Source organism: Camelina sativa, chromosome 11 (assembly GCF_030686135.1).
Source record: "Camelina sativa cultivar CO46 ecotype springtype chromosome 11, ASM3068613v1".
Taxonomy (NCBI): Eukaryota; Viridiplantae; Streptophyta; class Magnoliopsida; order Brassicales; family Brassicaceae; genus Camelina; species Camelina sativa.
Window position 1 is genome coordinate 19780973 of NC_141890.1, and position 144179 is coordinate 19925151.

Below are 144179 nucleotides of genomic sequence, written 5' to 3' on the forward strand. Positions count from 1 at the left end.
CTCACATATGTGCTTTGAGACACGAAGATGCTATCAACTGATTGATGTACCTGCAAACCCAAGAAGTAAGTTAGTTCACCACACATACTCATCTCAAATTCATCACTCATATTGCGGACAAACTGATTGACAAGCTGCTGACAAGTTGATCCAAAGACAATGTCATCGACATAGATTTGCACAAACATCAGACCGTTGTCAAGACTCATAACAAACAGAGTTTTGTCCACACTTCCGCGCACATAGCCTTGATCCATAAGAAACATAGTCAACCTCTCATACCAGGCTCTAGGTGCTTGTTTGAGTCTGTACAAAGCATTCTTCAGTTTGTACACATGTTGCAGATGATGTGGATCCTCAAACCCTTTGGGTTGCTCGACATAGACCTCTTCTTGAAGAACCCCATTAAGAAAGACACTCTTGACATCCATCTGATGCAATGTGAAGTTTAAAGCACACGCCATGCCAAACAGAAAATGGATGGACTCCAACCTTGCCACTGGTCCAAAGGTTTCGTCAAAATCGACTCCCTCTACTTGTGAGTAACCCTGAGCAACAAGACGAGCTTTATTTCTCACAATGCACTCATTTTCATTGCTCTTGTTCTTGAAAATCCATTTGGTTCCTACCACATTAACATCCACTGATCTGCTTGTAAGTTCCCATATATCACTTTGAGCAAACTGTTCAAGCTCATCTTGCATGGCAGCTATCCAAAATTCATCGGCCAGTGCTTCTTTATAATTCTTTGGCTCAACCGAGGAAATGAAACATGCAAACTGTACAACTTCAGAGTCCTGAGGCACTTGCTGAATGATTGATCGCTATTTCTTTCCAGCCAGATGGAGAAAGTCAATTTGTTTTCCCCTGGTAACTCTTGCCCCCTGAATCTCGCCAATAAAATCATTAAAGGAGTGATTTCGATGAAATTGAGAGACATCTAGAAGAGGACACACCTCAGAAGAACCACATGGAGGTGCTGTGAGGGCTGGCGGCTCGAGAACAATAGAAGGAGCGTCAGGAGCATCAATTACCGAGTCATCAAGAGAAGAAATTTGTATGAGCGAGACTCGCTGGAAAGAAATGTCATCAAACACCACATTGACAGTCTCCTGAACAGAACGCAGGCGCTTGTTGTACACACGGAAAGCAGTATTGTTGCCAGAATAACCCAGAAATATCCCATCATCGCTCTTGGAATCAAATTTGCCCAGCTGATCTTTGTCGTTTAAGATGTAACAAACACAGCCAAAGACATGGAAATAGCTGGCTGAAGGAGTGCGACCCTTCCACAATTCATAGGGTGTCTTGGAGGTGTCTGGGCGAACATACACCCGATTGATAATGTAACATGCAGTATTGACAGCCTCATCCGAGAACTGTTGTGGAACCTGATTCCCATGAAGCATTGCTCTTGCCATCTCCTGTAGAGTTCTTTTCTTCCGTTCAACTACGCCATTCTGCTCCGGAGTTCTGGGTGCGGAAAACTGATGCATAATCCCCTGAGCCGTGCAGAACTGATCAAACTGCTCATACACAAACTCACCACCGCGATCATTGTGTATCGCCTTGATAGCCCATTTCTCACCTTTGATTTGAAGAGCCAAGATGCGAAAGCATTCAAGTGTATCTGATTTTTTCCTAAGGAAACGCACCCATGTGTAGCGAGAGAAGTCATCGACCAGAACAAAAATGAATTGTTTTCCTGACAAGCTATTGACACGAATTGGACTCATAAGATCCATGTGTACCAATTCCAAAATACGCTCAGTGCACACATCAAGAATTTCCTTGTGTGACACCTTCACCTGTTTTCCTTTGTTGCATGGTCCACGCACAAAATGTTGATCAGTCTGGAGTTTAGATATTCCACGAACAATGTCTTGATGTGCGAGTTTATGCGTGGTGCGTATGTTCAGGTGACCAAGCTTCTGGTGCCACAACTCAGTGTCGGTCCCAGTGGATGCATGAAAGCAATGATTTGTTGACTTCCACATATAGCAGTTATTACTTGATCTCTTGCCTTCGAGTTTCACAAATCCTTGTTGATCAACAGCTTTGCAATCTCGTTTAGTGAAAGTGACATCCAGTCCTTCGTCACACAATTGACTGACACTGGTGAGATTCGCCTTTAACTCATCAACCAAAAATACATCTCTCAGACTAGGTTGTGCACTCCCACCAGTAACACCTTTCCCTTTGATTTCACCTTTTGCTCCATCACCAAAGGTAACCCGACCAGTAGACACATTCTCAAATTTTGACAGGTTGGTATGAGCTCCAGTCATGTGTCTAGAACAGCCACTATCAAAGTACCACTTCTTTTGATCCAAACCAAACTTATCCTTAGCATGTGCTACATTACAGTACATACCTCTCTTTTTGACAAACAGCGGCTTGTTGAGTAGTCTCATATCTCTAGGATAAGTCACTTGTTGAGTGGTCCTTGACATGCGTTGTTGTACTCAAAACGTTGTGCTTTAAATTGAGTTAGATTTCCACAATACCAACACCCATTCCTTCGACTCCGTGAAACTTGATAGACCGGTCCAAATGCCTGATGTGATGAGTAGTGATTTGCAGCCAAACCATATGGATCCAATGACTGAGTCACATGCATAGCTCTAAAGGGTGCTCGGTAAGAAGCCTGAAATCTCCTTTGCGGATGAACATTTCTTGCTTGATGAGAATCGGTTTTGATAGGGACTACCGCTTGTGTCCTTGATTGGATGGGTGTAGCTTCTTTGTTTTCTGCATCAAGACCCTTGACAAACTTCGTGGATGTTGAGGCACCGTTACCTTGATACCCAAGTCCCCACTTAGTATTACCCATCCTTCCGCTACTCAAAATGGTGTCGAGATCCTTTGTTCCCTTGCTTAGAATTCTGATGTTTTTGAGCTGCTCTTCCAGTTGCTTTTCTAGTCCATGGGACTTAGCTCTTTCCTCTTCAAGATCTGATGACAGCGAGTTGAATCTTGCCAGCAGATCTGTTTTTTCAGCCAGCAGCACATCATACTCCTGAGTTTTCTGAACCAGACTAGAAATTAACAGGGTAACCCTGTTCCTCAAGAGGTAGATCCACCTCGTCATCTTCTGAATCTGACACAACAGCTGGTTGATCCTTTTCACCTTGTTCCACCTCTTCGCCTTCTTCAATGACTCCCAGCAGAGCCACATAGTTATTGAGAACTTCACCATCTTGCTCGTTATCATCAGAGTCACTATCACTCCAGACTATAAACGATTTGGATCTACTCTCTTTAGTAGGACATTCAGCCTTGGAGTAACCATATCCTTTGCATCCATAACACTGCATCAACCCTCTACGCTTGTAGTAAGGGCACTCTGCCTTGAGATGTCCTTATCCTTCACACTCCAGACATTGGCGCTCTTGCATATCCCCCCTCTTAAAGTCCCTCTCAGAATCACTTCTGACTGTAGATGGGGATCCTCTGTGCTGACCACACTCCATTTTTTTGAAAAATTTCCTAACAAGTAATCCAACTTTTTCTTCATCTGCAACATCTTGTGTCTCAGCATTCTTCGGAGTTTCAACAGCCTTAAGAGCAAATGATCGTTTAGTGCAATGTTCCTTTTTCTTAAGCTGCATCACAAACGACTGCATCATCCCAACAACTTGAGTGAACTTCAACTCATCTGAGTTCAAGGAAACATCGATGGCAGATCTATGTGGTTGAAATTTGTCCGGAATGCTCCTGAGAAATTTCTTCACCAGCTTCTTGTCCTTGTAGAGTTTTCCCATGATAACAGCTTCTTGTGCGATAGCACTCAAGCGACTGATGTAGCTTGCAATAGTCTCACCTTCTTCCATGGACAGATTCTCGAAATCTGAGGCCAGATTGTCCAGGCGCGTCCTTTTTACATTGCTAGTTCCTTCAAAGGTAACTTGGAGGATATACCAAGCTTCTTTCGCTGCCACACAACCCTAGACACTATTGAACTGATCCAGTGGCAGGGAGTTGAAAATCACCGACAGGACCTGAGAGTTGTGTTTAGCCTCAGCCTTTTTTTTAGCAGTCCACTGCTTCCGAGGTTTAGCCATCGATTCTCCCGTATCATTTTTGACCATTGGTTCGATCCAGCCATCTTCAACTGCAAACCAGGCCTCCATGTCGTTACCTTGAATAGCCTGTTTGACCGACACCACAATTTCCTGCTTGGAAAAACACCAAGCAAACGTTTTTACTATTTATTCTTATCAAACTCTTATCCGGTTTACAAGAATAAATCTAAGCACACCTCTCTTCTCTATCTAAACTCTCACCAGTATAGATCTAAGAGAACAACACTCACCTTCTTAGCTTTCTTTTTGTTAGCCTTGAAGTTACAATCTCTCACAAAAAGTTTTTCTCAGTGTTCAAAAAGTACACGACACACCCCCTAGATCTTTTATATTCGATCATCCTTAAACCCTAAAAAGATCTTCAAATCTTCACGTAAGGCAATATCTTGTTTGCCACAATCTAAGGTACCTTAGGGTTCTATACAACCAATAGTAACGAAAACCCATTGCCTAAATATCAAAAAAAAAAGAAAAAACTGATTTACTTTGAGATCGAAAAACCTGATGGATGGTTGAAGGCTTAAGCCGATTGGAGATATTTGAGAGGATTAAAATCTTTCGCGAGGACAAAGAGAGATTAAACCCTCTTCGAGCAGTCGCCGGAAACCAAAGAGAGAAACAACTTTGATCTTCAGGGACACTAATGGCATGAATCGTAAATAACACAAAAGCAAAAAAAAAAATCATTTTTTATCCCCTATATATTAATAAAGAAACACTTTCAGAAACACAGGTGAGAAAAAAATCATTTTTTTATCCCCTATATATTTAAATATTAGAAGTAAACTACATTTCACGAGCAATTAAAAAAAATATATCCTATATAATAATAAAGAAATACTCTCACAAAAAAACTGAGCTGTCGCGCTCACATAGCTCTTGTGTCTTTTTTAATATATATTATTACATGTAATTATTATTTACATAAATATGTCACTAGCATATATATAATGCAATTTTCTTTTCTATTAGTTTTTAAAAGTGAAAGATTTAATCAACAATTAAAATCCAGAAATATATTTAATTATCAATTTCATAACATATTTAAGTATTAGAAGTAAATTACATTTCACAAGCAATAAAAAAATCCTCTATATATTAATAGAGAAACTCTCACAAAAAAGCTGAGGTATCACGCTCACGTAGCTCGTGGGCCTTTTTTAATAAATGTTCTTACATCTTATTATTATTTACATAAATATGTCATTGACATATATATAAGATAATGTTCGTTTCTATTAGTTTTTAAATGTGAAAGATTTTATCAACAATTAAAATCCAGAAATGTATTTAATTATCAATTTCATAACATATTTAATTATTAGAAGTAAATTACATTTCACAAGCAATAAAAAAAATTATTCATTTATTTACCATTTTTATACATTTTTCTCATTGCATTTTTAAACTTAGGATTAGTTTAAATTAAATCGATTAGTCTAAAAAATATTGCTTTATCTATTTAATAGTATAGTGATATAGATAACAATGTGAAACATAAAAATATGTGAATTTTTTTTTCAAGTTTAAATAATTCACGGATGAAACGTATTTTACAGAAAATAAACGCAAATTTGAATAAACGAAAAAAACTTTACTTACATAATTTGTTTTACATAAAAAAATCTTAAATCTCAAACAATAAATCTACTAATAAATTTTATTTAAATCAAGTTAATGTGTGGGTTGATACCTAGTAAATATATTACTACTAATAAAAGGTACATTTTGAGCCGTTTGAGAGTGTCCACCTAAGCGAAATAAAACTCTTCTCTAATTAAGCCACGTCAACTAAGTTGCCACATCAACAAGATTAATCGCTGGAAGTTCCATTTCTTTTGGTTACAATACAATATATATTTTCGTCTTCCAAACTAATTACAACCATTATAATTAAACGTTTATACGGTATAAATTATACCTCTTCATATTCTAAATCTACAAATATCAATCAATCCCAGCAAACTCATATTTCTCCAACGTAGCCACCATCCCAGTGCCAACATCGGAAGAGAGAACTCTCAGGTTTGTAGTATATCTTGATTTCAGATTCGTAGTTTTGTACTAAGATACGTTGTCGTTGAGTAGGCTTTCAGAATTCTCCTCAAAGACGCTTATGCTTCCTCTCTATAATTAGCACCAGATCTATTTTACTTTTCTTAGGGTTCACGTTTAAAGCATTCGATTCAGCTTGATCAACGATATCGAAGACCAACAGCCAGCCACCTCTCCATTCAAGTCACGTTTACTCTCCTACAGCATCTTCCCTCATCCATGGCCAGCATGATTTCAGACTTATAATAGGGTTGTCGTCGGGATCGATCTTTGGATTTTTTTGAAAGGAGAAGACTTCATATAGAAGAAGTTGGGGCCTTGGGGGAGATGAAAAGCCTACTTAAAATATCTTAGTACGGGCTTCTGAAGGTTTCATATATATGTTCCCGTTAAAATGGAGACTATTCCCGTCAACAACTTTTATGGTTGTTTTGTTAGCCTTCAATGTTCAATCCCGTTCATACATGCCCCATGCATGTTTAACATATGTAGTTAATCGTTTTTCAAATCTAAACATTACAACACAAGTGGGACTGGGACTAACTTCTCTCGAACATCAATCACTTTCGTAAATCCAGAGTTCTGGAGACTATTCAGTCTCGGGATATTCATAGCTCTGCGGTTTGGACATCACCCAACTCCCTAACTTCTTCATGTGAGGTACGTGTCTGTCTTCTTTTCTCATGTCTTTACCGATAACGCCAAAATTAAACACAAAAAAATTGGAGTACATGGTTAATTCGACTTTGCACTCACATTTTGTTGAAATAGGAGTTTGGCAATCACATTTAAGGTAAACTCCATTTCATTCGTTTTTTAAAACCATTTTATCTTTGCTTAAACAATTTCATTAAGTATTTGTATGACCACTATAAGTTTTATTTATAAGAAAACTTATATCCTCTATAAATATGGCTAATGATCTGGATTTCCAGCAGTAGCGCCTATTCTACTAAGCTTATTACTAATATGAAGCCTAAATCCAATCTCCAGAGGTAGATACATCCTGCTTTAACTATATTTCAAACAATTTCTTTAATCAAAATTGAACACATTACGTGGTGGCCAACTTTCGCTCCATTTCGTATGTTGTGTTTGGTTTGTAATTAAGTTTAAAGCTCACACGATTACGACTCTGATTGGGAGAAACTTTAAAGACTTTAAAATTAATTTAAAGTCTTAAAAGCCAAAATTTTACCGATCATCCTTTCATTGCTTTATTATTTTTAAAAACCTTAAAAGTATAACTGCCCATTTATTTTGTTTGTACGTGCAAATTTTTAAAGCCACAAATGTGAGACTTTTTTGGCTGTTAAAAATAAATAAATAAAAACTGTAGTTTTTTTGGTGTACAAAAAAAAAACGATAGTTCTTTTTTCTCTTTTTTATTTTCCATGATGATTGAAATCATAATAAAGCTCTCCACAAGTTTCTATATATATTTTACATATTTTATTTTTATAAAATAATTATTCTTATTTTTTTATCTTTCTTTTAAGATCCATTTCAATAATAATTATTTTTATTTTTATTATCATCATTATTATCATCATTTCAATATTTTTAATAATAAAAGTAACAGTTACAACTTTAAAAGTGTTTGTTACCAATCAAAATTTAACAGTTAAAGTTTGTATAGTCAAAGCATCTACAACCAAATTTTCTACAGCTAAAATTTTAAAATTAAAGTCTTTACAGCCATAAGTAACAACCGTTACCAATCAGAGCCTATAACTCTACTTTTTTTTTTGGGTGTATGTGGTATTCAGGTTGAAAACTTTCGCGAAAGTATAGGAATTTTTTTGATTAAAACTGGCACTTGCCTTGGCAGCTGCATGGAGAAGGTTCGGTGACGCTTCTTAGACCATCTCCAATGGTTTTTCCTATTTTTATCTCTATAATAGAGGAACTCTATTATAGAGGTGAGTTTTACTCCAATGATCCACTATTCTCACCTCTAAAATAGAGATTGCTATTTTTTTAGAAGAACCTTTGTAAAAAAAAAATAGAGTTACTCTATAAATAAAGAAAAAAATAGCAATCTCTATTTTAGAGGTGAGAATAGAGGACCATTGGAGTAAAACTCACCTCTATTATAGAATTCCTCTATTATAGAGGTAAAAATAAAAGATCATTGGAGATGCTCTAAGGTTTAATTATCCCGCTTTATTTTCCAATTTACTTATCGTCTTCTATAGAAACACTATGTAGTGTAATAACATGAGAGAAGAGAGCATCGAGAGATCGTTTGTAGTTGAGGGCGGATTAGGGAGAAAAAAAGTCGTCTGTTGGCTAATATTTAAGGCGATGACGGTGGATAATATTTAAGACATACACAACAAAGAGATACGAGAGCAAACAAAATATTAGCCAACAGACGACTTTTCTGTTGAGACCATTGAAGGGTGACAGCAAAACTTGGAATATAGTAAAACTTGAAGGATATGAGAGCAAACAAAATAGATAGAGGAGCCGCATGGTCAAGGCGAGACCAGAGAAGCGTTATGATGAGAAAATGGTTGACCATGGTAAAAAAGATAGAAGTCCTAATTCAAATGACGACGAAAACAAAGAGGAAAAAAGGTGTTGTAGTCGCAAAAGGAATGATACGAAGACTTTTAAGGCGAATCAAAATCTCATTTTAAATATGTGAAGTTACTTCGTAATGGTTTTTCTATTCGATCGTCTAATAATAAGAGGATTTAGGCTATGTACATCATGCTTTCGTTTAAGCTACAAACACTAGGCAAATAATATTTTGTTGATACTTCTATAATCATTACTATGTTTAAAAAAAACTTCCCAGCTTTGGTGGTTTACAAAAAAAAACAAATGGAAGCTATTCTCAACGAAAACTGGAACTAAAGGGCTCAGCTTATGTGTCATTAGCAAATCATTAACAAAAAAATTGAAAAAAGTGCTTTCCTCAGTTTAAGAATTCTTAGGTTTAGACAATTAATCAAAGCTTATTAAGGTTATTTGTGTAATCCTAAATGTCGAGTCGGTTTTAATTCTCAAATCAAAATCCGATTGCACTAATCATATCTTTTTTTAACTATAAAAGAAAAATAAGGTAAACATGGAATTCTACAAATAAAGAAAGAAGATAATATCTAGGATGATGTGAATAACAAAACTGTTTTCAAATGATAGATTACAATAAATAAGGTAAGATGATTTCACTTTCCAATTATAAGATCTTCTCACAAAACATAAAAGCACACTCATTAAAACATATGATATTAGAAGCATATTCCGAATATAGTTTCCCGAAATTTTCATTTTGAAATCAAATCAAAATCTTCTAAACTTGCTCATCACAATTTTTGCGAATCCTAAATGAAAAACCTTACAATCTTAACTATACACTATAAATACTCTTCCTTCACTTCACGTTCAAGCACCAACTCTTCCACTCTTCTCTTAAGCGAAAGCAACTAAACTATGGCTTTCATTCACCTCACCTAAAATCACCAAGCTTGACACCCTTATTCCAAAGCACAAGCAAACAAATTAATTATGACATCTCCAATGGTTCACTTTCTTATACATCTACTCAGATGATATTGTGTTATATGAAGTTCTTCTATATGTCGTATTAAATATGTCTTATTTTTTAAAAAATTGCAGGTGACTCATTTTCAAAGTGGGTGTTGGAAAAGGAGAACAAGTCAGATCATATATTACCAAGCAAACTTCAATCTTTATTTAAGTTATTTCATCGATAGATACAGAAAACTATATACTTATATGTGTTTGTTTCTAACCTTTGTCTAGATTGATTGATAATGCCTTAGCTTCTTCCTTTTTTTGGTTCATAAAGCTTCACCTACGAAGCAAAACATATGTAGATATATATGAAATTGTCAGATCTAAATTCATTAAACAACCCAAATCTTGCCTTTATTTTCTTCCATACATAATCCTGTAAGAATTTTTTTGTTGGCAAACTAATTAATTTGTTGAAGTCTTAACAAAACTGAATACATAATCAATATGTTTACTCTTACAACATTTGGCTGTCCAAGTAACAACAAAAAATAGTCACACAAGTTATCGATTTCAAATCTATAAATTGGTTAATCATTATCGATTTCAAAACAATCCAGTTCGTAATAGCTATGTTATTGCTGCAATTCATTATAACAGGCCATATGTAAATCGATCCAGTAAATGATCTTTTGTATTGGTAACTATCAAACAGAAGATACCCAATAAAGCAGAACCATCAACTCTTCTTATCTGTGCCAATACAAACAAGAAAAAAACTTGATCTATTTATAATATATACTTTAGATAACACAAATTATTAATTACTGTGAGAACACATATATATAACAATATAACATTTATATTAAAACTCAAAAAAACTTGATCTATTTATAATATAATCAAAAGCTTTTAAAAAAATTGCGATGGCTTTTAACCACGGGTCAAACCTAGTTATTAGTAACAAAAAGATAAATAGATCAAGTTTATTCTTGTATCTTTGGCGATGGCTTTGATTGTGGGCCTCGAAGTCTTCTTGCTGAATAATTTAGACGGAGAGTCAAAAGTCCTTGAGGTTCAAGTATACAAGGTATACATTATTAATGACGGACAACAAAACTATTAAACTTGCCCAACAAGAAATAGTCACTTTCCAGATAGAGACGTGTCCTAAGAAGATTCAAGATTCAAGATTCAATGAATACCTTCAACATCCCCTTATATATACCCTTATAGTAGAAGCTCAAATTAACATACAAACTCAATTACTCAAACACTCAAGTCTTAAAATCCCAAAGATGTCTCTCTTTACGCTCTTCTTCGCTTGCTTTGTTCCGAACTCAAGTTCGCGGGTTAACACAACCGACAACACTAACATGGAAGTCTTGTCTACTTTAAAAAGACGGAAAAGCAAACCCGAGTCCCTAAGAACTCCGTCTCCCATAATCATCGTCTCTTATTTTCCAGCAAGCTCCACCCTTTCCCGTCTTTAGGAACTATGAACTATGAAGGATGAAAAGTTGGGTTTTGTAGTGTGAGAAGACAGTGACACGACCAAGAAAGGATATGTGGCTCAGTGGCTGATACTATTGATCCAGATGAATTTTATTTATGTCCCTTTTGTTCGTTCAATTTGATTACGTAATATATACCATTCAAAGAATCTGCTTATATACATGGTCGAGGTCGACACTATTTTGTATTGATTTTGTTATGTGTAGTTATCGAATTCCTTCATAAAAAAGAAGAATATATGAACTATATATATTCATTAATAACATGTGCAATGGCAAATTTACTAGTGAAGAGAAGGAAGTTGATCGAATCTGATCCTTTAAATAAAGCACCACAAGTTGTGTCCACTGAATCTAATCGTACATGCGGTTAAGGAACCCATCTACAATTCTTTTGCGAGCAAAATGTATTAAGGAAAAAGGCCGAAGTAACAATACGAACATTTAGTATATATAAATGTGCTGATTCATTTCGCCATTAAAAAAATGTACTGATTCGATGTACATAAATTAAAAACCATATTTGCACTTTTCAGAAATTAAAATAAAATTAAAAAAAAAAAAACTAAGTAATTCAAAGATTAATTAAGAAATCCATATTTACATTTTTTGTTTTGTTTTGTGTGTGTGTAAGAAGATGTATAGATCAGCAAATTAAAGTTAGATATACATTTACAGTAAATGAGGAAAAACTAACAACGAAAAGCCAATACAACTTATACAAACGAAAGAGATAAAAACTAAATCTGATCACAAGTTTTCCGATCATTCACGAGTTGAACACTAAAGGTGCAACAATCCAATATACTTGGAATATGGTGAGTATCGCAATGAAGAGATACAAGAACGAATATATTTTATCAATCCAATATACTTAGAAACATGTCTTTCCAGCCCGGCGTGATGGAATACAAAGCAGTGGCTTACCTACTTTTATCCAAATCGTCAATACGTATGGACATGCGATGCAGAGATGATACTTGTCTACACAACATACAAGATTAAATAAAACTCTATCTACGAGTACGTGAGACCGCACGTCTGTTATTGATATCTTTTTTTTTGTTTTGATAATTAGATCTTCTGTTTTTAGCAGCGAAAGCTGGCTTAAACTCGTCTTATTTTAGAGCGCCAAAGAAGAATATTTGGTCCAATTAATGTCAAAGGAGGTTGTATAGCTATGATGTGGTCAACTATCATATGAAGATGTGACTTTAGCACACCAAATAAGCCAATCCAAAGAAGATCCGCCTCCAAAACTCGATAACAACCATTTTCTCTATAAAAAAAAGACAACTTATTTTTTAGCCTACTTAATTTCAAGTGTTTTTATATACACTAGGTTAAACCCGCGCTACGCCGCGGGATTACTTCTATATATATATTTTTTATGAAATATTTTTATTTCGTATTTTAGTATTTTTTAAAAATCTTAATTTAATAGAAGTGGTTTGAACTCAAATAGAAGTTGTTTTTATTATTTCATTATTATATTTTTTTATTAATTTAATTAAAAAATAGACAAACAATTTATTTTTACTAAACAAATGAAAAATACCAAAAAAAATACAAAAAATATAATTCGAAAGAAAAATATATTGTAAAATCGGATGGTTTTTCTGAGAAATTTTTCACTCTCTCAGATCTTAGAGTGAGAGAAAGCTTTTTTCTTCATTTTTCCGATTAACTTTGACGAGTTACGACTTACAACTTATAAGTTAGACGAGCAACAAAAGTTCCATGGCTACGGTGTGCCACACACGCTAACATTTCACTCAAGCAACGTTGTTGTTTGATTAACTGAATGAGCTTCGTTGTTAAAGCCCACAGTCAAAATTCTGGCCCATATAAAGGTTTTGCTTACGGTCATTCATTTACAGAGTAATAGTGTAATATATACAAACCCACTCAAAAACAGAGATTTGCTCAGATTCCCATTTCCAAAACAGGATAAGCGATATATTCTACAAAAAAGATTTGAAATTGTTGAATAATTCACTTGTCCAATCTCATATTCTTTACAATTGTTCATTAAAAAGTAGTAGTAGCTCAGGCCAATTAGCTTTTGGAATTGATGATACTGAATTAGCTTTTAAGTTTGATGGAATTATCGTGAAGAACTGTCAAATTTTTTAATTATGTATGTTTGTGGAGAAGTACAAATTGTTTGCGTGTGAATGAGGATGTCCATCTTTATTTAGAATCCAAGTTATTGCTTCTTAGTGAACCTGGCGACATAAAAAGGTTTATTCAAGATCGATTGCATGTAAACACTATGCAAGAAACCCCACGAGTACACTCTCCCTCCCCTTTCAAAATCTCTACATACTCTTCATCCTCTTCTTCTCACTTAACATGTTTGCCACAATGGTTTATCCATCCTAATGACCTTCACTAACACTTCAGCTCCATTCAAATCAATAAATTACACCGAAATCTACATAAAAACAATGTGCAAGAGTCATCAAAAGAAGAGCTTCAATAACCAACAAGAGTGGTACTTCTTTGATCTTCATACGCAGCGAACGCAAAATCCTGATTTACCAGTCCTCTTATCTCGAGTAAGATTGACATCAACAACTTCATAATATCTACAATTTGTACAAACAAAAAGGCATAAGTAAAACCCATTTAGAGATACTGAAACTTCAGAAACGCAAACTACACTTACTGTGTGAGAAGACAGCGTGGATATCACTCTCGGAGGGATCATATGGTAAGCCTTCGCCGTAGCCATAGGCAAATTTTCTGAAGTTAGAGTGCCACAAAGCTTCTTCAGAAATCCCTAAATATGATTCCTTAATATTTATGATTTGTATTAGCTTCAACCTCCATGCTCGATCAAGTTCTTCAAGGTGGGTTTAGGTTCGAGTTTAGAGTCCCTAAGCCAGTAATGTCTAATCATTGTTCATTCCTCCAACTAGATTAACTATATATTTCCAAAACCATCCATAGCCTTAAACACTTGAAATCAGGGATCCATTTCGGCCACAATCTCGTTAACTCCGACATGACAGATATCAAGATACAACTCGAGATGAGACATCACTAGAAGAAGTTGAAAGCTTTTGATTTCTAACTTTTGTCGACATCTCTGTACAACTAACAAAGGAACAGTGGCTAGGTTTTCTGAATAGAGAGAAAGTGACATGGAATAGAAAACGATTATTACTGATTAAAAATGCTGATGTGTATTATTTGTTATAATTTTATTGGCTTTTGATTTTAAATGATGTGTCAACACCTGAATTTTAAAACTGATGTGTCATGCTATGGTGAAAAACATACAAGTTTTATTGTCTTGATTTGTGATGTGTGGTTTTATGTTTGTATTAACAGTTACTGTTATATTGTTATCCACACTAGATCAATGATCAACGCCAAAATCTCTAAAGAAATATATTTACATTGTTCATATAAATTGATGCTATAAAATTAAAATAATTATATTTCATATATTTAGTGGTATAAAAAGTAAAATATTGTGCAACATAAGAGATATCATATAATATCTTGGAAAATTTTAAATTCTAATATGTCGTTTCACAACCAGTGAAATAGAGTAACTTTTATATATCTTGTAAACAAATTTTCCTATCCAAAGTAACAAAATGATGTTTTTTTTTTAAATGGTAGCATATAAATCCCATAAATGTTTTTTTATCCTTTTTTTTTTTTCTTTTTTCTTTTAAAAATGTTCCTTTAGTTAATAATATAAAAAATACATGGTCATAAAACTTTATTTTGTTTAAAAAATGTGTCACTAAAAATCTAGACCTTTAGATGGACGAAGTTAGGAAAAGTGAATGAATCACTGCGCACCGACACATTATAAAGGCGTTGCAGAGGATAATTACCCAACCCACCCACGATTTTCTTGATTTTCGTTATTCGCTCTCTCTCTTTGCGAACGCATTAAGCAACCAAAACCAAATCAAAGGGAGAGGAAGCAGTGTGAGAGAGAGAGACTCTTTATCATCAGCGTGAGCGATCTCGACACACAAGTCCCTCTTCTCGTTGTACATCTTTTAGATCTGACTCCGTCGTAGATACATCTCCTTTACCTGGATCTGTCTCAGGTTTGCTCCCGATAACTCTCTTCACTGTGAGATCTGTTCTTCGCATCTGCGTTTTTTTCGTATTCTTCAGCTTTTTCGTATTCGGTTGTTCCAATTTGTCAATTAGGTTAAGTTTTACGTTTATGATCCCTTGAGATCTGATCTTCTGAATCCACCGATCTGATTCCTTTGAATACATTGATTCCGATTCTGGTTGCTACGAATCTGATCTTCTACATGCATAGTAACATTGTGCTCTGTTGTATTCTTCTTCGATTTTCACTTTCTTCTTTATTGAGAATGTTTCTTTCTGTATTCTCTATTATATGTATATATGGATTCGTTAGAATGTGCCTGATGAATCTGTTACAGTAGAAAGGGTTACTAATGTGAGAGATGGTTTTTATTTTGATACAGGAAGGGACAATGTTTGGTGTGTACCGAGCTTTCGTGTTGCTTGTGTTTGTTACTCAGCTTTGCAATGGGTTTTACCTGCCAGGGAGTTATATGCATACGTATTCAGATGGAGACTCTATCTTTGCCAAAGTCAATTCTTTGACTTCTATTGAAACTGAGCTTCCTTTCAGCTTCTATAGCCTTCCTTACTGCCCACCACTCGAGGGTATCAAGAAAAGTGCTGAGAATCTTGGGGAACTTCTCATGGGGGATCAGATTGATAGCTCTGCTTACAGGTTTCGGATGAGGACGAACGAGTCTCTCTACCTATGCACCACCAGCCCTCTGAATGAGCATGAGGTCAAGCTTTTGAAACAGAGAACCCGCGAGTTGTATCAAGTGAATATGATTCTGGATAACTTGCCAGCTTTGAGATTCGCTAAGCAAAATGGGGTTACTATCCAGTGGACTGGATATCCTGTTGGCTATTCGCCACCAAACAGCAATGATGATTACATCATCAATCACCTCAAGTTTAAGGTCTTGGTTCATGAATACGAAGGCAATGTCATGGAGGTCATTGGTACTGGCGAAGAAGGTATGGGTGTCATCTCTGAAGCTGATAAAAAGAAGGCCCTCGGCTATGAGATTGTTGGATTTGAGGTTGTTCCCTGCAGTGTTAAGTATGATCCTGAGAAGATGACAAAACTTCACATGTATGACTCCGTTCCTTCAGTTAACTGTCCATTGGAGCTTGACAAAGCTCAGATCATCAAAGAACATGAAAGAATAACCTTCACTTATGAAGTCGAGTTTGTTAAGAGTGAGACAAGATGGCCATCCAGATGGGATGCCTATCTGAAAATGGAAGGTGCTCGTGTTCATTGGTTTTCTATTCTGAACTCGCTTATGGTGATCTTCTTTCTCGCCGGTATAGTTTTTGTCATATTCCTGAGGACAGTGAGAAGGGATTTGACCAAGTACGAGGAATTGGACAAGGAAGCACAGGCACAGATGAATGAGGAGCTCTCTGGATGGAAACTTGTTGTCGGAGATGTGTTCAGAGAACCAGAAATGTCAAAGCTTCTATGCATTATGGTGGGAGACGGGGTTCGGATTACAGGAATGGCTGTTGTCACCATTGTTTTCGCTGCACTTGGATTCATGTCGCCTGCTTCAAGAGGAATGCTACTAACAGGGATGATTATTCTCTATCTTTTCTTGGGTATTGCTGCTGGGTACGCTGGTGTTCGTCTCTGGAGAACCGTCAAGGGAACTTCAGAAGGATGGAGATCGCTTTCATGGTCCATTGCATGCTTCTTCCCGGGTATTGCTTTTGTTATACTAACAGTGTTGAACTTCCTTCTCTGGAGCAGCAACAGCACTGGAGCTATCCCAATCTCATTGTACTTTGAGCTCTTGGCTCTCTGGTTCTGCATCTCAGTTCCTCTCACCCTGTTTGGAGGATTCTTAGGCACACGAGCAGAAGCAATCCAGTTTCCAGTGAGAACCAACCAGATTCCAAGGGAAATCCCGGAACGGAAGTACCCCTCATGGCTTCTAGTCCTTGGGGCAGGAACCCTTCCTTTTGGAACGCTATTCATAGAACTGTTCTTCATCTTCTCCAGCATATGGCTAGGGAGATTCTACTACGTATTTGGTTTCTTACTCATAGTCCTGCTCCTCTTGGTAGTTGTGTGTGCAGAAGTATCAGTGGTCTTGACCTATATGCACCTCTGCGTTGAAGATTGGAGGTGGTGGTGGAAAGCCTTCTATGCGTCTGGTTCAGTCGCATTGTACGTTTTTGCTTACTCCATCAACTATTTGGTCTTTGATCTGCAAAGTCTGAGCGGACCCGTCTCAGCCATGCTTTACATTGGTTACTCTCTGCTCATGGCAATTGCAATCATGCTTGCCACTGGAACCATTGGCTTCCTCACCTCCTTTTACTTCGTCCACTATCTCTTTTCCTCTGTCAAAATCGATTGATACCTTGACGACAAAATCTCAGCCATCGATCTCTGCTTTGTCTAAAGCAATTTCAGGTGTTGTTATTTTTTTTGTCAGTACTAGACTTGTAGAGTCAACTATATTTTACTGTTTTAATTTTTTTTCGGACCTGTATCCTCCTTATATGTTTTTTTTCTCACAACTCCGGGCCCCTCATGTTTTTGTTTTAAACTTTTGAGTAGAAAATAAACAACTTTGCCTTTCTGCTTTTGGTTTCCTTTGGATCGTGTTTTCTTGTTCTCATTGGTTGCACAGATGAGCTTCATGCGTCTGCCCTATATGGGAAATTAGTGTACAAATCTGTTGTCAAGTGGCAAAACAGATTAATGATTGATATGCTGCACAGCTGTTATCAATATACAAGCTGGAGACGACGATAATACTCAATTTACAGGAATCTGCTTTCTTAGTTAATGAATGATAAAGCAAGTGAGAAAAACGATTATTACTATTCGACGGAGTATTGTTTTTTTTCATGCAAAAGGTAAAACGATATATGAGGAGGCTACATTTTACAATCATCTGAATCTGGAAAAGATTTGGCCTATATCTATTGTGGCATGTTAATCTCATTGCATCTGCGCCTTTTTCTTTATACAAACTAGCAAGAAAGAATGTATAGGTCTCCTACTTGTGAATATGTAGATTTGGCCTGGGAGCCCATCCCAATTAATATAGAGTTGAAATCCATGGATATAGCTCTTCAGAAAGGAATTTTTAACTCGTTCTAGCTTGTTGAATTTGCTCGAGAAGTGCTGCTGCTAGGTGTAATGTTTCCTGAAGACGCTTTTGTGGATTAGCCTCAGTTTATTCTTCTTGCTGGCTGTTGCTATCTTGTACCTATACATTTTGATTTCCTGGAGATACCAATTGCGGTATGCTTGATTCTCGCCTGCCAATGTAACCCAGTGGGGGTTCTGTTCCATTATCGTTTCATTCCAAGACATAGCCCATTGGTTTCGTGAATTAGTATTGGTTGATTATTAATTTATGACTGTAAAGTATATATGCTTGTGATAGCCAGGCCTTGCTATAGGACGAAAACAGAGACTGGTCATGGGAAGATAATATTAGGAAAGAGGAAGAATGTTGATCTAAAGAGCAAAAGAAGCAGCTCCCTAGGTTCAAACCTTTGTTCAGAATAGTCGAGGACAATGAAAAAAAGTAATCACACTATATAAACCAGTTCAGGTATACTATTACAGAGTTTTCATCTCAGAACTCCCCAAATCAATTATGACAATCTCAACAGTCCCTCAATTTAATAGAATATATTTTTGATTTTTTTTTTAAATCGAAAAAGTGGGGGTTTATAGTGTTATCTCAAGCAAAACAAGATAATTACAAGGAAAACCTGAGTATTATCCACCCGAGCAACCTTTATTCGGATCTATTCACAAATCCGACAGTTTAAAACAAAAAATAAATCGAAAACTGTAAACTTTATTTTAAAAAATCGCTATCTCCTCCTTTTCTTCGAGCAAATCAATCGATTTGGGTGAAACTAAGTAGAACTAGGGTTTTCATCTTTCAATCACGAGATAAAGCGATTAAGAAGATGGTGAAAACAAGAGGCCGTGTGCCGAGAAGGAGCTCTTGATTGCAGGAGAAGAGAGGGACATATTCGAATCTAGGACAAATTATTCCGGTGGAAGAAGAAAGTGGGGTTCCGGAACCTACAATTTTGGTGGGTGAAGAAGCGAATAACGCGAATCAAGAAAAAGAAGTAGATTCGGGTTCGATTTCGGCGGCAATAGGAGGAAAGGGGGATTCGATCTTTGGGCAAATTATTCTGTTCCAGAACCAACCATTGTTGTAAATGAAGAAGGAGATAAAGTGGAAGAACAAAGAGAAAAAGTGGAAGAAGAAGGAGAAAAAGGAGTAGATAACGAGGGATCCACTTCTCTGGATTCAAGTAATAGAGAAGAAGAAGATGATGGAGAAGGAGAAGGAGACGGAGAAGGAGAAGAAGACGGAGAAGGAGAAGAAGACAGAGAAGGAGAAGAAGACGGAGAAGGAGAAGAAGATATTGAAGGAAGTTTGGACTTGGAAACTAACTCGAGAAGGAGTACAAGCGGAAGTGACCACAGTGATTCAAGTGTAAGTACTAGGATTTGTCATTTGGAATTGAAAACGATTTTTGAAATTTAGGTAAAACTAGCAGAACTAGTCTGTGTAATACTAGTAACACTTGGTACAACTAGTGTTTTGTAAAACTAGCAGAACTTGTAAAACAAGTGGGTGTAAAACTAGGAGAAATGGGTACAACTCGTTTGTTCTAAAACTGGTATAACTAGGTAAAACTGGTTTTGTTGCAGGAATAGGAGGAGGAAACAGAAGCGATGCAACCTTTAGGAATGCACTTCAATCCGAGTGAGTACAACAAGAAAATCAAACTATCGACTAGGTGTCATATTTATGAAACTTGGTCAATGCTAGAAGACTTGAAGCATCCACTGACTAGTTATGAGAGTGATTGGTTTGAGAAGCATCCACAATTCAGTCACATTTTCCACATGCCAAGGGACCCAAACCACAAACTTATGGGAATGTGGATGCTCCTTCTTCGAACGGCAAAAATAGAAAAAAAGAAGGAAGCATGGTTCGTTGTAAATGGTGTACCAATCCATTATAGTCTAAGGGAACACGCGTTGATGTCTGGATTAGACTGTAGGAGCTATCCACTTCATTACAAGAGAGCCGACAGTAACATCTTGAAAACGAAGTATTTTGGAAATAAACAAAAAGGTTAGACTTGAAGACATGAGGAAAAAGCTTGAGGAAATGGAACCTGATCGTTCTCATCATAGGTTGAAGATGGCGGTCCTCTTCTTTCTAGGAAGCATCATTGTAGGCCAAACAAAAGACTCGGGGAAAGATGCTACGGGTGTGGATGATTTTTGTCTAAGAGCGGTGAATGATCTAGATTTTTGTAAAACTTTTCCTTGGGGGAGATTATCATTCGATCACATGCTAAATTCAATTTCCCATACAATGAGCCATTTTGGAGGGGTCGTGAAGAAAGAGGGTGTGTTATGGCCTGTTCCAAGTTTCTTTATTCCTTTGGACGTAAGTTAGTTTTAAAACCTTAAAATCTTTTTCATTGTTGATATTTCTTATAATTAAAGCTGGTTTTAGTTATATGTGGGTTGTTTAGTTTTTACTATTTGAGGCAATTCCAAATTTGGGGAACCAGTAAGTTGAAAAAATTCCTGATGCAGATGAAAACTGTCCTAGGATGTGCAGGAGAATGTTTAAGAAAATCGGGCAAAAAGGGTTTCCTCTTCAGGAAATAACTGAGAAAATTGGTCCAACAACGGTTAGTTATCCTAACAACTGAAAATCAGTTACTTATCCTTTGTATAAATTGGTTTGTTATGTATCTAAAGTTAATCGTTTACACATGAAATTGCTAGTGTGATTCCATCTATTAATGAAGAAATTCCTCTTCTCAATGGAATTATGGAAGAAGCTGAGGAAGAGGATACCCATGATGTCGTTGTTGCCAGTTGGATGTGTCGTCTTCGTAGAGGATTATCTGTATTATTTGAGGAGATGTACACAACAGATGTGGCTTCTCGGTTAGGACAAAACAATGTGAATGTGGTGGTCGAGGAAGTAGACGCCATTGAACAACCAAGAGTAGATACTATTAAATTGGTGGATCTTCTAAACACAATGAAGCAAGATATGAAAATCCGCTTCGATAACATTTTGGCCAAGATTGATGGGCTTGAAAAAAAGGATAGAACCGTTGGAAGAATATGTGAAGGAGGAAAAGAAATCAAAGGTAAGGGACTATAGTAATACTTGGTAATACTAGAGTATAAGGTGTTAACTATATTTGGTTTCATGGCAGGCGCATGCAGATGACGAAGATGAACTCCCTGTAGATCTACCAAACAAGCAGTCGGGTACTTCGAAAGTAGCAGAAGGAGGAGAGAAGAAGAAGAAGAGGAAGAGGAATGTTGACACCCGAATCACTAGTAAAACTATGTAAAACTATGTTATTTTCCTGGATTTGTCATCATATTACTATTATAACTATGTTATTTTCCTGGATTTGTCATTGTATTACTAGTAAAACTATGTTATTTTCCTGGATTTTCCATCTTATTACTATGTAAAACTACGTAAACTATGTAAAACTATAATCGTTTGTTATCTGGAAACCAACCACTTCGTATCCTTCAAAACAGAACCATTCAACAAGAGAATTCATAAAAAAAGATAGAACAACAAGAGAATTCATAGAAAAAAACAAGAGAATTCTAAAACAACCAACAAGTGTAGATAATATCAATCATAACACAATTTTTCAAGGACATCGACTCGACTGGTAAGACCATCCACCACCTCCTTTAGTTTGGCAATCTCGTCAGTCTTGTCCTTAAGCTGCAACTTCAAATTATAGATCTGAGTATGATGGGGTTCGAATTCCGTCAATCTCTCCCAATGGTTATCATCATCCTTCCTTAAGCTTTTTGTTTCTTCTTCAATTGCATCAACCCAAATTTTTCGTCTGTACAAGCCATCATCCTGCACAATATGTCAACGAACGGACATCATACTCAGATCTCTCAATTGTATTAGCTTTAATTTGATAAAATTTACCTCATACTTAACGCAAGTCAACCATCTCTATTTCTCTGTTTATGTCTGAGAGATATCTTCGACAATTCGTTCGCCACACGGGCATACTAGAGGCATGCCCAAATCACCATCGGCAACGGCAGTTCGCATCACGTCTAACTTCCTCGCCCTCTTCTGCTCAGCATAGTATGGATCCGCCTCAATTTGCTCCATGGTTTCGAAGGAGAATGAATGAATGAATGAGAGTGAGTAGAGAAATTAGAGATCTAGATCGACTTTCAAGATGGAGAGTAGATGAGAGAAGTTTTGGAGGAGAAAAGAAGAGAAGAGAACAATTGCGGGGCTTTGATCAAGATAAAAAGGAAAAAACCTTAAAATTATTGCCACATGCACTTGTGTGCGTTCACACTGCAAGTTCACACTGCATGTTCACACTGCGTGTTCACACACAGTTGTACCGATTAATGCAGTTGCACCAAACTTTCACATAGTTGTACTTTAGAGGTTTTTGAGTTTAATTAGTTATACTAAACCTTAAAATTGTTTTTTAGTTTGACAGTTGATTAAACTTAATTAACATACAATTACAAGCTTTTTATGTATTCATATGTTAAAAACTGTATTTCTATAACTTTGTCATCCTTACTTGGTTATTATTTACAAAGTGACATTGAAAGTGTAAGGAAATACTTGTTGAGATTCTTCCATAATAATTCCAAATAGGTATATTTTTATAAATTATTCATTTCTAGTTGAAAACTATGTAGAACCATTACACAATATGTTTTTTCAACACTGGTTTTATGTTTTATTAATTTATTCTCAATTTCATTATTTTCAGTATTACTAGTTTAACGATTTATACCAGTTTTATTTTAGTTGTGTCAGTTCTACTATCTTCTATACACATCGATTTCAGAAGGAAACATTAATGAACCTTAAATTAAGTTTCAACAGGGAGTTATGCCATAAAAAAGTAGAGAGTAGTCAAAACAAACACAATTGATACATGAATCAAACATGAACATTACAAGAATCTCCAAATAGCAACCATTGGAGTACTTGTCTCCGCCGCCTTTTATTCTGAGTCCTAGGTCGAGTTTTTGGTCGTTTTTCCCCAGCAGATGCAAACCTTTTTGTTTCCTTTCTTCCCCTTTTTATTTTCCGATTCGGAAGAATGATTTGCATATCTTGGAGTTCATTTGGGACTTCCCATCGAGACTTATCAGGTACTAGATAAATTGTCCTGCAATATGCAATTGCCCACAACTCCGTCCAATAATACTTAGAACACAGCTCATGTAACTCGATATCCTTACCTCCATACTTTTGGAATGTAATGAAAGCCGCCAGTGCATGCACACAAGGATACTTTTGTACATCGAAAAACCTGCAACTGCAACTTATCATCGCAACTTCACCAAATAAGGCTTTTCGTCACTGTCAGTGACATTGTATTCAAGTTCGAAACCATTTAGCTCTATCACCTTTAGTTTCTCAGCAGTTGCCCATAAATCATGTAAGTAGTTCTCCACTAAAGGCACCAATTTATTTTCGACTGATCCAAACAAAGCTTCTTTCCGATGATCATTAAACCATTCAGAGATTTTTTTAAGTATTGCATCAAGCATGGGTATTAAGGAGTACCTCCTTGCATCTTTAAAGACGCTGTTCATCGATTCAACACAGTTGCTTGTGTCTAGGTTGTATCTATCTCCTGGAAAAATACATATTGCCCATCTTTTTTTATGGGTAGATTCTTCAAGATACTTGGCAGCAGAAGGATATCTTGTCGTAAAAGAAACATAAGCAACGTTGAACTCAGACACTGTGTAAAATGGAAATCGAATGGTAAACGAGTTCTAATCTGTAACATCCGCGAACCGAAAACCCGGTTTAGGGATTGCATCGGTCGATGCACTATGTGCATCTGTCGATGCAAAGTTGTTTTCTGCGGACGAGTTTAAGTTAAACGCTGCGTTTTGGGTTAGGGAAAATCCTTAAGTCGTGTTTTTGTCTCATTCGACGAGTTCAGCCGTTTTTGAGAGAAAAGAAGGGAGAAAAAGTGTTCTTGAGTGTTCTTGGTGATTTCTGGTGTTTGGAGGCGTTTCCTGTAGAGATCTGTAGCTGGAATCGTTGTAGGAGCGTGTTCTACATTGTTTAAGGTTCAAAAACTTCTTGACAAAGGTAAGTGCATGAACATGGCTTATCTAAGCTGGAGTTTGCTCTGATCTGTTTTTTTTTTTCTGTGTTGTTAGGGTTGTTAGGATGATATTTGAGGCGTTAGGAAGCTTTCTTGTGGCTTGGGATCGATTCTTGTGGTTGCAGGAACGAAGATCTGGCGAGAAGCTTTGGGGAACAACAATGCTCGGCATGCGCATCGATCGATGCACATTGTGCATCGGTCGATGCAGTGCGAGGACGGCGCGACTTGACCTAGGAGCATCGGTCGATGCCATGTGGAGGCGTCGGTCGATGCAACTAGGGTTTCCGCGTATTGTCGAGCATGCGTCGGTCGATGCAAGTGAACCTTGTGTCGACCGATGCATACCATGTGTCGGTCGATGCTCTTCCCTGTTGGTGTCGGTCGATGCCCTTCCCTGTTGGTGTCGGTCGATGCTCTTCCCTGTTGGTGTCGGTCGATGCAAACTTTGTGTCAGTCGATGCAGTTCCTGGTTTGTTTGTTGATTGTTGTGTGATGGTTAGAGTATCTCTATTGCTTGTGTGTATAGCCCATTAGATGAGAGTATTGCCTTACTGAGTGTTTATAAAATACTCATACATTGCAATTTGTGTTTGTGATGCAGGTAAAGGCAAAGTGTGAACGTGGAATCAAGGCAATGGAGAGGAGGATGTTATAGAGACTCGATTGGATGTTGTCTGCATTTCTAGGTTGCTAGAGTTGGGTCATTAGAAACATTGTTAGGTTGCTGGTTCCATGTTTTCTGATGTTTTGGATATTGGTTATGGTTATATTTATTTATTGGATTATATTTGGTTATTTATTGAATATTGACATTGGTTATTTCCGCTGTTGTTTGTGATTGTGGTTAGGTGGCTAGTGGGTATGTGACCACTAGTTGTAGCTTATTTATTATTATTATTATTATTTATTATTTAAAAAAAAATGGGTCAGGTCGTTTCATAATCTAATTTCCATAATTCACAGAAATCCAAAGCCAAATCCCATTCTTATCTAATATATAGCTCAATCGACCCATAAACCTTTGTAAAACACCCAATGTGCTAAGGTTTCTTCAATCAAAATCCAATTAAATTTCTAAATTTTCAAATCAAAAACAATTTCAGCTGCTCTAATGTGAAGAACGCACCTGCATTTCAAAGAAGAACTTGATTCAACTCGCGTTGGTGAAGAAACGACACCAGTAGGAGCTCCGACGATGGTAGAATCGTTGGCGGCTAGGTTGTGAGGTCGGGTCTCTCGGGTCAAAAGAGAAGTTGCGGGTCTCGGTTTCTTTGGTTTGTTTTTTTTTTAAATTAATCAAAATCAGTTAAATGAAGAAGGGTAAAATTGTCTTACCACCTCTTAATAAAAAAAGAGGGGGTATGAAGAATAGAGAGGGAGATAGGAGATTTGCCAAATTTTATTAAGGACTTTTGAGATGATCTCCATTATTACACCTTTATTTTTGTCATATATATATATACTAGACTAGGAGCCGCCCGATGTGTGGGTTTAGAGTTTTTAAAATAAAATTACATTTAACAATTGGAGAATTGCAAAGGTTTTTTTTCTTTAAAAGATTTTAAATAAAATTATGTTTTCTTTTATCTATTTTACCTTTCTATAAAACCTTTTTATGGTAGATTTTGAATTTTTATATTTTTATTTTTTTAAAAATATTAATAAATTTAGATTTGACATGTCTCAATATCTGAATAATACAAATTGATACGTGTTACGATCTTATTAATGAGTAACGTTGACATCAAGCTTTATATAATTAATGAGTAACGTTGACATCAAGCTTTATATAATAAGATAGCAATTCCCATTACTAAAGCAAGTAGAGGGATTTATTAAGGAAAAAAGTATGTACCTTTCTAACAATATAGTTAGAGTAACCCTTCTTAGAATGGGTGTAGTAGGAGTATGGGGGACAATTACGGAGCGGTTCTCATAGAATAAGTTTGGTCTGTTGAAGTCCGCAAGAGTCTTGACAAGCTCTCCATTGTTATCCCGTCGCCTCTGAACATTCTTTGCATCGGCTCTAGCATTGCATCGATCGATGCCAACGTTGTGTCGGTCGATGCCTTCCTGGTTGCGTCAATCGATGCCATCGTTGCGTCGGTCGATGCAACGTGCATTCTCATCGGCCACGATGAGTTCTTCTTGAATAACCCGCCCTTCAGCATCAAGTTTTTGGCCTTGCTCGTTGCGCACATTACCCTCTTGATCCTTCAAAACTCCAGCCTCATAAGGTCTCAATTAAGCAAGCAGGATTCAACAATTAAGCACCGTTCTTGAACTCTAAACACAATTGTAAAATAAATCAGTTCTCACTGCAAATATTATCTAAGTTTTAAACCCCGAAAGTCCAAATCTCTTTGCAAAATTCAAGTTAAAAACCAGCACTAAATTCTTGTTTAGATAAGGTTCACAAAATCACTAATTCAAATCTCTTTGCAAGGAGTAATTTTGCTCACCAAAGGTTTTTGTCAGGAAAATCAATTATATTCTCATATCAATCAATAATCCTAAGATCTAAATCCAGATGACTAATCAAAGATCTAGCATTAACAACAACCTATGGTGAAGAACAAGAAAGATAATGAATCCAAAATAAACAGATCTAATAATCCATGAAATCCCTAATTAGAAACCCTAAACCTAACAAGCAGATCTACTCAGACGTAATTGTAAGAACACAAATCATGAAGAAAATAGATAGCATTAAGAGATTAAAGAAAGAAGAAAAAGGAGTTCTGAATCTTCTCTGAAGGAGTCTTGATTCTTCTCTCCAAAAGCTCTCTAAAAATCTCTCAGGGTTTTCTCTCAAAAAGGTTGCAGGAAAAATAAAGCTTCGGTCTAAACAATGACCTAGAAATCCTATTTATATTCCTAAAACACGTCCAAGGACTAATGATGCAAATATGGAAAACTTCGGGGCAGATTTGTAAATCTTCAAAACTTGTGGGAAAACTTCCAATTTGTCTTGTGTCTCTGTGTCGACCGATGCCATCTGTTGCATCGATCGATGCTTACTCTTGAACTGGTCTCCCAACTTCGTAGCTCAGCCTCAATGCTTGATTATACTCCAAATCCTCCTATTTAGCTCTATTATGCTTCCATCCATGCTAAATCCTATAAATACTCAAAAGACTTTAAAAATACCAAAAAGACTCTATAAATAAGACTTATATCATGGCTAAAAACACCTAAAAACCATGATATATCAACTCCCCCAGGCTTAGCCTTTGCTTGCATTCAAGCAAAACATCAACTTAGACCTGTGAAAGAGGTTTGAAAACGCAGGAACTCATTTTCTTTTTAAAGTAATGCCATGATCATCCAAGCTATAATCCATATGCTTAGCAGATAAATCTAAATCAAACCACCATGTACTTCTCCGTTGACATTCATATCATTCCAAATTCAAACCAAATTCCACTAATCCCTCCATTAAGCCTTCATCAATGGGTCTCATCAATTTGATCAATGTCAAAAATCTTCTAGACTCATTCCCGTACAATACCATAACAAGCAAGAAAATATCTTTAATCCTAGTGGTACTCTTTCTCTCCCCCAGACTTATTCTATTTAAACTTCCTTTGAGCTTTGCTTCATTTTTTTTTATTATCTTCTTCTTTTTTTGTTTTTAATCAAAGTTGTAGGCGAATAATGGGGTCATTGGTAATTTACCTATCCCTCGCTTCCAAGCTTTGTGTGATTATTTGACTCAAGAGTAGAATATTGAGGTCATTGGTAATTTACCTACCTCTCTAAACTGATCAAAATCATCTCATCTTTTTTTTATATATAATCAAAGCTCTCAGGAAAAATCTTTTAAACTTAAATAAGGGAGAGGAGTACCAATTTTTTTTTTTTCTGAAATCTTACTTGTTAGGTATGAACAAAGAGTCAAGCTCTATGAACATCAATCTCCTTGATGAGGTAAAAAGAAGAGCGCCGAAACTACCTCAGGCTTTTGTGGATTCTGTTGGAAATTTAGATGTCTCTGGTTTACTGGTCAGCCATTGGATTTTTCATTAGTCGGATTTTGGACTCAATCTGGAGCATTAATCTACCAAGGCAGTATACTAAAAAGAAAAATCATAGTTTCCAACAAAATTTTGACTCAATAAAACCATTTTTTTTCAAAAACAAAAACGTAGTTAGTAACTGCCTCCCCCAGACTTAAACAACACTGTCCACAATGTTATCAAATAAGAGATTGGCGAAGAAAAATAAAAAAAAATGAATAAGTATTGAAATTGTTAACAAAATCGTGTTACCAAACCGGATGTTCTGTGTCGACCGATGTTGATGGTGTGTCGGTCGATGGATTCTGCAGATGCAGAGAGTTTGAACATTACTCCTGAGTTAGCTGTGATTAATTTGTGTTTTTCTCATTCCTTGGATGTTAGCACTGCTAAGAATCACTTAAACACAAGATTAAACGCAACATGATAAATAGAAGTTCATAATTCAATACAAATTCAAATTGACTCAAATCAAGAATAAAAAAAAGACTCAATTTAAGTGGAAAAGAAAAACATATGAGTGGGTTGCCTCCCACTAAGCGCTTGTTTTCAGTCATTAGCTTGACTGTGTCGGATCTCAGGCATCTGGTAGATCGGAACATGGCAGTGAATGCTTCCGAGAGAATGGCCTCTTCATCCAAGGGGGTGTGTAGGCAGTAGGTACATGAGATCTGCCAAGGATGTGAGGAACAGGACCAGGGTGGGACTTAGGAATGAGTGGTTTTCTTTTAAGTCCTGCAAAATCATCAACAGAAGAAACAAGCGCTCTACGATAATCTTGTGGCTTGGTTAACTGCAAAACAGTTTTTGTACTTTTGAAATTCTTATTGATGATAGGAGAAGGTTTGGGAGAAGGAGATGCATACCTTGCCCTTACCTGTGGGTTCTGGACTGTGAAATGGTGAGATTTCAGCTTTACAACTGGTCTAGGACTTGCAACTAAGGAATCAACTCGAGTATCTTCGGTTTTAAACAAGTCCAGGTCGACTCGTGGAGGTGTGTCGATCGATGCAATAGCTGCATCGATCGATGCTAGGCCTGCAACTCATGTTTCTTCAATGATTCTGCAACTTTCCTCAGCAATCCGTGTTTCCATTACAAAAACATCATCTACCAGCAACTTGTCATGGATCAGAACCTCATCATGGTCTCTAGTACTGATTAGATTATCTCCACTCCAATCTTTAAGCTTAACAGCTTGCTTACTCACTTTCTCAACAGTGTCCAACTCTTTGACATACCCAGCAGTAATGTCTCCATGAAGCTCTATGACCAGATCATCATCAGATGCAATTTCCACAGAAAATGTTTGACCATCAATAGTGGAAACCCTTCTCAGCTTGTCCATCTCAAAGTTCATAACCAAATCTTCTACATTCAGAGTTATGTGTCCCTTTTTCACATCTATAATGGCACCAGCTGTAGCCAAGAATGAGCATCCTAAGATAAGTGGATCACTAGGCTCTTTGTCATATTCCAGCACCACAAAGTCAGTGGGAATCATGCAATCTCCAATCTGAATCGGAACATCTTCCAAGACACCTTCAGGAATCCTTCTGGATCGATCAGCTAAGATAAGAGAGATCTTAGTTGGCTTGAAATCTGTCATCCCAAGTCTCACGGCAACAGAATGGGGCATCAGGTTAATACTAGAGCCAAGATCATAAAGTGAGTGAGCAAACCTTCCTGTGGAGATAGAGTAATCTAACACAAAACTTCCAGGATCTGGTAACTTCTCTGCAATCCTACTCTGAATCACTGCACTCACTTTCTCAGATACAACCACTTTCTCTTTCCTTTCTTTCTTTCTCTATGGAGGCTGATTTAACAGAATTGAGCTGACAACCTTAGTTAACAGAGCTCCTTCCTCAGGACTCAAACCATTAGTAACCATTCTCTTCACATACCGCTTAAGCCCAAGAGAAAACTGGACTGCATCGATCAAAGGCATCTCAATTATCACCTTGTCCATCATAGCCTTGCATCTAGCTTCTTCAATCTCCTGCTTAGACCTCCTAGGCTTAGGAAAAAGAACCTTAGGCTTATAAGCTTGCTCTGAATCAGATGGTGGAGCTGGAAGAGAAATTGAAATTGTCTGTGGGGAGTGTCGATTGATGCAGCTGTGGCATCGATCCATGCTCGATGGTGGTTGCATCAAACGATACAACTGTATATCGGTCGATGCAAGCTCTGCAACCGTAGTATCATTGTCGTCTCCTTCCTTTACCAAAACTGCATTACAAGCATGCTTGGGGTTAGACTCTGCTCTGCCAGAAAGAAATTTCTCTTGTCTTTTAACAGACCTAGCAGTCTGAATAACTTGATTCTCCAGCTTCTTGACATGAGTATTTAATGCATCAAACTTCCTAGTCAGCTCAGTGTATACAGAATCAATCTTCCCATTGAAGTCTATTGTTAACTTCTGTTGACCTTCCAAAATCTGTCCAATCATTGATTCCATCTTGCTCTCTGAATTGGGTGGAGGAAGGGGTTGGTAAGAAGATGAACCATAGTTCCTAGTGAAGTTGTTGTTTGGATTTCCTGTGAATAAATTCTTCTGCCCAAATCTCTGATTTTGATACCCAGCTCCATACACATAGTTGACATCTTCTTCTATAATCTCTGGCTTTGGCTCAAAAGTCTCAACATCTTCAGCAAAATGGATAGACTTCTTTCACACAAGAAGATTGTGCACTGTATCCAACTTAGCATTCACTGCAACAAACTGATTTGAATCATGGCCTTCATGTGCTCTTTTCCGTTCTAAGTCTGCATTCTTGGTACTGTTGCTTGATGCTAGCCTTTCTATCAACTGTTCAGCTTCATCTGGGTACCTTGTCTTGAAGTTTCATCACTAGCAGCATCCAAAGCCATCTGATACCTCCAATCAATACCACTGAAGAAGATACTAATCAACTGACCCTCTGAGAACCCATGATGCGGACAGTCCTTCTAGTATGCTTTGAACCTCACCCAAGCAGCTTTGTAAGATTCAGCTGGTCCTTGTCTAAAGGTGGAGAGCTTATTCCTCAGCTCATCTGACATCACATCATCATAGAAGTAGTTCAAGAATGCCACCTTGATGTCATTCCATGTCTTCAGATGACTAATCATATCAATCAATAATCCTAATATTCAGATGTAAGCATGTCGTTTTAACACATTACACAAGCAACCTAACAATGTTTAACAATGTTTGATTATGTGTATGAAGAATGTTTCAATACTTATGTGAAAGGTGTAATGTGTATGAAGAATGTGTTATTAGAAACATTGTTAGGTTGCTAGATTTGGATCATTAGAAACATTGTTAGGTTGCTGGTTCCAAGTTTTCTGATGTTTTGGATATTGGTTATGGTTATATCTATTTATTGGATTATATTTGGTTATTTATTGAATATTGACATTGGTTATTTCCTCTGTTGTTTGTGATTGGGTTAGGTGGCTAGTGGGTATGTGACCACTAGCCGTAGGTTATTTATTATTATTATTATTTATTATTTTAAAAAAAACGGATCAGGTCGTTTCATAATCTAATCTCCATAATTCACAGAAATCCAAAGAAAAATCCCTTTCTTATCTAATAGATAGCTCAATCGACCCATAAACCTCTGTAAAACACACAATCTAAGGTTTCTTCAATCAAAATCCAATTAGATTTCTAAATTTTCAAATCAAAAGCAATTTCAACCAAAAGCTGCTCTAATGTGAAGAACGCACCTGCATTTCGAAGAAGAACTTGATTCAACTCGCGTTGGTGAAGAAACGACACCAGTAGGAGCTCCGACGATGGTAGAATCGTTAGCGGCTAGGTTGTGAGGTCGGGTCTCTTGGGTCAAAAGAGAAGCTGCGGGTCTCGGTTTCTTTGGTTTGTTTTTTTGTTTTTTTTTTAAATTAATCAAAATCAGTTAAATGAAGAAGGGTAAAATCGTCTTACCACCTCTTAATAAAAAAAGAAGGGGTATGAAGAATAGAGAGGGAGATAGGACATTTGCCAAATTTTATTAAGGACTTTTGAGATGATCTCCATTATTACACCTTTATTTTTGTCATATATATATATATATACTAGACTAGGAGCCGCCCGATGTGTGGGTTTAGAGTTTTTAAAATAAAATTACATTTAACAATTGGAGAATTGCAAAGGTTTTTTTTCTTTAAAAGATTTTAAATAAAATTATGTTTTCTTTTATCTATTTTACCTTTATATAAAACCTTTTTATGGTAGATTTTGAATTTTTACATTTTTATTTTTTTAAAAATATTAATAAATTTAGAATTGACATGTCTCAACATCTAAATAATACAAATTGATACGTGTCACGATCTTATTAATGAGTAACGTTGACATCAAGCTTTATATAATTAATGAGTAACTTTGACATCAAGCTTTATATAATAAGATAGCAATTCCCATTACTATAGCAAGTAGAGGGATTTATTAAGGAAAAAAGTATGTACCTTTCTAACAATATAGTTAGAGTAACCCTTCTTAGAATGGGTGTAGTAGGAGTATGAGGGACAATTGCGGAGCGGTTCTCATAGAATAAGTTTGGTCTGTTGAAGTCCGCAATAGTCTTGACAAGCTCTCCATTGTTATCCCGTCGCCTCTGAACATTCTTCGCATCGGCTCTGGCATTGCATCGATCGATGCCAACGTTGTGTCGGTCGATGCCTTCCTGGTTGCGTCAATCGATGCCATCGTTGCTTCGGTCGATGCAACGGGCATTCTCATCGGCCACGACGAGTTCTTCTTGAATAACCCGCCCTTCAGCATCAAGTTTTTGGCCTTGCTCGTTGCGCACATTAGCCTCTTGATCCTTCAAAACTCCAGCCTCATCAGGTCTCAATATGATTGGATTGACCATCTTTGCTGATTTGGCTGCTTTAGTGTTTTCACGCTCTAGTTGTCCCAACTCTTTGTTTGTAAGCTTCACAACTGGACCAGTAGGATTTTTCCTGGTGTTAGGCTTAGGCATGAACCTGTAACACACAAGAGAAAAGAAAACAAAAGCGTGTGAGTAAAATAGAAAAATAAAAATTTAGACAAAATCAAAGACTTTAATCTAATGGTGAATCAAAAGAGTCCCCGACAACGGCGCCAAAATTGATATGCTCAAATTTACCCTAGAGCTACTCTCTCAAATTAAGAGATCAATTGTAGTACTTAGGGATCGAATCCACAATGACTCTAGATTCACACAATAGATTTAGTAATCTTTTAATTATGCTAAACAGAAATATTGTAATTAAATTGCAAAATAAAACAGAAAATAAAAGAGATGTAAATTTAGATGGATGAAACGCTAGGCCTAGGGAAATTCTCAGGAAATCATGGAAAATTAGATAAATCAATTAAGCAAGCAGGATTCAACAATTAAGCACCGTTCTTGAACTCTAAACACAATTGTAAAATAAATCAGTTCTCACTGCAAATATTATCTAAGTTTTAAACCCCAAAACCCCAAAAGTCCAAATATCTTTGCAAAATTCAAGTTAAAAACCAGCAATAAATTCTAGTTTAGATAAGTTCACAAAATCACTTATTCAAATCTCTTTGCAAGGAGTAATTTTGCTCAACAAAGGTTTTTGTCAGGAAAATCAATTATATTCTCATATCAATCAATAATCCTATGATCTAAATCCAGATGACTAATCAAAGATCTAGCATTAACAACAACCTATGGTGAAGAACAAGAAAGATAATGAATCCAAAATAAACAGATCTAATAATCCATGAAATCCCTAATTAGAAACCCTAAACCTAACAAGCAGATCTACTCAGACATAATTGTAAGAACACAAATCATGAAGAAAATAGATAGCATTAAGAGATTAAAGGAAGAAGAAAAAGGAGTTCTGAATCTTCTCTGACAGAATCTTGATTCTTCTCTCCAAAAGCTCTCTAAAAATCTCTCAGAGTTTTCTCTCAAAAAGGTTGCAGGAAAAATAAAGCTTCGGTCTAAACAATGACCTAGAAATCCTATTTCTATTCCTAAAACACGTCCAAAGACTAATGATGCAAATATGGAAAACTTCGGGGCAGATTTGTAAATCTTCAAAACTTGTGGGAAAACCTCCAATTTGTCTTGTGTCTTTGTGTCGACCGATGCCATTTGTTGCATCGATCGATGCTTACTCTTGAACTGGTCTCCCAACTTCGTAGCTCAGCCTCAATGCTTGATTATACTCCAAATCCTTCTATATAGCTCCATTATGCTATCATCCATGCTAAATCCTATAAATACTCAAAAGACTCTAAAATACCAAAAAGACTCTATAAATAAGACTTATATCATGGCTAAAAACACCTAAAAACCATGATATATCAATTATTACCACGCTTGTTTGACGTTTTATTCCGGAGACATCTTCATTTTTGTTTTAGAGCATGATTATCTTGATTGTTATCAATACATCCTCTAGTAGATGGATTGACATCAAAAATATCTTCAATTATCCTTTTTTTTTTTTGTAAGATTCCCTTTCAAGATATGTATGGTTAAATTTAATGGGTTGGAAAATTAAAAAGGAAAAAAAAAGTTGAATTTGTTACCATTTTCTTAGTTGCATAGTTGAAAGCTAGGGTCCCTATATTTTGTAAAATAATATTAGTCAATGATGAAAAAATATGTATGTGAAGCTGAATATGAGTTTTATACTTATTGATTTATTTTGTTGACCCATGCCTCTAGTGTAGCTAGTTTCAGCCGCATATGAGGTTCATCTCTAAGTGCCTTCTCCATCATAACAATCTGATCATTGTTCATAATAGTTCTATTTCTTTTGTTGGGTGAGTTTTCATTTTTTCACAGTTTCAATTTCCATCTCTAGTGCTCATGTTTGAAAATTCTAATTGAGTTCGATACATTGGAATGACCTCTTCCTCTCTCTCTATATATATGACAAAAATATGAGAGACTACATATCTTAATATTTAAATTATTTTTCTTTTAGGATTAGACAAAGAATTCAATATAACATAGGATTGTTTTGTATAAATATAATTATTGTAGAAGGATTTTATTTATGAACTACATGTATCTTTATCGTAAAGTTATCTTTATAATTTATTTTATGATTAGTAATTTTTTTATTTCTTGATTTTTTAAAATTGGAAATTTGTGTAAAATTGACATTTGTCATGATCTAGTGAGTTAGTAACTTTTGAAATTGACACATGTCACGATCTGTTGAGTTTGTAAGATTTTTTCTTTTAAAATTATAAATTTGTGTAAAATTGACACTTGTCACGATCTGATGAGATAGTAACTTTTGAAATTGACATGTGTCATAATCTCATGAGTTGGTAACTTTTTGAAATCATACTTTCTATAATAATTTATTTGACTCTACAACATAATCTCTAATAAGTAAGTTGAACATCTTTTGTCTCTCTTTGAAGGTATGGGAATGGTTTTTTAAGGCGTGTGACGGGAATGGAAGGATACCTCTTCGCGATGGCTTGATAGATGTGAAGGATGTAGAGGAATGCCTTGTCAAGGGTAATTGTAATAACTCTATATCAAACTACCTGCCTGGACCGTATTACAATGTCTCCTTGCATCGGCTAAATCAAACTCATCTGGGTTGGTGATCAGTATGTATACTTGATGATCTCTGCACAAATTCTCGTAAAACCCTTTCCCCCCCCCCCTCTCAACACGCGGACTAACGATTTTGTGATGAATTTCCGGCAGCTAATGGTGTGGAGGTAACATTACTAAACAGCCCAAAAGACAGAGTATTTGTGTGGCTTGTTGGGCCTTTACTGATAATGAAAGATTAGATAAAGAACCTGAAGCTGACTAAGGATGAAGAGTTTTGCCTAATGAAATTGGTAATAGTATGCAAAAATGAAAGAACGGAGGACTGGGATAGCATCGGGTTCCTGTCAAGCGATAGAGTAAGAAAAACACAATTGCAAGCCATAATTAGAAGGTATGCACCAAACATCAGCAAAAAATGGTATCTCTCTGTATCATTAATTTGGGGACGTCTTCTTTAAATACTTTTCTCATGTTATGAATGGGTTCCCATATGATAATTCAGAACATTCTTCAAAATTGAGAGGCTTTTTTTGCAAAGTTGGGATGAGCCTCTAGTGATTTCTTGGTCATTGAGGCAAGTCTTTTCTTTCCATGGCAGGCTGCAGGGATTGGTGGCATCAATGTCAAGAATACCGACGTTTCGACCCAGATTCATGAACTTGGTCAAAGTGTTGTACATCGAAGCTCTTGAGATGGGCGCGTCAGGTATTTGGGCTGATGGGATCCTCAAACCCAACAACGGCCAAACAGGAAATCCAAATCGGACCGAAACACCAGAGATGGATGTTGTATAAGTAATTATGGTATCCGATCTTTTTCACAAACTCAGTAGTATTTTAGGATTTTTGTTGTATACATATTATTAAGTGCTTTTTTTTTTTCTGTTTTTCTGGTTTGATAAATCAAACTTACAAATTACTCACCGTTGATTGTTTTTGGTTTGGTTAAAACCAAAAAAAACTAATGCCTTTTGATTCATTGGTGCATTAAACATGTGTTGCTTGTCTCCATTACATTAAAACATAAACCATCAAAAGGAAGTGTTTAGACTTTAGACACATTTACACCATATCCACAACACCAAACGCGTAGACGCATTTGCGTTATTAACTTCTATAACCGGCTAAGTGATACAATAGACCAAGAATACAACATTACATTGCTGCAGTATGCAATAGTAATACACTAATACTAGCGCACATTACGTAAATATACCTTTCTTGTTTTTGAATCTAACTAATCAACTTACTTCCCCCACACTTGTCGGTTTTGCAAAATATTCCCAAATTTTGAAGTAAATAAAAAATAATAGTTCAACTTTGCATTGGTCATGCTATCTTCATGATGAATTACTTTCCCCTTCAATATACTATTTTTAATTCTCTTTGTAGGTATTATTTTACTAAGTTAAGTAAAGTTTCGTCATCAACCTTTTCCTTTTTGCCGAAAAATCTCTTCACCTTCTCTCCCAATGTCCGATTATATATCTAATATCTTGTAGCTTTTGTTTTCTATATATATCTTTCGAAAGTCGTCGTCTCGTACTGTTTTTCGTTTAAGTCGTCACTTCATGATTGGAGGAAGAAGAAATCTCTGAAATGGTATACGATTTTGGTCCTCAAATTGTTTGTATACCATATATATAATCCTAGGCTTATCCTACAATAAATAAAAGCTAAAACAAATTAGAAATCACATTAATTTTTTTTTGTATGATCTGTGGTTCAGTACCTTTTGAACCCTACCCATGAAGGGGGTCCAGGCCATGTAATATGGTTCCCTCCTAACGATAATCGAAACCAGCACCTCCACATGAGAGATTTACCACTGGGCCAACATTATGTTGGTAGAAATCACATTACTCTTGTTAAAATATTTATAAATGTATCGTTTACCTCTGTATATCCGTATGTAAATATATATATACTAGATAGTGATGATATACAACGCGAAAAAGTTTTTTTTTAAGTAAATTTTGATTTATTAGTTACAAATAGTTTTTATTTATTTATTCTATACTTTTCATAATATTGTATATTCAATTTACTTAATTTTGTACTCCAATTTTGACTGGTAGTCGGTACCACTATTTTCGTTTGGATACAAGGTAAAATCTAAAAAAAATCCAATAAAACCTATATTGACATGTAATCCGATATTACAAATTGATGCGATCGTTTTAGAGATCTTAATATACCAAATTTACAATAGTGATTAGTGTTAATATTAACATCATTCTAGTTATTGGTATAACATGTTAGTATATATTAATTTTATATACCAAACTTACAAATAGGTTAAGTTTTATTTATAGGTTAAAATTCTCTTCTTTTATATAGGTTAAATTATATCTGAATTTGCAAACATTAGGCTGCATGTTAAATCTGGGCAATATGTGTAGAACCAGAAAAAAAGAAGGAATGAGGTAAATTCTTTTTTATTTTTAATAAATTTTCTTTGTTGATGTAGTTTTTGATATGAATAGTTAACGTTATACACTTAGTGTCGTTTATATAGGAAATATTGTGTATAAAAATTATGTTTTAGCGAATTAAATAATTTTTCTTGTTTCCTAAGATTTCTGAAACAATAAATCAAATATGTTAAATAATTTTGAAAGTATTATATTATTATTTTGTAAACCAACATAAGTTTTTTTTTGTCAACTATTGGGCCACAACTGGCCGGCCCATTAGCCAAATTCCTACATTCGTAGGAGCCGGGACCAACATAAGTTTTTCATTTGGTAATATGCCACATCAAAGATGGTAAAAGTTCTATCAACATTGTTTAAATAAGTATATAGAGATTTGCGTGTATGAGTATTTTTAAATCCGAATTGATTAGGAATTTTATTGTATTTGATTTAAAGTTTGACAAATATTAAGTTTTTTTTCTATAATTGTTTTGTAAAATTATGTCAAGGCAATTAAAAATAAAGGTTTGGATTGTAACATCACCTAAATAAGGTGGTTAATTTTTTTTTTATCAATTGTAGAAAAAACCGTTAAAGAGAAGACGATCATAAAAATGAAAAAGGAGTTGAGTTAAAACAAACGGTTAGATAATATTAATGATTGATAATATACGCTTAACTAGTAAAATATTTTAAAGTTTTTATTTTTTATTTTTTAAAATTTTTAAAGGAAATAATAGAAATAAACAAATATTTTTTATAGAAAATAAAAAAGGTTTAACCTTCTAATTCCTTCTTTGAATCTCTATTCCAATCACTTATTTCATCCATTCAGCTGTTCAGTAACTAAACGATTCAATATTAATTTATGCTACCAATAAAAACTAAAATAAAAGTAGAATAATTTATTGTTAGCCCAAAAAAAAGGAGTAATCGATCGAAACAAATATTAAATTATAATATTCTCAATCTTACCAAAGAAATATATAAAATAGGTATAAGTTTAGTAGAACCATAAGCTTGTAAACTAAATAATGTTAAAGGTGTCCTTGGACCTATCAATGTTAATTACCAAGCAGGCACTCATGAATTTTTAGTCTTTTGGGGACAAAATCACAAGTAGATAAGATATAACACGTGGACGATCAGTTCCGTGTGGTGATTCACACATGATCGCTCCTGCCAACAAAATAAACTTTTTTTATATAAACATGTGAACCAGTAAGTACTAATTAAGAACTAACAAACGAAAACATGTAATCCAACTATAAATAATAGCACTGCTTCTGCTTATAATTAAGATTCAAAACTAGTATCTTTTGGGTATTACATATATTTATAGCTTAACTGGAAAAACAAAATGAAAACTCCTCTCAATAGTGATGCTAAATCAAATTACTGAATTTTGGTATATCAAATTATCAATAGATTGTAGCATAATGTTGGTGATCCATTTATAATGTGTTTTAGCATATTATTAATCAATATACACTACTGTACAAATAGAAATAATGCTGATCAAAAATTCAGGAGCTAATTATTTTATATGTTTCTATCAAGAGGCATATTATCAGTGGAAGTCTTTTGATTTAGTGTTCAGATATATTGAAAACTTTTACACTAGATCTTAGATTCGATTATAAGAGAATGCAGACTTTTATATTTAATGGTGCTAAAATTATCGGGGTCCAAAGAACCGTAGACATAATCGTTCGCCGTGGCCTCGTATGTCATGAAAAGAATATATATATACATAGTAGACATGTCGTACATGCAGAGTCATTCGTTGTAGATCGAAGTGTTTGGAAAGAGCAATACGTCCTGAAATTATTGCTTATGGGAAATTTCCATCTATATACTCTTGTGAGTTGAATATGATCATAATAAGATTCAATCAAATATATCTCTCGTGATAATATAATTGACGACAAAGCATATATATGGTGTAGATTTCACATACAAGAGTTACACAAAAACAATAATGAAAAATTACTTGACAACAAATATCAACTAAAGGCAAATATATCGAAAGGCAATGATTTGATTAACATATTTTTATGTTTCCATTGAAAAAACTTTTATATTCATACAATTACAAACTTGACCTAATAATCCTCTGCAAATTTTGAGACTGTACAAACGTTTGCTGTCCATAACTCCATGTGCAATTTAATGAACCAAAACAAATATATATGTGCATCTATAGTAAAATTATTTAACTCCACACACTTAGCTCTTAGCAATAAGAAAAAAAAAAAGAACAAAACAAAATAATCTTATTATAGCACTACGGATATTGTTGTATTTTCCTTCTTTTTTTTGTGTAAACGACAACTGGGGACAAAACCAACTGGACATTTTTAAAAATTTGTTTTAATTTTTTTTTAACAAAATAAAAATAAAATAAAATGGAAGAACAACTGGAAATAAAAATTATTCTTCGTGTTTGATAATGTGATGTTCTCTTCCTTGAAGATCTTTGCGCGTCATTGATGTTTCTTCTCTCCTTCTTCAATCATTCATCCTTAAATCTTTTTTTTCTATCTTTCAAATATTAATCTCCAGATGTTTTTTTGACTCATAGAGATTTTTTTTTTTTTTTCTATCAAATTACTCTGTTTGAGATCTCTGTTTCAACAGGCTTGGGAGAATCATGTCTTTGAGATCAGAATCTTCCAAGGCAGAAAAATTAACAGAGGATCCTGTTACGTACAAGACGGCACAGAGCAGCGTGACGTGCATCTACCAAGCACACATGGTTGGATTCTGGAGAAACGTTAGGGTTCTATGGTCTAAAAATCTTATGAACCATTCCTTAACCGTGATGGTCACTAGCGTACAAGGGGATATGAATTACTGTTGCAAGGTTGATCTTAAGCCATGGCACTTTTGGAACAAGAAAGGATACAAATCGTTTGAGGTTGAAGGAAACCAAGTAGATGTGTATTGGGATTTTAGGTCTGCTAAATTCAATGGCGGGCCTGAGCCGAGCTCAGATTTTTACGTGGCTCTTGTATCGGACGAGGAGGTTGTTTTATTGTTGGGTGATCACAAGAAGAAAGCTTTTAAGAGAACTAAATCTAGACCTACCTTGGTTGACGCTGCCTTGTTCTACAAGAAAGAGAATGTGTTTGGTAAGAAGAGCTTTTCGACTAGGGCGAAGTTCAATGATAGGAAGAAAGAGCATGAGATCGTAGTGGAGAGCTCGAACGGGAAGAAGGATCCTGAGATGTGGATTAGCGTAGATGGTATCATTTTGGTTCAGGTGAGAAATCTGCAGTGGAAATTTAGGGGGAATCAAACGGTTTTGGTTGATAAAGAACCTGTTCAAGTGTTTTGGGATGTGTACGATTGGTTCTTCAGCACGCCCGGTACAGGTCACGGCTTGTTCATCTTTAAACCAGAGAACGGTGAGAGTGACGCTAGCGATGGAGGAACCAAGGATAGTAGTTCTTCTTCGTCTTCGTCTGAGTTTTGTCTCTTCCTTTATGCTTGGAAATTGGAGTAAGTCTAAAATGTTTTCAAACCAAAGCTTGCATTCTTTTTGTTGCCTGACTGTAAATTCACATTCAACATCAATCTTAGCGTGTGACCCACTCTTGATAATTTGACTAGTTCAAATTTACCAAGACGTGAAAAAGGGTTTGTTTTCAAAGACAGGCTGTTTCTCCCACTATTCATTAGTGCAATGTGTAACACTGACCAAGACCTTTTGATTCGTAGCCAACTCAGAAGACGATCTGATGAAGATGGAAATATTGTAAGATTGCTTGCTTGACTTTAGAATCCTCTGGTGTAAACACAAGTTCTTGTCAATCTCAAGATTGTACATGTTTTACCTGAGAAATTGCAGTCTATTACTACTTGAATGATGTACCCAACACAGTACGATGTACGCTGACTCGCTGAGAAATTATAAAATATATCCGATAAGCAAACATTACCATAAATGTAATGAAGAACTTTGCCTGCTCTAGCTGCACAAAATTTCAGGTACACTTATCTCTCTACATCAAAGAAAAGCTCTGTTGATCCTCAAACATGTGACGTCTAGCTGGAGAGGAACAAAACAGGCGAGGCCCAAACAACCAACTGCCCGAGTACCAGCTGCCAAATATATCAGTCTATAGGGAACGGTATTGTTGGTTAGGAATGGGACCAACTACTAATGCCCAATAAAGTCACATGGATACACTGATAACCTAACTTTTAGATGGGTTCCAAGTTTTCTTGGTTAAGAGCCTAGTATGGGATAGGTTAGTAGTATCTATTCAAAACCACGATTAGGATAAGAGAAAATTATAATCTTATATACAATTGTGTTCCGAATCTCGCGAGAAGAAAAATTCATCAACTCAGCAACTTACAAAAAGTAACTCAGTTTAAGACACCGAAGTCTATGCTAGTGACATCTCGAAGAAAAAACGAAGATGTAGGAGAGGTACATATTAGTAGTTAAGAAGAAACGTTACATTAGTTACGGAACATACAAAACTTTTCTACAATTACCAAAGCGGAAACAAGTGGAACAAGATGGTTTCCACGCTATCTATCAACCTACAAACAAACAACCATATCTGATAACAAGTTTTGATAATGCTTACCAGAGAGAGAGAGAGGGATCAGCTTGCTGCTATGTTGCAAGTGCCGATTCCGTCTCTACAGTCATTGGTAAGATCATTGAATGTTTCAATCTGCTTCTTCCCTCTCAAGAACACTTCTGTATCAACAGAAGCTCTCATGTAACCGTCAAACTCGACTGGGTTTCCTCCATTAAGCTTCGTTGTCTCTGAATACCATTCGCTGCTCTCGTCCCAAAGATCCTTAAACTCATCCAGAAAATGGGGTTTATACTTATCTTTCAAAGGGTTAAAGAAAGATACCTCTGGTTCATTTGTTGCAATATAAAGATTCCTTCCTTGTTCAATTTTGTCCTGAAGGGTAGACAAGATGGAGCTTGATGAAGTATCCCTTTCAAGATTAGGCCAAACCTCCTTGTTTCTTGCCTTGTCCCCTCGCTCAATGTGAATAAAATCATAATCCCAGTTTAACCTGGAAGCAATCGCGGAGACGATCTCTATCAGTCGTTTAGATTTCCACAATAGATGCCATGGCCTTTGCACAACAGTTTCTGTCTCCCCTTCACAAACTCTGTACCAATAGTTATCTGGTTCTACAGCCCCGAACTCCCTCATGACCAATGCGTCCTTTACATCAACAAGCTTCATCGGTGTGACCCTCAAGTCTTCAACGAGATGAAGGTTTAATCCGTTCTTCTTATACCATTTCCCCCAATCTGTCCAAAACTGCACTTGGTCTAACACAGAAGCAGCCTCTTTCAGATGCTCAAAATCAAAGTAAAACCTGAAGTCCTTCCCTTCCTCGTTCTGACCAGACAAGGTATAACCCGAAGACAGACAGAGAGTCAAATCCATCACTAATGTCCTATTCAAATACTGTGCTTCCCCTAAAGCACACAAGAAACTCCACAAGAAATGGTTCATACTCTTACACCTATCTCCACCACCAACGTAAACCAAGTAACGACCTTGTATAAACGCAGTCTCAGACTCAACCACAGGAAGTGAATCATTAACTCCTTCACCAACCACAGGCAATGAGAAATCATCAAGTACCTTACCACCAATCGTTTTCTCAAACCCGGGTTTCAAACTCCTCTTCCTCTTCCTAGGATTCACACCTGAATGATACTCACCAATCCCCATCACACTAACACTACAATTCTCAGACTTTTCAATCACAAACCTACGGTAATCCTTATAAAACGCAGCCGTTTTGCCATCCTTAGGCCTATAACGCCAAGCCATATCACAAGAGCTAGCACCTTCCACAGCTGCAGGTTTACCAAACTTATAAAAGTGAATGTCTTTGAACTTGTCTATAGTAGCCTTCATCATCAAGTGGAAAACTTCAGGATCTTTGCAATCAATTGGGATGCTGATATCACAATCCAGCTGATTCGCATCGGAATCATTCTCAGAAGTCTCGACATCAGCTATGTTGATGAATCCAGCGAACGCGGTTTGGTTCGCCGCCATGAAATCTTCGCCGGTTTTAACAACAGTGTCATCGGATTGAAGAGTAGCGTTTGAATTAGATGTGAGGAAAGTTGTGATTTTGTCAGATGGGTGAAAAAGCGGGTCTTCTGGTTCGTATGTAGCAGCGATAATGGTAAAAACCACGACTCCAGTGAGCAACAAAGAGAAGCCTATGCTTCCGATTAAGTTCACTGCGCTTTGCCCTATATTTTCTGGTCGGAAGCTTCCCCCTCCGGTTCTGGATCTTCCTAACATCTCTTTTTTTTTTTTCTTTTTTCTTTGTCTCTTCTCAGGATCTCTACACGAGTACAATGAATGTCATTCTCAGAGAGACAAGTACCAAGATGCAAGAGTTTTGGTCTTTCTGAAGCGGAGGAATCGAAGAGCTTTTGGTAGGTTCTTTGTAATGTGTTAAAACCACATGCTTACACGTGTAGATGTGGAGCGACTCTACTTGCGTCGTCATCGACCATGGCAAAAAGACGTCACTTTAGATCTCACGTTATTTTATAAAATATAAGTTTCCATGTAATTAGATAGATAGAATACGTATAAGGTAGAATTAGGTAGAGACTGAATGTAGTTGAAACACTGAAGAGGATTGGTACATGCAGTCCTCGTTTTAATTTAAGAGAAATTTGGACTTACATCCACTTAAACAAAATTTAATAGCACACATAGTTACTTTTAGCTATTGCTACACTTTGTGGGTGTATAATTACTTTAATACCCTCTAACAACAAGTTTAATAACAAAAATACTATTTTTTTTTTTTGCTAACAAAAACTGTTCCTATGTATTTAGTATTGTATGGATGCCCATTATTGGCCCATTAGTGGACTTGTAAACCATAATATGTATCCCTATATATATGTTATATCATATGGAACAGATAAAATAACAAGAGAACATTTGTGGTTGAACATTTTTTCAGATATAAGTGGATGATCAATTGCAGTATTGTTAATGGATAATACTTATTTGTGTTTAGTCATACAAAAAATATATCAAATCATATTTGATTAAACAATTTGTGGTTTTGTTTTGACTACTGATTAATCAAAAAGAAAAAAGAATACAAGTCATTTTTCTTTCTTATTATATGACTAGCTCATGATGAATTCACCAAAGACCCTATTCCCTAAACTAAGCTCTAAACCTAAACTTTCGAAGAAAAACATAACAACTAAACTAAAAATAGCTATCCATATATATTACTTGTATCTATGGATTTTAATAGTATCCACATAACCGGTCGTGTGGATTTGATATTGTCATTGTATTCTAAACCATAAAACTTGATCTAAACAACAAAGTAATAAATTCTAAACCCTCTACACTAAAATTTATACAATAAACCGTAAACAATAAACCTTAAACAAAATTTATGATATGTTGTGTTATGCATTCGTCTCTCTTCTTCTTCTTCACTATCTTTTACGTCACATATAAGGATTAATGACCATGTGGTCAAAGTTTAGTGGATAGGCTTAGATGGAAATTATGAATATTAATGTCTTGATATACTTTTTATTCAGATGCAGTGATTACATGTTTCCATTTTTCCATGGCCACACATTCTTTTGAACATGCAACAAACTTGTCATCTTATTTAGGATCCAACAACAACATCATATCCATACTACCGTGGTCATGTGGATACTATTATAATTCGTGGAAACAAGTTACACATATGGATACTATACAACTTGTTACATCATTTTGTAATAGTATACACATGACCATAGTGGTATGGATTCAATGTTGTTTTTTTGTACCCTTAACCAGTGGCGGATCTAGAAGAAAACATAGTCTGGGGCACCATCATATTTAACTCTAAAGAAAAAAAATCAGTAATAAAAAACATGGAAAATATAACAAAACATTTTTAAAATGGGAAAAAATGGCAACTAATGGGCATCGAACCCTTTTCCTCTTACGTAGCATAGGGCACTAACAACCAAATGGACTAAGTGACATTATTGTTCATTCATCATTTAAACTACTTTTAAAATGTTGTGTGGGGCACATGTCCTACCTCCCTTACATGTAGATCCGCCACTGCCCTTAACCAAAAAAATATACCTAAACAATAAACCAAAATAAACTCTAAAAACAAAATTACACTATACACCATAAACAAAAATATCCACTTATCATTGTACAAATATTCAACAACAAATAGATAGTATAAAATATTATAAATCTATCAAAAATATAGCAAAATACAACTTAAAATATAGGAAAAAAATAATTATAATATATTATATAAAATAAAATAGATAATTTGTTGAGGCTAACTAGTTAAAATTGGAAAGGATAAGAAGGAAAAAGAGAAAAAGAGAAAAAAGAGAGAGAGGGAGAAACAAAAAGAAAAAAAAGTACAGTAGTAGAAAAAAAATTGGAAAAATCGAAAAAGAGTAAAGAAGATAAAAATCGAAAAAGAGTAAAGAAGATAGAGAAATTTTTTTGTTTTGTGCTTTTAGTTTGTTAGGAAATGACTAAAGGTAAAATAGTCAAAAAAATAATGAAAAATTGTAAAAAGTGAAGGATAAGTATAGTAGTAACACAAAGTAGGTCTAGATGCAAAGACATTCACCTAAAGTGAGTGTGGGTGTAATTCACCCTTAATTTAACTACTTTTTTTCTTTCGTTTTTTTCTAACACTTTTTTCTACAATTGCTAAAAAAATTTTAACCGCATCGTTTAAATGATACCAATCAATGTCTAAATGTAAAAGGTTGAATGTAGCAACTCTGATATTTTCACTCCTATGTTTTAAATTTATATGTCAAAATTTTCTTTTATTACTAAACATGACCATATTTAAATATCAACATAATTCAATATGTCTCGTGTTCTCAGACGCAAATACTGTATGGAGGATCTAAAATACGTGGCTGGGTTGAAACCGAAGAGTAAATGGTCTTCTACTTGGCCGAGTATGGCGGTTGGCATCAGAGAGGTGGTCTTACCATGTCATGGTTAGGTTGTGGGTGATGGAAAACAGATTCGATTCTGGAAAAATAAGTGGTTGATGAACAAGTCTATTATAAAAATAATGCAGGATGGGGTCTCTGAGAGTAGAGTTAATGAATATGCTTGTGACTTATGTGAACACGGGAGGAGCTGGTTGATGGATAGAATAATGCTATGGTACTAAAAGAAAATATGCATATTGTGACGACAAGATTTGTCACTTATCCCTCGCGAAACGGTAATAGTGACAGATTTACGAGGTGTATTAAATACATAACGCAAATAACATTACCAACCACTCATATAAATTTGCATACGTTCCAAGCTTTAAAAACATCGATATAGTATCAATCTAATCCAAGATCGTCTAGTCTTCGAAGAAAAACTCGATAACTCTAGAACGATCTTGAAATGGAGATCCTAACTAATTTGTGTTGGGTTTTTCGGAATTCAGAATTTACGATCGGGTCTAACTGTATGTGAGAAAATGGGTGTTAATCCCAATGAAAAAATGATAGTTAATCAAAACACCATAGATATTTAGACACAACTTTATTTTACTTGTTTGTCTCCAAACATGAAGTATTTTTATTAATATATATACCATACCTCTGTTGCTTAATTTATTCTTGTAACGTCCCGACCAGCATTTTTCAGTGGGCGCATGTCCAATTCCAGTCCATGAGGCCAACTTGTTTAATGGGCCTTACGTCCTCTCACTAGGTTTGTGAGCCTATCAATATCCGACAGCTGGTTTGCTAAGCCCGGGAGGTTTTAAAGACTTGTTACCGTCCCTACAAATCACCACATGTTCTTTCCCTGTGTTTTGTCCTCACTCGCACTGTTCCGACATTCACTTCCCGGAAGGTCACCCATCCTGAGACTACTCCAGCTCAAGCATGCTTAACTCTGGAGTTCTCTCAGGCCCCTTGACTTAAAAGATAATTGCACTTTGGTGACATAGGTGGCCAAATACATTCATTTAAACCTCTCCGCAAGTCCCTGAAATTGGGGTGTCATAATTCACTCCCAGTAACAGATCTCATCGTCCTCGTTGCGCACCAAGACCGTCACCTCCGATGGTGTGAGCCCACACGACTCCACACTTGTCTGCGTTCGGCTCTGATACCACTTGTAACGCCCAGACCGCCACCTCTCAGTGGACCTCACGTCCAATCTCATTCCATGAGCCCAACTTCCTTAATGGGCCTCACATCCTCTCACTAGGCCCATGTGCCCATCAATATACGACGGCCGGTTTGCTAAGCCCGAGAGGTTTTAAAGACTTGTTACTGTCCCTACAAATCACCACATGATCTTTCTCTGTGTTTTGTCTTCACTCACATAGTTCCGACAGTCACTTCTAGGAAGGTTACCCATCCTGAGACTACTCCATCTCAAGCACGCTTAACTCTGGAGTTCTCTTAGGCCCACTGACCAAAAAGATAAGTGCACTCTGGTGACATGGGTGGCCAAATCAATTCTTTTAAACCTCTCTGCAAGTCTCTGAAACTGGGGTGTCACAATTCTCTAATCGAAATGAATTTTATTTAATTGGTAACTATGATTTAGGAAAATAACGACAAAGAATGTTATTCCTCCAAATTTTTACCATTTAAAAGTAATATTCTATTCAAATCATTTCTCTACATTCAAAAAACTGAGTTACGTGGAATGCATAAACAACTGACATGCATAAACAAATATGAGTTATGTTTACAACACCATAACTATCTAATTCTGATATCTTCTATGTCGGAATCCAGTGTTGACCGGTATTGACCTGCGTTGACTGATGTTAACCGGCGGTGACCAAATGTTTTTTTCATAAACAACAAAAATTAACAAAATAATTGCATAACTTTACTAAAAGATTATATAATAAAAATTTACTACAAAATAGTATAACAAATATACATTTTTCTTTTGTAAATTCAAAAGTTAGTTTTAAATTTTATACCATATTATATTTATTATATACAAAAGGGAAATGTATATTTGTTATATACCATATTATATTTGTTATAATACTTTGTAGTAAAATTTTATTATATACAAAAATTTCCTTTTTTATATAATAAAAATAATATGGTATATAACAAATGATGAGACATATCATATTTTCTTAAAATCTTTTGGCTTAAAAATGTTCATAGACTTTTTATAAGTGAGTCTAATTTGTTATATTGATTTTTTTTGTCAAAGTATATTGCATCTTGCTATATATTTAAACTTTGATTTACAATTATTTGTTATATATTTGTTATAGAAAAATATTTAATAGCATGCTACATAATAAAATATAACAGGGTATACAAATGATATGGTATAAAATTAAAAACCAACTTTTGAATTTATGAAAGAAAAATTTGTATTTGTTGTAAAAATTTATTATATAATCTTTTAGTAAAATTATGTACTTTTTTAAAAACTTTTGTTGTTTATAAAAAGTAAATAAATTGTTTAATTTTTTGGTCAACACTGGTCAATACCGGTCAACATTGGTCAACGCCGGTCAATACCGATCAATACTGGATTCCGACAAACAAATTATCGGAATTAGATGGTTATGGTGTTGTACACATAACTCATGTTTGTTTATGCATGTCCTTATGTAATGACAATAGTTCGTGTAGTTAACAAAACATTTATATTGTTGGTATGTGTCATCATGTGTTGGTCTATACTTGGCGTAGCTGACAATCATTTATCCTATATTAAATTGATAAATCAGTATTCACATAGATTTAGCTTTATCATCATAAAGTAACATTGCTGATATATATTATTCAGGACTAAATTTGATTTAGTCAATATATAAATTGTGTAATTGAATATAGATTTTTAGTCAAACATGTATCAGTTGTGGAGGTTAAAACGTATAAAGTAAAAAACACATATAGTATAATAAAATCGTACCATGTTCTTTAGTTTAGTATTTTTTTTTCTATCCATTTGGCATCAGTTGCTCTAATGTTTTAGAAAACTTGGAAGATGAGATCAAATCAAAAGAGGAGGATGGTACATATTATATTTTTCTGCAAGAAGTGAAAAGAAAAATTATTAAAGATCTTAGATATTTGTTAAAATCAAACCAGAAAGAAAAGCACACTTAGAAAACTTAAAAAAAACTTATAAAAACAAAACATAAATGATGTGGATAGAAAAAAAAATCTTAAAAACAAATAGTAACCTTATAAAATTCATATTTTTTTAAAAAATATAAAAATATCCAGGTGATCGAGTGACGGGTCGGGTGGGTACTCGGGTTGTACCTGAAATACAAAACAAACAAACACGAAAGTAAACAAGTCAATACCAACCCAAAGTATAGATAAGAACTTGATCTAGCAAGTGCTGAAATCTTAAACATAGCAAATAAAATGCAACCAAATGGCAACAGTGCCAAGTTGTAGTACAAAGGGTTATCAATCCAAATGGTTGTTATGCTAGCAGATAAGATATGATCAGAACAAACAAGTCAAGCCAAGAAAGAGTTGGGGTTTGATCTAACAATCCTAAAATAATTAAAAGAAATTAAATAAAAAAGAACCACACGACCTAAATACTCGATGCAAGCATTCGAGTATAGGATCGGGTGGAGTGATCGGGTAAAGTAAATAAATATGAACAGCTCGAATGTATACTCAAAGATGGTGATCATGTACCAGCTCGGGTATAGGGTCGAGTTATGAATAAAAGCGTAAAAATCAAGAAGCGAAAGCTCCTAAGGATGGGGTAATCGACTCCTAAGTGTTCCTGACCAGTATGGATGTCCTACATGCCTCAAGCAAATATTCCCTAGACAATGAATCTCTAAAATATTGTTAAAACACTCTCGTGATAGAAACAATCAACCTTAATCACTCTCCTACCCAACTCTCGTTGGAGAAACATGACCAAGCAGGCAATACAAACCGATTCATTATTGTAAATAAACTCCTTACACATCTAATCTCTTAGGCTAAGTGAGTAAATCTCTAGCATTGATTGATTCAAGCATTTCAACTACATCTCTTGATGGCAAAATACCCTAGATCTAATCTCAACCTCCCGGTCTATTGACAACATTAAGAACACCAATCTAGAAGGGAACTTATATAAAATAAACAACCAAGCTAAGACATCCTAACCAATCAAAAACACATAATTGTTTATCCCATCCCTAGAAACTTTGTTTCACAACTCATATCTCATTGCAGAAAACATAAAAACAAAGATAAACGAAAATTGCATTGTATTGAAAAACAAGATAGAAGTAAGAGTACAGAGTAGAAATGTAAAAGGATAGCAAAGAAATGTAAAATAAATCCTAACAAAGTGGAAAAAGAGTTTGAGTCGCTCAAGATCTCTCTTAGAAGCTCTCGCTCTCTGTATTAAGGTTCTGCGACGTGCTAGGGCGAGAGGAAGAAGAGGGGGGTTTATATATGGAAATCCATTAAACCTAGCTGCCCAGTCCTGCCCGAGGGTTTGCTCGAGGCGGTGCTCGAGGATGTGGTCGGGTTACTCCTCGGATAGGTATTTGGGTTGTTCTTCCTGCCCTTGAATCCTCTTCGATCGGGTTGGTATTCAGACTGTTCTTCCTGCTCCATAGCTCCTTCGGGTACATGCTCGGATTTGACCTTGTTTCTCCCCATTTTAGGCCCTAAAGCACCTATCATCCAAAATGTCCAAATGCAAGAATGCAACACCCTAAATGGCCTAAATGTGGATTCCTACAGTTAATGACCTAAAAATGCTAAGGTTAGGGTATATATAATGCAAAATATGGACAAAAAGGGATGCCTAAAACATGTAAATTAGAGAGTTATCATATCATCTCACACAAGTTTAACGCTGACCCAACCTTTAGGCCGGTGAAGCATAAAAGAAGGAAGCTCGGCTCTGATCAGGTAGACATGGTTAACAAGGAAGTAGATCGATTACTTAAAGCGGGCCAGATTCATGACGTCAAATATCCAGAGTGGTCATCCAACACGGTGGTCGTCAAAAAGAAGAATGGGAAGTTGCGAGTTTGCGTAGACTTTACTGATATAAATAAAGCATGCCCAAAGGATAGCTTCACATTACCACATATTGACCGACTAGTCGAGTCTACTTTGGATTACAAACTCTTGACCTTCATGGATGCCTTCTAAGGTTACAATCAGATTTTAATGAATCCTGGTAATCAGGAGAAGACTGCGTTTATCACAGGTCATGAGACGTATTGCTACAAAGTTATGTCGTTTGGTCTGAAGAATGTCGGAGCCACATACCAATGCTTGTTTAACAAGATGTTTAAAAAGTTGCTCGGAAAAACCATGGAAGTCTATATCGATGATATGCTTGTAAAATCTATGGAATCGAGTTCGCAAATTGCAGACTTGAAGGAATGTTTCGATATTCTCAATCAGCTTGGGATGTGAATCCAACCAAATGCACATTTGCTGTACAATCAGGGGCATTCCTGGGTACATCGTCTCCAAGCGCCAGATCAAATCTAACCCGAGGCAAATCAAGACTTTCTTATTTATGTATTCTCTCACTACATCAAGGGAAGTGCAGCGCCTTAACAAGCAAATCGGGGCTCTGAACCACTTTATCTCTCGATCAACGGACGCATGCTTACCTTTTTACCAACTTCTAAAGAGGGCGGGAAAGCACTTCGCCTAGGAGGAGAAGTGCGAAAAGGCGTTTGGTGTGTTGAAGGCTTACCTCTCAGAACCGCCAGTTTTAGGTAAGCCAGAACTTCGGGGTCCTTGTTCGTGAAGAGAGGGAGGGAGCAAGTACCCATCCTCTATATTAGTAAATCCTTCAAAGTGGAAAAATCCAGGTATTCGATGATGGAAAAACTCATACTTTTAGTCCCATTCAATTATCGTTCTCACAAGACAGCCACTTCCCATATTTTTCATAGCTCCAGCTTATCGGGGAGATTGGCAAAATGGTATGTTGAGTTAAGAGAGTACAATATTGAGTTCTGAACGCGTACTTTTGTAAAGGCTCAAGTCCTCACTGATTTCCTTATCAAATTTCCGCTTGCAAACTTGGTGGCCGACGAAATAGAAACCCCTTGGACTCTCCATTTTAACGGGGCTTCCTCCAAGCTTGGATCTGGGTCTATGCTTTCTGCAATTTGCAGTTAGTTGCTAATCAATTTTCAGAGGAGTACAAAACCAAGGATGGGTGTATGGAGGATTACCTAGCGACAACTCAAGAGTTAACAGCCAAGTTTGAGGTCATCAAACTCTCAAAAATCCCGCGCGGAGAAAATTCAGCTACAGATGTGTTGGCTTCATTGGCATCTAGTTCAGATCTCACCATAACACGCGTAATCCAGAAGAGCAAACGTCGTAACTTGAGCTATGAAGAAACAACAGGAGGCCTAGGAGTTTACTCACAGATCCCTACCCACTGTGATAGTGGAGCCTGTGTTGGCAGCTCCAAAAGTCACAGAGCCCCCAACCGGGACTACGGGTACTGATCTAGTGCGCTCTCTGGTGCCAGAACCTTCATCCAGCGACATTAGCAGGTCCACCAAACTTAGCTTTGTTCTCCTAGGGACATCATCCCCAATATCAAGTGTCACGCCCACTGACACTGGTGGAGCAAATGACTAGTGCCACCATATTCGGGCCTACTTGGAGAAAAGCAAGCTTCCAGTAGATAAATGGCAAGCGAGAAAACTCAAAGCATTGTAGTTACTACGTACATGACGCGATGGTCCTTCATCATAGCATTGCAGTTCCTTACCTAACGTGTGTAGTTTGAAAGAACGTGTCGCTTTAATGTGAACCATTCATATCAGCCCAAATGGGAATCATTCCAGGGGACGCACATTGGCTTTCAAAGTTAAGAGGAAGGGGTATTTTTGGCCTATGATGCTTGCTTAATATAAGGAATATTCACGAACTTGTGAGAAGTGTTAGAAACATGCTCCATCAATTAACCAACCAACAGAGTTGTTGTCTTTGGTTTAGCACCCTATCCCTTCATGAGATGGTCGTGGATATTATCGGGCAATTATATCGTGGACCAAAAAGAGTTTTGTTTTTATTAGTTCTCACCGATAAAGCAGTTTATATGGAAGGATATAATATGCTGACATGGTGTACCTTACTAAATTGTTACTAACGACGGTTCGCAGTTCATCTCTCCGAAGTTAAATTTTTTTTGTATGCAGTCGAAAATACGATGAAACAGGTTTGGCCCATTCGCAACTCACTCGAAATCTCAGCTGGATCGACCTGAGCAACACCATTATATCGCAAGCCCTGTAAGGTTCTCTTTGATCCAGCCCAATAAAATTTAAGGTCTGCAAATCGCATAGTGTTGGGCCCAGATTTTGAAGCCATTGAATACCTAGAACGACATCAAGTCTAGTAAGAGGAAGAACAAACAGATCGAGCACAAAGGAAGTGGCTCCCATTTCCATCGCGACGTTCCAGTACACACCCTTCCATCGAAGGTGGTGGTCATTGGCGACCTTGACGTTTAATGGCCTCATCGAAGGGGACTTCATATTAATTTTGCTCGCTGCTCGCGCACTGATAAAATTATGTGTGGAACCGCTGTCGATGAGAGCCACCATTTGTTGTCAGTTGATTGTCGCTTGAACCTGCATTGTCTTTGAGGAATTCCACCCCGTTAGAGCTTGAAGGTTAGACCTGATCTAAAGGATTGGCAACATTGGGGTTTTAGTAGGAGGGATTTGGGTTGGGGTTAAACTGGTTGTAGCCCTTATTGTATCATCCTTGATTGTCGATGTAGTTGACATCCTCAATCTGAACAGTCTCAACATCTTGTTGCTAAAACTGGTCTTCTTCAGAGACGAAACTGATCTTGTGCTGTTGGCTGAGGATTCTCTTATCCAACTTGTCATTAAGGGCTTTCATATCCCGTTCCTACTTCTCCCCATTACCGTCTGACGATCTGATGGTCCTATTATAATCCTCATTGTAGTGACCATCAGAATGAGCCAAATTGTCAACAAGCGCCCAACCTTCATCAAAATCCTTGTTGAGAAAGTTGCTATTGCTAGCTGTGTCCAACGGTATTCTGATCTTTGGGACGACACCTCGGTAAAGAGTGTTGAGTATGGACACATTGTTCAATCCATGATGCGGGCACCGACTAGCATATACCTCGAAACGTTCCCAGGCTTCACTGAACGTTTCATTATTCTTGTGAACTCAGTTGGAGATGTCGTTCCTCAGCCTTGCAGTTCTGTAGTGGGAGAATAATTTGGCTAGGAAGGCCTTTTTACAGTCCTCACATGTGGTTATAGACTCCTTAGGCAAGGATTTTTCACATCGGTGTGCCTTGTCACCAAGAGAGAATGGGATTAATCGCAGCGTGTAGCCATCTTCACTTACTCCATTGATTTTTGTGAGGCTGTAGAGCCTATCAAACTCATCTAGATGATCCAATGGGTCATTTATTGGTAATACATGAAACTTGGTGCTCTGGATCATCTGGATGAGACTACTATTACTCTTAAAATTGTTGTTCTGAACAGCGGGAGGCACAATGCCATGCCTCTGAAACAATCAATCTAAAACATATAAACATCCTATAAACAATCAATCAATCTAAAACATCCTAATCGATTAAGAACACTTACTAACCTATCCAATCCCTAGAAAATTTGGTTCACTACTCAGATCTCATTGTAGTCGACATAAGCAGATAAACGAACAGGAATTTCATAATAAAGATATTGAAAAGTGAAAGCAAATGATGTATTAAAAAGAAGTAGAATGTAATACAGAATCTAAGTAAAAGAATTGTAAAGTAGAAAAATAAGAAATCCTAACAAAACTTGTAAGAATGTAAAATCGGCTTTCAGTCTCTCTCGGTGGCTCTCGCTCTCTGTGTCGGGGTTGTGGCTGTTGAAATAAGAAGAGGTTCATAAATGGAAACCACTTGACCTAGCCGCAACAGCTGTCATCCAAAGCATGTTCCCAAATCTAGGGTCGAGCACCTCTTCGGGTTAGGCTTTGGCTGGCTCTTCTTGTGCTCATCTCCACTGGATCGGGTTAAGGCTTCAGATAGTTCTTATGCACTATCACACCTTCAGATAGTTCGAGTGACTCCTCATTCTTGCTCCTTTTAGGCTCCAAAGTACCTATTTTCATCCAAAATGCATGCAACAATGCAACAATGCAACACCCTAAACAACCTAAATGCAAATATCTAATGTTAAAGGCCTAAAAATGCTAAGGTTAGACTCTACAATGCAAAACATGACTAAAAAATTGCCTAAAAATGTGTAATATAGAGAGAAATCAGGCGGGTTCCATGGACGCTGGTCCAGACGAAGGATTACGAATGTACCCCCCCCAACTTGCCAAACCACAAGAATTAAGCATCTTGTTTACTATCTCAACGGTGCTTGAGGTTGGGGAACCTCCGACCTAATTTTGATGATTGAGCACTGGTGAAATCTCATCGATAATGAAACATTGAGGCTCAAACCTCGACACTATCTCTTTGTCGTTCACCAGTTTGTCTTTAGAAATTTCCCGCATAGGCAAATAGGGATCAGAGACAGGACTTTCGGTCGGCAGGAGCTATAGCGTTTCCATTGTTATTCCGATCTCAATCATCACTCAATTCAGAGATCTCAAATCTGACGGCCTGAGAAGACTGGGCTTCACCTTCCAACCTCTGGACAACCAACCTGGAGTTGCGGCGAACTAATTTCTCACTGTAACATCCCAAACCCTATTTGGGTGGGTGTCGATCGACACCAATGAGGGTTTCGGTCAACACCACTAAATTGCTGGTTGTTCGGTTTGTTTCAAAATCGATCAGTTTAGCTTGGTTTAGTTTGGAAACCCTAAGTCTCGTTTTAAAAGGCAGGAGCCGCCTATTTTCTGGGGGAGATGGTCTTTGGTCGCTTATAGGAGAGAAGCTGAAAAGAGAGATTGTACACAATTTTCATTTGCAATTATCAATATATCATCAAATCATAACATATTTTTCATTTTATTTTTACATAAATATTATTTCAAAAGATATAAATACCTTTGCACCACTTATTAGTGTAAAAATAGGTACCTAATATTGTGTAAAATGTCCTGATTGGAATTGTGATTTGTCAAACTAACTAACATCGAGAAATATTGGCTCTTCCAACTAATACCATAATTTTCAGCATAATTAATTATTAATTTGATGATTAGAGTAGATAAGTCGATTCGTCTTTGACTAGAGAAATCCAAACATGGGGGCACACACAAGATAAGAGAGAGAGAGAGAGAGAGAGTGAGAGAGAGAGAGAGAGAATGGTGGTGGAAGAGAACCAGAATCAGATGATGGATTCCATCGCCGGCGACTCAGCGATGACGGCAACTGTATTAGAAGACGAAGCAGAGGAGGAAACAACCACCACCAACACATGGAAAAACACCAAGGAATCACTGATTCTACATCTCTCCAAGAAGCTTCTCCACAGAGATCTCGATTTCCGAATTGAAGCCGCTAGGGAAATCCGGAAGATGCTTAGAAAGTCTCCGGTTAAGTCTTCGGCTAGGTCAAAGCTCGCCGACGCCGGGGTTATCCCGCCGCTTGTTCCCATGCTCATCTCCTCCAACATTGATGCTCGCCACGCTTCTCTCCTCGCTCTCCTTAACCTTGCCGTTAGAAATGAACGGTAATCTCTCTAGTAGTATATAATTTTAATGCTCAATCTGAGGCCTTATTAAGATGGTTGTTTTTGCTTTAGAAAACTTCACCAATCTCTGCTTAGAGCTTGGTTTTAGGATTTGTAGCTTCTGAATGAGTCTAAGGCAACTTATTAGTTACCAACTACTGCAGGCTGGAGCTATGGTTTTTCTTGTGAGCAGGATTAAGAATTGCACTGCACTATGGCTCATTGACTCATTTGAGTTGTTGACAAAAACAAAAACAAAAAGAGAATGCTCTGAGAGTATCTATACATACTTTGTGACTTTAGATTTGTAGAAACCACAGCGATATTGATTTTAATTCAGCACACATCCAAATTCTCACTTCGATACTGACTTTTCACATTTGGAAGTTGGAACTTATTGGCAATGGCAGTCCATTTCTGAATCGTGACAGATATCAGTGTGTAGTTGTTATGTGGTTAACCTTCTTATGTTCTGATCTTCTAAATCTATCTTTACCTGGAATTTTCTGCTATTTAGATATTACGATAGCAAATCGAGGATGTCATTTACCTACTTGATCCAGCACTTATTTTCTTCTGAACCACCCTTGTGTGGTAATGAAATTTATATTTTATGTTCTTATGGTTGTCATTACGTAATTATGACTTATATTTGGTTGTGAATTCTGATTAGGAATAAGATTGAGATTGTGAAAGCCGGCGCTGTTCCTCCTCTCATACAGATTCTGAAGCTCCACAATGCTAGTTTACGTGAATTAGCCACTGCAGCAATTCTAACACTGTCAGCTGCGCCAGCCAATAAGGCGACGATTATAACTCTTGGAGTTCCACCACTTCTGGTTCAGATGCTTAGCTCTGGAACTGTTCAGGGGAAAGTAGATGCTGTCACAGCCCTTCATAATCTATCAGCTTGCAAAGAGTACTCTGCTTCAATTCTAGATGCTAAAGCCGTGTCCCCGCTCATCCACCTCCTCAAAGAATGCAAAAAACATTCCAAGTTTGCTGAAAAAGCTACAGCCTTGGTTGAGATGATCCTTTCTAACTCTGAGGATGGGCGGAATGCCATCACCTGCTGTGAAGCTGGTATTCTTACTTTAGTAGAGACTGTAGAGGATGGTTCTCCACTCAGCATAGAACACGCGGTTGGAGCGTTGCTTTCTCTATGCCACAGTGACCGAGATAAGTACCGAAAACTCATACTTAAAGAAGGTGCAATCCCAGGTCTCCTTAGTTCAACAGTCGAAGGAACATTGAAGTCCCGAGATAGAGCCAGAGTTCTCTTGGACCTGCTGAGAGAGACCCCTCGTGAGAAAGAAATGGCTCCATTAATACTAGAGAAAATTGTCTATGGCATTGCAGTACACGTTGATGGGGCAGAAAAAGCTGCTGAAACGGCTAAGAAACTGTTGCAGGATATGGTTCATAGAAGCATGGAGCTGAGCATGAAAAGCATCCAGCACAAGGCGTAGTCAGCAACTATTCCTGATATCTCGAATAGCTAACGATCATAGTGGTAATTTTATTGATATAAGCAAGAAGTGTGCATTACGAGAAAGATTTGTAGGGTTTCGGGTTCTGATCTGGAAAAATTCAAGAATCAGAGCCGTGTTTAGGTCTAGTTTTACCTCTCCGGAGCTGGAAAAAAAAACCTTTGGTAAGTTTTAGAGGCTGAATTTTTCTTTCCCTTTTGTACATACTATTGGCCCTCCTGGGTCATGTTTATATTAGAACCCTTCATCATCCGTCTACATCTTGATTGATTATTCCAGCCCATCTCTCTTGATACTTGGTCGATTAGGGGTGGTTGGTTGTGCGACTAAGTACCAAGACGAGGTGGTGCTCGGGATGCGGGTTGTTGGCTCGGTGCTGTTGTATCTTATTTTCTTTATGTATTTTCATTGAGTTTGTAACGATTAAGACATTTAAAGATTAATAAGATGAATAATTCTTTATTTGACTAGTGTTGTCATGGGAAAAGAGAAATAGCTCGAGTTACTATAAATGGAAAGTTTCCATAAATAGGAAGTTTCCATAACTAAAAGGTTCTAAAAATGGAAAGTTTTGCAGTGATCTTTGTGATAATCCTACGGGATGTGGGCGTGGGTGGCGGTCTTCTTGAAGTTTGTATCATGGTATTGAGAGGTCTTGGTGACGCTTGAGCCTTGATAGTGGTCTTAGTGACATTTATACCCTGACAGTGGTCTTGGTGATAGAGATCTTGGTGACGCTTGTCAGTGGTAGTGTTTTTCTTTGTGATGTTATGTGCCCTTATGGTGGTTTTAGTGACAGATTTCTTGGTGACGCAGGTCAGTGGTAGTGGTCTTGGCAATGCCAGATACCTTGGTGGTGGTCTTAGTGACGCCGGATGCCTTGGTGGCAGTCATGTGGGACATTTGTGTGGTCATTGTGACGTGTGTAGTCTTTATGATGTGGTTAGGGTCTTTGTGACGTTTCGGTAGCCTTAGTGGCAAGTGATAGCCGTAGGACATTGCGATGTTCCTGCGAGAGCCATAGAGGTAGTTGTGATCAGCGTGGTACTCGGTCGAGCTAAGAGTTATTGCTCTAGAGATATGATATCTCGAACAACTCATGAGGGACGGTTAGGTTCCTGTGTACCATTATCTCGAGGGACTTTGTGGCCTTAGGGTATAATTGGTATATCGTCTTCGGGTGACGATCTGAAGGCTGATATCCCGAGAGCGAGATTAGACTTCCTGATACCGTAGCTTTAGGGTTGAGGCCCGATTGCGAGCCGGTAAGACTCGAAGGATGAGGCCTGAGAGCGGGGGAGATGCATGAGTTGAGAGCAGATAATGTCAGAGGCGCGGGTTATTGGCCAGATTGAGTCCTCAAGGTTAGCCAGAGGATGTGCGGGCCATAGTGTTGGCTGCACGAGAGATCCTTGGCTGTTGGTTTGATGCTAGATTCAAGGACGAATCTATGCTGGTGGGGGATTATTGTAACACCCACGATCCAAATTTTTGGGAATTTGTTGAGGGTGTCGATCGACACCAATTTCTGATGTGTTACCGGTTCGATTTTTAATCGTCCGGTTTGCGTGGTTGGTTTTGGGAAAGCCCTAAACTCGACTTTAATTGGGAAAAGGTCGACTTCTCTTCTTTTCTCAGCCGTTTCTCGTTCTTGAGAGAGAAAGAAAGAGAGAAAAGTTTCCCATTGAGTTTTTGGTGAGTTCCTGGATTGTTCTTAAGAGATCTGTGCTTGGGGAGTGAGATCTGAGGCTAAGGACGTGAAAGGAGCTTGTTGTGGAGGTTTCTGGTCGTGGGTTGGTTGTTTTTCTCATTGAATTGCAAAGATGAGTGCATGACCATGGCTTCTCTAAGCTGAGATCTCTGTTTCTATGATTTATGTGTTATGTGGATGTTTCTTGTGGTTGTTTATGAGATTTTCGTGACTCCTGAGGCTTGGATTCGTTCCTGGGATCGTGTGGGACGGAAAGGAGAAGCTTGGAGGCGAGTTTGAGAAGTTCTGTTCAAAAGAAATCGATGCTCGACATCGGTGTCGGTCGACACGCGAGGAGGAGACTTAGCGAGTGTTGGTCGACACCATGTGGAGGTGTCGGTCGACATCATTAGGGATTTGGGAATTTTTGAGCAAGTGTCGGTCGACACTAGTTGTGGTGCCAGCCGACACCAGATGACACCACCTTGTGTTGGTCGACACCCTTCTGCAGAATCTCGTTTATGTTGTGTTGATTGGTGCATGTTACTGGTTTATTTTATTGTTATTGTTTGTGGCATGAGAGATCTTATTGCTTGTGTGTATAGCCCAGTAGATGGAAGGATTGCCTCACTAAGTATTTCTGGTAATACTTACGCCTCTCTTTTGTGTTGTGGCGCAGGTAAAGCCAAAGTATGATCGTGGAATCAAGGATATGAAGAGGAGGATGTTCTAGAGGCTCGGTTGTTTGCTCTGTGTCTGTGTTAGGATGCTAGAGTGGAATTGAGTGGTCTAGAACGGTTGCTAGGATTGCTGGTTTATGATTTGTTTATGTTCTGGATTATTGTTGTAATTGATTTCATGTTATTTCTTTAATGGTTATTGGATTTATTATTGTTATCCGCGGTTGTTATTGATTGGGGTAGATTGCTAGTGAGTATGGGATTACTAGATAATAGGATATATATATAAAAAAAACCGGTCGGGTTGTTTCAATTACTAAAATTCCCAATTAAAAACTTATTATACCCATCATTATTTGCAGTGCAAGTTGGACAACAAAGCTTATTGAACTATTAAAAGCGCAAAATAAAAAATATTCGAAACAAATTTGGGTCATGGCGTATGGGCCTAAATAAAACTCCGTCGGTTTTTACATTTATATTAACATTTTTGAAGTACATTTTGTGTTCTATTCTTGAAATTTAAATCATCTAAAAATTTATTTACAAATTTATTTACAAAATTGATCTCTACATATTTGCACAAAAAAACAATATGTTAAATATGAAAAATCATAATCAGTTACACTTATAATATACCTAATTTATCTCTACGAATAACTAAAAAATAGAAAACGCCAATTAAGTTCCTAAACTATCTCTACCAATAAGTAAATATTCCTAAACTCAGTTCTTCCCAAAATATCTTTAGGATCTCCACCTGATTTTTTTTAATTATGCTACAAATTTCTTAGCTAGCTAAACCAAAAAGACTATTGAGAACTCTCTAATTAACATGTTTTAGGCATCCTTTTTGTCCATATTTTGCATTATATATACCCTAACCTTAGCATTTTTAGGTCATTAACTGTAGGAATGCATATTTGGGCCATTTAGGGTGTTGCATTCTTGTATTTGTACATTTTGGATGAAAACAAGTGCTTTAGGGCCTAAAATAGGGAGAAACAAGGTCAAATCCGACCATGTACCCGAAGGAGCTATGGAGCAGGAAGAAGAGTCCGAATACCAACCCGATCGAAGAGGATCCAAGGGCAGGAAGAACAACCCAAAGACCTATCTGAGGAGTAACCCAACCACATCCCGAGCACCGCCTCGAGCAGACCCTCGGGCAGGACTGGGCAGCTAGGTTAAATGGGTTTCCATATATAAACTCCCATCTTCTTCCTCTCGCCCTAGCACGCCGCAGACCCGCAACACAGAGAGCGAAAGCTTCTTAGAGAGATCTTGAGTGACTCAAAATCTTTTTCCACTTTGTTAAGATTTATTTTACATTTCTTTGCTATCCTTTTAGATTTCTACTCTGTACTCTTACTTCTATCTTGTTTTTCAATACAATGCAATTTTCGTTTATCTTTGTTTTTTATGTTTTCTGCAATGAGATCTGAGTAGTGAAACAAAGTTTCTAGGGATGGGATAGACAATTATGTGTTTTTGATCGGTTAGGATGTCTTAGCTTAGTTGTTTATTTTATATAAGTTCCCTTCTAGATTGGTGTGCTTAATGCTGTCAATAGACCGAGAGGTTGAGATTAGATCTAGGGTGTTTTGTCATCGAGAGATGTAGTTGAAATGCTTGAATCAATCAATGCTAGAGATTTACTCACTTAGCCTAAGAGATTAGATGTGTAAAGAGTTTATTGACAATAATTAATCGGTTTGTATTGCCTGCTTGGTCATGTTTCTCCAACGAGAGTTGGGTAGGGGAGTGATTAAGGTTGATTGTTTCTATCACGAGAGTGTTTTAACAAGATTTTAGCGATTCATTGTCTAGGGAATATTTGCTTGAAGCATGTAGGACATCCATACTAGTTACGAACACTTAGGAGTCGATTACCCCATCCTTAGGAGCTTTCGCATCTTGATTGTTTACGCTTTTATTCATAACTCGACCCTATATCCGAGCTGGTACACGATCACCATCTTCGAGTATACCTTCGAGCTGTTCGTATTTATTTACTTTGCCCGATCACTCCACCCGATCCTGTACTCGAATGCCTGCATCGAGTATTTAGGTCGTGTAGTTCTTGTTTATTTAATTTCTTTTAATTATTTTAGGATTGTTAGATCAAACACCAACTCTTGCTTGGCTTGACTTGTTTGTTCTGATCATGTCTTATCTGCTAGCATAACAACCATTTGGATTGATAACCCTTTGTACTACAACTACATAGGGAATTGATACCCTGGGTGAAAACCATCTTATCAATTTGGCGCCGTTTCCATTTGGTTACATTTTATTTGCTACGTTTAAGATTTCAGCACTTGCTAGATCAAGTTCTTTTCTATACTTTGGTTTGGTACTGACTTGTTTTATTTCGTGTTTGTTTGTTTTGCATTTCAGGTACAACCCGAGTACCCACCCGACCCGTCACTCGATCACCTGGATCGAGTAGACCCTCTTGTACTCTCTTGGTCAACTGATTGTGCATGCAAACACGATCCAAAGGTAGCCAACACTTGAGTCCTTTCATCGACAACATCGAAAAACCTAGGCAACTACCACCAACCGATTGCACCACCTGGATTCCTACAGCAGCAAGGCCCGCAGAACCAATCTCAAGAAGCTAACCTACGCGGCCTAATTCAGCATATGATACAGAGTCAAGCATCAGCTGCTATGGACAATGCCAAATGGTTTGCGGAGATGAGCAACAAGATCGACTATGGGTATAATGACCTGAACGCCAAATATGATTCCCTCAACATTAAGCTGAGATACCTAAAAGGCCACCACAACACCCAACCGCCCCCGAAAATCAACCAGCTTCCAGGTAAAGCTGTTTAGAACCCAAAAGACTATGCAACTGCCCAAGCCATCTTTCTTGATGATGATTTTGAGGACAACCTCATTGAGGACAGTGATGTTCAAGATGGGGAGGATATGGATCACTATAGGATGAATGAGTATCAGTACTACATATCCGAGTATGAACCCGACCCTTTACCCGAGGAGACTAATCGAGTTGATGATCGAACACTGGTTCGAGAATCGCAAACTGATGCACCACCCGAGGCTGAACCCGATGACATACCCGATGATGGTGATCGGATGACCCATCGGGTAGACGTTCAGATGACAGATCAACCTGAACTGCCTCAAGCTGAGGAAGGGGAATTAGAGGAAAGATTCATAGCTGCTCTTGACATCCAATTAGAGGCGCTTGCAGAGCGTATGTCCAAGCGAAAAGCCCCACCTCCTAAGCTCTTGACACCACATGAACTTCGAGAGGAAATCATCAAGGAAACAGCTCAGCTGGAGACTGAGGTTAAGAAAGCTGTCAAAGATATTGGTTATGCAATCCTGAGGAGTGGAGTGTGTTTAGATCCCGAACTGCGAATTGAGGAAAAGTTGGAGGATCCTGGCTCTTTTACATTGCCATGTTCAATAGGACTTCGGATTTTCGACAACTGCTTGTGCGATTTGGGAGCTTCAGTCAGCATCATGCCACTATCACTTGCCAACAAGATGGGTTTTAGCAGTTTTAAACCGAGTAGTCTGTATTTGGTTCTAGCTGATAGAACAATCAGACACCCCATTGGTATTCTGGAAAACTTGCCTCTCAGGATTGGAAGAGTGGAGGTTCCTACTGATTTCATGATTCTCGATATGGACAAGGAACCAGACGATCCGCTGATCCTAGGAAGACTATTCTTGGCAACTGTAGGAGCAGTGATTGATGTGAAGCAAGGGAAGATCAGAATTGAGCATGGAGGGCACTTCAAAATGGAATTTGGCATCGAGAAGGGAATTAAGAAGCCAACCATTGATGGTCAAGCTTTTTCCACCAGGACTAAACAAAGAAGGGTCAAGCATCACAAGGAAGTCCATCCTGCATTTGCTGTGGAACCTGGACAAGACCTGTAAAATCCATTAAATCAACCAGCTACAGTGGAGAGGATTCCAAAACCTCTCCCTCCTAAAACCCATGCTTAAAGAGCATGAAGAGTCAAGCTTAGTGACTTAAAACAAGATCACTTGGGAGGAAGTCCCAAAGGTATCCTTTTATTTTATTTTATTATAATTTTATTCATTTTGTCTTATTTTATATTTTTACATATTTATATTAAAAAAAAGAGAGGAAAAAGAAAAAGGAAATTTTGGAGAACCCGAGGCTCTACCCGAATCCGTACCCGATGCAACTGATCGTGTTCCCACTCGGGTGGCGAGTGGAGTCCGAATTCCACAAACCCTAGCCCACTCTCGGAGAAGCCCAAATGGCCGACTTTCCCTATTTAAGAATGATGTGTGTAGAATTTCACTCCAAATCTTTTACCTGAAAAGACTACATGACGACTGAAAGTGCACAATTAATCAATTGTACTATTTTAGGATCGATCCAACAGAGAGTAATAGCAAACACAAATTGAATTATAAGAGAAATAACTATGGCTAGGACTAAAGAAGAGACTAGGGTTTTGGTTTTCCTAATAACTATTGCAAATAAATAAAAGTAAATAAAAGCAGTTTAAAACTATAAGACTAAGGTGTTGGGCGTTTTGGGAGTCATCTCAGGGTTTTCATGGTTCTAAGCAATATTAAGTGTAAGATCTAACAAGTAAATACTAATTTTCGGTCTAGGTTCTCAACTACGAAACACTAATGAACTAACAAGCTATTCTCATAGAATGAAAGTTTAAAGTCTTCATACTCCGTTACTCAAATTTCGCAGGCAACGACGCATGTCAACCAGCTAGTTAAACAAGTTCGATACATTCACCAAACTTTGCAACTCAACTTACACAGGTTATGAGCAAGGTTTCGGTATAGCACTAGTTCGGAGAAGTAGGATAACGCGGTTAGTGCTCCCGTTCTCAAGATCAGTACTTGGTGATCAATCCAAGCATAAGCATTAAGATAAAGATGTCCCAAAAGAACTCTATAATACAACCGATAATAAGATCTAACAACCTAATTGAAGCGAACCATGAATTCCCCTTGAATCACCCCATAGAACCCAACAAATAAAACTACTCACTCATGATGGAAAGAAACGACATTGATATTATAAAGTATAACATCAAAAGTGAATCAATAAACAAAAAGGTTTCAAAGAAAACTTCTCTATTTGTCACAAAAGTAACTTGATCCCAAAAGCAATGTAAGTATGAAAGAAATAAGGAAGAGTAGAGATTTGGTGTCTTCGGCGATGGCTTCTAAGAGGAGGTGAGAGAGGACGAGCTTCGACGGCGGTAGAGGAGTCTCTGGTCGTCTGTAGGTCGGCTGCTGGTGGTGTGGATGAAGAACTTAGAGGCACCAAGGAAGCACACCTCAAAACCCTAGGTTTTAAGAGTATTTATAGGGTTTTGTTTAGGGTTAGGGTTTTGTAAGGGTAGAAACGTCTTCTCTTCTTAAGTGCAGGACAAGGGGCGGCGAAAGAGGCTTCTGGACCGTGGAGGAGGCTTGGACTGGGCCGCAGTGGTGGTCGCTGGTCAGGCCTTGAATGAAAGCCTATCGGCTGGTTGCTTCTCTTTACGTCGGTTTATAACACGTCTCGGTAAATTGGGCATAACTTCCGGATGAATGAATGGATTGACTTGATTCCACGTCGAGGAGAAAGATGACTCTTCCAGATTTCAATAGACACCAAGCATGATATATTTTGAGTTTGTAAGCTCTTCAAACGTTCCTGTACTGTAAAGCGCTGAAACTTTCCAAAAACGTATTTTCCTTTTCTTTTGGTCCAAATTGCTATAAAACCTGTAAAACCTTATTGAAACCTGAAATACTTGATAATAGACATTTTATACTTGAAATCTCATCAAACTCTTCCTAAATGCATATGAAAACTATAGCTAATATGAGTAAAATAATGATGTTATCAACTCCCCCAAATTTAGACTTTGTTTGTCCTCAAGCAAATAATCAAACTAAATCATGGAAAAGAGGTTTTGAAAATAATGGGAATTCACTTATCTTTGGGGATATCATCTTTGCACTCTTCTTCACCTTGACATTAGGAACTTCCATTTGTAATCCACCATGAGAATCATCAACGCTCCTTGATCCCACAATTCTTTAGAGTCTCCAGAATCTCTATTGTCATCTCTTTACATAAATTCAGCAATAATAAAAAGTGAAATCTTACCAAGGGAAAATCGATCAGAGGCTTGTACACTCTCTTCAAGCCAAGAATTTCAACATATGATTCCTTTCCTCTCCCTTTTCTCACTTCTTCTTTTTTTTTTTTTTTTTTTTTTTTTTTTTTTTTTTATAAATCAAAGGTGTATGCGAATACTGGGGTCATCGGTAATTTACCTACCCCTCGCTTCCAAGATTTGTGTGATCATTTGACCCAAGAGTAGAATAATGAGGTCACAGGTAATTTACATACCTCTCTAAACTGATCAAAATCATCTCATCTTTTATTCTTTTTTTTTTATATTCTTTTTCTTTCTTTTTTTTTTAGTATTGAAGAGAAGAGAGAGGGGAACATACTTTTGAAGAAGTGCAATGTCTTGTGTGGCTTGAATGTAGAGATCTAGTCCAATGTATACCAATTCCCAGGGCTTGAAAATTAAGTCCGGTTTAGGTCCTATAAAAGTTAGAGACAACGTTAGATCATCTGAATATCCATCGAATAGGGACTTTGGGGATTGTTGAGTCGACTCACAGTCTTTCCAAACTTTGGTTCTGTTGTCAAGCATGATCAAGAGTCATAAGAGTGTTAATCCAAATCAAATAAACGATTAGAATAAGATCATAATCCCCTACTAGTTTTGACTCAAAAAAAAATAAAAAAAAAATGTGACTCGATAAAAACTTCAAAATTATTGATGTAAAAAGTGGAAAAATGTCTCAAGTCAACAAAATAGAAAGTAGCATTAGTATAGGATGGAACATCCTTCCCCCCAGAATTAAATCACACCATCCTCGGTTTGAAAAAAGAAAGAGTTGAGGATTAAGAATCATAAGGAAAAGTGTAGGGTTTAAGAGCAATGTCACCTTGATGGAATGATGTTGTGTCGACTCTAGAAGTTTAATGGTTGCCCAAAAGTTGTCTAGAGGTCGGCTGTGGTAATGAAAATGTGGTGACTAACCGCTTCTACTTCCTTTGGTTGCTTGACATCGAGTTTGAACTAGGCTTAGTTCATTCGAATTGTGTTTGATATATCTCTAAATGCATCCTCCTTGAAACAAAAACCTAAAACCATCAATAATAATGAGAAAAAAAAATAATAAAAACATACCTAAGTAAAAGAATGGTGATGGTAGGTGGTGAGGATGGTGGTGGTTCGGAGTTGTCTCGCGGTACACGGATGAACGGTCGCGGACATCAGCAAATGGTGGGTATGGTACGCGGTACGCAGGACATGGTACATGGTACGTGGGACATCGGACATGGTACATGGTGCGTCGGACATGGTAAATGGTACATAGTACATGGTACATAGTACATAGTATATAGTACATAGTACATGGTACGCGGACGCGGTACGTAAGACATGGTACGTAAGACATGGCATTGGCTACGGTTGGTATGGCTGGTGGGGACTCTCAGCATCGATCACTCAAGGATGATGATGATCCGTCGCCTTCGGCATGCTTCGGTCACATTGGAGGTGACCGGTCAGTAGGCGGTACTTGCCACTAGTCCTAGTGTGCATTACCAATCCATGGGGACATCTTCTTCCTTCTTTTTGGCTTTTCTATTTTTTTTTTTTTTTTTATAAACCTGAAACTAAAATGCAAAAATATTAAAAATAAAAGAAAATAAATCCTAAAAATAAATACTTACTAGCTTGGGTTGCCTCCCAAGAAGCGCACTTGTTTAACGTCGTTGGCTCGACAGTAGCGGCCAAGTTAGGCTTGAGAAGAGTTGACTTCGGGAATCAATGCTCCTTCGGCTCCTTTGATATCTTGATAGTCTGCTCCAGCTTCAATAACAAGTTGTCCTTTTGCAGAAGTTTCAAAAACTTTTGCATGAAGAAGAACTTCTTTAGTATGCCTTATCATTTCTTGGATCTGTTCCTTGCTCTCATTGCTTAGCTCAGGAGGAACTATGATCTTGATCTTGGAAAGTTGTGGTGGCTTAGGCGGTTTAGGTGGCTTAGGTAGCAGGTTGTTGGTACTTGTGGATACTCTTTGGTCGAATTGCTTCAGCTTGTCGATGTTAGGATCCATCGGCTCTTCATGTATTGAGTTGGTCGGCCATGGATTTGGCTTGGAGATAGTCGGATATGACTTCTTCTTGTTGATGTTAGCAAATATTGTCCTCTTTGATTTGTGGTCCATCAGATGTTCGATAGTAAGGCCATGGAACTTATTTTGTTTCACCAAAGCAACAATTTGAGGTTTAATCTCGTAATCACGTCTTGGAGGATGAGTGATACGGATAGCAGCGCGGTCTTGAACAAATTAGTTAGGAGCATCATAATCGGCTATGGGACGGCTAGGTGCGGCACGTCTTAGCGGGTGCACATAAGCAGGTTGTCTTCCGCCAGCTTGAGGTAGTGGTGGATTTACGACGAGAGCAGGCTGGTGAGGAGGAACATCGAGGTTGTCTTCCATGCCTAAAGGATTAGCATAGCGAGGATCTTGTAGATTGTCTCGGCCAGCTTCAGGGTCGAGTTGCGGAACAACGGCTACAAGGTTGGGGTTGCCACCTTGTGCAAGAATCGGTTCTCCTTGCTCGTTGAGGGCAGGAGGTATCAGCGGTTGGTCGAGGTTAAGGAGACCTTGGTCCTGGTTCCTTTCTTCAGCCATGAGTTGTTGTCTTCGAAGTTTCCTAATTTCACGTTCTAGTCGATCAATGTCTTGAATTGGAGATACAGTTCCGGAGGGTTGACTCCCTGTCATGCACTACAAAATCCAAAAACAGAAACTAAAAGGAAAAATAGAGGTTATCGAAAAACAATAAAATTAAAACTAAAATTGAAAAATTCAAAAGAAAAATTCAAAGTATCTTAGACGAGAGTTCTTATCAAATTCAATGGGCAGCTAGTTACTCCCCGACAACGACGCCAAAAAGCTTTGATGTGTGTAGAATTTCACTCCAAATCTTTTACCTGAAAAGACTACACGACGACTGAAAGTGCACAGTTAATCAATTGTAGTATTTTAGGGTCGATTCGACAGAGAGTAATTGTAACGACACTCACCACAGGGTAAATTTCAAATTAAAAACCCCTCGCCAAAGGACCCGGAAAGGACGAGGAAAGAAGACAACGAAGAAAGGTAGAAGAATTGCTGAAGAAATGCCCGAGAAAATCTTGACGGACCGAGAGATGGCCATGTACCATAGCATGTACCATGTACCATGTACCGTACCATGTGCCGTACCATGTACCGTACCATGTACCGTACAATGTACAGTACTGCGGACGTACCACGTACCGTAGGACAGAGTTGTACAGTAGAGTCGTCCGTGACTGTAACGCCCCGAACCGCTGTACAGCCGGACAGGACCGAGGACGACACCGGAACGCTACATGTGTGGGAACCGCACCCTGGTGGACCGGTCGAGGGATGGAAGCTGCAGCTTCCCGACCAGCTCCTGGACGCGACTCCGCCCGCGGGTGAGGTTCACTACCCTTGCGTCCCACGCGCGTTGTGTTGACCCGGACAAGGCCGAGTACCATTTGCTACTTGCCATGTTTTCCCCCGAAAACCGAATATATATTACTTTAATAATTTATTACATTGAAAGTAAATCATTTAGGAAAATATAGGGTTTTACAAAGAACACAGAAAACCTTATCCGGTACCCTAAAGTTTGCTCCAGCTCTAGACTCACTTAGGTTTCCTGCAAGACAAAAGTAATATCATGAGTAATCTAAGATTACTCAGTGAGCCTGGGCACCCCTTTCCTAAACAGGATTCTACTTCCCCAACCCGACTACCCTAGCAGGCAAAGAAAACAAGCAAGGCAAACAAGCCAACAACAATCAAAGCAACGCAACAGAAACAATAGCGGAAGCAATAAACAACAAACAAGTGAGAGAGGTTAGAATATCACGACTAACGTCGGACGATCTAAACTCGCTATTTCACGGAGAAAGACGACTAAAGGGAACAAGGACTACTTGGAAACATTAGACTCTTAACTCTTAGACAACTCGCAAAGACGACTAGAATAAAACAAGGGACACTTGAAATACTCTAGACTCTTTCACCTAAGAGGCCCTCGATAATCTGTTCCGTTCCACAACATTTCCCATGCCGAAACCACAAAGGTAACCAGCATGAGCCCACACAAATGCTACATCGTCATGTAGCGGTCACGCTAGTAGCTAGCTAGCCGTGAAATTGTCCCGCGCGAGTGGTCATCGGGAACTCTCGTGAGACAAACCGCATTTGGAACAGAAGATCGACTACACTATTCTAGCTAGGACTCAAGAAACAAATTCGAGAGACTTAGCTTAAATACACAGAATAAATCAAGCAAGAAGATCAAGCATCACAAGCAAGAAAATCAAGCAAGAGAACATGCAACAATCATCAAGCAACAAGAATGACAATTCATGCAACTTAGATTGTCCTACAAGCATGCAACCACTTTAAGCAACTTAAGCAATTTAATGCAACAAGTTCAATTATGCATGCTAGCCAATTTTTAAGCGATTTGACCAATTAAATCCTTTAAGTCCATTTATGCCTGCAAGCCAACCTCATACATTTTATGCAATAAAATTGCAAAATAAACTTCACCCATTTAATTCTTGCGTGCAACCGATTTTAAGCAATAAATATTGCAAGTAAAATCTTTCAAGTTCAACCATGCATGCAAACCCTTTTGTCCAAATTTTAAGCAAGTCCAACTTACTTTAAAATGCATCCAAGTTCATTTTCGCATGGTGATTCCTAGCTCAAACTCTATGTGCATTTAAACATGAATTTAGCATGAATCCTACCATATTTCGCATGCATCAATATAAACTGATTCTAACATGAATCTAGTCTAAATGCAACACGAAAAGGAGTATGTGCAAAGATCTAAAGATCAATGCATCACCCCACAGACAATTACCGTAGAACTCACTCTGATGCCGCGGATGATTGTCGGACTTCACTGCACCGCGGATCAGACAACTCCCTCCTTGCGGCCAACAGCGTCTTCACAGCGCTTCTTCCTCAGCTCTCTCTCCCTCTGCAAGCAGCGTCTCCCCCCTCGTCTCAACAACTTCACCCTCTCGAACCACTCTCTCTTCACTTGGATTTGAGAGAAAAATCGAAACTTTGAGTGTTTAGGGTTTTAGAGAATGAGAAAAATGGTCTCAAGGGGCATATATATAGGTCGAGCATTCCCCCTCTCTTCCCTTAGTGCGTTTTGACAAATGGCATACATGAGCTTGCATGTGGCGCGTGTAAACCAATCACCAGCCACTTGGCAAGCATGAACTTGCATGTGGCGCGTGTATTACACTCGCCCTTGCATGAAATTCGATTGGTCCAAATCATAGAGACATAATGATTATGCTGCCACTAACCGTTCGTTCTTCAGCAAAAACCGCACTGTCCTACCGTCCAGTACGTACGACATTGTTCGGACATCTCTCGGCCATGGGCTGGTCTTGGTCCGGACAGGGTTCGGTTCCTCTGGACTCCCTCAATATTTTCTCGGACAACTCGCGGTCCTTTCTCCCTTCGGTCCTTCCGGTCCCTTCCGGCACTTCTCAGACCGTACCGTCCTTCTTGGTACTTGACCGTCTCTCCCGCGTACGCCGTTTTCCACATAAACCGCCAACTCCCGATCAATCTTAAGGTATCGATCGTACATCCAGCCACTTCGGTCTTGGCTTGGCCATTCTCCAACTAGCGTATTTTTCCTCGGCCTTTCTTCTTTGTTTTTTCTTCCTCTTCCTCAAAGTCTTATCAGGACCATTTTTTCGAACTTTTATTTTGGGACTTCTGCCCTTAGTGAGGGTCACTACAATGACCGTGCCGTGACACGAACCGTCGACTGCACCGCGATGTCGCTAGCCGAGCAGATAAGAGTCAAAGGATTAAGGAACTTATGTCTCCTTAATCGACCAATCAAAATTCATGCAAAAAGTGAAGAAACATAATCATTATGTTTTCACAAAATTGGTCAATCAAAATGCATGCAAAAGGAGTGTGAGACAAAGGAGAAGAAGTGGTCATTATTTAACCAAGTAATGCATTTCTCACCAAGTATTATCTAGAAGAGAAGAAGTGGTAAAGAATCGGCCAAGTCTTTGCATTTTTCATCAAGCTTTCAAGGAGACTTTCTCACCAAGTTTTGAAGCTTGCCATGCATTGGCTCATTTCTCCGCCCAAACTCTCTATAAAAGGAACCTCACTTCTCTTTATTTTCGCAAAAACAAGCTGAGTAAAGAAGAAGGAGAGAAAAGAAAGAAAAGAAAGAAAAGAGAGAGGGTTGAGAAGGAAGAAGGCGTGAAGAAGAAGAGTGTGAAAGAAGGAGAAGAGCAAGACAAGACTATCGACTGCTGCCAAGACTGTTGCATCGAGAAGCAACTCGATTGCAACAAGGAAGATCCGAAGTGCCGCCAAGGGAGAGACGTCACCAAGAGAATCCGTTCACTCCACCAAGAGTTCGCCGGTATTCTATGAGTCCAGGCACATTCACCGAACTAGATGGAGTCTAAAGACTTCCGTCTAGTAAATGGTTTGCATTGAGCATATAGTTGCATTTTTCTTGAATTTATCTTTGTGATTTTTCTTGGTTAAATGCATGTGCTGTGAGGTTACTCTCGTTGCTAGTTCGAAATGTTCTAGTAACAGAGAAGGTAACTTAATTGTGAGGTTACTCTCGATACTAGTTCGAAATGTTCTAGTATTGGAGGTAGTAACTTGGTTAAGATACTTGTAAAATTATGAGCTTAAAACCCATAAAAACTCAAGTATCAATCGGTTAAAGTCTTAAGGCGTTTAGTCCGCGAGAAATTCCAGCTAGCGTAGTAAGACTGGGGTATCGCTGTCCTCAGACTATTTCCGTACCAGCATGCAACCGCGTCATGTAACCCATGTGCGTTGAGTTGTAGGGTTGGTATGAAGAGCTCGGAGGTTACTGGGCTTGCTACCCTGGCCGAAGCTGTCTACACGACGGTGTAGCTTGCATGCCTTTGTGGTTGCAATGCGGAGGTGTTGACGAGAGGAAGCATACCGGGCCCATAAATTAAAACTTGTTAAAAACTTTTTAGCTTTTATTCAAGTTTTATTGTTTCGTAGTTGATTGATTACTTGCTAGATATATTTGCTTAACTAGCTCATTATATTCTGCATGCTATCTCTGATTGTTTGATTGTTTGCTTGCTTGCATGTTTGATTGTTTGATTGCTTGTTTGATTGCTTGCTTGCTTAATTGTTGTTTTGGGGATTTGGGGTTGGGGATTTATTTTCTGCAGGAACCCTGCGACTCACTAAGTAATATTAGATTACTTATGATAAAAATTTGTCTTGCAAGTAACCTTAGAGGGGATTAGAGGGCGTGGTGAACGATAGGACCCCGGAGTAGATTTTGTGTGTCTGTTTGTAAAATCAAGTATGTTTTATTATGTAACCGAACCTTTGGCACTAGGCCTGATCTTCGAACCTTATAATCTTTTTGGTACTTATTTTGTAATAAACTCTTTATATATTAATACAATCGGATTTTATATTCGTAAGAGTAATAACTGATATAGACTTTGTACAAGTCGGCTCAACGCTTGGGATGTCCCAAGGGTTGCAAAACCTGAATGATGTCCCAGTCGGGTGAAAACCCCGCTGATGGACTGGCTAAGGGTCCTGATTCGTTCTTGAACCTCGGCCGGGTCGTCGGTGGGCATTTTCAAAGTGGCGTCCCGGGGCGGCCCGTGGCCTATCCGGCCATAGGACGGTTCAGGGACGTTACAACGGTGGTATCAGAGCATGGCCATGATGCTAGTAGGACTCGTATTTTCAAACGTTTTATCGAGTCAAAATGATCTCAAATAGACACTTAGGATAATCCGGTTTGTTCACCACTTCAGTATTAGATGGGATGGGATTATGTAACCCTTATTATCGATGATGGATGCAGATGTCTGGCCAAGGATCTGAAAGGTCTAGATCGATGAACTTCACGCCGGATCCAGAGAGGGGTTCAAGTCAACAGTTTGGTCCGGAGGAATGGGGTCTGCATTTTGGAGATGAGCAAGGAGAGGAATCGTTTCCAGGCATTTACGAGCCAAATATGTATATGCCTGAATGGGATGTGCCCGGTGAGACGCCGAGGTACTCACCTGCAAATTCTACGCGGTACAACACACCAGAGTACATGTACCCGCCAAATAGAGAGTATTCGCTGATTGGACAGTTTGCTACCAACCCGAATCCAAACATGCCAAGAGGAGACCAAGGACGTGAGGAGAACCCAAACGAGCAGAGGGTACCCGAGACCCAGCAAACGCTAAAGATGATAAAAGATCTCTTAAACCACATGATCCAGCAGCAACAACAGTAGAACCAAAGGAGGCAGCAGGACGATACTACATCGTCTAACGTTTTGAACCTGGTGATAATGATGAGGAACTTAGGAGTCTGCAAGTTCAAGGGAGAGCAGAACACGGTGTTAGCAGACAAATGGATAAGAGAATTGGAGATGAATTTCGAGACATCAAGATGCCCGGAGGAATACAAGAAGAAGATTGCAATCAATTTTTTGGAGGAAGATGCACGCGCATGGTGGGACAGTGTAGTCCCTCGTTACCACTACATGCCGATAACTTGGGAGATTTTCAGGAGAGAGTTCGAGCAGAAGTATTTTCCACCAGAGTCCCGCGATCGATTAGAGAATCAGTTCCTGCGTCTGGAACAGGGAGATATGAGTGTTCGAGCTTATGGACAAATCTTCACTCGACTTCGGAGATATTTGTACAATGGAAATGACGACGAAGAAGCTATGGCCCGTAGATTTCTTTACGGACTACGACCAGAAGTAAAAGGAAGATTGCATGCTGTGACATACAAGAATGTTGCTGAAGTAGAAGAGCGAGCAGTGAATGTAGAGGAAGGAATTGAGCTGGAGAAAGAAGTCATGGCCCAAGAGAAGAAGAAAGAACCTGTGCAGCAGAGCAAGGTAGTGAATTTCCGAAAGGTTAACAAAGTAGCTGGACGGAACAAAGGTGCGAACCGTGGTAAGGTCAACATGATTGCCAACCAAGGAGGACGTACAACGACCAAATTTGATCTGAGAGGATGTTTTACATGTGGTCAACTCGGACACTTTGCCCGAGCTTGTCCGACACTTTCTGAAGCCAAGAGTCCCAATCTTGCGTTGATCACATGTTTCTACTGTAGAGAAATGGGACACTATGCGACCTCATGTCCATTGAAGCCGACCAAACTGAACGCCCAAACTGTGAACCGTGCTCAGCTAGTGCATCAAGTGAAGGAACCCCCAGCAAAGAAACAAGCGACCCCAACTAATGTTTATGCCTTAGGATTAGAGCCACCCAAACCTCCAGCACCTGCGAAAGGTATGATAACAGGTTTGATTGGGTTCTAACTCTCTTGTGATTGATTGTGTGTTTGTGTGATTGCATGTTTAGTTTTTGCATTGCATTTTTGTATATTTGTTATGCATTAGGAACATTACTAGTTGGTGGTAACCCCACTCATGTATTGTTCGATTCGGGAGCGTCCAATAGTTTTGTGACTCCCGAAGTGGCTGAAAAGTTTGGAGAGTTGTGTGAGGAGGAGGAAGTGAATATCAATGTATACACCGCTAGTAATCAACCGCCCCTCAAGACCAGAAGGAGGATCAAGGAAGCGTCGATAGTCTTGCAAGATACAAATCTACCATGGAATCTGCTTGTAATGCCGATGGAGAGATTTGACGTTATACTCGGAGAGGATTAGTTATCGGAACACCAAGCCCATATAGACTGCAGCAGGAGCCAAGTCATAATGGAAAATAGAGGAAGGACACCTCTAGTTTTCTATGGAATTTGCCCAAGCTCAAAGGCATATTTCGCATCAGCATTAAGAATTGGAAATTCTTTCGAAGAAGGGAGTGTTTACTTAGTCACTCTTACCGCCATGGGAGGAGATAAAAAAGAAGACCTAGAAGTTGAGGACATCACAGTAGTCAAGGACTTTGAAGATGTATTCAGGCCGTTAGAAGGATTGCCTCCACCAAGAAGCTATCCTTTTACCATAAACCTAGAGCCAGGAGCTACCCCGATTGCTAAGTCGTCGTATCGCATGGCACCAGCCTAGTTAGCTGAACTCAAGACTCAGCTAGAGGACTTGCTAGAAAAAGAATTCATTCGACCAAGTTCATCGCCATGGGGAGCCCCAGTACTGTTTGTCAAGAAGAAGGACGGGAGCATGCGCTTATGTATTGATTACCGAGGAATCAATAACATCACCATCAAGGACAAATATCCGTAGCCACGGATTGACGAGCTGTTAGATCAACTCAGAGGAGCAAGCTGGTTTTCGAAGATTGATTTAGCCTCTGGCTACCACCAAATTTCGATCTCAGAGCCAGATGTGATGAAGACAGCCTTTCGAAGAAGATATGGCCAGTACGAGTTCGTAGTGATGTCATTTGGACTTACGAACGCGCCAGAAGCGTTCATGCGACTCATGAATGAAGTTTTTCATGACTATTTGGATCAATTCGTGATAATATTCATTGATGACATCCTTATATACTCACGGAGTGCTGAAGAACATGGGAACATTTGAGGAAGGTGTTAGAACAACTAAGGGAGAAGAAGCTGTTCGCCAAGTTCAGCAAGTGCAGATTTTGGCAAAGGGAGATTGGGTTCCTAGGACAACGAGTCTTAGAACAAGGAGTGTCCGCCGACCCAGAGAAGATTGCCGCGATCCAGGATTGGCTAAGGCCAACGTCCGTGATAGATGGTCCGAAGTTTCTTAGGCCACGCAGGCTATTACCAAAAATTTGTAAAAGGTTTTTTGTCTATCGCTAAGCCCTTGACACGACTCACCGGAAAAGGAGTACCATTCATTTGGAGTGAAGAAGTGGAAGAAGCTTTTAAGAAGTTGAAGGAAGAACTCACTACGGCACCTATCTTAGCGTTGCCAGAGCTAAATCAGCCTTATACCGTGTACACTGATGCATCAAGAGTTGGAGTAGGATGTGTTTTGATGCAAGGAGACAAGGTAATTGCCTATGCCTCAAGGTAATTACGGAAGCATGAAGAGAATTACCCCACACATGACCTAGAGATGGCAGCCGTGGTGTTTGCGCTAAGGATATGGATATCATACCTATATGGAGAAGCGGTTCAGGTATTTACAGATCACCAAAGTCTTAAATACTTGTTCACGCAACCAGACCTCAATTTACGCCAGCGAAGATGGATGGAGTTCATTGCCGATTACGACTTGAAGATCCAGTACCACCCATGCAAAGCAAATGTAGTGGCAGATACACTAAGTCGCCAGAAGGTAGAAGTTGATGTCGAACGAGATGTGGAGTCCCTATCCAACGAGCTGAAGAAGGTAAGGCTATTAGCCTTTAAAGGAGAATCTAGTGAGCTGTTGGGTATACAAGCCGTTACTCAAGCAAGTCTAGTTCAACGAATCCACGAAGAGCAGTCCAAGGACGAGCACCTGAAGAAGATAGTTGAAGAATTGAGAAGTTTAGACGGACCGAATGCTAGTGGTTATCACTTAGCAGATGACGGCACTTTACTTCTTAATGGGAGAATCACCGTACCTGACCGGATTGGACTGCGACAGGAGATCCTCAAAGCAGCCCCTAGCTCAGCATTGAGTATTCACCCAGGAAGCACAAAGATGTACAAAGATGTGCGTAGGTATTACCATTGGCCCGGATTGAAGCGATCCGTAGCAAATTGGGTAAACCAGTGTGATGCATGTCAATGCATCAAGGTGGAGCACCGAGTACCAGCAGGATTACTTCGTAACTTTCCCATACCAACATGGAAGTGGGAGTCTATCTCGATGGTTTTCATCACCGGACTACCAACAAGACAAGGAAGAATCAACGATGCAGTATGGGTAGTGGTCGATCGTTTAACAAAAGTCGCCCACTTAGTTTTGGTGAAGAGTACAGATCAAGCGCCAATTTTAGCGGAGAAGTATATTGACGAGATCTTGAAGCTACATGGAGTGCCTGCCAACATCGTCTCTGACTATGATCCAAAATTCGCATCAATATTTTGGAAGGATTTGCAGAGGGCGCTAGGAAAGGATGTTCATATGAGCACCTCATTCCACCCGGAGACCGATGGGCAGACAAAAAGGACTATCCGAACCATAGAAGACAGACTATGTGCATTGGAATGGTCTACGGATTGGGAAGAAAATCTACCGTTGGTTGAATTTGCGTATAACAACAGTTATCATTCGAGCATCGGTATGTCACCGTTCGAAGCAATGTACAAAAGACCTTGTCGAACGCCATTATGTCGGACAGAAGTTGGAGAAAGGACGAGTTTCAACTACAAGCTGATCGATGAGACGACGGAGAAGATCAAGTTTATCCGAGAAAGTATGAAGAAGGCTCAAGACCGCCAAAAGAAGTATGCAGATCGGAACAAGCGAGAAGTGGAGTTTGAAGTTGGAGATATGGTGTATTTGAAAGTTGCACCTCAGAAAGGGAAGTACAGGTTTGGTAAAGTTGGAAAGCTCGCGGTAAGGTTCATAGGACCATACCTGATTGAAAAGCGAGTTGGTGAATTAGCCTACCAGCTATCTATGCCAGAAGTTATGCGACTGCATAAAGTCTTCCATGTTTCACAACTACGGAAGCATGGACCTGATACTAACATGATTGTACCCGAGCCTATTGAGGAGTTGAAGACCAATATCACATACCCAGAAGGACCATTTGGGATTGGAGAATGAAGTACGCAGAAGCTGAAGAACACGAGTATTCCTCAAATTCACGTATTCTGGGGAAAGCAGAAACGCAAGGTCACTACATGGGAAGATGAGGATAGGATTCGAGCCAAGTATCTGCAACTCTTTATGGAAGAAGACGAAGCAGGGCAATCTGATCATTATAGAATTCGGGTAGAATTCTAATAAGGGGGACGGGAGAATGTAAGACCCTCACCACGGGGTAAATTTCAAATTAAAAACCTCTGGCCAAAGGACCCGGAAATGATGAGGAAAGAAGACAACGAAGAAAGGTAGAAGAATTGCTGAAGAAATGCCCGAGAAAATGTTGACGGACCGAGAGATGGCCATGTACCGTACCATGTACCATGTGCCGTACAATGTACCGTACAATGTACCGTACCATGTACCATACCATGTACAGTACCGCGGACGTACCATGTACCGCAGGACAGAGTTGTCCGAGGCGTACCGCAGACCCGAGACGTACCGTAGAGTTGTCCGTGACCGTGCCGCGACACGAACCATCGACTGCACCGCGATGTCGCTAGCCGAGCAGATAAGAGTCAAAGGATTAAGGAACTTATGTCTCCTTAATTGACCAATCAAAATTCATGCAAAAAGTGAAAAAAACATAATCATTATGTTTTACAAAATTGGCCAATCAAAATGCATGCAAAAGGAGTGTGAGACAAAGGATAAGAAGTGGTCATTATTTAACCAAGTAATGCATTTCTCACCAAGTACTATCTAGAAGAGAAGGAGTGGTGAAGAATCGGCCAAGTAATGCATTTCTCACAAAGTATTATCTAGAAGAGAAGAAGTGGTGAAGAATCGGCCAAGTCTTTGCATTTTTCACCAAGCTTTCAAGGAGACATTCTCACCAAGTTTTTGAAAACTTGGTCACCAAGTTTTGAAGCTCGCCATGCATTGGCTCATTTCGCCGCCCAAAATCTCTAGAAAAGGAACCTCACTTCTCTTTATTTTCGCAAAAACAAGCTAAATAAAGAAGAAGGAGAGAAAAGAGAGAAAAGAGAGAAAAGAGAGAAAAGAGAGAGGGTTGAGAAGGAAGAAGGCGTGAAGAAGAAGAGTGTGAAGGAAGGAGAAGATTAAGACAAGACTATCGACTGCTGCCAAGACTGTTGCATCGAGAAGCAACTCGATTGCAACAAGGAAGATCCGAAGTGCCGCCAAGGGAGAGACGTCGCCAAGAGAATCCGTTCACTCCACCAAGAGTTCGCCGGTATTCTATGAGTCCAGGCACATTCACCGAACTAGATGGAGTCTAAAGACTTCCGTCTAGTAAATGGTTTGCATTGAGCATATAGTTGCATTTTTCTTGAATTTATCTTTGTGATTTTTCTTGGTTAAATGCATGTGCTGTGAGGTTACTCTCGTTGCTAGTTCGAAATGTTCTAGTAATAGAGAAGGTAACTTAATTGTGAGGTTACTCTCGATACTAGTTTGAAATGTTCTAGTATTGGAGGTAGTAACTTGGTTAAGATACTTGTAAAATTATGACCTTAAAAACCATAAAAACTCAAGTATCAATCGGTTGAAGTCTTAAGGTGTTTAGTCCGCGAGAAATTCTGGCTAGCATAGTAAGACTGGGGTATGGCTGTCCTCAGACTATTTCCGTACCAGCATGCAGCCGCGTCATATAACCCATGTGCGTTGAGTTGTAGGGTTGGTATGAAGAGCTCGGAGGTTACTGGGTTCGCTACCCTGGCCGAAGCTGTCTACACGACGGTGTAGCTTGCATGCCTTTTTGGTTGCAATGCGGAGGTGTTGAGGAGAGGAAGCATACCGGGCCAATAAATTAAAAATTGTTAAAAAAATTTTAGATTTTACTCAAGTTTTATTGCTTTGAGTTGATTGATTGCTTGCTAGATTTATTTGCTTAATTAACTCATTATCTTCTGCATGCTATCTCTGATTGTTTGATTGTTTGCTTGCTTGCATGTTTGATTGTTTGATTGCTTGTTTGATTGCTTGCTTGCTTGATTGTTGTTTTGGGGATTTGGGGTTGGGTATTTATTTTCTGCAGGAACCCTGTGACTCACTAAGTAATATTAGATTACTTATGATAAAAATTTGTCTTGCAGGTAACCTTAGAGGGGATTAGAGGGTGTGGTGAACGATAGGACCCCGGAGTAGATTTTGTGTGTCTGTTTGTAAAATCAAGTATGTTTTATTATGTAACCGAACCTTTGGCACTAGGCCTGATCTTCGAACCTTATTATCTTTTGGGTACTTATTTTGTAATAAACTCTTTATATATTAATACAATCGGATTTTATATTCGTACGAGTAATAATTGATATAGACTTTGTCCAAGTCGGCTCAACGCCTGGGATGTCCCAAGGGTTGCAAAGCCTGAATGATGTCCCAGTCGGATGAAAACCCCGCCGATGGACTGGCTAAGGATCCTGATTCGTTCTCGAACCTCGGCCGGATAGTCGGTGGGCGTTTTCAAAGTGGCTTCCTGGGGCGGCCCGTGGCCTGTCCGGCCATAGTACGGTTCAGGGGCGTTACAGTAATAGCAAACACAAATTGAATTATAAGAGAAAAAACTATGGCTAGGACTAAAGAAGAGATTGGAGTTTTGGTTTTCCTAATAACTATTGCAAATAAATAAAACTAAATAAAAGCGGTTTAAAACTATAAGACTAAGGCGTTGGGCGTTTTGGGAGTCATCTCAGGGTTTTCATGGTTCTAAGCAATATTAAGTGTAAGATCTAACAAGTAAATACTAATTTTCGGTCTAGGTTCTCAACTACGAAACACTAATGAACTAACAAGCTATTCTCATAGAATGAAAGTCTAAAGTCTTCATACTCCGTTACTCAACTTTCGCAGGCAACGACGCATGTCAACCAGCTAGTTAAACAAGTTTGTTACATTCACCAAACTTCGCAACTCAACTTACGCAGGTTATGAGCAAGGTTTCAGTATAACACTAGTTCGGAGAAGTAGGATAACGCGGTTAGCGCTCTCATTCTCTAGATCAGTACTTGGTGATCAATCCAAGCATAAGCATTAAGATAAAGATGTCCCAAAAGAACTCTATAATAAAACCGAATATAAGATCTAACAACCTAATTGAAGCGAACCATGAATTCCCCTTGAATCACCAAAAGTGAATCATTAAACAAAAAGGGATTCAGAGAAAACTTAACTATTTGTCACAAAAGTAACTTGATCCCAAAAGCAATGTAAGTATGAAAGAAATAAAGAAGAGTAGAGATTTGGTGTCTTCGGCGATGGCTTCTAAGAGGTGATGAGAGAGGGCGAGCTTCGACGGTGGTAGAGGAATCTATGGTCGTCTCTAGATCGGCTGCTGGTGGTGTGGATGAAAAACTTAGACGCACCAAGAAAGCACACCTCAAAACCCTAGGTCTTAAGAGTATTTATAGGGGTTTGTTTAGGTTTAGGGTTTTGTAAGGGTAGAAACGTTTTCTCTTCATAAGTGCAGGACAAGGGGCGGCGAAAGAGGCTTCTGGAATGTGGAGGAGGCTTGGACTGGGCCGCAGTGGTGGTCGCAGGTCAGGCCTTGAATGAAAGCCCATCGGCTGGTTGCTTCTCTATACGTCGGTTTATAACACGTCTCGGTCAATCGGGCATAACTTCCGGATGAATGAATGGATTGACTTGATTCCACATCGAGGAGAAAGATGACTCTTCCAGATTTCCATTGACACCATGCATGATATATTTTGAGTTATGGAAGCTCTTCAAAAGTTGCCCGTATTATAAAGCTCTGAAACTTTCCTAAAACGTATTTTCCTTGTCTTTTGGTCCAAATTTCTATAAAACCTGTAAAAACTTATTGAAACCTGAAATACTTGATAATAGACATTTTATACATGAAATCTCATCAAACTCTTCCTAAATGCATATGAAAACTATAGCTAATATGAGTAAAATAATGATGTTATCAAAGAACCCTCAACTCCACAACTTCACAATTCCATAAGTTCTTCCTAAACCCTAAAACTCTGTCTTTCTAACTTCTTTCTCTCTAAATTGGGTTTTTCAACCTTGGTGGACTAATCCTTTTCGATTTCGAGTTCAATATCTCTCTCGTTTCAAGTTTTCACTAATGGCCCCAAAGATGAAGACATATCAAAAGAAGGGATCTAGGTCTACCTCCGCCGCCGCCAGAACTAGAGATGACGGCACCGATGCTCGCGACTCCCAAGGAAGAGGAGACGTTTTCCACATTCTCAACCGCTGAGTGGACATTTCCAATCTCCCACCTGATGCTCAACCCGATCGTCCACCCGAGTAGGCACTCGAGTAGCTGATCGTGTAGACACCCGAGTTCGCTCTCCTAGCCCAATAGCGGTTGCAATCCGCCGATCTCCTCGACATAGAGACCTGTCTACGTCCGAGAGAACCATATCTGACCTAATGGAGGTCGATTCTGATGCCGAAGGAGGAGAACCAGAGGAGATCCAAACCTCCAGGTTGATAAGCAGAGCTGCGGTTGCGAGGGAGAAGAGACCAGCCTCTGAAAAGGCTGAGAAGGTGGCCAAGAGAGCGGCGAAAGAAGAGGATCGAGACACGGAGGAGAAGGGACATGACCAAGAGGAGGAGCAGATAGAACACACCCGATTGGCATCGAGGAGAGAGGTGGAGACTCCGGCCAAACTCTTCAAGGTCCTCCTCAAGATGACCTTCATTGGTACCCGCTGCCCCCACCGCAAGACGATGAAATAGTTGGGGATCACTAGAGATGTCGAATTCCTTTTCGACATGTGCCACCTGGGCCAGATGATCTGAACCAACCTCGAAGCTTATGAGGAGGAGACGATTCACTTCCTTTCCACGCTGCGGTTACACTACTTTGAAGAACACCCGACCCGATGGGGGGGATTAGGTTCATCACTTTCTCCGTGCGCAACAAGGAATACCGACTTACCTTCAAGGAGATGGAGAAGCTGTATGGTTTCAAGGCTGGGTGTGGAGAAACATGGAGGTGAGCAAGGAGGAGATGAAGTCCCTATGGCTGACGATAGGAGACAAGCTTCCCTACAAGTCTAGAAGCTCCAAATCTGCTCAAATAAGGATCCCTGTTTTGAGGTACTTTCACAAGTCTCTAGCTTGCACCTTATTCGCTATGAAGGAGACTGGGAATGTGATTGATCATGAGCTCCAGCTGCTAGACATTGCCTTGGTGGAATATTAGACAATGCTAGGGACGGTAAACCGCTAATAGGGGATGTAGCGGACACTAGCATGATCTTTGTGTTGCTCGATCAGTTCCTCTATCTGAAATCTTGGGAAATGAAAACCGAAAGAAGAGAGGGAGCTGGAGAGATCTCCATAGGAGGATTGGTCACACCAATTTTGGTAGCTTGCGATGACTATGATTTTGAGGAGTATGTTTGCTCTCAAAAGCAACCTGTTGGGGTGAGAGAAGCTCACAAGAGGATTGGATGGTTTAAGAGGATGAACAAGTTCCTGGCTAGGAAGGTGAAGGACCTTACCGGCACAGTGAAGGTGATGGGAGGACAGATCAGGGAGTTGCAAGACAAGGCAAGCTGTGCCTTAGCTCCCACTTCGGCTTATGCACCCACATGGATGGGTAGAAGCGTACCACTAGGAGGAATATGAGGATTGGCACCTCCAGAGCCCCACAGGGCATCATATTACGAGCCCCAAGTAGATGAGGATGTCACCAGACCCGATAGATCGCGGAGAAGCCACTCAGATGCCTATCCGACGCCTAACCTGATGGGGTACACGATGCCGTACTTGATGCACCCTGCGAGCAGCTACACGGGTGACCATTCCAGACCTCTCCCACCATACCCTTCGTACTACCCGATGCTCTACCCGATGACCTATGTGATGCCTTACCCGATCAACCCCTCGGATGCTGGTCCGAGCAAGTCGTCCGTGCGAATAACCGAGCTTTCTGATGAGCGAATCTCGACACCTGCTGAAGCCGGTGACGATCCTGGGTACACATTGGCAAGCATGGAGGCTGCCACAACCTCCTTCTTCACCAACCCATGAGGTATCACTTTCATCCAAACCATTGTTTATACCATTGCATTTCAAATTTTGTTTCATTTTGTGTGATTCTGAAACTTCTTTTTCAGACTTTTATTTACACAAGGGACTGTTTAATTTAAGTTTGGGGGAGGGTCTGAGAATTTATATAACATTGTGTTTTATTTTCTTATTTTTCTTATTTCAAATTTTTGCATGCTAGTTTTATTCATTTGAGTCTGCATCTATTTGCATAAAAAAAACCCAAAAGTTTTTGAAATTTTTTTTAAAAAATATAATAAAAAAAGAGTGTTCATATAGTTGCATTTCCATATTAGGATTGAGTCTAGATTGCTTCATATAAGATTGTTGCATATGCATTTTAGGGGATAATGATTAAAACCTCCTTGTTTAAAGCCAAACCTTATGATTGAAGCTATAGCCCTTAATCACAGTTCATTGTTGCTAGATCAATCTTTGGAAAAAAAATGAAAAATCTTTGTTTAAATCCTTTTGTCTTTTGAAAGCTTCCTCCACTTGTGTGAAACTTGCTTGAACATTGCATCATCTCAATATTATTGGACTTAACCTGAACTTAAACTGTCTTGCTTATGGAATTTGAATTCTTGCTCATGATAACTCTAATCTCGGGTTAACACTCCATTTTCACCAATCTTTTCGTTTAACCCGATTTGTTTTTCCCTACCCTTGAACCCAAACCTTTATTTCAAACTTTGTTGTGAATTTTTGAGTGAGGCCTTTTCATTGTGCTATAGGTTGTGAAACCTTGAGAGTATTGAGAACGACAAAAAACTGGCTCTTGTTTTAGTTAAGTTTAGAATCATTTGGACTAGCTAATAGAATCGGTTTTGAAAGATAGGTTGTTAGCATGATTATTTGGGGTTGGGTGGAGGATTAAAGAGAAATTTAAAAAGAAAGTCTCTAAGGTTCGGTTTAATTAGCTCTAAGTCTCTAAGTAAAAAAAAGAGAGAAAGAAAAAGATCTTGCTATAGTCTCCTAGAAAAAGAAAAAAAAAATAATATCGGAATTTTATTAGGAGTTTAGCAAAGAAATAAAAAGAGATAAAAAAAAGAGAAAGAGAGCTAGATGTTTAAAGTATAGACCTTAGGGATTATAAAAAAAAAATTAAAATCAAGGATGTGGGTAGTTCTATTCTAGGGGGTTTAATAGAAAAAAAAAGGAAAGTGAATGAGAAAAGGGTAGATTATCAAGAGTTAAGCTTTGTATGCCCAAATTGTTCTCAATCTTAGATAGTTTTCACAACTGTCTAGCATTTCATCTTTTGAGAGAAAACCACCCAAAGATATTCTTTGAAACCACCCCACCAAAAAGCCTTACCCTTGAAACCGATTGAGCTTGATTCGCTTTCCATTTGCAAGAATTCGCCAAACACTTTAATGAATGTGAAAGAGATGTTCTTTGGAATTGCAAGTCTTTACTAATAGTTGGAGGTTGAACTAGATCGATGCATGATAATAAGCATAGAAAAATATTTGTAAGTATGATGATTGATCTTAGCACCGTTAAACTATCTTTGAGGACTATAGCTTGAATCCTTCGCTTAGCTCAAAAGGTTATGAGTCCCATTTTTAACCCTGATCCACCTACTTCCTTGCTAAAGGACTAGCAAGATTTAAGTTTGGGGTTCTGATAACTCTCTAATTAACATGTTTTAGGCATCCCTTTTTGTCCATATTTTGCATTATATATACCATAACCTTAGCATTTTTAGGTCATTAACTGTAGGAATCCACATTTAGGCCATTTAGGGTGTTGCATTCTTGCATTTGCATATTTTTGATGAAAACAGGTGCTTTAGGGACTAAACTGGGGAGAAACAAGGTCAAATCTGAGCATGTACCTGAAAGAGCTATGGAGCAGGAAGAACAGTCCGAATACCAACCCGATCGAAGAGGATTCAAGGGCAGGAAGAACAACCCGAAGACCTATCCGAGGAGTAACCCGACCACATCCTCGAGCACCGCCTCGAGCAGACCCTCGGGCAGGACTGGGCAGCTAGGTTTAATGGGTTTCCATATATAAACCCCCCTCTTCTTCCTCTCGCCGTAGCACGCCGCAGACCCTCAACACAAAGAGCGAGAGCTTCAGAGAGAGATCTTGAGCGACTCAAACTCTTTTTCCACTTTGTTAGGACTTATTTTAAATTTCTTTGTTATCCTTTTAGATTTCTACTATGTACTCTTACTTCTATCTTGTTTTTCAATACAATGCAATTTTCGTTTATCTTTGTTTTTATGTTTTCTGCAATGAGATTTGAGTAGTGAAACAATGTTTCTAGGGATGGGATAGACAATTATGTGTTTTTGATCGGTTAGGATGTCTTAGCTTGGTTGTTTATTTTATATAAGTTCCCTTCTAGATTGGTGTTCTGAATGCTGTCAATAGACCGACAGGTTGAGATTAGATCTAGGGTGTTTTGCCATCGAGAGATGTAGCTGAAATGCTTGAATCAATCAATGCTAGAGATTTACTCACTTAGCCTAAGAGATTAGATGTGTAAGGAGTTTATTGACAATAATGAATCAGTTTGTATTGCCTGCTTGGTCATGTTTCTCCAACGTGAGTTGGGTAGGGGAGTGATTAAGGTTGATTGTTTCTATCACGAGAGTGTTTTAACAAGATTTTAGAGATTCATTGTCTAGGGAATATTTGCTTGAGGCATGTAGGACATCCATACTGGTCAGGAACACTTAGTAGTCGATTACCCCATCCTTAGGATATTTCGTATCTTGATTGTTTACGCTTTTATTCATAAGTCGACCCTACACCCGAGCTGGTATACGATCACCATCTTCAAGTATACCTTCGAGCTGTTCATATTTATTTACTTTACCCGATCATGTACTCGAATGCTTGCATCGAGTATTTAGTTCGTGTGGTTCTTGTTTCTTTAATTTCTTTTAATTATTCTAGGATTGTTAGATCAAACCCCAACTCTTGCTTGGCTTGACTTGTTTGTTCTGATCAGATCTTATCTGCTAGTATAACAACCATTTGGATTGATAACCCTTTGTACTACAACTGTATAGGGAATTGATACCCTGGGTGAAGACCCTGAACTGAGGATCAATGAGAAACTGGAGGATCTCGGCTCTTTCATGTTGTCATGTTCAATAGGCCTTCGGATCTTCAGTCAGTATCATGCCACTTTCAGTTGCCAACAAGATGGGTTTCAGCAGTTTTAAACCAAGCAGCCTGTATTTGGTCCTAGGTGATAGGACAATTAGGCATCCCATTGGTATCCTGGAAAACTTGCCTCTCAGGATCGGAAGAGTAGAGATTCCTACCGATTTCATGATCCTTGACATGGATAAGGAACCAAAAGATCCACTAATCCTAAGAAGACCATTCTTGGCAACAGTAGGTGCAATGATTGATGTGAAAAAAGCATTGAGCATGGAGAGCACATCAAGATGAGATTTGACATCAAGAATGGAATAAAAAAGCCAACCATCATTGGCTAGGTCTTCTCCATTCAAACTATGCCAAGGACAATAAGGCGTCGCCAAGAAGTTCATGCTAAATTTGCAGGGGAACCAGGACAAGAACCGAAAAATCCGCTGAATCAGTCAGTTATAGTGGAGAGGATTCCAGAACCTCCTTCCCAAAATCAATGCTTGAAGAGCATGAAAAGTCAAGCTTAGTGACATAAAACAAGCTCACTTGGGAGGAAGTCCCAAAGGTATCTTTCAATCTCTTTTCATTTGATTTTATTTATCTCATTTTGTTTAATTTGGATTTTACAATGTTTTTCTGCTTTTATAAGGTTTTTTTAAAAAAAAAAGAAATTTTGAGGGAACCCGAGGCTGTACCCGACATGCCTGATCGTGTTCCCACTCGGGCGGCGAGTGGAGTCTGAATTCAACAAAACTCTAACCCACTCTCAGTGAAGCCCTAGTAGCCGACCCTCTCTATTTAAGGAGTCCCGAGCCTCTACTCTCCAACATCATAAATCCATAAGTTTTCTCTAAACTCTAGAAATCGAGTTTTTCAATCTTGGTGGACTAACCCTATTGATCTCGGTTTAGTATATTTTCTTCTTTTAAGGGACACTCACCATTGGCTCCAAAGATCAAGACATACCAAAAGAAGGGAACCAGGTCGACCTCCGCCGCTGCCAGAACCGGAGGAGACGGTATCGATGCTCACGATTCTCGAGGAGGAGGAGACGCTTCACATTCCCAACTGCTGAGTGGACGTTTCCAATGCTCAACCCGATCTATCACCCGAGGAGACACTCGAGCACCCGATCGTGTAGACACCCGAGTTTGCTCTCCAAGCCCGGTAGCGAGTGCAGTCCGCAGATCTCCTCGACGTAGGGACCTGTCTACATCCGAGAGAACCATCACTGATACGATGGAGGTCGATTCAGACACCGATGGAGGAGAACCGAAGGAGAACCAAACCTCCCAGCTGAGAACCAGAGCCGTGGTTGCGAGGGGGAAGAGACCAGCTTCCGAAAAGGCTGAAAAAGTAGCTGAGAGGGCGGCAGAAGAAGAAGATTATGATACCGAGGGTGAGAGCCCTGACAATGAAGAGGAGCAGAGAGAACATACCCGGTTGGCGTCTAGGAGGCTGAAGCAAAGAGAAGTGGAGACTCCGGCCAAACTCTTCAAGGTCCTCCGCAAGATGATCTTTGTGGGGACCCGCTACCCCCACCGCAAGACGATGAAACAGTTGGGGATCACTAGAGATGTTGAGTTCGTCTTCGACATGTGCCACCTGGGCAAGATGATGCAAGCCAACCTAGAAGCCTCGAGGAGGAGATGGTCCACTTCCTTGCCATGTTGCGGTTATACACTATTCGAAGACCACCCGAACCTGCTACCTAATGGGGGGATCGGGCTCATCACCTTCTCCGTGCGCAACAAGGAATACCGGCTCACTTTCAAGGAGATGGAGGAGCTGTATGGTTTCAAGGCTGGTCATGGAGAAAACATGGAAGTAGACAAGGAAGAGATGAGATCACTATGGCTGACAATAGGAGATAAGCTTCCTTACAAATCCACAAGCTCCAAATCTGGCCAAATTAGGAGTCATGTCTTGAGTTATTTTCACAAGTCCTTGGCTTGCACTTTATTCGCTAGGAAGGAGACTGGAAATGTGAATGATCATGAGCTCTAGTTGTTAGACATAGCCTTGTGTGGAATCCTGTATAATGCTAGGGATAGTAGACCTCTAGTAGGGGATATTGCGGACACCAGCATGGTCTTTGTTCTACTTGATCAGTTCTTGTATTAGAAATCCTGGGCCATGAAAACTGAGAGGGGAGAAGGATCTGGCAAAATCTCCATAGGAGGTTTAATCATGCCAATTTTGGTAGCTTGCAATGTGCCCCTGAAGGGAGTGGTACATGAGCCGAGATGGCTAGATATTGACTACCTCATATTGGCGAGATTCTAGGCTTATGAAAAGTCAAATGATAGGTTGCTCTACAAGTTCGTTCATCCAGCAGTCGGAGCTACTCAAATGATTTTGCCCAACGTCTTGTTCACAAAAATCTGGCTAGGGGCAAACATAGACTTCATGCCACCATTAGAGGAGTTGTACAACCCTGAGGGGAAATCTGAAGCTGAAGAAAGAGAGCCAATTGGGCAAGGACATGGAGATGGTTTGGAGGATTATGATTTTGAGGAGTATGTCTTCTCTCAAAAGCAACCAGTAGGGGTGAGAGAAGCTCACAAGAGGATCGGGTGGTTGAATAGGATGAACAAGTTCCTAGCAAGGAAAGTGAAAGATCTTACCGGCACAGTCAAGGTGATGGGAGGTCGCGGGTTCAGCCTCGAGTGGGGCATCGGTTAGCGATTCTTGAACCAGTGCTCGATCATCAACTCAATCAGTCTCTTCGAGTAAAGGATCGGGTTGATACTCGGATATGTAATATTGGTGCTCATACATCCTACTGTGATCCATATCCTCCCCATCTTGAACATCACTGTCAGTGAGGTAATCATCAACATCTTCAAGAAAGATTGCCTGGGCAGTAGCATAGTCCTTTGGGTTCTATACAGCTTTACCTGGACGCTGGCCTAGTTTTGGATGCGATTGTGCGATGCTTTGGCCCTCTAGGTATCTCAACTTAGTATTGAGAGAGTCATACTTAGCATTCAGGTCATTGTACCCGGAATCTATCTTGTTGCTCATCTCAGCGAATCATTTTGCGTTGTCCATCGCTGTTGATGCCTGACTTTGTATCATCTATTGAATTAATCCGCATAGGTCAACCTCTTGAGATTGGTTCTGTGATCCTTGATGTGGTGGGAATCCAGGTGGTGCAATTGGTTGGTGGTAATTGTTGGGGTACTGCTGTTTAGGAGCATAGCCTTGATTGTATTGGACAAAAGGCTTTGGTGGGCCATGGTTTCCTTGGACTGCGGATAGGTAGAGTTGATCTTGAGGATTAGCAACATTGGGGTTACGGTATGAGAGATTTGGGTTTGGTTTGTAGTTGTTGTACCCTTTATTGTAATCTCCTTGATTGTTGATGTAGTTCACATCCTCGAGCTGAGCATTCTCCCCATCTTGTTGTTGAAACTGGTCGTCCTCTGAGATTGAATGGACATGTTGTTGGTGGTTGAGGAGTTTTTCCAATTTGTCATTGAGGGCTTTCATGTCTCGGTTGTACTTGGCATCGTCCTCTCCAGAAGATCGTATTGGGCGATCATACTCCTCATTGTAATGCCCATTCGATAGGGCTAAGCTCTCCACTAGGTACCAACCTTCATCAACGTCCTTGTTTAGAAAATTACCATTACTAGCGGTATCTAGTAACATCCATATCTTAGGGACTACACCGCGGTAAAATGTGCTTAGCAAAGAAGCATTGCTGAATCCGTGATGTGGGAATCAGCTGGTGTATCCCTTGAAACGCTCCCAGGCTCTCATTGCTTTTCTGAACAAAACTGGAGATGTCATTTCGGAGCCTTGCTGTTTTGGAGTTGGAGAAGAATTTGGCAAGGAACGCCTTTTTGCATGCTTTCCATGTAGTAATGGACTCCTTGGGAAGTGATTTCTCCCAAACATGTGCTTTATCACCCAAAGAGAAAGGGAAAAGCCGGAGTTTGAATCCGTCTTCACTAACTCTATTGATCTTTGTGAGGCTACAGAGCCTATCGAATTCATCCAAGTGATCCAGTGGGTCCTCCATTGGTAGTCCATGTAACTTGTTACTCTGAATCATCTATATGAGACTACTCTTGATCTCAAAGTTGTTGTTTTGAACAGCAGGTGGCACAATGCCATGCCTTTGAGTATGAGTAGATGGAGCATCTCCAGCTCCTATGTTGGTCCTCTCTTGACGAGCTTGTTGACCATTCTGAGTATTCATGACCTCCTCAATTGTTGGTGGTTGCAGTTGTGATACTGGTTGCTGTTGGAGTAACCTTGGTCTGTCGATGAAAGGACTTAGTTATCCGAGTGGGTACATGAAGGTCTACCCGATCCAGTTGATTGAGTGTCGGGTCGGGTGGGTCTCGGGTTTTACCTGATATGCAAAACAAACAAGAACAAAAGTAAACAAGTCAGTTCCAAACCGATGGATAGATAAAGAACTTGATCTACTATGTGCTGAAATCTTAAACATAGCAAACAAAATTCAACCAAATGGCAACAGCGCCAAATTGATAACAGGATTTTCACCCAGGGTATCAATTCCCTATGCAGTTGTAGTACAAAGGGTTATCAATCCAAATGGTTGTTATGCTAGCAGATAAGATATGATTAAAACAATGCAAGTCAACCCAAGCAATAATGGGGGTTTTATCTAACAACCTAACAGAACAAAAAAGTAGTAAAACAAGAACCACACGACCTAACTACTTGATGCAACTATTCGGGTACATGATCAGGTCGGATGATCGGATCAAGAAGACAAGGATGAACAGCTCGAAGGTATACACGAAGCTGGTGATCGAGTACCAGTTCGGGTAAGGGGTCGAGTTATAGGTAAAAAGCTAAAAAATCAAGATGCAAAAAGCTCCTAAGGATGGGGTAATCGACTCCTAAGTGCTCATGATGAAATTGGGATGTCTTACATGCCTTAAGCAAATATTCCTTAGACAAAGAATCTCTAAACCTTGCTAAAACACTCTCGTAATGGAAACAATCAACCTTAATCACTCCCCTACCCAACTCTCGTTGGAGAAACATGACTAAGCATACATTAAAATCCGATTCATTATTAAAAACACCAATCTAGAAAGGAATTTTTATAAAATAACATTCACGCTAAGACATCCTAACCGATCAAGAACATATATTTATCTATCTCATCCTTAGAAACCTTGGTTCACTACTCAGATCTCATGGTAAAAAGCATAAAAACACAAATGAATGAAAATTGCATTGTATTGAAAATAAGATAAAAGTAATAGAGTACATAATCGAAACTGAAAAGAATAGCAAAATAGTAAAATCAAATCCTAACAAAAGCAGAAAAAGTGTTTGAATCGCTTTCTCTCTCTCTCAGAAGCTCTCGCTCTCTGTTCCGAGTGTCTGCGGCATGCTAGGGTGAGAGAAAGAAGAGGGGGTTTATATATGGAAACCCTTTTAACCTAGCTGCTCAGTTCTGCTCGAGGCGGTGCACGAGGATCCAGTCGGGTAGTTCCTCGGGTAGGGGTTCGGGTTGTTCTTCTTGCACTCAGATCCTCTTTGATCGGGTTGAGGTCTGGACGGTTCTTCTCGCACCATCACTCATTCGGGTACATGTTTGGGTTTTACCTCATTCTCCCCCATTTTGGGCTCAAAAGCACATGTTTTCATCCAAAATGCACAAAGGCAACAATGCAGCACCCTAAATGGCCTAAATGCAAATTCCTACGGTTAAACACCTAAAAATGCTAAGGTTAGGGTATATATAATGCAAAATGTGAATGAAAAAGGGTGTATAAAACATGTAAATTAGAGAGTTATCAATTCTAAAGACAATGAAGCCGCAAGAATAAGGATAATGGATGAATGGTCGCACAAGAGTTGCGGAAAGACTCTTGATATACCGGTTTGATCTTTTAGCCCTGCACCAAAAAGATCGGATATCCCAGCCTCGCACCAAGAAGATCGGTTTTTATTGATGGAATCACACCAAACAATCAGTTTTGTTCACAACGAACAGAAGAGAATCACTCTCAAAGAAAAAAAAGGTTTTGATAAAAAGTTGGATGATAATTTTATTGCTCTTACATGAGTTTATATAGGAAAAGAAGCTTGGTAACAAAGCCACATATTAACTATTCTTGAAAAGACAGTAAAGATAGATGGTTTAATGCAGACCAAATTCTTAGTGTTTCCCATCCCAAAGTAAAGAGAATCACTCTATTTTCATCACTCCTCTTTGACCACAAAATAAAGTGAGTATTTTTGGCTTTCTTAGATTTGAATTAGGTACAAAGTGGGTTGGACTTGATAGGTATCATCCTCAATGGATTTTGTCATGCTCTCTTTGGCCATAAGCTCTTGAATTAGCCCATTAAGTGCATTCCTTAGCTTCTTAACTTTTGCTCTAGTCATTGGTCCTTCCGGTACAAGCAGTGGTTCCTCCACTACAAGCTCCTCGGGTTCAAGCTCAGCTACAAGTTCCTCGGGTTCAAGCTGCTCCTCATTAGCTCCATCCTTGATCACATCATCCCCCTCCTCTTGAAAAGGATTTGTCCTCAAAACTGGATCATCTGCCATAAAAGGAACTATATCATAAACATTAAAGCTTGAACTCATATTGTACTTACCTTGAAGATCAAGTTGGTAGGCATTATCATTGATTGTTCTTTTGATCTCAAAGGGTCCATCAATTCTAGGCATGAGTTTTGACTTCCTTTCAGCTGGAAACCGTTCTTTCCTCAAGTGACCCCACACTTGGTATCCGGGTTTAAATACCATCTTACGCCTTCCTTCATTAACTTGTTTTGCATACTGCTTGGTCTTCTCCTTGATGTTTATTCCTGCTTTCTCATGAATCTGTTTGACAAGGTCAGATTTCTTTTTCCCATCCAAACTAGCTCTTTCACTCAAATGAAGAGGGGTTAGATCCAATGGAGATAAAGGATTAAAGCCAAAAAGGATTTGGAACGGAGAAACTTGGTTGAAGAATGAACTGATTGTTTGTATGCACTCAACATGTGGTAAACAATCTTCCGAAGTTTAAATGTTATTTTTGATCAAAGAACGCAAGAGAGTACACAAATTTCTATTAACTACTTCAGTTTGTCCATCAGTTTGCAGATGGCAAGTAGTGGAGAATAGCAACTTAGTCCCTAGTATAGCCCAAAGTGTTTTCCAGAAGTAACTCAAAAACTTTGTATCTGTATTAGAAACAATTGAATTAGGCACTTGTAACGCCCCGACTGTTGATGTCCAAATCGGTCACAATTAGAATGTTTAAATTCGGTAAAAGGATGGTCGAAGTTTTTTTCTATTAATCGGTTTCGAAGCACAAAAGACGGGTTACAATACAACTTAGACGAGTTAGCAAGTAATGAACGAGTTCGACGGACGAGTCTTTGAATCCTTCGCTTCTAACCTTCAACGGGTGAAAGCCTTGTACTTGCTATTCGTACCTTTTGTCCTTGTCTTTTCTTCTCCCCCTTTCAATCGAACGCCATACGCCTGCTTTTATAAGGAACTGTGTCGGTTCGTCCATTACAAAGACCAACAGTAGCCCCCCCTCACCCCTTATTTGGCCCTTTTTATGGGCTACTGTTAGGTTACGGGCCTACCCCTAACAGTAGCCCCCCTCACCCCTAATTCGTAGTTTTTAAGCGAAGAACTATGTCGGGGGTCGAACCTACGACCCTTCTTTTCCGTTGAAGTCCGTCGCGGAAACCAAGCTTGCCTGAACGGGCGTGGGCCTTCACTCTTGGTCGTTGGGATGATGATCTTTAGACAAGGTTCGAGGAAGTGAAAGGTCGCGCGTGTGATGACACGGTTTTCGATGTTTTTGGGGTCGAATCATCGTACGCGGTTCTTGACACGCGTGAGATCCAGAAACTGTACCGTCGCCGAACGCATACTGCAATGATTGCGTCTCTAGAATCTTTCTTCCTTCCCTATAAATACCGCTTCTCCACCCTTCTTATTTCATCGTCTCGAGCTTTGCTTCCCTTACTCAGGTATTCTTCCTCTCTATTATCTCGTCTCTTTTTGTCAGTTTGTTCGTACTTCGTATTTTTCATGATGACATCCTCCCAATCCGTATCCTCCGATCCTTCTGCCGCTAGTCATCTTCGACGAGCTACCTCCTCCGAATCTGGCGGTTCGGCCAGATCTATTCGTCGCAAGGTTCGGTCTCTGGTTTCTTCTAATTCATCGTCGATGGATTCAGACATCGCTCGGCTTGCAACGATTCAAAACCGCCTTTCTTCATATGTCTCTCGGAGAAATTCTTTACTGAGTGTGGGCTCACTTTTCCTCTTCCCTCTTTCTTGATGACGTACTTTGCTCGGCGTAAGGCGGCCATTTCTCAATTTACCCCAGCAACTTTTCGGAACGTCGTGGGTCTCTCGATTATGGCCGAGGCTGCAGGAGTCGAGCTGACTTGCGACCATTTGGAAGAGTTGACGATTCTGAATCCGTCGAAACAGACTAAATCTCTCGGAATTTATTACCTGGGTTTGGCAAAGAATACGACCCTGGTCGAAGGCGCCAAGGGAAAAACGTATAATTGGAAAGGCTCGTATTTTTTTCTGGAAGTTACTCCTGGGGTTCAAGAGGACCCATCCATTCCTTGGTTTTCTGGGTGGAACCCTTCACCCGGTAGCCGACCGTTCTTGTTTAACTATCTTTTTGTTCTTGGCCGGGCTTTGGTTTTACCTAATCCCCCTTGGTTCATCATATTTTTTGTAGTTTTTTGTAGTTGTCGTCTCAAGGTGTCTTCTACCATATCCTCCTACTATTCAAGCTGAGGTTAACGCGATCAAGCTCCTATGTCCCTACGTCTGGCCGGGTACCGAGTTGAAGAAAGGTCGTCCAAGGAAAATACCAGCTTCGTCGAGGAAGAAAGGTAACAGAAAGGTACCGTTTCTGTTGTCTACGATTTTAGCTGGAACAATGGGGAGACTGAACACAAATGTTCCCGACGTATCTGATCGCTACCGTCGGGTTCCAGAGTCTTCTTCCTTGCCTCGTTCGACTCCTCGCTCGGAGTCTCGTCCCGAGACGCATCCTGCCGACATTGGTTTGACCCAGAGAGTTCCTTCCCAGTCTCATCGGTCAATCGAGACTTCTCCGAGACAGCCTTCCAAGACTCTTCCTCCGAACCATCACATCGGGCCTGCCGAGACGCTCCCGAGAAGGAAGACAGGCGTGGCTCCTCGTCGTCACGCTGAGATTTCTAAAAGTCCTCAGAAGAGGAAAGAGGGATCAGGCCAAGAGCGACCAGATCCTTCGAAGAAGCAAAACACGTCTGATTATGGCTAGAGCTTCACTCACTCCTCCTCAGCTCGTCCTTTTCCGGACGACCCTCAATCCTGCGCCGAGCTTTTTCGAAAGATTCATTTCGGTGCAGGTCGCATACTTCCTGCTGAGAAGATGAAAGAAGAGGATGCGGTTACTGATGTTGCCCAAGCCGCTTTTGAGGTTTGTCAGATTTACCGATCCCGTATGAAGTCCTCTCGTCTTTTTTTTTTTTTTTTTTTTTTTTTTGAACACTCGTTCTTTTTTTTTTTTTGCAGCTTATTGCACGAACTAATTGTTTGGCTTCGCGCTACGATCGTCGCGTTTGTGATCTAGAGGGCGATCGTCCGGGAGTGTCGAGTTTGGCTTAGAGGGTTGAACGTCTCGAGGCCCAGCTTGGGGAGGCGGTTCAATCTAATCTAAGGTTGAGCAATGAGGTTGCGAAGCTTGAAGATCATCAACGCAGATTAGTTTCGGAGAGGGATGGTCTTATGTAAAAGCTCCAGGCGTCTGACGCCTCTAATAAGTTGTCTTTGACGAAGAGGCTCAGAGATCGGCGTGAGGAGTTCGAATACTTTGAGAGGATTAGTGCCTTTAATAAGTTGAGCGTTCGTGTGCAAAAGCTGCTAGCCAAACACAAGGAGTATGCTGACGCGGTCATGGCGTCCAGGGAAAAATTCCTCGAATATAATCAAGCTGTTGGAAACGTCCAGATGCTCGAGACGCTCGTCGCCGAAGGCCAAATTTCGCTAACCGCCAATGCGGTCAAGGAGGGGATTGTCGCCGTGATGTCTCAGCTGAACGACGAGGTGGGAAGTATTGAGCTTCCGGACATTGCTGATGCTGATTTCGACGTTGCTTCGGTCTTTGCTGAGCCTCTCCCCTCTGTCCCAGATTGGTTCGCTTCTCCTGAGAGCGGGGGTGACGAAGAGGTTGAGGACGAAGGGTCTGATAGTGGGGAGGCCGAGGCTGATTGGACCGAGCAACAGGTCTAAAAAGACGCGAGCGCTCCGAATGAAGAACGTCCTGCTGATGGACGTTCTCCGACTCCTGGCCGCGAGTCTCCAGTCGATTGTCTTGTTTTATAAATTTGTTTTAATAGTTATCGTTCCTGCCGTGTTTAGGGTCGGCTCCTGTGTACACTTACTTTTGCCCCGTGTTTTGGGGTCGACTCCCGTATGTTAAACTGTCGTTGCCGAGTGCTGGCTCCTTTTGAATTTTATTATCGTTTTGCGTATTAATTACTTGTCATTTAATGGTTGTGATTTCTGAGGCGTCTATTACTGGTCGCCTATCTTTGGAAATTGTCCTCATACCGTATAAATAATCCTTCAATCTTTGCTAAATTCATTTCGTGTTCTGCTTTGGCGATTTGCTCTGTCTTTTGTGTCTAGAGAAAGGTTGTTCTGACGCCGGTAACAACGAGTTCGGCGTGGTTGCGGAGAGAGCGGGAGCGACGTATTATGAGGTTCGACGAACTTATCCGCTCCTAGCTTGATTACTACCATGCTCGCATTCAGCGGCTGAGGGCTTACATCATTGCTACGCGTCGTTCATTTGAGCGTTACTTTGGTTTTTGTCGTGTAGACGGGATCGTAGAATGTCTTGAAGTGTTGATTGACGATAGGCTCTTTGTTCTGACGTGGCAATGGGAACGACTACAAGACGACCGTTCTCGTCGTGAGGCATTATTTGCGGAAGTTGTGATACCTGACCTTTAACAAGACGACCTTGAGTCTATTGGTTGAAGGCCGTTTGAAGAACGTGCTGAGATCATTGCTTGTCGGACTCGTATCGACGTGTTGTGTCGTTATATTAGTCAACTGGACGGCACGAGGCACTACTTTGATGAGAGCAATCGCGCCGAGGGGATTTGTGCGTACTGGAGGAGATGGTCGCTAATGGTGCTAACGTCCCAATGATCGTGTTGAAAGATGTGAAGGAGTCATGCTGTTACTGGCAGACGACGATCGGCGGGTTAGAGTTCGTCACTCCGTCTGACGGCGATCTTGGAATTGAATGATTGTTTTTCCGTTCCCCCCTCTTTTATGTGCAAAGGTGGGGTCGTTTTTTTTGTATCACACTATTGTCGTCGTTCGAATAAAGTCTATATATTATTTTTATATCGCTGTTTTACTCTTGCTTCGACTAGCGTTGTGTTGTGAGTCGCAGCTCGGCTTGGATTTGTAGGTGCGACTCGTGATTGTCGGCTTACCCCTTTTGTGCGAGTTGTGACTCGGCTTTTGTAGGATTAGGTGCGACTCGTGATTGTCGGCTTACCCCTTTTGTGCGAGTTGCGATTCGGCTTTTATAGAGTTAGGTGCGACTCATGATTGTCGGCTTACCCCTTTTTTGCGAGTTGCGACTCGGCTTTTATAGAGTTAGGTGCGACTCATGATTGTTAGCTTACCCCTTTTTTGCGAGTTGCGACTCGGCGTTTATAGAGTTAGGTGCGACTCATGATTATCGGCTTATCCCTTTTTTGCGAGTTGCGACTCGGCGTTTATAGAGTTAGGTGCGACTCATGATTATCGGCTTACCCTTTTTTGCGAGTTGTGACTCGGCTTTTGTAGGATTAGGTGCGACTCGTGATTGTCGGCTTACCCCTTTTGTGCGAGTTGCGATTCGGCTTTTATAGAGTTAGGTGCGACTCATGATTGTCGGCTTACCACTTTTTTGCGAGTTGCGACTTGGCTTTTATAGAGTTCGGTGCGACTCATGATTGTCGGCTTACCCCTTTTTGCGAGTTGCGATTCGGCTTTTATAGAGTTAGGTGCGACTCATGATTGTCGGCTTACTCCTTTTTTGCGAGTTGCGACTCGGCGTTTATAGAGTTAGGTGCGGCTCATGATTATCGGCTTACCCTTTTTTGCGAGTTGTGACTCGGCTTTTGTAGGATTAGGTGCGACTCGTGATTGTCGGCTTACCCCTTTTGTGCGAGTTGCGACTCGGCTTTTATAAAGTTAGGTGCGACTCATGATTGTCGGGTTACCCCTTTTTTGCGAGTTGCGACTCGGTTTTTATAGAGTTAGGTGCGACTCATGATTGTCGGCTTACCCCTTTTTTGCGAGTTGCGACTCGGCTTGTATAGAGTTAGGTGCGACCCATGATTTTCGGCTTACTCCTTTTTTGCGAGTTGCGACTCGGCTTTTATAGAGTTAGGTGCGACTAATGATTGTCGGCTTACCCCTTTTTTGCGAGTTGCGACTCGGCTTTTATAGAGTTAGGTGCGACTCATGATTGTCGGCTAACCCCTTTTTTGCGAGTTGCGACTCGGCTTTTATAGAGTTAGGTGCGACTCATGATTGTCGGCTTACCCCTTTTTTGCGAGTTGCGACTCGGTTTGTATAGAGTTAGGTGCGACTCATGATTGTCGGCTTACCCCTTTTTTGCGAGTTGCGACTCGGCTTTTATAGAGTTAGGTGCGACTCATGATTGTTGGCTTACTCCTTTTTTGCGAGTTGCGACTCGGCTTTTATAGAGTTAGGTGCGACTCATGATTGTCGGCTTACCCCATTTTTGTGAGTTGCGACTCGACTTTTATAGAGTTAGGTGCGACTCATGATTGTCGGGTTACCCCTTTTTTGCGAGTTGCGACTAGGCTTTTATAGAGTTAGGTGCGACTCATGATTGTCGGCTTACCCCTTTTTTGCGAGTTGTGAATCGGCTTTTGTAGGATTAGGTGTGACTCGTGATTGTCGGCTTACCCCTTTTGTGCGAGTTGCGACTCGGCTTTTATAGAGTTAGGTGCGACTAATGATTGTCGGCTTATCCCTTTTTTACGAGTTGCGACTCGGCTTTTATAGAGTTAGGTGCGACTCATGATTGTCAGCTTACCCCTTTTTTGCGAGTTGCGACTCGGCGTTTATAGAGTTAGGTGCGACTCATGATTATCGGCTTATCCCTTTTTTGCGAGTTGCGACTCGGCGTTTATAGAGTTAGGTGCGACTCATGATTATCGGCTAACCCCTTTTTTGCGAGTTGCGACTCGGCGTTTATAGAGTTAGGTGCGACTCATGATTATTGGCTTACTCCTTTTTTGCGAGTTGCGACTCGGCTTTTATAGAGTTAGGTGCGACTCATGATTGTCGGCTAACCCCTTTTTTGCGAGTTGCGACTCGGCTTTTATAGAGTTAGGTGCGACTCATGATTGTCGGCTTACCCCTTTTGTGCGAGTTGCGACTCGGCTTTTATAGAGTTAGGTGCGACTCATGATTGTCGGCTAACCCCTTTTTTGCGAGTTGCGACTCGGCTTTTATAGAGCTAGGTGCGACTCATGATTGTCGGCTTACCCCTTTTTTGCGAGTTGCGACTAGGCTTTTATAGAGTTAGGTGCGACTCATGATTGTCGGCTTACCCCTTTTTTGCGAGTTGTGAATCGGCTTTTGTAGGATTAGGTGCGACTCGTGATTGTCGGCTTACCCCTTTTGTGCGAGTTGCGACTCGGCTTTTATAGAGTTAGGTGCGACTCATGATTGTCGGCTTACTCCATTTTTGTGAGTTGCGACTCGACTTTTATAGAGTTAGGTGCGACTCATGATTGTCGGCTTACCCCTTTTTTGCAAGTTGCGACTCGGCTTTTATAGAGTTAGGTGCGACTCATGATTGTCGGCTTACCATTTTTTTGCGAGTTGCGACTCGGCTTTTATAGAGTTAGGTGCAACTCACGATTGTCGGCTTACCCCGTTTTTGCGAGTTGCGACTCGGCTTTTATAGAGTTAGGTGCGACTCATGATTGTCGGCTTACTCCTTTTTTGCGAGTTGCGACTCGGCTTTTATAGAGTTAGGTGCGACTCATGATTGTCGGCTTACCCCATTTTTGTGAGTTGCGACTCGACTTTTATAGAGTTAGGTGCGACTCATGATTGTCGGCTTACTCCTTTTTTGCGAGTTGCGACTCGGCTTTTATAGAGTTAGGTGCGACTCATGATTGTCGGCTTACCCCTTTTGTGCGAGTTGTGACTCGGCTTTTATAGGATTAGGTGCGACTCGTGATTGTCGGCTTACCCCTTTTGTGCGAGTTGCGATTCGGCTTTTATAGAGTTAGGTGCGACTCATGATTGTCGGCTTACCCCTTTTTTGCGAGTTGCGACTCGGCTTTTATAGAGTTAGGTGCGACTCATGATTGTCAGCTTACCCCTTTTTTGCGAGTTGCAACTCGGCGTTTATAGAGTTAGGTGCGACTCATGATTATCGGCTTACCCCTTTTTTGCGAGTTGCGACTCGGCGTTTATAGAGTTAGGTGCGACTCATGATTATCGGCTTACCCTTTTTTGCGAGTTGTGACTCGGCTTTTGTAGGATTAGGTGCGACTCGTGATTGTCGGCTTACCCCTTTTGTGCGAGTTGCGATTCGGCTTTTATAGAGTTAGGTGCGACTCATGATTGTCGGCTTACCACTTTTTTGCGAGTTGCGACTTGGCTTTTATAGAGTTAGGTGTGACTCATGATTGTCGGCTTACCCCTTTTTGCGAGTTGTGATTCGGCTTTTATAGAGTTAGGTGCGACTCATGATTGTCGGCTTACCCCTTTTTTGCGAGTTGCGACTCGGCGTTTATAGAGTTAGGTGCGGCTCATGATTATCGGCTTACCCTTTTTTGCGAGTTGTGACTCGGCTTTTGTAGGATTAGGTGCGACTCGTGATTGTCGGCTTACCCCTTTTTTGCGAGTTGCGACTCGGCTTTTATAAAGTTAGGTGCGACTCATGATTGTCGGGTTACCCCTTTTTTGCGAGTTGCGACTCGGTTTTTATAGAGTTAGGTGCGACTCATGATTGTCGGCTTACCCCTTTTTTGCGAGTTGCGACTCGGCTTGTATAGAGTTAGGTGCGACCCATGATTTTCGGCTTACTCCTTTTTTGCGAGTTGCGACTCGGCTTTTATAGAGTTAGGTGCGACTAATGATTGTCGGCTTACCCCTTTTTTGCGAGTTGCGACTCGGCTTTTATAGAGTTAGGTGCGACTCATGATTGTCGGCTAACCCCTTTTTTGCGAGTTGCGACTCGGCTTTTATAGAGTTAGGTGCGACTCATGATTGTCGGCTTACCCCTTTTTTGCGAGTTGCGACTCGGTTTGTATAGAGTTAGGTGCGACTCATGATTGTCGGCTTACCCCTTTTTTGCGAGTTGCGACTCGGCTTTTATAGAGTTAGGTGCGACTCATGATTGTTGGCTTACTCCTTTTTTGCGAGTTGCGACTCGGCTTTTATAGAGTTAGGTGCGACTCATGATTGTCGGCTTACCCCATTTTTGTGAGTTGCGACTCGACTTTTATAGAGTTAGGTGCGACTCATGATTGTCGGGTTACCCCTTTTTTGCGAGTTGCGACTAGGCTTTTATAGAGTTAGGTGCGACTCATGATTGTCGGCTTACCCCTTTTTTGCGAGTTGTGAATCGGCTTTTGTAGGATTAGGTGTGACTCGTGATTGTCGGCTTACCCCTTTTGTGCGAGTTGCGACTCGGCTTTTATAGAGTTAGGTGCGACTAATGATTGTCGGCTTATCCCTTTTTTACGAGTTGCGACTCGGCTTTTATAGAGTTAGGTGCGACTCATGATTGTCAGCTTACCCCTTTTTTGCGAGTTGCGACTCGGCGTTTATAGAGTTAGGTGCGACTCATGATTATCGGCTTATCCCTTTTTTGCGAGTTGCGACTCGGCGTTTATAGAGTTAGGTGCGACTCATGATTATCGGCTAACCCCTTTTTTGCGAGTTGGACTCGGCGTTTATAGAGTTAGGTGCGACTCATGATTATTGGCTTACTCCTTTTTTGCGAGTTGCGACTCGGCTTTTATAGAGTTAGGTGCGACTCATGATTGTCGGCTAACCCCTTTTTTGCGAGTTGCGACTCGGCTTTTATAGAGTTAGGTGCGACTCATGATTGTCGGCTTACCCCTTTTGTGCGAGTTGCGACTCGGATTTATAGAGTTAGGTGCGACTCATGATTGTCGGCTAACCCCTTTTTTGCGAGTTGCGACTCGGCTTTTATAGAGCTAGGTGCGACTCATGATTGTCGGCTTACCCCTTTTTTGCGAGTTGCGACTAGGCTTTTATAGAGTTAGGTGCGACTCATGATTGTCGGCTTACCCCTTTTTTGCGAGTTGTGAATCGGCTTTTGTAGGATTAGGTGCGACTCGTGATTGTCGGCTTACCCCTTTTGTGCGAGTTGCGACTCGGCTTTTATAGAGTTAGGTGCGACTCATGATTGTCGGCTTACTCCATTTTTGTGAGTTGCGACTCGACTTTTATAGAGTTAGGTGCGACTCATGATTGTCGGCTTACCCCTTTTTTGCAAGTTGCGACTCGGCTTTTATAGAGTTAGGTGCGACTCATGATTGTCGGCTTACCATTTTTTTGCGAGTTGCGACTCGGCTTTTATAGAGTTAGGTGCAACTCACGATTGTCGGCTTACCCCGTTTTTGCGAGTTGCGACTCGGCTTTTATAGAGTTAGGTGCGACTCATGATTGTCGGCTTACTCCTTTTTTGCGAGTTGCGACTCGGCTTTTATAGAGTTAGGTGCGACTCATGATTGTCGGCTTACCCCATTTTTGTGAGTTGCGACTCGACTTTTATAGAGTTAGGTGCGACTCATGATTGTCGGCTTACCCCTTTTTTGCAAGTTGCGACTCGGCTTTTATAGAGTTAGGTGCGACTCATGATTGTCGGCTTACCATTTTTTTGCGAGTTGCGACTCGGCTTTTATAGAGTTAGGTGCAACTCACGATTGTCGGCTTACCCCGTTTTTGCGAGTTGCGACTCGGCTTTTATAGAGTTAGGTGCGACTCATGATTGTCGGCTTACTCCTTTTTTGCGAGTTGCGACTCGGCTTTTATAGAGTTAGGTGCGACTCATGATTGTCGGCTTACCCCATTTTTGTGAGTTGCGACTCGACTTTTATAGAGTTAGGTGCGACTCATGATTGTCGGCTTACTCCTTTTTTGCGAGTTGCGACTCGGCTTTTATAGAGTTAGGTGCGACTCATGATTGTCGGCTTACCCCTTTTGTGCGAGTTGTGACTCGGCTTTTATAGGATTAGGTGCGACTCGTGATTGTCGGCTTACCCCTTTTGTGCGAGTTGCGATTCGGCTTTTATAGAGTTAGGTGCGACTCATGATTGTCGGCTTACCCCTTTTTTGCGAGTTGCGACTCGGCTTTTATAGAGTTAGGTGCGACTCATGATTGTCAGCTTACCCCTTTTTTGCGAGTTGCAACTCGGCGTTTATAGAGTTAGGTGCGACTCATGATTATCGGCTTACCCCTTTTTTGCGAGTTGCGACTCGGCGTTTATAGAGTTAGGTGCGACTCATGATTATCGGCTTACCCTTTTTTGCGAGTTGTGACTCGGCTTTTGTAGGATTAAATGCGACTCGTGATTGTCGGCTTACCCCTTTTGTGCGAGTTGCGATTCGGCTTTTATAGAGTTAGGTGCGACTCATGATTGTCGGCTTACCACTTTTTTGCGAGTTGCGACTTGGCTTTTATAGAGTTAGGTGTGACTCATGATTGTCGGCTTACCCCTTTTTGCGAGTTGTGATTCGGCTTTTATAGAGTTAGGTGCGACTCATGATTGTCGGCTTACCCCTTTTTTGCGAGTTGCGACTCGGCGTTTATAGAGTTAGGTGCGGCTCATGATTATCGGCTTACCCTTTTTTGCGAGTTGTGACTCGGCTTTTGTAGGATTAGGTGCGACTCGTGATTGTCGGCTTACCCCTTTTTTGCGAGTTGCGACTCGGCTTTTATAAAGTTAGGTGCGACTCATGATTGTCGGGTTACCCCTTTTTTGCGAGTTGCGACTCGGTTTTTATAGAGTTAGGTGCGACTCATGATTGTCGGCTTACCCCTTTTTTGCGAGTTGCGACTCGGCTTGTATAGAGTTAGGTGCGACCCATGATTTTCGGCTTACTCCTTTTTTGCGAGTTGCGACTCGGCTTTTATAGAGTTAGGTGCGACTAATGATTGTCGGCTTACCCCTTTTTTGCGAGTTGCGACTCGGCTTTTATAGAGTTAGGTGCGACTCATGATTGTCGGCTAACCCCTTTTTTGCGAGTTGCGACTCGGCTTTTATAGAGTTAGGTGCGACTCATGATTGTCGGCTTACCCCTTTTTTGCGAGTTGCGACTCGGTTTGTATAGAGTTAGGTGCGACTCATGATTGTCGGCTTACCCCTTTTTTGCGAGTTGCGACTCGGCTTTTATAGAGTTAGGTGCGACTCATGATTGTTGGCTTACTCCTTTTTTGCGAGTTGCGACTCGGCTTTTATAGAGTTAGGTGCGACTCATGATTGTCGGCTTACCCCATTTTTGTGAGTTGCGACTCGACTTTTATAGAGTTAGGTGCGACTCATGATTGTCGGGTTACCCCTTTTTTGCGAGTTGCGACTAGGCTTTTATAGAGTTAGGTGCGACTCATGATTGTCGGCTTACCCCTTTTTTGCGAGTTGTGAATCGGCTTTTGTAGGATTAGGTGTGACTCGTGATTGTCGGCTTACCCCTTTTGTGCGAGTTGCGACTCGGCTTTTATAGAGTTAGGTGCGACTAATGATTGTCGGCTTATCCCTTTTTTACGAGTTGCGACTCGGCTTTTATAGAGTTAGGTGCGACTCATGATTGTCAGCTTACCCCTTTTTTGCGAGTTGCGACTCGGCGTTTATAGAGTTAGGTGCGACTCATGATTATCGGCTTATCCCTTTTTTGCGAGTTGCGACTCGGCGTTTATAGAGTTAGGTGCGACTCATGATTATCGGCTAACCCCTTTTTTGCGAGTTGGACTCGGCGTTTATAGAGTTAGGTGCGACTCATGATTATTGGCTTACTCCTTTTTTGCGAGTTGCGACTCGGCTTTTATAGAGTTAGGTGCGACTCATGATTGTCGGCTAACCCCTTTTTTGCGAGTTGCGACTCGGCTTTTATAGAGTTAGGTGCGACTCATGATTGTCGGCTTACCCCTTTTGTGCGAGTTGCGACTCGGATTTATAGAGTTAGGTGCGACTCATGATTGTCGGCTAACCCCTTTTTTGCGAGTTGCGACTCGGCTTTTATAGAGCTAGGTGCGACTCATGATTGTCGGCTTACCCCTTTTTTGCGAGTTGCGACTAGGCTTTTATAGAGTTAGGTGCGACTCATGATTGTCGGCTTACCCCTTTTTTGCGAGTTGTGAATCGGCTTTTGTAGGATTAGGTGCGACTCGTGATTGTCGGCTTACCCCTTTTGTGCGAGTTGCGACTCGGCTTTTATAGAGTTAGGTGCGACTCATGATTGTCGGCTTACTCCATTTTTGTGAGTTGCGACTCGACTTTTATAGAGTTAGGTGCGACTCATGATTGTCGGCTTACCCCTTTTTTGCAAGTTGCGACTCGGCTTTTATAGAGTTAGGTGCGACTCATGATTGTCGGCTTACCATTTTTTTGCGAGTTGCGACTCGGCTTTTATAGAGTTAGGTGCAACTCACGATTGTCGGCTTACCCCGTTTTTGCGAGTTGCGACTCGGCTTTTATAGAGTTAGGTGCGACTCATGATTGTCGGCTTACTCCTTTTTTGCGAGTTGCGACTCGGCTTTTATAGAGTTAGGTGCGACTCATGATTGTCGGCTTACCCCATTTTTGTGAGTTGCGACTCGACTTTTATAGAGTTAGGTGCGACTCATGATTGTCGGCTTACTCCTTTTTTGCGAGTTGCGATTCGGCTTTTATAGAGTTAGGTGCGACTAATGATTGTCGGCTTACTCCTTTTTTGCGAGTTGCGACTCGGCTTTTATAGAGTTAGGTGCGACTAATGATTGTCGGCTTACCCCTTTTTTGCGAGTTGCGACTCGGCTTTTATAGAGTTAGGTGCGACTCATGATTGTCGGCTAACCCCTTTTTTGCGAGTTGCGACTCGGCTTTTATAGAGTTAGGTGCGACTCATGATTGTCGGCTTACCCCTTTTTTGCGAGTTGCGACTCGGTTTGTATAGAGTTAGGTGCGACTCATGATTGTCGGCTTACCCCTTTTTTGCGAGTTGCGACTCGGCTTTTATAGAGTTAGGTGCGACTCATGATTGTTGGCTTACTCCTTTTTTGCGAGTTGCGACTCGGCTTTTATAGAGTTAGGTGCGACTCATGATTGTCGGCTTACCCCATTTTTGTGAGTTGCGACTCGACTTTTATAGAGTTAGGTGCGACTCATGATTGTCGGGTTACCCCTTTTTTGCGAGTTGCGACTAGGCTTTTATAGAGTTAGGTGCGACTCATGATTGTCGGCTTACCCCTTTTTTGCGAGTTGTGAATCGGCTTTTGTAGGATTAGGTGTGACTCGTGATTGTCGGCTTACCCCTTTTGTGCGAGTTGCGACTCGGCTTTTATAGAGTTAGGTGCGACTAATGATTGTCGGCTTATCCCTTTTTTACGAGTTGCGACTCGGCTTTTATAGAGTTAGGTGCGACTCATGATTGTCAGCTTACCCCTTTTTTGCGAGTTGCGACTCGGCGTTTATAGAGTTAGGTGCGACTCATGATTATCGGCTTATCCCTTTTTTGCGAGTTGCGACTCGGCGTTTATAGAGTTAGGTGCGACTCATGATTATCGGCTAACCCCTTTTTTGCGAGTTGGACTCGGCGTTTATAGAGTTAGGTGCGACTCATGATTATTGGCTTACTCCTTTTTTGCGAGTTGCGACTCGGCTTTTATAGAGTTAGGTGCGACTCATGATTGTCGGCTAACCCCTTTTTTGCGAGTTGCGACTCGGCTTTTATAGAGTTAGGTGCGACTCATGATTGTCGGCTTACCCCTTTTGTGCGAGTTGCGACTCGGATTTATAGAGTTAGGTGCGACTCATGATTGTCGGCTAACCCCTTTTTTGCGAGTTGCGACTCGGCTTTTATAGAGCTAGGTGCGACTCATGATTGTCGGCTTACCCCTTTTTTGCGAGTTGCGACTAGGCTTTTATAGAGTTAGGTGCGACTCATGATTGTCGGCTTACCCCTTTTTTGCGAGTTGTGAATCGGCTTTTGTAGGATTAGGTGCGACTCGTGATTGTCGGCTTACCCCTTTTGTGCGAGTTGCGACTCGGCTTTTATAGAGTTAGGTGCGACTCATGATTGTCGGCTTACTCCATTTTTGTGAGTTGCGACTCGACTTTTATAGAGTTAGGTGCGACTCATGATTGTCGGCTTACCCCTTTTTTGCAAGTTGCGACTCGGCTTTTATAGAGTTAGGTGCGACTCATGATTGTCGGCTTACCATTTTTTTGCGAGTTGCGACTCGGCTTTTATAGAGTTAGGTGCAACTCACGATTGTCGGCTTACCCCGTTTTTGCGAGTTGCGACTCGGCTTTTATAGAGTTAGGTGCGACTCATGATTGTCGGCTTACTCCTTTTTTGCGAGTTGCGACTCGGCTTTTATAGAGTTAGGTGCGACTCATGATTGTCGGCTTACCCCATTTTTGTGAGTTGCGACTCGACTTTTATAGAGTTAGGTGCGACTCATGATTGTCGGCTTACTCCTTTTTTGCGAGTTGCGATTCGGCTTTTATAGAGTTAGGTGCGACTCATGATTGTCGGCTTACCCCTTTTGTGCGAGTTGCGACTCGGCTTTTATAGGATTAGGTGCGACTCGTGATTGTCGGCTTACCCCTTTTGTGCGAGTTGCGATTCGGCTTTTATAGAGTTAGGTGCGACTCATGATTGTCGGCTTACCCCTTTTTTGCGAGTTGCGACTCGGCGTTTATAGAGTTAGGTGCGACTCATGATTGTCAGCTTACCCCTTTTTTGCGAGTTGCAACTCGGCGTTTATAGAGTTAGGTGCGACTCATGATTATCGGCTTACCCCTTTTTTGCGAGTTGCGACTCGGCGTTTATAGAGTTAGGTGCGACTCATGATTATCGGCTTACCCTTTTTTGCGAGTTGTGACTCGGCTTTTGTAGGATTAGGTGCGACTCGTGATTGTCGGCTTACCCCTTTTGTGCGAGTTGCGATTCGGCTTTTATAGAGTTAGGTGCGACTCATGATTGTCGGCTTACCACTTTTTTGCGAGTTGCGACTTGGCTTTTATAGAGTTAGGTGTGACTCATGATTGTCGGCTTACCCCTTTTTGCGAGTTGTGATTCGGCTTTTATAGAGTTAGGTGCGACTCATGATTGTCGGCTTACCCCTTTTTTGCGAGTTGCGACTCGGCGTTTATAGAGTTAGGTGCGGCTCATGATTATCGGCTTACCCTTTTTTGCGAGTTGTGACTCGGCTTTTGTAGGATTAGGTGCGACTCGTGATTGTCGGCTTACCCCTTTTTTGCGAGTTGCGACTCGGCTTTTATAAAGTTAGGTGCGACTCATGATTGTCGGGTTACCCCTTTTTTGCGAGTTGCGACTCGGTTTTTATAGAGTTAGGTGCGACTCATGATTGTCGGCTTACCCCTTTTTTGCGAGTTGCGACTCGGCTTGTATAGAGTTAGGTGCGACCCATGATTTTCGGCTTACTCCTTTTTTGCGAGTTGCGACTCGGCTTTTATAGAGTTAGGTGCGACTAATGATTGTCGGCTTACCCCTTTTTTGCGAGTTGCGACTCGGCTTTTATAGAGTTAGGTGCGACTCATGATTGTCGGCTAACCCCTTTTTTGCGAGTTGCGACTCGGCTTTTATAGAGTTAGGTGCGACTCATGATTGTCGGCTTACCCCTTTTTTGCGAGTTGCGACTCGGTTTGTATAGAGTTAGGTGCGACTCATGATTGTCGGCTTACCCCTTTTTTGCGAGTTGCGACTCGGCTTTTATAGAGTTAGGTGCGACTCATGATTGTTGGCTTACTCCTTTTTTGCGAGTTGCGACTCGGCTTTTATAGAGTTAGGTGCGACTCATGATTGTCGGCTTACCCCATTTTTGTGAGTTGCGACTCGACTTTTATAGAGTTAGGTGCGACTCATGATTGTCGGGTTACCCCTTTTTTGCGAGTTGCGACTAGGCTTTTATAGAGTTAGGTGCGACTCATGATTGTCGGCTTACCCCTTTTTTGCGAGTTGTGAATCGGCTTTTGTAGGATTAGGTGTGACTCGTGATTGTCGGCTTACCCCTTTTTTGCGAGTTGCGACTCGGCTTGTATAGAGTTAGGTGCGACCCATGATTTTCGGCTTACTCCTTTTTTGCGAGTTGCGACTCGGCTTTTATAGAGTTAGGTGCGACTAATGATTGTCGGCTTACCCCTTTTTTGCGAGTTGCGACTCGGCTTTTATAGAGTTAGGTGCGACTCATGATTGTCGGCTAACCCCTTTTTTGCGAGTTGCGACTCGGCTTTTATAGAGTTAGGTGCGACTCATGATTGTCGGCTTACCCCTTTTTTGCGAGTTGCGACTCGGTTTGTATAGAGTTAGGTGCGACTCATGATTGTCGGCTTACCCCTTTTTTGCGAGTTGCGACTCGGCTTTTATAGAGTTAGGTGCGACTCATGATTGTTGGCTTACTCCTTTTTTGCGAGTTGCGACTCGGCTTTTATAGAGTTAGGTGCGACTCATGATTGTCGGCTTACCCCATTTTTGTGAGTTGCGACTCGACTTTTATAGAGTTAGGTGCGACTCATGATTGTCGGGTTACCCCTTTTTTGCGAGTTGCGACTAGGCTTTTATAGAGTTAGGTGCGACTCATGATTGTCGGCTTACCCCTTTTTTGCGAGTTGTGAATCGGCTTTTGTAGGATTAGGTGTGACTCGTGATTGTCGGCTTACCCCTTTTGTGCGAGTTGCGACTCGGCTTTTATAGAGTTAGGTGCGACTAATGATTGTCGGCTTATCCCTTTTTTACGAGTTGCGACTCGGCTTTTATAGAGTTAGGTGCGACTCATGATTGTCAGCTTACCCCTTTTTTGCGAGTTGCGACTCGGCGTTTATAGAGTTAGGTGCGACTCATGATTATCGGCTTATCCCTTTTTTGCGAGTTGCGACTCGGCGTTTATAGAGTTAGGTGCGACTCATGATTATCGGCTAACCCCTTTTTTGCGAGTTGCGACTCGGCGTTTATAGAGTTAGGTGCGACTCATGATTATTGGCTTACTCCTTTTTTGCGAGTTGCGACTCGGCTTTTATAGAGTTAGGTGCGACTCATGATTGTCGGCTAACCCCTTTTTTGCGAGTTGCGACTCGGCTTTTATAGAGTTAGGTGCGACTCATGATTGTCGGCTTACCCCTTTTGTGCGAGTTGCGACTCGGCTTTTATAGAGTTAGGTGCGACTCATGATTGTCGGCTAACCCCTTTTTTGCGAGTTGCGACTCGGCTTTTATAGAGCTAGGTGCGACTCATGATTGTCGGCTTACCCCTTTTTTGCGAGTTGCGACTAGGCTTTTATAGAGTTAGGTGCGACTCATGATTGTCGGCTTACCCCTTTTTTGCGAGTTGTGAATCGGCTTTTGTAGGATTAGGTGCGACTCGTGATTGTCGGCTTACCCCTTTTGTGCGAGTTGCGACTCGGCTTTTATAGAGTTAGGTGCGACTCATGATTGTCGGCTTACTCCATTTTTGTGAGTTGCGACTCGACTTTTATAGAGTTAGGTGCGACTCATGATTGTCGGCTTACCCCTTTTTTGCAAGTTGCGACTCGGCTTTTATAGAGTTAGGTGCGACTCATGATTGTCGGCTTACCATTTTTTTGCGAGTTGCGACTCGGCTTTTATAGAGTTAGGTGCAACTCACGATTGTCGGCTTACCCCGTTTTTGCGAGTTGCGACTCGGCTTTTATAGAGTTAGGTGCGACTCATGATTGTCGGCTTATCCCTTTTTTACGAGTTGCGACTCGGCTTTTATAGAGTTAGGTGCGACTCATGATTGTCGGCTTACTCCTTTTTTGCGAGTTGCGACTCGGCTTTTATAGAGTTAGGTGCGACTCATGATTGTCGGCTTACCCCATTTTTGTGAGTTGCGACTCGACTTTTATAGAGTTAGGTGCGACTCATGATTGTCGGGTTACCCCTTTTTTGCGAGTTGCGACTAGGCTTTTATAGAGTTAGGTGCGACTCATGATTGTCGGCTTACCCCTTTTTTGCGAGTTGTGAATCGGCTTTTGTAGGATTAGGTGCGACTCGTGATTGTCGGCTTACCCCTTTTGTGCGAGTTGCGACTCGGTTTTTATAGAGTTAGGTGCGACTCATGATTGTCGGCTTACTCCATTTTTGTGAGTTGCGACTCGACTTTTATAGAGTTAGGTGCGACTCATGATTGTCGGCTTACCCCTTTTTTACGAGTTGCGACTCGGCTTTTATAGAGTTAGGTGCGACTCATGATTGTCGGCTAACCCCTTTTTTGCGAGTTGTGAATCGGCTTTTGTAGGATTAGGTGCGACTCGTGATTGTCGGCTTACCCCTTTTGTGCGAGTTGCGACTCGGCTTTTATAGAGTTAGGTGCGACTCATGATTGTCGGCTTACTCCTTTTTTGCGAGTTGCAACTCGGCTTTTATAGAGTTAGGTGCGACTCATGATTGTCGGCTTACTCCATTTTTGTGAGTTGCGACTCGACTTTTATAGAGTTAGGTGCGACTCATGATTGTCGGCTTACCCCTTTTTTGCGAGTTGCGACTCGGCTTTTATAGAGTTAGGTGCGACTCATGATTGTCGGCTAACCCCTTTTTTGCGAGTTGCGACTCGGCTTTTGTAGGATTAGGTGCGACTCGTGATTGTTGGCTTACTCCTTTTTTGCGAGTTGCGACTCGGCTTTTATAGAGTTAGGTGCGACTCATGATTGTCGGCTTACCCCATTTTTGTGAGTTGCGACTCGACTTTTATAGAGTTAGGTGCGACTCATGATTGTCGGGTTACCCCTTTTTTGCGAGTTGCGACTAGGCTTTTATAGAGTTAGGTGCGACTCATGATTGTCGGCTTACCCCTTTTTTGCGAGTTGTGAATCGGCTTTTGTAGGATTAGGTGCGACTCGTGATTGTCGGCTTACCCCTTTTGTGCGAGTTGCGACTCGGCTTTTATAGAGTTAGGTGCGACTCATGATTGTCGGCTTACTCCATTTTTGTGAGTTGCGACTCGACTTTTATAGAGTTAGGTGCGACTCATGATTGTCGGCTTACCCCTTTTTTACGAGTTGCGACTCGGCTTTTATAGAGTTAGGTGCGACTCATGATTGTCGGCTAACCCCTTTTTTGCGAGTTGTGAATCGGCTTTTGTAGGATTAGGTGCGACTCGTGATTGTCGGCTTACCCCTTTTGTGCGAGTTGCGACTCGGCTTTTATAGAGTTAGGTGCGACTCATGATTGTCGGCTTACTCCTTTTTTGCGAGTTGCAACTCGGCTTTTATAGAGTTAGGTGCGACTCATGATTGTCGGCTTACTCCATTTTTGTGAGTTGCGACTCGACTTTTATAGAGTTAGGTGCGACTCATGATTGTCGGCTTACCCCTTTTTTGCGAGTTGCGACTCGGCTTTTATAGAGTTAGGTGCGACTCATGATTGTCGGCTAACCCCTTTTTTGCGAGTTCTGAATCGGCTTTTGTAGGATTAGGTGCGACTCGTGATTGTTGGCTTACCCCTTTTGTGCGAGTTGCGATTCGGCTTTTATAGAGTTAGGTGCGACTCATGATTGTCGGCTTACTCCTTTTTTGCGAGTTGCAACTCGGCTTTTATAGAGTTAGGTGCAACTCACGATTGTCGGCTTACCCCTTTTTTGCGAGTTGTGAATCGGCTTTTGTAGGATTAGGTGCGACTCGTGATTGTCGGCTTACCCCTTTTGTGCGAGTTGCGACTCGGCTTTTATAGAGTTAGGTGCGACTCATGATTGTCGGCTTACTCCATTTTTGTGAGTTGCGACTCGACTTTTATAGAGTTAGGTGCGACTCATGATTGTCGGCTTACCTCTTTTTTGCGAGTTGCGACTCAGCTTTTATAGAGTTAGGTGCGACTCATGATTGTCGGCTAACCCCTTTTTTGCGAGTTGTGAATCGGCTTTTGTAGGATTAGGTTTGACTCGTGATTGTCGGCTTACCCCTTTTGTGCGAGTTGCGACTCGGTTTTATAGAGTTAGGTGCGACTCATGATTGTCAGCTTACCCCTTTTCTGCGAGTTGCGACTCGGCGTTTATAGAGTTAGGTGCGACTCATGATTATCGGCTTACCCCTTTTTGCGAGTTGCGACTCGGCTTTTATTGAGTTAGGTGCGACTCATGATTGTCGGCTTACCCCTTTTGTGCGAGTTGCGACTCGGCTTTTATAGAGTTAGGTGCGACTCATGATTGTCGGCTTACTCCTTTTTTGCGAGTTGCAACTCAGCTTTTATAGAGTTAGGTGCAACTCACGTTTGTCGGCTTACCCCGTTTTTGCGAGTTGCGACTCGGCTTTTATAGAGTTAGGTGCGACTCATGATTGTCGGCTTATCCCTTTTTTACGAGTTGCGACTCGGCTTTTATAGAGTTAGGTGCGACTCATGATTGTTGGCTTACCCTTTTTTTGTGAGTTGCGACTCGGTTTTTATAGAGTTAGGTGTGACTCATGATTGTCAGCTTACCCCTTTTTTGCGAGTTGCGACTCGGCTTTTATAGAGTTAGGTGTGACTCATGATTATCGGCTTACCCCTTTTTTGCGAGTTGCGACTCGGCGTTTATAAAGTTAGGTGCGACTCATGATTGTCGGCTTACCCCTTTTTTGCGAGTTGCGACTAGGCTTTTATAGAGTTAGTTGCGACTCGACTTTTATAAAGTTAGTTGCGACTCATGATTGTCAGCTATCCCCTTTTTTGCGAGTTGCGACTAGGCTTTTATAGAGTTAGGTGCGACTTATGATTGTCGGCTTACCCCTTTTTGCGAGTTGTGAATCGGCTTTTGTAGGATTAGGTGCGACTCGTGATTATCGGCTTACTCCTTTTTTGCGAGTTGCAACTCGGCTTTTATAGAGTTAGGTGAGACTCATGATTGTTGGCTTACCCCTTTTGTGCGAGTTGCGACTCGGCTTTTATAGAGTTAAGTGCGACTCATGATTGTCGGCTAACCCCTTTTTTGCGAGTTGCGACTCGGCTTTTATAGAGTTAGGTGCGACTCATGATTGTCGGCTTACCCCATTTTTGCGAGTTGCGACTAGGCTTTTATAGAGTTAGGTGCGAATTATGATTGTCGGCTTACCCCTTTTTTGCGAGTTGTGAATCGGCTTTTGTAGGATTAGGTGCAACTCGTGATTGTCGGCTTACCCCTTTTGTGCGAGTTGCGACTCGGCTTTGATAGAGTTAGGTGCGACTCATGATTGTCGGCTCGTGATTGTCGGCTTACTCCTTTTTTGCGAGTTGCAACTCAGCTTTTATAGAGTTAGGTGCAACTCACGTTTGTCGGCTTACCCCGTTTTTGCGAGTTGCGACTCGGCTTTTATAGAGTTAGGTGCGACTCATGATTGTCGGCTTATCCCTTTTTTAAGAGTTGCGACTCGGCTTTTATAGAGTTAGGTGCGACTCATGATTGTTGGCTTACCCTTTTTTTGTGAGTTGCGACTCGGCTTTTATAGAGTTAAGTGCGACTCATGATTGTCGGCTAACCCCTTTTTTGCGAGTTGCGACTCGGCTTTTATAGAGTTAGGTGCGACTCATGATTGTCGGCTTACCCCTTTTTTGCGAGTTGCGACTAGGCTTTTATAGAGTTAGGTGCGAATTATGATTGTCGGCTTACCCTTTTTTGCGAGTTGTGAATCGGCTTTTGTAGGATTAGGTGCGACTCGTGATTGTCGGCTTACCCCTTTTGTGCGAGTTGCGACTCGGCTTTGATAGAGTTAGGTGCGACTCATGATTGTCAGCTTACTCCTTTTTTGCGAGTTGCAACTCGGCTTTTATAGAGTTAGGTGCAACTCACGATTGTCGGCTTACCCCGTTTTTGCGAGTTGCGACTCGGCCTTTATAGAGTTAGGTGCGACTCATGATTGTCGGCTTATCCCTTTTTTACGAGTTGCGACTCGGCTTTTATAGAGTTAGGTGCGACTCATGATTGTCGGCTAACCCCTTTTTTGCGAGTTGTGAATCGGCTTTTGTAGGATTAGGTGCGACTCGTGATTGTCGGCTTACCCCTTTTGTGCGAGTTGCGACCCGGCTTTTATAGAGTTAGGTGCGACTCATGATTGTCGGCTTACTCCTTTTTTGCGAGTTGCAACTCGGCTTTTATAGCGTTAGGTGCAACTCACGATTGTCGGCTTACCCCGTTTTTGCGAGTTGCGACTCGGCTTTTATAGAGTTAGGTGCGACTCATGATTGTCGGCTTATCCCTTTTTTACGAGTTGCGACTCGGCTTTTATAGAGTTAGGTGCGACTCATGATTGTTGGCGTACCCTTTTTTTGCGAGTTGCGACTCGGTTTTTATAGAGTTAGGTGCGACTCATGATTGTCGGCTTACCCCTTTTTTGCGAGTTGCGACTCGGCTTTTATAGAGTTAGGTGCGACTCATGATTGTCGGCTTACCCCTTTTTTGCGAGTTGCGACTAGGCTTTTATAGAGTTAGGTGCGAATTATGATTGTCGGCTTACCCCTTTTTTGCGAGTTCTGAATCGGCTTTTGTAGGATTAGGTGCGACTCGTGATTGTCGGCTTACCCCTTTTGTGCGAGTTACGACTCGGCTTTGATAGAGTTAGGTGCGACTCATGATTGTCGGCTTTTATAGCGTTAGGTGCGACTCATGATTGTCGGCTTACCCCTTTTTTACGAGTTGCGACTCGGCTTTTATAGAGTTAGGTGCGACTCATGATTGTTGGCGTACCCTTTTTTTGCGAGTTGCGACTCGGTTTTTATAGAGTTAGGTGCGACTCATGATTGTCGGCTTACCCCTTTTTTGCGAGTTGCGACTCGGCTTTTTTAGAGTTAGGTGCGACTCATGATTGTCAGCTTACCCCTTTTTTGCGAGTTGCGACTCGGCGTTTATAGAGTTAGGTGCGACTCATGATTGTCGGCTTACTCCATTTTTGTGAGTTGCGACTCTACTTTTATAGAGTTAGGTGCGACTCATGATTGTCGGCTTACCCCTTTTTTGCAAGTTGCGACTCGGCTTTTATAGAGTTAGGTGCGACTCATGATTGTCGGCTTACCCCTTTTTTGCGAGTTGCGACTAGGCTTTTATAGAGTTAGGTGCGACTCATGATTGTCGGCTTACCCCTTTTTTGCGAGTTGTGAATCGGCTTTTGTAGGATTAGGTGCGACTCGTGATTGTCGGCTTACCCCTTTTGTGCGAGTTGCGACTCGGCTTTTATAGAGTTAGGTGCGACTCATGATTGTCGGCTTACTCCATTTTTGTGAGTTGCGACTCGACTTTTATAGAGTTAGGTGCGACTCATGATTGTCGGCTTACCCCTTTTTTGCGAGTTGCGACTCGGCTTTTATAGAGTTAGGTGCGACTCATGATTGTCGGCTAACCCCTTTTTTGCGAGTTGTGAATCGGCTTTTGTAGGATTAGGTGCGACTCGTGATTGTCGGCTTACCCCTTTTGTGCGAGTTGCGACTCGGCTTTTATAGAGTTAGGTGCGACTCATGATTGTCGGCTTACTCCTTTTTTGCGAGTTGCAACTCGGCTTTTATAGAGTTAGGTGCGACTCATGATTGTCGGCTTACTCCATTTTTGTGAGTTGCGACTCGACTTTTATAGAGTTAGGTGCGACTCATGATTGTCGGCTTACCCCTTTTTTGCGAGTTGCGACTCGGCTTTTATAGAGTTAGGTGCGACTCATGATTGTCGGCTAACCCCTTTTTTGCGAGTTCTGAATCGGCTTTTGTAGGATTAGGTGCGACTCGTGATTGTTGGCTTACCCCTTTTGTGCGAGTTGCGACTCGGCTTTTATAGAGTTAGGTGCGACTCATGATTGTCGGCTTACTCCTTTTTTGCGAGTTGCAACTCGGCTTTTATAGAGTTAGGTGCGACTCATGATTGTCGGCTTACTCCATTTTTGTGAGTTGCGACTCGACTTTTATAGAGTTAGGTGCGACTCATGATTGTCGGCTTACCCCTTTTTTGCGAGTTGCGACTCGGCTTTTATAGAGTTAGGTGCAACTCACGATTGTCGGCTTACCCCTTTTTTGCGAGTTGTGAATCGGCTTTTGTAGGATTAGGTGCGACTCGTGATTGTCGGCTTACCCCTTTTGTGCGAGTTGCGACTCGGCTTTTATAGAGTTAGGTGCGACTCATGATTGTCGGCTTACTCCATTTTTGTGAGTTGCGACTCGACTTTTATAGAGTTAGGTGCGACTCATGATTGTCAGCTTACCTCTTTTTTGCGAGTTGCGACTCAGCTTTTATAGAGTTAGGTGCGACTCATGATTGTCGGCTAACCCCTTTTTTGCGAGTTGTGAATCGGCTTTTGTAGGATTAGGTGCGACTCGTGATTGTCGGCTTACCCCTTTTGTGCGAGTTGCGACTCGGCTTTTATAGAGTTAGGTGCGACTCATGATTGTCAGCTTACCCCTTTTCTGCGAGTTGCGACTCGGCGTTTATAGAGTTAGGTGCGACTCATGATTATCGGCTTACCCCTTTTTGCGAGTTGCGACTCGGTTTTTATAGAGTTATGTGCGACTCATGATTGTCGGCTTACCCCTTTTTTGCGAGTTGCAACTCGGTTTTTATAGAGTTAGGTGCGACTCATGATTGTCGGCTTACCCCTTTTTTGCGAGTTGCGACTCGGCTTTTATAGTGTTAGGTGCGACTCATGATTGTCGGCTTACCCCTTTTTTGCGAGTTGCGACTCGGCTTTTATAAAGTTAGGTGCGACTCATGATTGTCGGGTTACCCCTTTATTGCGAGTTGCGACTCGGTTTTTATAGAGTTATGTGCGACTCATGATTGTCGGCTTACCCCTTTTTTGCGAGTTGCGACTTGGCTTTTATAGAGTTAGGTGTGACTCATGATTGTCGGCTTACTCCTTTTTTGCGAGTTGCGACTTGGCTTTTATAGAGTTAGGTGCGACTCATGATTGTCGGCTTACCCCTTTTTTGCGAGTTGCGACTCGGCTTTTATAGAGTTAGGTGCGACTCATGATTGTCGGCTTACCCCATTTTTGCGAGTTGCGACTCGGCTTTTATAGAGTTAGGTGCGACTCATGATTGTCGGCTTACCCCTTTTTTGCGAGTTGCGACTAGGCTTTTATAGAGTTAGGTGCGACTCATGATTGTCGGCTTACCCCTTTTTTGCGAGTTGCGACTAGGCTTTTATAGAGTTAGGTGCGACTCATGATTGTCGGCTTACCCCTTTTTTGCGAGTTGTGAATCGGCTTTTGTAGGATTAGGTGCGACTCGTGATTGTCGGCTTACCCCTTTTGTGCGAGTTGCGACTCGGCTTTTATAGAGTTAGGTGCGACTCATGATTGTCGGCTTACTCCATTTTTGTGAGTTGCGACTCGACTTTTATAGAGTTAGGTGCGACTCATGATTGTCGGCTTACCCCTTTTTTGCGAGTTGCGACTCGGCTTTTATAGAGTTAGGTGCGACTCATGATTGTCGGCTAACCCCTTTTTTGCGAGTTGTGAATCGGCTTTTGTAGGATTAGGTGCGACTCGTGATTGTCGGCTTACCCCTTTTGTGCGAGTTGCGACTCGGCTTTTATAGAGTTAGGTGCGACTCATGATTGTCGGCTTACTCCTTTTTTGCGAGTTGCAACTCGGCTTTTATAGAGTTAGGTGCGACTCATGATTGTCGGCTTACTCCATTTTTGTGAGTTGCGACTCGACTTTTATAGAGTTAGGTGCGACTCATGATTGTCGGCTTACCCCTTTTTTGCGAGTTGCGACTCGGCTTTTATAGAGTTAGGTGCGACTCATGATTGTCGGCTAACCCCTTTTTTGCGAGTTCTGAATCGGCTTTTGTAGGATTAGGTGCGACTCGTGATTGTTGGCTTACCCCTTTTGTGCGAGTTGCGACTCGGCTTTTATAGAGTTAGGTGCGACTCATGATTGTCGGCTTACTCCTTTTTTGCGAGTTGCAACTCGGCTTTTATAGAGTTAGGTGCGACTCATGATTGTCGGCTTACTCCATTTTTGTGAGTTGCGACTCGACTTTTATAGAGTTAGGTGCGACTCATGATTGTCGGCTTACCCCTTTTTTGCGAGTTGCGACTCGGCTTTTATAGAGTTAGGTGCAACTCACGATTGTCGGCTTACCCCTTTTTTGCGAGTTGTGAATCGGCTTTTGTAGGATTAGGTGCGACTCGTGATTGTCGGCTTACCCCTTTTGTGCGAGTTGCGACTCGGCTTTTATAGAGTTAGGTGCGACTCATGATTGTCGGCTTACTCCATTTTTGTGAGTTGCGACTCGACTTTTATAGAGTTAGGTGCGACTCATGATTGTCAGCTTACCTCTTTTTTGCGAGTTGCGACTCAGCTTTTATAGAGTTAGGTGCGACTCATGATTGTCGGCTAACCCCTTTTTTGCGAGTTGTGAATCGGCTTTTGTAGGATTAGGTGCGACTCGTGATTGTCGGCTTACCCCTTTTGTGCGAGTTGCGACTCGGCTTTTATAGAGTTAGGTGCGACTCATGATTGTCAGCTTACCCCTTTTCTGCGAGTTGCGACTCGGCGTTTATAGAGTTAGGTGCGACTCATGATTATCGGCTTACCCCTTTTTGCGAGTTGCGACTCGGTTTTTATAGAGTTATGTGCGACTCATGATTGTCGGCTTACCCCTTTTTTGCGAGTTGCAACTCGGTTTTTATAGAGTTAGGTGCGACTCATGATTGTCGGCTTACCCCTTTTTTGCGAGTTGCGACTCGGCTTTTATAGTGTTAGGTGCGACTCATGATTGTCGGCTTACCCCTTTTTTGCGAGTTGCGACTCGGCTTTTATAAAGTTAGGTGCGACTCATGATTGTCGGGTTACCCCTTTATTGCGAGTTGCGACTCGGTTTTTATAGAGTTATGTGCGACTCATGATTGTCGGCTTACCCCTTTTTTGCGAGTTGCGACTTGGCTTTTATAGAGTTAGGTGTGACTCATGATTGTCGGCTTACTCCTTTTTTGCGAGTTGCGACTTGGCTTTTATAGAGTTAGGTGCGACTCATGATTGTCGGCTTACCCCTTTTTTGCGAGTTGCGACTCGGCTTTTATAGAGTTAGGTGCGACTCATGATTGTCGGCTTACCCCATTTTTGCGAGTTGCGACTCGGCTTTTATAGAGTTAGGTGCGACTCATGATTGTCGGCTTACCCCTTTTTTGCGAGTTGCGACTCGGTTTTTATAGAGTTAGGTGCGACTCATGATTGTCGGCTTACCCCTTTTTTGCGAGTTGCGACTCGGCTTTTATAGAGTTAGGTGCGACTCATGATTGTCGGCTTACCCCTTTTTTGCGAGTTGCGACTCGGCTTTTATAAAGTTAGGTGCGACTCATGATTGTCGGGTTACCCCTTTTTTGCGAGTTGCGACTCGGTTTTTATAGAGTTATGTGCGACTCATGATTGTCGGCTTACCCCTTTTTTGCGAGTTGCGACTTGGCTTTTATAGAGTTAGGTGCGACTCATGATTGTCGGCTTACTCCTTTTTTGCGAGTTGCGACTCGGCTTTTATAGAGTTAGGTGCGACTCATGATTGTCGGCTTACCCCTTTTTTGCGAGTTGCGACTCGGCTTTTATAGAGTTAGGTGCGACTCATGATTGTCGGCTTACCCCATTTTTGCGAGTTGCGACTCGACTTTTATAGAGTTAGGTGCGACTCATGATTGTCGGCTTACCCCTTTTTTGCGAGTTGCGACTCGGTTTTTATAGAGTTAGGTGCGACTCATGATTGTCGGCTTACCCCTTTTATGCAAGTTGCGACTCGGCTTTTATAGAGTTAGGTGCGACTCATGATTGTCGGCTTACTCCTTTTTTGCGAGTTGCGACTCGGATTTTATAAAGTTAGGTGCGACTCATGATTGTCGGGTTACCCCTTTTTTGCGAGTTGCGACTCGGTTTTTGTAGAGTTAGGTGCGACTCATGATTATCGGCTTACCCCTTTTTTGCGAGTTGTGACTCGGCTTTTATAGAGTTAGGTGCGACTCATGATTGTCGGCTTACTCCTTTTTTCGAGTTGCGACTCGGCTTTTATAGAGTTAGGTGCGACTCATGATTGTCGGCTTACCCCTTTTTTGCGAGTTGCGACTAGGCTTTTATAGAGTTAGGTGCGACTCATGATTGTCGGCTTACCCCTTTTTTGCGAGTTGCGACTCGAATTTTATAGAGTTAGGTGCGACTCATGATTGTCGGCTTACCCCTTTTTTGCGAGTTGCGACTCGGCTTTTATAGAGTTAGGTGCGACTCATGATTGTCGGCTTACCCCTTTTTTGCGAGTTGCGACTTGGCTTTTATAAAGTATGTTAGAACGTCGATTCAATCATAAAAGAAAAATACATTACTGGCAGCTGGGTCCCGGAAGACGGGACTGCCTACGTACCCCCCGATCAGGAGGGATCAAGCCGCCCGTAGTTCACATTACATGATTGTTCAAAATAGAAAGTGCAAGCTGATCATAGCCGAGCTTTTTTTTTTAGTAGTAGTAACGCTTTAGATGCATGGAGTTCCAAGACCTTGGTACAGGTTCGCCGCTCATTGTTAAAAGTTCGTAAACGCCAGGGTGAACGACCTTGGATATTTGGTATGGGCATTCCCAGTTGGCTCCCATCTTGTCGGCGTTAGGCTCGGCGGTGTTCTTGAAGACCTTTATTGTTGTAGTATTTCGCTGCGGCGAGCTGATAGTTCTGAATTCGTAGCAGCGTTTTGTCGCGTTCTTCTTCCAACTCGTCGAGTCGATCGAGGAGCATTTGACTGTTGAGTGCGGTATCTTAGACGAGCATTGTTCGTCGAAGGCTCGTACTGCCGACTTCAGCAGGTGCCATTGCTTCCATCCCATAAGTCAGAGATAACGGAGTTTGGTTGGTAGCTTGTCGTGGGGTTGTTCGGTAAGACCAAAGTACACCGTCGAGTTCGTCGGCCCAAGCGCCTTTCTTGGCGTCCAACCTCTTCTTCAAGCCGTCAAGTATAGTTTTATTTGTTGCTTCGGCTTGTCCATTTCCTTGTGGGTATCTTGGTGTTGACTTTCGCAATTTGATTCGCCATCTTGCACAAAAATCTTCGAATTGCAGAGAAATGAACTGCAAACCGTTGTCGGTGACTATTTCGTAAGGAAGACCGTGACGACAGATGATATACTTCCACACGAAGAGCTGGACGTCCTTGTCCTTGATATTGGCGTAGGACTCAGCCTCGACCCATTTGGTGAAATAGTCGGTGAGGACGAGGATATAGCGTTTCTGTCTGGAAGCGGGTTGTGGGCCGATAATGTCCATCGCCCAGCGCATGAATGGGCATGGGGCTACGCCGGCTCGCAAGAGTTCGGTCGGCTGGTGGATTATGGGGGCATGTCGCTGGCACTTTTCGCATCTGGCGACGAACTTTTCGCAATCGGACATCATTGTGGGCCAATAATGGCCGTGCTTTATGATTCTTAGTGCCAGGGCTCGTCCACCCGAGTGGTTTCCGCCGGCTCCCTCGTGGGTTTCTATCATGACATGTTCTGTGTCGTCGCCGTCTTTTGGCCCATTTGTCTGTTGGCACGTCACCATCGGCGAGATATGATCGAATTTCAACTCGCCAGTCCGTTGGGTCATTTTCTGAGGGAGGTTCACATTATCGACGCGATGTCGCCGTTTGATAAGTGGTTCGGATTTCGTTAGGCTGGTGAAGGGCGAGGCATGTCTCGGCTCGTGTTCCCTCTATGTTTGGCGTATCAATGCTCTCAACTGGGATGATACATCGTAGGTCCGGGTTAGACATTGCAGCGAGTGCATCTAAGGCGTCGGCCTGGGCGTTGTCCCCTCTGGGGATTTTGAAGAGCTTGAATTTGTCGAACCGTTTGGACAGAATTTTGACGACGTCAAGGTATGCTGCCATCGGTTCGCTTTTATGTCGTATTCGCCGCTAAATTGATTGGCAACGAGCTGTGAATCACAGAAAGCGCGGATTCGCCTGATTTGCATCCTGCTGGCGAGCTTAAGTCCGGCGATAAGTGCTTCATACTTGGCGACATTGTTGGTTGCTCTAAGATTTCGCTAGTTGGAGAAGTAAGGCGGATTCTCACACTGGATCCAAGGTGCGAAGATTCTCCATCCACATGCAATGTCCACCGGTCGTCTGTCGGGTCGGCGGGGGTTGGCTCGGATACGTCTAGTGGTAGCTCGATTAAGAAGTCAGCCAACACTTGGGATTTAGCAGCTGGGCGTGTGCGGTACTCGATGTCGTACTCGCTGAGTTCGATCGCCCACTTCGTCAACCGGCCAGATTGATTTGGACTGTGTAATACAGATCGTAAGGGCTGGTTGGATAGGTCGACAATGGTATGTGACTGAAAATATAGTCGGAGCTTCCTTGCCGATGTGACGACTGCCAGGGTGATCTTTTCGACTGTCGGGTAACGCGTTTCTGCATCGTCAAGGGATTTACTTATATAGAAAATAGGTCGTTGTTCTCCTCGGTCGTCCTTGATGAGTACGCCGCTGACGGCGGATTCGGAAATTGCGATGTAGAGTAACAGGACTTCTCCAAACTCTGGCTTGGCAAGGATCGGGGGGGGGGGGTGGATAAGTAGCTCTTTAACTTGCTGAATGCATCGTGGCAGGATTCATTCCATTTGAACTTCCCTTGAGGAGTTGGTAGAAAGGTAGGCACTTGTCAGTTGACCTGGATATTGATGTTCATATATTTTACCCTGTTTTCCCTTAGTATTTTCACCTCTTTTGCATCATTTGCTATCTAGTTTCACCATATTTGCATAGCTTTTAGGACTGTTCATGCATTAGAGTATAGTTGCATTGCATTCGCATATTTTCTTGCATAAACAGGTAATTTTAGAGCCTAAGGAGCATGGAAGCAATGCTGAAGAGGAGTGAAGCTATCAAGAGAAGAAAGCAAGGGAGTTAGAGGTGAAGAATCAAGGTCCAGACTTCCACTCGACCGCCCACTCGACCAGACACTCGACCGTGTGCGGAGAAGGACTCGACCGAGTGGAAGGAGCACAAGTAGAGCCAACTCGACCGGTCACTCGACCGAGCACCAGGTCGAGTTGACCGAGCCGCCTAGCTATTTTGTCTTTTAGCATTTTTAGGGCTTCCACTACTCTTTTTATAAAAGGGCCTTGTACCCTTCAGCCACGAAGAGAGCCACCTTGGAGAAAATCTAAAAACTTAGTTTTTACCCTTTTGGGAATTTGTGCTTTTTGTTTTTTACATTTCTTAGATTTTGTTCTACTTTTAATGGAGAAAACAAGAGATTTCTTCATACTTGTTTGTTCAATAACTCTCAAAGTATAAAGAATTCGAGTTTGATTCCTTCTTCAATATTGTAGATCTCTGCTTTATCTTTCTAATGATGCAAGTTACATTATTTTCTGGGTTTATGACTTTGTTCATCATGTTTAGCATTTGTGAGTAGTTGCTTAGGATCTTGAGGATGGGTTAGGCTGGATTGTGGTTAAGGTTTGTTTAGCTAGGTCAAGCTTGATTGTTATAGATCTCTTCTAGGCTAGATGTACTCTATGCTGATCCTATAACTGAGAGGGTAGGATTTGATTTTAAGCTTCTTAGCATCACACCAATGTCTAGGTTGCAAGATAAGGCTAGATCTAGAGATTATCATTAGGCATGCTAAGAGATTAGATGTCCTGTTTGATTTTTGACATAAATGATCTGTTTCTTAATGCTTGCTTTTATAAGTTCTTTGCTTTGTGAGAACAAGTCTAGAAATATATGAGCTTGATTGTTTTTGCCAGGAGAGTGGATTAACATGTTCTAGGAGATCATTGTCTAGAGATTAGCTCAAGTTGATTGAGATTTGTTAACCAAGTTAGATGACCTTAATCATTAGTCAATCCCATGAATCCCTCCTCAAGACTTTCCTTATCTATTGATTTCTTAGTCTAAATCCTGTTGTTTGGTCATTGTTTGATTTACTTTTGTCTTGCTCTGTTTTGTTTGCATTGCTCTGTTTCTTGCATTTGTCTGACTCGACCCTGTACTCGATCGCACACTCGATCGAGTGCTTCCTCGAGCTCATCCCCAGAATTCTTGTTTATGCTTTGTGTTTGTCCTGTTTCAATTCCTATTTCATTTTAGTTGCTTTTCTGTTACATTCATTTAGTTTCCTGTTCATTACTTGTCTTGCATTAGTTTATTACTTGCATTACTATAGTTTCTATTTCTGTTTCATTGCATTGTTGTTTAGATCATCCTGTTCTCTTTACTTTTAGCATCTAGTTTTATAAGCTTTTACATTCTGCATTTTACATTCATCATTAGGTTGTTAGTGACAAACATCCTACATATTTGGCTTGACTTAGACAAATATTCATAACCTGATTGCTTGCAGAACACTCATTTAGGATTGACATCTCTTATACTACAACAGCATAAGGGAAATTGAAACTCCTTGCATTCCACATGTTCATCATCACATCATATCATCTCATTCATCATCACCCACCATAAAATATCAAGTTTCAATTTGGCGCCGTTGCCCATTTGAGTGTGTTTTGTGACATTTAGGTTTTCTATTAGTCTAAGATTAAGTTCCTTTGTTCCCTTGTTCACTACTAATCTTGATTTTTCATCTGCTTGTCTGTGTTGAGTCTCAGGTACCAACTCGACCAACAACTCGAGCTACCACTCGACCGTCTGTTGTTCGAGTACCTGATCGAGCCACAACCCGGATTCAAATAGACTTCTCATCTCAGACGACTTGACCTTCAACTCGAGCAAGTGCTCGACCGAGTGTCAGTTCGAGTTAGTAATCATGTTTCAAAGCAGTATGTTCCATTATGTACCCATGCACCAGCAACCAGGTTTCCAGGCTCCATTGTGTCACCCTCCAGGGTTTCAGACCTACCAAGGCCAAGAACCTGACTTAAGAGTTATGATGCATTAAATGTTGCTTGGGCAAGCCAATAAGCAGATTGAGGAAGCAAGGCAGTTTGCTGAGCTGACCCAAACGTTGAATTCTTATTCTAATGACCTGAGTAACAACCTTGAGAGTCTGACCTCTAAGGTCAAGTACATGGAGAGCAACATGGATTCCACTTCTGCTCCTACGCCAAACCAACTTCCTGGACCAGCTATTCAAAACCCAAGGGAGTTTACAGCTAAAGCGATTCACTTCTATGAAGAAGTTGTCACTAAGGACAGTGAGGTTCAAGGTGGGGAGGATTCATCACTAATTGAAGCCCAAAGTGAAGGTTTTACTCAGCAGACTGAAGCAGAGAAACCACTTGAAACTCGTATCTTTGTATTGTGTGTGTGATGGAATTTGAATGAATGATATGATGATGAACAATGGTGAAAGCAGGGTGTTTCAATTCCCCTTATGCAATTGTAGTATAAGAGGTATCAATCCTAAATGAGTGAATGCAAGCAATCAGGGTGTGCAATACTTGTCTAAGTTAAGCCAATTATAGAGGGTGTTTGTCACTAACAACCTATTGTAGAATGTAAAATGCAGAATGTAAAAGCTGAATGGACAAGATACTAAATGTAATGGAACAGAATGATTATGGCAATAATGAAACTAGAACAGAGATCAAACTATAGTAATGCATGTAATGAACTAATGCAAGGAAAGTAATGAACAGGAAACTAAATGAATACAACAAAAATGCAACTAGAATGAAATAAGAAACAAGACAGGACAGACACAAATCATAAACAAGAATTCTGGGAATGAACTCGAGCAAGCACTCGATCGAGTGTAGATCGAGTGCAGGGTCGAGCTGGACAAAAATGTAAGACAGAGCAATGCAGACAAAATAGAGCAAGACAAAAGTAAATCAAACAACGATCAAACAACAGGATTCAGACTAAGAAATCAATAGACAAGGAAGGTTTTAGGGATGGATTCATGGGCTGAACTTAGATTGTGGTTATCTAACTTGATCAACAAACCTCAATCAACATGAGCTAATCTCTAGACATTAATCTCTAAGAACATGTTAATCCACTCTCATGGCAAAAACAATCAAGCTCATATATTTCTAGACTTGTTCTCACAAAGTAAAGAATCTATACAAGCAAGCATCAAGCAATATGTCAAGAATCAAACAAGACTTCTATTCTCTTAGCAAGCCTAATGATAATCTCTAGATCTAGCCTTATCTATGCACCTTAGACATTGGTGTGATGCTAAGAAGCTTGAGATCAAACCCTACCCTCTCAGTTATAGGATCAGCATTAAGAACATCTAGCCCAGAATAGATCTACAACAATCAAGCTTGACCAAATCAAATAACCACAACATCCATCCAGCCTAAACCATCCCTAAGAGCTAAGGAAACTACTCACAATCACACATGATGAACAGCAAAGTCATAAACCCAGAAAAGCACGAAACTTGCATGATTCGAAAGATAAAACAAAGATCTACAATATTGGAGAAGGAATCAAACTCGAATTCTTGATACTTTGAAAGTTATGAAACAAACAAGTATGAAGAATCTTGTGTTTTCTCCTTCAAAAGAGGTACAAGATCTAAGAAAATAAAAGTGCAAAAAGCATAAATTCCCAAAAGGGTAAAATACTAGGTTTGAGAATATATAAAAAGCTGCCCTCTTGTGGCTGCAGGATAAAAGGTCCTTAAATAGGAAAAAGGAGGGGAAGCCCTAAAAATGCTAAAAGACAAAATAGCCAGGTGGCTCGGCCAACTCGACCCGGTGCTCGGTCGAGTGACCGGTCGAGTTGGGTTTTTTTGTGCTCCTTCCACTCGGTCGAGTCACTCTCAGCACACGGTCGAGTGTCTGGTCGAGTGGGCAGTCGAGTGGGACTCCGGACCTTGGTTCTCCAGCCTTAACTCCTTTGCTTTCTCGTCATGATTGCTTCACTTCTCCTCAACATTGCTTCCATGCTCCTTAGGCTCCAAAATCACCTGTTTATGCAAGAAAAGATGCAAATGCAATGCAACTACACTCTAATGCAAGAACAATCCTAAAACTATGCAATAATGGTCAAAAAGGATAGTAAAGGATGCAAAAGATGTGAATATATTAAGGGAAAACAGGATAAAATATTTGAACATCAACACCCCCAAACTTAGTCTTTGCTTGCCCTCAAGCAAATAAACAAAACATAAGAAGGTAGGTGAGGGTTGAAAGTGGGATCTCAGCTCCTAAAGCTTGCAAATAAACCAGTTAGAATCAATGTCCAAGTTACTGTACTTAAAGACTTTAGACAAACCTATCACAACCTTTACTGATTTGAGCCTTAGATGTCCACATGCATTCAAATCAACCATTTCCTTTAACATTCGTTTAATCAAGAACATGGATCAATCTTATGCAATGTTTTAAACTCATTTGCCTTGGAAATAAAAGTTTAGAGACAATGATGGTCTCTGTTTAGAGTGGGGCTTATCAATATCAAGGTTCTCTCATAAAAAAAAAATGGATTGAGCTTTAGAAGAATGCTAAAGGTAAGAACACTTAGACACATACAAGAACAAAACCTTGTCTACCCAAAAGTAACCCAAGTGTTTGATCCTATCATTCTAAGCCCAAATGATCCTAGTTCTACCCTTTATCTTCTTCTCTTCTCAAATACCCTTTTCTCTTTTGTTTTTAAGCCTTAGGAGAGGTTTTTTATTTGATCTTTCTAGTGGAATGGGAGATTCTTACTTATTTGTTATGGTTCTCTTTTCTTCTTATTCTTAAGACATAAAGCATTTTGCTATACTCTTCTTTTTCTTTCTTTCTTTTCTTTGACTGAAACCATCTTTAAACAATATCATACTTCCCATTCTTTCACTAGACTTTGATTTTACTTAAACACATTCCCCTCCTAAAGACTCTAACCTTTTCTTTCTCTTTTCCTCTTTTCTTTTCTTTCTTTTTCAAACAACCAAATCCCAAACCCAACAATGAAATCACCTAGTCCTATCTAGTTTGGAAAATGCAAACTAGAACTACACAAGGCATTATTCTTGTCAGTTCAAACCTAACACTTTCTACCAAGCTCAATCCCAAAATAGGCCTTATACACTCAAGAATAAACATGGCTTGAAAGAAGGGTTGGTTAAGGGTATTGGAAACTGATTTTAATGATTCAATCAGCTAGTTGGATCAACAAGAGTGGTAAAAAGAGAAAGATGATCCAAATATGTATATGGTATCCATGAGTTTAAAGCGATGCACAAACTGATAATTACAAGTCAATATTAGGTTCATATAAATAGGAAATAGCATCAAATCGCAACATGCTTCAATTTAGACCAAATGCAATGCAGGAATTCAAGGCTTGGTTCAATCTTATGCTTCTAACCACTCAACTAGCATCAAAGTACTATTAACTTGGGCATTGATCCTAGTCTAGTGAATAAAACAAGCTAACAAGGCAAAGCTCATCATAGATCTCTAATGCAAATATTATACAATCCTACATGAAACATGCTGAACAAGATGCTATTATGCAATGCAAACTACATGAACACTCTTTTTATAAAGATTTTTGCAAAAAAATTCAAATTTTTAGGGGTTTTCTATGCCTTAGATGCTATGCAAATACTAGCATGATGATGCTAAAAATTTTGTAATAGGAAAACAAAACACAACATCAAATGCAATCTCAAACCCTCCCCCAAGCTTAAATCACACAGTCCTCTGTGTGAAAGAAATTTGTTAGAGGATTCAAGACTAAAAACAAAACACAACATCAAATGCATTTACAAGGAAGGTGATAGTGGTACCTCATGGATTCTGGAAGAAGCTGTCCACATCCTCATTCATGCTCTCATAAGTGTAGTTGAGGTCTGGTTGGTGACTTTGAGGGGGAGATGGAGGCAACTCGACGATGGGGGGGTCGAGTTGGACTGCGAGACTCCTTTCCTTCGTCTAATTAAACTCCCTTGCTTCCCTGACCATGAAAACATCAAAACACAAATCAAAATACCAAAAAAATTCCTAAGCAATATAAACAGAGATACCTTAGGGAGCTTGACTTTAGATGTCTGTTCAGGCTTGAGGAGCATCCTGGATAAGCATTGTGCACTTCTCAGGTGTTTCCTTTTCTCCCAAATACTTCTTAACTCTCTGACAATTGACTGTGAACTCACTACCATCCTTGTTGAGAAGTTTGACAGCTCCAAATGGTAGGATCTCCTTTATTTCAAAAGGACCTCCCCATCTACTTTTCAACTTCCCAGGGAATAACTTGAGTCTTGAATTGTAAAGCAAAGCTTGGTCTCCAGCCTTTAGGTCTTTGATGAGAATCTTCTTATCATGGAAAGCTTTAGTTCTTTCCTTGTAGATTTTGGAGTTTTCATAAGCTTCCAATCTGATTTCCTCAAGCTCATGCAATTCAAGGCTTCTCTTAGCTTGTGCTGTCTCTAGATCCAAGTTCAAAAGTTTGATTACCCATAGGGCTTTGTACTCAACTTCAACTGGGAGATGGCAAGACTTGCCATAGAAAGTTGGAATGGGGTTCTTCCTATAGGTGTCTTGAAAGCTGTTATATAGGCCCAAAGTGTTTCATAAAGTTTACTAGACCAATCCTCTCTTGTTGCTCCTACTATTCTTGATAGAATGGCCTTGATTTGTTTGTTTGACACTTCAACTTGCCCACTTGTTTGGGGGTGATAGGCTGTAGACACCTTGTGCTTAACTCCATATTTCCTTAGCATTCCTTCAATGATGTTGTTGATGAAGTGTGTTCCTCCATCACTAATCACAGCCTTTGGAATTCCATACCTTGGGAAGATTATGGTCTTAAAAAGTTTAAGAACCACTTTGTGATTATTTGTAGGGCTGGCAATAGCCTCTACCCACTTGGAGACATAGTCCACTGCTACTAATATGTAGACATTCCCATTTGAAGGAGGATTAAAAGGTCTGATGAAATCAATTCCCTACACATCAAATATCTCAACTTCAAGAATTGGATTTTGGGGCATCTCATTCCTTCTTGTGATATTCCCCATTCTTTGGCAAACATCACATTTTGTGATGAACTTGTGAGTGTCCTTGAATAATGTAGGCCTCCATAAGCAGAACCATGACAATGCCCTAGCACTCCTTCAACTTCATTTTCTGCTATGCACCTCCTAAAAAGCCCCTCTGATCCCTTTTTGTATAAGTAAGGTTTATCCCAATAGTATCCATTGATGTCCTTGAGGAGCTTTTTCTTCTTATAAGGGTCCATGTCTGCTGGGATTTTTTCACACACCTTGTAATTGACTATGTCAGCATACCAAGGTAGATCTTCACTTTCAAGTGCCATCCACTCCTCCATCTCATCCTGCTCGATCGAGTGCCCAAACATACTCGGTCGAGTGCTTGTTCGAGTAGTTGGGCGAGTTGGAGGCCGAGTTGTCCCAATTTGCATCAGTTTCTCCTCAGGCATTGAATCATCGATTGGAATCTACTCCTCTATCCTCATTCTGGACAAATGATCAGCTACTCCATTCTCTATCCCTTTCTTATCAACTATTTTCATGGCAAACTCTTGGAGAAGCAAAATCCATCTCAACAACCTTGGTTTTGTGTCCTTCTTTCAGTAGATGTGCCTCAAAGCAGCATGATCAGTGTACACAATTACCTTGGACCCTACTAAGTAACTTCTGAATTTTTCAAAGGCAAAGACCACTGCTAGAAGCTCTTTCTCTGTTGTTGAATATCTTCCTTGAGTTTCATCTAAGGTCCTACTTGCATAGTGAATAACATGCAGCTTCTTATCTTTCTTCTGTCCCAGAACTGCTCCTACTGCAAAGTCTGAAGCATCACACATAATCTCAAATGGAAGATCCCAGTTTGGAGCTTGGACTATTGGAGCTGATATCAAAGCAGCCTTGATCTCCTTGAAAGCCTTCAAGCAATCTTCATCAAAGTTGAACTCAGTCTCCTTACAAATCAACCTTGTCAATGGCATAGCTATTTTTGAGAAATCCTTGATGAACCTTCTATAAAACCCAGCATGACCAAGAAAGCTTCTTATGTCCTTGACTGTTTTTAGTGGTTGAAGTTGAACCATGACTTCAATTTTTGCTTTGTCAACTTCAATACCCTTCTTTGAAATCTTATGACCAAGAACTATCCCTTCTTCAACCATGAAGTGACACTTTTCCCAATTCAAGACTAGATTTGTCTCCTCACATCTCTTTAAAACCCTGCATAGATTAGCAAGACAAGAAGAAAAGGAATCTCCATAGACAGAGAAGTCATCCATAAAAACTTCAACCACATCCTCAATAAGATCAGAGAAGATTGACATCATGCACCTTTGAAAGGTAGCTGGAGCATTACATAATCCAAATGGCATCCTCCTATATGCAAAGGTACCATATGGACATGTGAATGTTGTCTTCTCTTGATCATTGGGATGAATAGGAATTTGGAAAAATCCAGAATATCCATCCAAGAAACAGTAATGGGTATGATTGGCTAATCTTTCCAACATTTGATCAATAAATGGAAGAGGAAAATGATCTTTCCTAGTAGCAGAATTAAGCTTCCTATAATCAATGCACATTCTATGTCATGTTATGGTTCTAGTGGGAATTAACTCATCATGATCACTCTTTACTACAATGATTCCTCCTTTTTTAGGGACATAGTGGACTGGTGAGACCCAAGTACTATCGGAAATAGGATAGATCACACCAGCTCCAAGCAATTTTAGAATCTCTTTTTTGACTACTTCCTTTAGGTTGGGGTTAAGCCTTATTTGAGGTTCAATACTAGAGTATGATTCATTTTCAAGGTGGATTCTATGCATGCAGAGACTAGGTGAAATTCCTTTAATGTCATCCAAAGTATAACCAATAGCTTTTCTAAACTTCCTTAGCTCAACAACTAGCAAATCAAGCTCTTCCCTACTCAAGTTAGCATTTACTATCACAGGATAAGTAGAGTTTTCACCTAAAAAGACGTACCTTAGCCCAGATGGGAGAGGTTTCAGCTCTACTTTTGGTGCTTTCAGTTAAGACCAGTCATCTGTGGAGGACTTGGTGGTGCACTCGGTCGAGTGGTTTTGGTGCTCGGTCGAGTGTATGCTCGAGTAGGTGGTCGAGCTCTCTGTATTTGTTGTTTGAACTGACCAGACTTCCTCTCTTAATGCTGGTAACCCCTCAAAACCCTCTAGATGGTATGATTCTCTACAGGGGTCCAATATATCTGCTAGCTCTTCCATCAATTCTCCTGATAATTTGTCCAACTCTTCAACCCAAAAGACTTGTCCTCCAATTGTTGGTTTCTTCATAGCCTCTACAATGTCAAATGTCATTATGAGGTCCTCTCCCAAGTTGAGATCAATCTTCCCTTGTCTCACATCAATTATTGCTCCTGCTGTAGCCAGGAAGGGTCTCCCCAAGATCAAAGGATCTTTTGGTTCTTCATCCATTTCCAAGACTACAAAGTCTGTTGGGACTTCCACTGCTCCAACTCTAACTGGTAGATCTTCCAAAACACCATGTGGTAATCTTATTGATCTATCAGCTAAGATCAGGGATATGTTGCATGGCTTATACCTTGTAAACCCTAGGCGCTTAGCAACTGATAGAGGCATTAGGCTTGCTGAGGCTCCCAAATCACAAAGGCATCTATTGAAGGTTAAGGGCCCTATAGAGCAAGGTAGAGTAAAGGAACCAGGATCTCTTAGCTTTTGAGGGTTCACTTGCTTTTGGATTATGGCACTACACTCATGGCTGAGAATCACCATCCCTTGAACTTCTTTGATCCTTTCCATCACAGCATCTTTCAAGAATTTTTGGTAAGGAGGGATCATCACAAAGGCATCTATTAGAAGCATCCTAAGCTCAATCTCTCTAACTTGTTTGTCAAATAATGCCTTGTATTTTTCAACCATCTGTTTCTTAAATCTTCCTGGGAAAGGTAGTGGAGGTTTGTAAGGAGGAGGAATGAACCGGACTTCTTTTTCGTTGGAGGTAACTGGCTTGATTTTCTCCTGAGAAGCTGCTCGATCGGGTACTCGATCACTTACTCGGTCGAGTGTGTGGTCGAGTGGTGCGTCGAATTCAACGGTGTTTTCATTCTGAGTCTCTTCTTGTTGAAAACCCTCCCCTTCCTGAATTCCACTGTCCTCAGTGTTTGGATGTGCTCCTAGTCGTGTTGGTAAGACTCTTCAACTGCGAAGATGGATATCATTGGCAAATTCAGTAGATTGCACAATAGCTTTGCCCTTGTGATGGTCATGCTTTGGGGCAGAAGCTTGTTGATTTTCCATAGTCATAATCCTGGAAGTCAGTGTGTCAAACTTGGCATGACGTTCACTGTAAATATCTTCTATCCTCTTGTTCAGCTCAGCAAATCTGTTTGCTGCCTCAATCTTCCCATTGGTTTGCCCAATCAACAGTTGTTGCATCATAGCTCTTAAGTCTTGTTCCTGGCCTTGGTTAGTCTGAAACCCTGGTGGGGGACACAATTGGGGCTGGAACACCTGTTGTTGCTGCTTGGGTATATAGTTTTGTTGTTGTTGAGGTTGTTGAGGCTGTTGAGGGGGGTAGAATTGATCTTGGGGGTTAGCCACATTGTTACTCCTATAAGAGAGATTGTTATTCTTGAATCCTCCTTGGTTGTAACTTTTGAATCCTCCCTGGTTTTGCATGTAACACAACTCAGCAAACTCCCTATCTCCTTCTTGGACTGGAGATTCTTCTTCACCAATGAACTGGATGGTCTTTGATTGGCTTAGGAGAATCTTGTCAAGCTTCTCATTGACCATCTTTAAATCCTTCTTGTATTTGTCCTCTTGATCAGTGGAGGTGATCCTTATGGTTCTATCATAATCTTCATTATAATTACCATCTGATTGAGCAAGATTCTCTACCAACTCCCAGCCTTCTTCCACATTCTTGTTGAGAAAGTTTCCATTGGAGGCTGTATCAAGTAGCATTCTAATCTTGGGTAGAACTCCTCTATACAAGGTGCTGAGCAAAGACTCATTGCTGAATCCATGGTGGGGACACTGAGTTTGGAATCCTTTAAATCTCTCCCATGCCTCACAAAAGCTTTCATTATTTCTCTGTGCAAAACATGAGATTTCATTCCTCAACCTAGCAGTCCTTGCACTGGAGAAGAACTTGGCCAGAAAAGCTTTCTTGCATGCATCCCATGTGGTTATTGCTCCAGTAGGAAGAGTCTTCTCCCAGAGATGAGCTTTGTCTCCAAGGGAAAATGGGAATAGCCTTAACTTGAAGCCATCTTCACTCACTCCATTAATTTTTGTGAGTCCACATATCCTGTCAAACTCATCAAGGTGATCTAGAAGATCCTCCATTGGAAACCCATGAAATTTGTTGGCTTGTATCATGGAGATCAATCCACTCTTGATTTCATAATTATTATTGGCAACTGCAGGAGGCACAATTCCAGCTCTTTGGTTGTGTGTGTTAGGTGCATCCCCAACACCAATGTTCCTTGTCCTTGGAGCTTGTTGATCTTGTTGCTCCATTAGCACTTGTTGTTCTTGTTCCTGATTGATTCTTGTTCTCTGTTGTCTCAGGTCCCTTGGTGGTCGGTTGATGTGATCAAGGAGTCTCTGAAGATTGTGATAACCCTTGGATCTTGTTTGCATCAACATACTCGAGTACAGACTCGGACAGGCACTCGGTCGAGCGCAGGCTCGAGTGTATGGTCGAGTCGACTGGGAGGTGAGGTCTATTTGTATCCGGCTTCTGACTCGATCACGTACTCGAGCACTCACTCGGTCGAGTGGCGGTCGAGTTGAAGGTCGAGTTGGTACCTGAAACTCAATCACAAACAAGCAGTAGAAGAATTGAGATCAGTAGCGAACAAGGGGATAAAGGAACTTAATCTTAGACTAATATAGATCCTAATTGTCACAAATAAACACTCAAATAGGCAACGGTGCCAAATTGAAACTCGTATCTTTGTAGTGTGTGTGTGATGGAATTTGAATGAATGATATGATGATGAACAATGGTGAAAGCAGGGTGTTTCAATTCCCCTTATGCAATTGTAGTATAAGAGGTATCAATCCTAAATGAGTGAATGCAAGCAATCAGGATGTGCAATACTTGTCTAAGTTAAGCCAATTATAGAGGGTGTTTGTCACTAACAACCTATTGTAGAATGTAAAATGCAGAATGTAAAAGCTGAATGGACAAGATACTAAATGTAATGGAACAGAATGATTATGGCAATAATGAAACTAGAACAGAGATCAAACTATATTAATGCATGTAATGAACTAATGCAAGGAAAGTAATGAACAAGAAACTAAATGAATGCAACAGAAATGCAACTAGAATGAAATAAGAAACAAGACAGGACAGACACAAATCATAAACAAGAGTTCTGGGAATGAACTCGAGCAAGCACTCGATCGAGTGTAGATCGAGTGCAGGGTCGAGCTGGACAAAAACGTAAAACAGAGCAATGTAGACAAAACAGAGCAAGACAAAAGTAAATCAAACAACGATCAAACAACATGATTTAGACTAAGAAATCAATAGACAAGGAAGGTCTTATGGATGGATTCATGGGCTGAACTTAGATTGTGGTTATCTAACTTGATCAACAAACCTCAATCAACATGAGCTAATCTCTAGACATTAATCTCTAAGAACATGTTAATCCACTCCCATGGCAAAAACAATCAAGCTCATATATTTCTAGACTTGTTCTCATAAAGTAAAGAATCTATACAAGCAAGCATTAAGCAATATGTCAAGAATCAAACAAGACTTCTAATCTCTTAGCAAGCCTAATGATAATCTCTAGATCTAGCCTTATCTCTGCACCTTAGACATTGGTGTGATGCTAAGAAGCTTGAGATCAAACCCTACCCTCTCAGTTATAGGATCAGCATTAAGAACATCTAGTCCAGAATAGATCTACAACAATCAAGCTTGACCAAATCAAATAACCACAACATCCATCCAGCCTAAACCATCCCTAAGAGCTAAGGAAACTACTCACAATCACACATGATGAACAGCAAAGTCATAAACCCAGAAAAACACGAAACTTGCATGATTAGAAAGATAAAACAAAGATCTACAATATTCGAGAAAGAATCAAACTTGAATTCTTGATACTTTGAAAGTTATGAAACAAAGAAGTATGAAGAATCTTGTGTTTTCTCCTTCAAAAGAGGTACAAGATCTAAGAAAATAAAAGTGCAAAAAGCATAAATTCTCAAAAGGGTAAAATACTAGGTTTGAGAATATCTAAAAAGCTGCCCTCTTGTGGCTGCAGGGTACAAGGTCCTTAAATAGGAAAAAGGAGGGGAAGCCCTAAAAATGCTAAAAGACAAAATAGCCAGGCGGCTCGGCCAACTCGACCCGGTGCTCGGTCGAGTGACCGGTCGAGTTGGGTTTTCTTATGCTCCTTCCACTCGGTCGAGTCACTCTCAGCACACGGTCGAGTGTCTGGTCGAGTGGGCAGTCGAGTGGGACTCCGGACCTTGGTTCTCCAGCCTTAACTCCTTTGCTTTCTCCTCATGATTGCTTCACTTCTCCTCAGCATTGCTTCCATGCTCCTTAGGCTCCAAAATCACCTGTTTATGCAAGAAAATATGCAAATGCAATGCAACTACACTCTAATGCAAGAACAATCCTAAAACTATGCAATAATGGTCAAAAAGGATAGCAAAGGATGCAAAAGATGTGAATATATTAAGGGAAAACAGGGTAAAATATGTGAACATTACCACTCGACCAGGTGCTCGACCACACACACGATCGAGTACATGACCGAGTGACCGATCGAGTTGAAGACACAGAAGCTGTTAAGCCTGTTAGATATATTCCTCCTGCTTACAAACCACCTCTACCATTCCCAGGACATTTCAAGGCACAAAAGCTGAAGGAACTAAGGGAAATTATTGAGAAAAGAGAAATGATGGCATTGCAACAAGAGGAAGTGACTGAAAAGAAGGAAGTGATGGTCATACAACAAGAGGTTGTCATTGAGAAGAAAGAGGAAGAGAGAGGACCTCCCTTGGAAAAATATGATCAACATCCTGTCCTCAAGGACATGCTTCTTGAATTATCCAAGCAGAAGGCTCAAGATCAAGACATGAAGGATTTGAAAGAGATTGGGAAAGCTATTATCCCAACAAAGCTTGAAGATCCAGGGTCATTTAACCTACCTTGTTCCATCAGCTATATGCACTTCAACAAGTGTCTATGTGACTTGGGAGCTTCAGTGAGCTTAATGCCATATACAGTTGCTGAGAAGTTGGGGTATGAACATTTTAAGCCCTGCAATCTCTATATTGGCCTAGCAGATGGATCAAAGAGGGATGTGCTTGGATTAATTGAAAATTTTCCAGTCAAGATAGGGGAGGCTAGGATTCCAACTGATTTTGTGATCATGAACATGGATCAAGAGCCAGAAGATCCTCTCATCTTGTGGAGACCATTCTTAGCCACAGCTGGGACTGTAATTAATGTTAAGATGGGAAACATCAAGCTCCACCTTGCTAAAGACTTCACTATGAAGTTTGACATCAAGAATTCAACATATCAACCTACTATTGAAGGTCAACACTTTGAGGTAGAGAGAAAAGCTAGTTCTGAAGTTTTTGAGGATGGAGAGGACCCTAGGATTAAAGGTTCAGCCCAAGCCAAGACTGTCCAAGAGCTCAAGGAATCAATTCAAGTGTTAGCTGGTTTAGTGAAGGAACTTCAAGTTCAACTCAACAAGAGGTCTTTGAAGAAGGCAAGACCAAGACTCAAGTTTAAGAAGAAACAAAGTTCAAGTGTTAAGAAGGTAGTGATCAAGAAATAGCACCAAGGTTATCAAGTAGAACCAGGGGGGATTTCAATACCTCCTTGGACTCCAAACCAAGCCTGAAAAGGCATCAAAAGTCAAGCTTAGTGACTTTAAACAAGCTCACTAGGGAGGAAGTCTCTAAGGTATCTATGTACATATTGTTTAGGGTTTTGGTATTTTGATATTTGTTTTGGTGTTCTCATGATCAGGGAAGCAAGGGGGTCTAAATAGAAGATGAAAAACAGACTCGACAGCCAACTCGACCACCCCACTCGACCGGGCACTCGACCGAGTACCAGTCGATGGCTATAGTCGAGTTGCCTCCTTCAACACCTCCAAATCCAAATCCAAGCTCCCACTACACCTTTGACAGCATGAATGAGGATGTAGACACTTTCTTCCACAACCAATAAGGTACCAACATCACCACTTCATTGTAAATACCATTTCATCTCATGTTTAGTTTTCTTTTCAATCTTGAATCATCATACAAATTTTTCTTACACAAGGGACTGTGTAATTTAAGTTTGGGGGAGGGTTTGAGATAGCATTTGACATTGTTTTCTATTTTCTTATTTCAAATTTTTAGCATAATCATGTTAGTATTTGCATTCCATCTAAGGCATAGAAAAGACCAAAAAATTTGAAATTTTTTCACAAAAATCCTTGAAAAAAAAACAGAGTGTTCATGTAGTTTGCATTGCATATTAGGATCTTGTTTAGCATGGTTCATGTAGAACTGTTTAATATTTGCATTAGGGATCTATGATGAGTTTTGCCTTGTTAGCTTGTTTAATTCACTAAACTAGGATCAATGCCCAAGTTAATAGTACTTTGATGCTAGTTGAGTAGTTAGAAGCATAAGATTGAACCAAGCCTTGAATTCCTGCATTGCATTTGGTCTAAATTGAAGCATGTTGCGATTTGATGCTTTTTCCTATTTATATGAACCTAATATTGACTTGTAATTATCAGTTTGTGCTTTGCTTTAAACTCATGGATACCATATACATATTTGGATCATCTTTCTCTTTTTTACCACTCTTGTTGATCCAACTAGCTGATTGAATCATTAAAATCAGTTTCCAATACCCTTAACCAACCCTTCTTTCAAGCCATGTTTATTCTTGAGTGTATAAGGCTTATTTTGGGATTGAGCTTGGTAGAAAGTGTTAGGTTTGAACTGACAAGAATAATGCCTTGTGTAGTTCTAGTTTGCATTTTCCAAACTAGATAGGACTAGGTGATTTCATTGTTGGGTTTGGGACTTGGTTGTTTGAAAAAGAAAGAAAAGAAAAGAGGAAAAGAGAAAGAAAAGGTTAGAGTCTTTAGGAGGGGAATGTGTTTAAGTAAAATCAAAG

General features: G+C 40.5%; 7 protein-coding genes, 3 non-coding genes and 3 pseudogenes across 12 annotated transcripts; 12 read left to right on the top strand and 1 right to left on the bottom strand.

Moving 5' to 3' along the window:
• The first annotated feature begins 10885 nt into the window (after nucleotides 1-10885).
• LOC109131567 (uncharacterized) lies at nucleotides 10886-11407 on the top strand. Its single transcript, XM_019242663.2, has one exon. The coding sequence runs from the start codon at nucleotides 10928-10930 to the stop codon at nucleotides 11120-11122; it is 195 nt and encodes a 64-aa protein (XP_019098208.1). The 5' UTR covers nucleotides 10886-10927; the 3' UTR covers nucleotides 11123-11407.
• Nucleotides 11408-14889: 3482 nt separating this feature from the next.
• LOC104773441 (transmembrane 9 superfamily member 12) lies at nucleotides 14890-17815 on the top strand. The gene is made up of 2 exons (XM_087475581.1): nucleotides 14890-15222; nucleotides 15619-17815. Exon 2 carries the CDS (start codon nucleotides 15628-15630, stop codon nucleotides 17584-17586), a length of 1959 nt encoding a protein of 652 aa, XP_087331707.1. The 5' UTR covers nucleotides 14890-15222; nucleotides 15619-15627; the 3' UTR covers nucleotides 17587-17815.
• A 799-nt stretch (nucleotides 17816-18614) lies between these two features.
• Nucleotides 18615-36961, top strand: LOC147934262 (putative membrane protein At3g27390; annotated as a pseudogene). The gene is made up of 4 exons (XR_015571354.1): nucleotides 18615-18798; nucleotides 35852-36025; nucleotides 36126-36366; nucleotides 36574-36961. The product of XR_015571354.1 is annotated as a putative membrane protein At3g27390 (transcript).
• LOC147934263 (uncharacterized protein At3g43530-like) lies at nucleotides 19166-21607 on the top strand (annotated as a pseudogene).
• LOC147934264 (small nucleolar RNA R71) lies at nucleotides 31355-31461 on the top strand. The gene has a single exon (XR_015573448.1). It is a non-coding gene; the product is annotated as a small nucleolar RNA R71 (small nucleolar RNA).
• Nucleotides 36962-40699: 3738 nt separating the features above from the next.
• LOC104773443 (uncharacterized) lies at nucleotides 40700-42341 on the top strand. Its single transcript, XM_010498055.2, has one exon. The coding sequence runs from the start codon at nucleotides 41045-41047 to the stop codon at nucleotides 41897-41899; it is 855 nt and encodes a 284-aa protein (XP_010496357.1). The 5' UTR covers nucleotides 40700-41044; the 3' UTR covers nucleotides 41900-42341.
• A 469-nt stretch (nucleotides 42342-42810) lies between these two features.
• LOC104773444 (uncharacterized) lies at nucleotides 42811-45096 on the bottom strand. Its single transcript, XM_010498056.3, has one exon. It carries the CDS (start codon nucleotides 44703-44705, stop codon nucleotides 43014-43016), a length of 1692 nt encoding a protein of 563 aa, XP_010496358.2. The 5' UTR covers nucleotides 44706-45096; the 3' UTR covers nucleotides 42811-43013.
• A 10427-nt stretch (nucleotides 45097-55523) lies between these two features.
• On the top strand, nucleotides 55524-55630 carry LOC147934265 (small nucleolar RNA R71). The gene has a single exon (XR_015573421.1). It is a non-coding gene; the product is annotated as a small nucleolar RNA R71 (small nucleolar RNA).
• A 1959-nt stretch (nucleotides 55631-57589) lies between these two features.
• On the top strand, nucleotides 57590-60020 carry LOC104773445 (U-box domain-containing protein 17). 2 transcript variants are annotated; one of them, XM_087475681.1, is made up of 3 exons: nucleotides 57616-58068; nucleotides 58233-58662; nucleotides 58742-60020. In XM_087475681.1, the coding sequence occupies exon 3, from the start codon at nucleotides 58914-58916 to the stop codon at nucleotides 59535-59537; it is 624 nt and encodes a 207-aa protein (XP_087331807.1). In that variant the 5' UTR covers nucleotides 57616-58068; nucleotides 58233-58662; nucleotides 58742-58913; the 3' UTR covers nucleotides 59538-60020. The 2 variants fall into 2 exon arrangements, with proteins under 2 accessions (XP_010496359.1, XP_087331807.1); XM_010498057.3 differs by lacking the exon at nucleotides 58233-58662 and having other exon boundaries at nucleotides 57590-58068.
• A 16432-nt stretch (nucleotides 60021-76452) lies between these two features.
• On the top strand, nucleotides 76453-77789 carry LOC147934266 (uncharacterized). The gene is made up of 2 exons (XM_087472561.1): nucleotides 76453-77407; nucleotides 77518-77789. The coding sequence occupies exons 1-2, from the start codon at nucleotides 76453-76455 to the stop codon at nucleotides 77787-77789; spliced, it is 1227 nt and encodes a 408-aa protein (XP_087328687.1).
• A 15850-nt stretch (nucleotides 77790-93639) lies between these two features.
• LOC147934267 (small nucleolar RNA R71) lies at nucleotides 93640-93735 on the top strand (annotated as a pseudogene).
• Nucleotides 93736-98305: 4570 nt separating this feature from the next.
• LOC147934268 (uncharacterized) lies at nucleotides 98306-100912 on the top strand. Its single transcript, XM_087472562.1, has 7 exons — nucleotides 98306-98552; nucleotides 98653-99210; nucleotides 99304-99374; nucleotides 99698-100180; nucleotides 100316-100367; nucleotides 100586-100659; nucleotides 100712-100912. Exons 1-7 carry the CDS (start codon nucleotides 98306-98308, stop codon nucleotides 100910-100912), a joined length of 1686 nt encoding a protein of 561 aa, XP_087328688.1.
• A 38113-nt stretch (nucleotides 100913-139025) lies between these two features.
• On the top strand, nucleotides 139026-139132 carry LOC147934269 (small nucleolar RNA R71). The gene has a single exon (XR_015573340.1). It is a non-coding gene; the product is annotated as a small nucleolar RNA R71 (small nucleolar RNA).
• Nucleotides 139133-144179: the final 5047 nt, after the last annotated feature.

Bases quoted from the DNA above. Each gene is read 5' to 3' on its own strand.
- LOC147934268 (XM_087472562.1), top strand. From the start codon at position 98,306: ATGGCCGAGGCTGCAGGAGTCGAGCTGACTTGCGACCATTTGGAAGAG. The intron at 99,375-99,697 runs GTTTGTCAGATT...TAAAAGCTCCAG, and splicing joins TTGCCCAAGCCGCTTTTGAG to GCGTCTGACGCCTCTAATAA. The intron at 100,368-100,585 runs GTATGTTAAACT...TTTTGTGTCTAG, and splicing joins GTGTTTTGGGGTCGACTCCC to AGAAAGGTTGTTCTGACGCC.
- LOC147934266 (XM_087472561.1), top strand. From the start codon at position 76,453: ATGAGGAACTTAGGAGTCTGCAAGTTCAAGGGAGAGCAGAACACGGTG. The intron at 77,408-77,517 runs GTATGATAACAG...GTTATGCATTAG, and splicing joins ACCTCCAGCACCTGCGAAAG to GAACATTACTAGTTGGTGGT.
- LOC104773441 (XM_087475581.1), top strand. From the start codon at position 15,628: ATGTTTGGTGTGTACCGAGCTTTCGTGTTGCTTGTGTTTGTTACTCAG.
- LOC104773443 (XM_010498055.2), top strand. From the start codon at position 41,045: ATGTCTTTGAGATCAGAATCTTCCAAGGCAGAAAAATTAACAGAGGAT.
- LOC104773445 (XM_010498057.3), top strand. From the start codon at position 57,701: ATGGTGGTGGAAGAGAACCAGAATCAGATGATGGATTCCATCGCCGGC. The intron at 58,069-58,741 runs GTAATCTCTCTA...AATTCTGATTAG, and splicing joins CTTGCCGTTAGAAATGAACG to GAATAAGATTGAGATTGTGA.
- LOC109131567 (XM_019242663.2), top strand. From the start codon at position 10,928: ATGTCTCTCTTTACGCTCTTCTTCGCTTGCTTTGTTCCGAACTCAAGT.
- LOC104773444 (XM_010498056.3), bottom strand. From the start codon at position 44,705: ATGTTAGGAAGATCCAGAACCGGAGGGGGAAGCTTCCGACCAGAAAAT.